Genomic DNA, 144,179 nt, shown 5'->3' on the forward strand with positions numbered 1-144,179 from the left:
CAAACCACTCCAACGTCTCTGCCAAGAAAACCCCAAATGGGCTCATGAAGGCTCAGACAAGACTGAAAAAACCACTGAATGATAACAACATGTATCAGGGCCAGGGCGGAGTGCTGGGGCTACAAATACAAAGAATAAAACAATCCCAGCACTCAAGGGACTTCCATTTCAGTAGAAGAGATAAAAGGGACAGATCCTATATGTAGGATAAGCATAAAGAGAATGAATACACACAAGGTAGTTATTGATGGGGATGCACTAGCCTTTGGGGAAATCAAGAAATCCTTGTTGTAGGAGGTAATGCTTGAAAAACTTATTGAAGCAAGAGAAGGATTCTATGGGGTAGAGATGAGGAGAGAGTGGGCCGCCAATATGAAGGCATGAAGACAGGAGATGGGAGTGTGTGTGTGTGTGTGTAATGAAATGAGAGGAGTCCAATTTGGATTGTGGGGTGTGGGAAGGGCAGTAATGTAGACGTGAATGTAAGCTAGATCAGGGCCAGCTTTTTAAGCTAAATAAACAGAGGATTTTATTTTATCCTATTAGGGAGCCGTCAGTGTCATCAAATAAGGGTGTCTCATTGTTAGAGCTGCCGTTGAGGAAGATCACTTTGGCTGCTCTTTGGAGGATAGGCTGGAGGGGAGAGACTTAAGACAGGGAGACTTTAGGAGGCCTTTGTAATTATCTAGGGGAGAGCTGATGAGGGACAGAACTAGGGCAGTGACTGTGTGAGTGAAGAGAAGGGGTCAGATGCAGGAGAAATAGTGTGTAGAGGTCAAAACAGCAAGACTGGGTGACTGATTGGATTGTAGAGTAAGGAAGAGTGAGGAGCGGAAAAAAAATGCAGAGGTTATAAGCCTAGGAGACTGAAAGAATCGTGTCTTTTAAAGAAATGGAGAAACTCAGAGGACAGGACATGCTGAATCTGAGATATCCCTGGAATATCTAGTAATGAAATATACAGTGGGCACTTGAGGACTCAGGACTGAAGCAGAAAGGAGAGATTGGATATAGATATATTGAGAATGGATATAGAGTTCTACACAGAGATGACAATTAAACAGATGGGAGCTGATGAGGTTCTCAAGAGAGAATATATATGTATGTATATTCCAGGACAGAGTCTTGGAAAATAGATATTAAGCCAATATATCTCCATCTAACATATGATAAATACTTGATAAGTAGCATAAAATAAGTGCAACAGAAGTATTATAATTCTAACTCCAGTCCTACTGACTTACTGTGTCAATACCTATGTCAATAAATAATTTAGCCTGTGTTTGCACATCTATAAAACTAGAAAGATAAAACCACCCAGATCATGGAGGTTGTAAGAACTAACCAGAATTCCAAAGTTCTTTGTAATTATTAATTATAATGGAAATTAAGGGTTTATGAAACTGGCCTCTGCTAACAGACCTTTATATGGAAAAGGCAAGTGATTTTTTAAATTTTTTTTTAAATTGTATTAATTTGTTTTCATTTATCAACAATCACTTCCATATGCTTTTGAGTTGAAAATTTTTCTCCCCCTTCCTCCCCCCCACCCTCCCCAAGACGGCACACAATCTGACATAGGCTTTACATTTACATACCTATTAAACATATTTTCACATTAGTGAAGTTGTAAGTAAAAATTAAAACCAATAGGAGGAACCATCAGAAAGAGGAAACAAAACTCAACAGAAGGTAAAAATAAGAGAGCGATTCGACTTCCATAGTTCTTTCTTTGGATGTAGACAGCATTTTCCATCCAGAGGCCTCTGGAGATGTCTTAGATTCTTGTAATGCCGAGAAGGGTTCAGTTTCACAATATTAGTCATCGCATAACGTGGCTGTTATTGTGTACGAAGTCCTCTTGGTTCTGCTCACTTCACTCAGCATCAGACCATATATGTCTGTCCAGGTTTTTCTGAAGTCAAAGGCAAGTGATTTTTAAAAGCATATTTTATTCCTTCTTTTGGTCTACCATTATCCTAAAGCTGGAGGAGTAGCTAGCTTGCTGGGCTGGGTTCGAATTTTTATTCTGACATTTATTAGCTATGTGACCTTGGGCAATTCACTTACCTTTACCTCCTTCAGGCAATTCCTTAGGATTTTGCTACTAAAGTATTGTTGGGTTGCAATCTTTTTGCTTTGATGGAGGGAATCTCTCATACTCTGGAAATCAGATTCTTTATTGCATTATTCTATCTCAACTAAAAGTAGGAAAACCCATCTGTGTTTTGACTTTTATGGATAGTACTTTACACATAGACATTGAGACCCTCTGTTTTTAATACTGTATTTAAGGTCTGATCCATCATCTCATTATTGAGCTACCACCAGACTATCAACTAAGCTCCAGTGGGCTCTGTTTGCTAGAATAAATTCCAGAATTGATAAAGACAGTTTCAGCACTGCAGCCTATGCTAAGGAAGCAGAGAAGAAATGACCAATGAACATTCTCTTCCCTCCCACATTTTGATGGATAAAGTCAATTGGGTTTTCACATTTATGATATAAAATAAATATGAATTAAATAAACAGGTGGCAACTTGTTATATAAAAGCTATACTATTAAAAAAAAGATAATAGTAGCTTTGTTTATGAATAGCATCTGTTCCAAGAAAGTTTAGTATATTATGACTCCAATGTGTGCCATATAGAGAAGAGAAAAATATAGCAGTGGATTTAATACTACATCTGTGACTAGTTAGTTATGGTAACCTTCAGGTATGTGGTGGTTTCAGCAAAAGTTCTAATACACATTCCAGGCACCAAGAACTGTAGGGAAAACTGTAAAGAAAAGAAAAAAAAACCCAACCAAGCAAAAAACCCCCATACACATTTAGCTGGAGAATTAATACACTCACTAGTTTGAGAACTAAAATGCACATGCAGTTATTTCCTTACTCATCATTAAAAACACACTACTTCCTCCCCTCTCCCCGCCAGCTCCCACCTACCCCATACTGCTCCATGTTGGATAAATTGGTGTGCTAAAACCATTGCCTTGGGTTGAGTTCCCAAATGGAGCCATAGGTTTCAATAATGAGATTTTCAGCAAAGAGAAACGTGCTTTTCCTTGTAAAAACTGATTGATGTATTTTCAGGCTAAACCATTAGCATAGTTTCACTGAGGAGAAAAGCAGGACAAAAGATTCAAAGTTGCAAAAAGACACTGCAATTGTGACAAAATTCTAATCGTTGTGTAAATGCTGCCACAGCAGCAAAAGGAACATTCAGCAGCTTCTTAGCCTGCATGAGGCTTTGGGTTTAGAATGTGTTTGTTCTTCACAGGCAGCTGTTTCTGATGAAAAGCTGATGAACCTGCTTGATTTTCTTTCCCATCACTTCCATTGTCTGGCTCAGGTATCTTCCCACAAACCACAAATGAACTTGTTTCAGGGGGTGGGGTGGGGTGAGGGAGAGTTCTCTCTTGTTTTCATGTTTTGTTTTGATTTACTGGACACGAAAGTTAATTTTCATGAGATTAAGCAAAACACACAAATAGTAGAAGATCTTAGGGTTAAACACACTTAAGAGACACTTCAGAGGAAAACAAATAGAAAGAGAAAAGACAATAAACAGAACTTAAGACAGATTATACAAAAGTAAAAGTATTCCACTAGATAAGATTGAAGGCAAACAAAGAATTCAAGGAGATGGGGGGTTGTTCTTAAGGTGGGGGGCACCTAATGCTTCCTTGGCAAACCCTTGGACTTCAGCTGCAATCTTGACCCATGGGTGATATTTTGTGTTCAATTATTAGGCACTGGTAGTGTTAAGTAGTATGGGTTACTATGTTTATTTCTGAGTTGTGACTCACTCTGCCTCCTCTTCTGAAGTTCAGTAGTGCCACCAACTTAGAAGCACAAATTAGTTTAGAAATTTGCTTGTTATGTAATAATTTCCTTAATAACTTCAGCTTACTATTCATAGATGTCACTGACCCAGTCAACATCTATGACTCATTGCTCCAGCCAACTGGCAAAATTTTGCTAGGAGATATTGTCAGTGAAACATTTGGTTCGCAATTCATATTTTCCCTATTTAAAAAAAAATTCAAACACACAAAATAGTAAAATAAAAAACTTTTAATCCCTGATGATTTTCATGTGATTCTTAGATAAGTGGGATATGAAATATAGCTGGGATGGTGGAGGGATTCTCACACACACACACACACACACACACACCATCTTGCCTTCCTAAATTACATCTGTATCGTGCCATGCATAGCCTTTGCTCCAGTGGGGACACAGTCAGCTATTGTCATTGCCTTAAGGATGGTACCACTTGAGTAACTTCATCATGAAACCAGGCAAAGAATTATCCAGGCTGCTCACGGATGAGATGCTTTGGATATCCGTGTGTCACTAGTAAATAGCAACCCTCTGCATGGGTTAAGTGGTGACAGAACTTTGGAGGGAAGCAGAAAAGCTGTTTTCCATTAATATAGTCTTATAGGAAAAAAAGCTGACATTAAGATAGTGAGCAAATAATTAAGGAATCATTTTGCTCACGCAGCTATTATTCAGTTTCAACCTTCCTGGAGAGGTTGTTGGACAGGGCGAAGGTATAGTCGTTCCCTCCCTTTCCTTACCCAAGCCATGAGATTTTAAACCACTGGGCCATATTAGAGTCAGGCCTCTTAAGTTCATGGTTATAAAGATATATAGATTGATAGACTGATTGATTGATAATATAAATACATACACATGTAGACAAATGTATGTTATCTTTAAAATTAATTTTGTTATTGTCTTTGTAATCACCAAAATTGTCCCCAGTGTACCTTCCTCTTTCCTTCCCAGAGAGCCATTCCATACCAAGTAATATTTTTAAAGACAAAGAAAAATAAAAATCAGCTAAACCAATCCAGGCATCATAAATGTGTGAAAACACACACAACATACTATATTTGTGGCCCTCTCACCTCTGCAAGGGATGGGATATGGGTATATTCTTTATCTTTTCTTTGGAACCATGCTTTTTCTTTGTACTTTTGCAATATTCACTTTTGATTTGTGTGTGTGTGTGATTGTTTTTTCCATTTACATTACTGTAGTCATCTATATATTGTTTTCTTGGTTCTGCTTAATTCACCATGCATAAGTTCATACAAATCTCTACATTCATCTTTGTATTTATCATATGTATCATTTCTTACAGCATAGAAATATTCCATAATTTGGTTAGCCACTACCCAATCAATGGGTATTTACTTTGCTTCCAAGTCTTTGCTATCACAAAAAAGTACTGGTGTATGTGGGTACTTTTTTCTTATCAATGTCCTCCTTGAGGTTCTCTGGGTCAAAATTTGAGTGAGTCATTTTATTTGCCAAATTTCAAACTGCAGAGGCAGCTAGGTGGTGCAGGGGATAGAGCTCTGACCTTGGAGTCAGGAGGACCTGAGTTCAAATCTGGCCTCAGACACTTGACATGTACTAGCTGTGTGACCCTGGGCAAGTCACTTAACCCCATTGCCTAGCCAAAAAGCAAAAAAAAAAAATTTCAAACTGCCTTCCAAAATGGTCATGGTAATCCACTAACAATTACTAGTGTGGCTACCTTCTCTAAACTCTTGCAACATTGACCATTCCTAGATTTTATCATCTTTGCCAATTTGCAGGGTGTGAGTTAAAACCTCAGAGTTGAGGGTGGAGCCAAGATAGTGGAGAGGAGGCAGAGACTCAACTGAGCTCTCCCCCAAACCCCTCCAAAGACCTCCAATGCCCTAAAACAAATCCTGGAATGGCAGAACCTACAAAAAAAATGGGTGAAACAATTTTCCAGCCCAAGACAGCTTAAATTTGGTAGGAAAGGTCTGTTGCACTGGAGTAAGAGTGGAGCACAATTCAGTGCAGGCCACACCAGTGCAGACCAGGCTCCCACAACGAGGAACAGGCCTTGGGAGTGAATGAATCAGCAGCAGCAGCTGCTTCCAGAGCTCTCAGCCCACAGATGGTAAGGGGGTCAAAAAACTAGTCAGAAGAAGATTACTTTGCTGGCACTAGGAGCACAACACTGTTGCTTTGCTCATACTCAGATCGAGGTCAAAGTCCTGGGTGGCAGTCCCAAGGTGAAGAGGAGTGCTTAGCACACCAGAGCTTGTGGGCCACAGTGGAGACCCGCATCATAGTTCTAGGGCAGAAAAGAGTGTTTGTGGCCGCTCACAGACCAGAGTACAGGCCAGGAGAGTAACAAACATCTTTCTTTAGATGACACCACCTTGGGAAAACTGAAAACTTATAGGTCCCTAGAAGTATCTCTAAAAATGGCTGCACAAAACCCCTGAAGTTTGCGACAGTGTGCCCTCTACCCTGGAAGCAGAGCCCCACTTTAGCAAAGATTTAAAAGTCAAGAAGTAGGCTGGGAAAATGAGCAAACAACAGAAAAAATTCTGACAACAGAAAGTTACTATGGTGACAAGGAAGATCAAAACACACACCCAGAAGAAGACAGCAAAATCAAAATTCCTACATCCAAAGCCTCCAAGAAAAATATGAATTGGTCTCAGGCCACGGAAGAGCTCAAAAAGGATTTTAAAAATCAAATAAGAGAAGTAGAGAACAAATTGGGAAGAGAAATGAGAGCAATGCAAGAAAATCATGAAATGAGTCAACAGCTTGGTGAAGGAGGCATAAAAAAATACTGAAAAAAAATAACACCTTTAAAAACAGATTAGGCCAAATGGTAAAAGAGGTACAACAAGCCAATGAGGAGAAGGATGCCTTGAAAAGCAGAATTGGTCAAATGGAAAAAAACATATACAAAAATTCACTAAAGAGAAAAACTCATTAAAAAATAGAATTGGCCAAATGGAAACAGAGGTACAAAACCTCACTGAAGAAAATAATTTCTTAGAAATTAGAATTGAGCAAGTGGAAGTTAGTGACCCTATAAGACATCAAGAAACAATAAAACAAAACAAAAAGAATGAAAAAAAAAGATAATGTGAAATATCTTATTAGAAAAACAACTGACCTGAAAAACAGACAGAAGAGAGAATTTAAAAATTATTGGACTTCCTGAAAGTCATGATAAAAAAAAAAGCCTAGACATCATTTTTCAAGAAATCATCAAGGAAAACTTCCCTGATATTCTAGAGCCAGAGGGTAAAATAGAAATTGAAAGAACCCACCAATCACCTTCTGAAAGAGAACCCAAAATGAAAATTCCCAGGAATATTATAGCCAAATTCCAGAGCTCCCAGATTAAGGAGAAAATATTGCAAGCAGCCAGAAAGAAACAATTCAAGTACCATGGAGCCACAGTCAGGATAACACAAGATTTAGCAGCTTCTACATTAAAGGATCAGAGGGCTTGGAATATGATATTCTAGAGGGCAAAGGAGCTAGGATTACAACCAAGAATCACCTACCTAGAAAAACTGAGTATAATCCTTCAGGTGAAAAAATAGACATTCAATGAAATAGAGAACTTTCAAGCATTCCTTATGAAAAAACTAGAGCTGAATAAAAAATTTGACTTCCAAATACAAGACTCAAGAGAAACATAAAAAGGTAGACAGCAAAGGGAAATTATAAAGGACTTAATAAGGTTAAACTGTATGCATTCCTACATAGAAAGATGATACTTGTAACTCTTAAGAACTTTCTCATTATTAGGGTAGTTAGAAGGAATATATACACAGAGGGCACACGTGTGAGCTGAATGATAGGATGATGTTTTTTAAAATAAAATTAAAGGGTGAGAAAGGAGAATGCACTGGAAGAAAGGGAAAGGGAAAGGTAGAATGGGGTGAATTAAGAGGCAAGAAAGAGCTATTACAGTGGAGGGGAAGATGTGGGAGGTGGCAGGCAACATTTGAACCCATTGTCATCAGAATTGACTCAAAGAGGGTATAACATACACACTCAGATACAGAATTCTATCTTACTCTGATGGAAAGTAGGAGAAGAAGGGGATAAGAGAAGGAGGGGGTACTCATAGAAGGGAGGGTAGATTGGGGGAGGCAATAGTCAGAAGCAAAACACTTTTGAGGAGGGACAGAGTGAAAGGAGAGAGACAGAATAGAATAAATGGGGGGGGAATAGGATAGTAGCAATCATAACTGTTAAAAAAAATTGAAGGAAGTTTCTCTGATAAAGGCCTCTTCTCTCAAATATATAGAGAAATGAGTCAAACTTTCAAAATTTGAGCCATTTCCCAATTGACAAATGATCAAAAGATATGAAGTCAGTTTTCAGATGAGGTAATCAAAGCTATCTATAGCAATATGAAAAAATGCTCTAAATCACTATTGATTGGAAAAATGCAAAATAAAGTAATACTGAGGAACTACCTCACACCTATTACATTGGTTAATAGGACAAAAAGGCGAATGCTAAGTCTTGAGGAGATATGGAAAAACTGAGACACTAATGCACTGTTGGTGAAATTGTGAACTGATTCAACCATTTTGTAGAGCAATTTGGAATTATGCCTAAATATTTATAGCAGCTCTTTGCTGGTGACAAAGAACTGGAAATTAAGGGGATGCCCATCAATTGGGGAATGGCTGAACAATTTGCGGTACATGAATGTGACGGAATACAAGATGTATATGATATAAGAAATGATGAGCTAAATGCTGTCAGAAAAACCTGGAGAGACTTATGTGAACTGATGCAAAGTGAAATGAGTAGAACCAGGAGAACATTGTACACAGTAACAGGAATATAATAAGATGATCAACTGTGAATGACTTAGCTATTCTCAGCAATGCAAGGATTAAAGACAACTCTGAAGGACTTATGATGAGAAATGCTATTCATCCCCAAAGAAAGAACTGATGGAGTTTGAATACAGATGGAAGCATACTTTTTTTACTTTATTTTTCTTGGGTTTGTATTTTGACCTGTGTTTTCTTTTACAACATGACTAATATGGAAATATGTTTTGCATGATTACACATGTAGAACCTATGTCAAATTGCTTACCTTTTCAAAGACGGGGTGAGGAGGGAGGAAGAGAATTTGGAGCTCAATTTTTAAAATGAATATGGAAAATTGTTTTTACATGAAATTGGAGGAAAATATTAAATTAAAGAAAAATAAAACCTCAGAACTGTTTTGGTTTGCTTTTTTTTGTTAGTGATTTAAAGAATTCTTTCATGTGGTTGTTAATAGTTTTCAATTCTTTTTCTGAGAATTGTTTGTTCATAGCTTTTGATCACTTAACCATTGGGGTGCATATCATACTTTATTTTTTTTTAAATGGCAATTCAAGTTAAGTCAGCTTGCATTTATTAGGCACTTACTATGTCCAGGGCACTAAGCTAAGTGTTAGGGATGCCTAGAAAGTCAAATACATCTCCTGCCCTCAAGAAGTTCACATTCTAATGGAAAAGAACCTCCTGGCTATTATTTCCTGCACTAATCTATGGCTAAAAAGACTTATGGAAGGTTGGCAGGTTTTTTTTTCTACTTGGAATATGTATGAAGTGTGTTGTTATTCAATAATATGTTCCTTTAGCACATGTTGAAAACTCCCTTGGTGAGTAGGGACTCTCCAGTAGGTTGATTCTGGGGGTGGGGTGAGGGCAAAGATGACCTAGATAGCTTAATTTCAGAGAAAGGGAGTTAAGGAGGAGCTATGATGTCAGTTGGGGACAATACAAACTTTATAATATCATTGCCAATCCTGTTATCTGTACAGCACAATTCAGTACTTTGTTACCTACTTTTGCCACTGAAGGGAAGTATGGCCTAATGTATGATGGCCTGACCCTGAAGTCAAGAAATTCTGGGTCTGAGGACTGCTTCTGTCTCCTGCTAGCTGTATGATCATGGACATGTCACTCAACCACAGGCAACTCTAACACTGGAAGTTACTGGTGAGGTCCTGATCTGTTTTGGTGGAAGGGGTTATTCAGATTTGGGGTCCCTTATGCCTAATGAAATCATATGTATGAACCCCAAAAAATCTATCTTCCCCATTAATTTTTCATTGTGCATTTCCACAAATGGATTATAAACTACTTATAAAGACTTCTTTTGTACCTCACAGCGCCTAGGATGGTGCCAGACACTTAAGTATTCCATATATGGTTATTTGTATTAAATAATTTCCTGAAAAGTGATAATTAGGGTCAACGTGGAGCTCATTTTTACCTAGGTTGAACTTACTGGCCAAAGCTATTTATAAATATACTAACAGCTAACGTTTATGTAACGCTAAAAGGTTTGCAAAGACCTTCTTTACATTCTCAAAACAATTCTGGGAGGCTGGTACTTATTTAAATATTATTACTGAGAAAATGAGGCTCAGAGGTTTAGGGGATTTGCCCCCATCACACAGCAAGTAAGTATCAGAGCAAGAACCTGAATCCAGGTTTTCCTGACTCAAAAGTTCATCACTCATTTAGTTACTTCATACAAGCGAAGCAAACCTCTGAGGAACACACACACATTTTGAGATTTTAATTTTTTTAATTTTTAATTTTAATTAAATTTTTTTTTCCCTGAAAGGCATAAGATTTAGAACATGAAGAGACACCAGAAATCAACTCTAAATTAAACAGAAACCAAGCAAACCCAGAATTTTGGCCCACTTCTGACTCCGAATTCAGGGCCCTTTCAAAAAGAAAAATGGTTTTATTTACTTTTTAGCTTTTCTTGTTAAGATAACAAGGCAGGAAGGAGCTTGACTTGCCACATCTCTGAGCTAATGTGCAATTATAGATAAAGCCCAGGCTGGAGATTTAACTTTTAGTCCCAGGTTTGGCCCTAGACTACTTACTGAGTGACCTCGGGTGAGCCACTTAACTCTGGGCTTCCATCTGCCCATCTAGAAAATGGGGCTCTGGATGGCCTCCAAGGTCCCTTCCCACTCCCACGTTCCGGTTTCCCCAGGGGCTTTATTTAAAAGCAAAACCCCAAGTTCACGTCTGTCACCATCCGAGGCTTCCACTGTCTCCTTCCTCATATAGGTGCTCTTCCTCGGATGCACCCCTACATGCAGGGCACATATGCCTCTGCCATCTCATCCATTCATGGCACACGTATTGCGGGTGTTTGGTCCAGAGCAACAAAGCTCAAGTATAGGACACAGCTCAAGTACAGGTGAGCCGCCAAGTTAAGGAGGGAAGCCCAGACCAGCCCACCTGTGCTAGAAAAGAGGGCACTCTAGTTCTTTCCCGAAGGTTACCCTGATCCCTTCCTCTTTTTCTCCCTCCTTTCTTTTCTTCTCCCCCATCCCTCTTCAGATCTTCTCGCTTCCCTCCCTCTGCCTATCCCTCTCCCTCCTTCCTCCCCCCCCCCACTTTCCTTGTCTCTACCTCTCCCAGCGCCGCCACCTTGCACCCCAGCTGAGACTCGAACCTCTTACCAGGGGCTGCACGCCCAAGTAGCAGGCCAGGAGGTAGGCACTCACTTCCAAGTCATTGCGCTTGGGGGGAGGAGGTAGGGCAGGAGGGGGGAGGAGAGAGGGCCGGGGGAGGGGGCAAGGGGGAGGTGGCGGCAGAAGCCGGGGGAGAGGAGGAGGAGGAGGAGGAGGAGGAGGAGAGGAGGAGAGGAGGAGGAGGAGGAGAGGAGGAGGAGGAGGAGGAGGAGGAGGAGGAGGAGGAGGAGGAGGAGGAGGAGGAGGAGGAGGAGGAGGAGGAGGAGGAGGAGGAGGAGGAGGAGGAGGAGGAGGGCGAGGCGGACTAGGCATGCTCGCTCAGCAGCGGCCGCTTCAGGCTGGGCTGCTCTCTCTCTCTCGCTTGCTTGCTCGCTCACAACCCCGCGGCCGGGGACGGCGGCGGCGGCGGCGGCGGGGCCAGCAGCGGGAGGCAGCATGAGGGAGCCTCTCGGTAAGTCCCTGACTTCCTAGTCTTCTGCCTTGCACCCCTCCCCCCAATTTCTACACCGCTTTCATGTGTCTGTTCTCCAGCTCGAGCCCTGCCTTTTTCTCCTCCGAACTTTTGGAGCCTGGGACCTGCCGCCGCCCCTCAGTCCTCTCCTTTGGATTGCTTTGGGTGAGGGACAGTAATAACAGAAGCCAACCTGCGCCCCCTCCCCTCAGCCGCCGCAAGCCCCCAGAGGATCGCTGCCATCCCGCGGCACTGCAGCCCCTCTGGGCGTCCTCCTTGCTCTGGTTCTGCCCAGGGTAGCGTTGGTCCGGGAGGCGGCGGCGGCTCTGCCACCCGAAGTGCCCGCCTCATCGCCTCCCCCCCCTCATCCCCCACCCCCTGACTGGGGAGTAACGGACTCTGTGCCCTTTTTGCGCGCTCTCGGTTCCAGGGCTGCGCCCTGGGCGCACGCCGCTGGAGCCTACCAAATTCCCCGGGAAGACAGCCCCTTCTCTCTCCGCCAGCTTTCTGTCTTCTCGGGATCTCCAGGACGCAAGCTTCGCCTTGACTGTCCCTTTGCTCCCTCGGCATCAACCTATCACAGGGGCGAAGAGGACAACCGGGTGTCTTTTGCCCCCTCTCTTTTTGAAGGCTCCTCCCTGTCCTTCGAGTTCCCCAACTTCATAGGAGGCGACCCTGCAGCGTTTCCTTGTTGACATCTCTTCTTAAGGCAACCGCAAAGCAGCAGACCCCCTTTGGGAAGCTTCACCTCTGTGGTAACCCTACATCGGGGACTAGCTGCATTAACATTTTAAACTTCCAAATTCAGAGCTCTGCCCTTTGCCTTTTCTTTTTCTCCCCCCCCCGCCACCCCTCCCCGCCACCCCTCCCCCGGCCCCGGCCTCGGCCTTTTGCCTGTTTAAATGACCACAGGCAAGGGAAAGGCTGGTGGTTGCATGATCTCCTCAGCTCCTGCCACTGCTGGAACACACCCACGTGTACACCATACACAGTTTAAGGTCTGGGGGATTATTCTGAGCACTACGTGTCTCTTCTTTTGTGTTTATTGTTCTTTTTAAGAGAGGGGGGAGGGGGGGAGAGAGAGAGAGAGAGAGAGAGAGAGAGAGAGAGAGAGAGAGAGAGAGAGAGAGAGAGAGAGAGAGAGAGAGAGATACTGTAAAAGATGCAGTAAATCCAGTTAATCAGCTCATTTATGAGTCTTGAAGCCTGTTCTGTCTTTCATTCCCTCAAGCATCTCACCCCAATCCCCCTTTTCGCCCCACCCCTGCAAAGAGAAGTGCTGTAATCGGTCATAAAATGTCACAGCAACTACAGCTTTCTTAGATGTTGAGACCACAAGCACAGGACTGAACCAGGGTTGTATTCCTGCTGCTGCAGCCCACACGATTAAAAGACCCGCTTTTGCTTCTTTCTTGTTACTGGTAATAGAAACTAATACCTCCGATGCTTCTGTGTGTTTAAAAAAAATAAACCGTGATTTCACTACTAAAGAATCAGAAATGAAAACTTTTTTGGTCAGTGAAGCTTGACCATGCCCAGTAAACTCACTGGGGTGTACATGTGTGTTAAGCTAGTCAGAATTAGATTGAGCAAATCTGATACTTTCCCCCCACCCCTGCCATACTGTATCACCTTTCCCTCCTCTCCCCGCCCCCAGTTTCATTTCTCGGATCCTGCCGTGAATTATCTTCCCACTGAGAAAGAGGGATGTAGTAGTAGAGGGGTATAGCTCAGTGTTCCTAGCTCTGACGTTTGAATGGCATTTCTTTTTCTGTTCATTCTATTTTCCATCTTGCAGAGCTTCCCTCTTTGCCCCATTCTTTTTCAGTCCAGCAAACAGGAGAGTCCACAATCTTCAAAGAGATCAAAATCAGTGTGAGTTGGGAATTCATTTTTTTTTAAAAATAGAAGTGAGGTTAGATGATTTTTAAATTGCATGTACTGAACAGTACTTTTTAATATAAAAAGAAGGCTTAGCATTTGAATTGTTGGAGATTACAATGTTATACTATTATTTTATTTCTTTTTTGGTCTGGATCTAAGATTTCAGCTTGGGGGAGCTCCCAGGATGGAAACTCCCTTTGTAGATAAAGTTCTGCAACTCTGTAATTTATAGTCAGAGGGAGATGGGTAGATTAAGTGACTTGTCCATGGTCACAAAGCTGGTTTGTATCAGAGGCAGGACTGTAATTTTGCATTCCTAACTCCCTGGCCCATTCTCTGTCCACTACTTCGTAGTGATTCTCAAGGTATATTGCTAAATGCTTTAAGTTTTGGAAACTAAACTTGAGAAATGTGAAGAGTTAGGTTAAACTAGAAGTACAGTATTGTATTAAGGCAAATTAAGAGTCACTTGGAAAGCCAAATTCCTTAGAAAACTGCTTTTAGGACTTTAGGCTATGAATAGTGAGGTTTTGGTGGGGGGAAGGGTTGCATTTCTCAATATAAGATTAGGTAATTTAGTAAATTCATTAAAATCAGAGATGATCTGTAACATATAAAATCTATAAGAATCTCTTTCCCCTATCTTTATTCAGAAAATAGGCAGCTGAGGTGGCATGGATTTGGAATCAGAGTGCTGTATTCAAATACTGCCTTGGACACCTATTAGTGTGATCCTGGGCAGGTTATTTAACCACACACTGCTTCCATTTCCTGATTTGTAAAGGGGTGTTATAATATATTAGCATTTACCTCATCAGGTTGTTAGTAGTCTCTAATAAAATGTTTGTAAAGTGCTTTGAAATCTTTAAAGAGCTGTATAAATTTTATTATTATAGTCATTCCATAACTACAGGTGGGTTTGGTTTTTTTTAATATTAGACAATTAGGTGGGAACCACAATATTACTTGGAGGGAGGCTATACTTGAAAACAAAAAGGGTTGGATTTTTAAAAAACTTCCCTATGTTATTTAAAACATCCAGGTGTGGAATAGTGTGAAATGTTATATAAACTTGGATTAGCTCGTCTATCTCATCGTAATCTCTGGCCACAGATTAGTCACATACTGCTGTGTAGCTCATCTGTTGCGTTGGGTGATCTACTTGGGTGATCTACGGCACCAGGAGTAAACAAGGGCCTATTTGTTCAGTGAGAAAAGCCAACATTGTGATGATAGGTTTTTTTTTCCTTGATGAAGGAATTTTAAAAATCAGTTATGTCACACGTATTCAGGAGAAAGCTGCTGGTGAGACCTGAGTTTTCTACCCCACCCCCCATTGGATGTATTTGAAGGAAGACATTTTTCTAATTTTGTGGTTGTAATGAACTTGAAAGAAGTTCCTGTAGGAATGCAAAGTCCTGTTTAAATAAATTTGGCCAGAATCCACCCTAATTAATCTAAGGGGAGTGCTGGGGCTTGGAGAATTGAGTATGAGGCAATTGTTGTGCCTTTTATTTTTTTTTCCCTCTTACAAGGAAAAACTGTGTTTCTGAAATCCTCTGGGTCTGTTGCTAAACCCATCACTGCATCTTATTTGGTTTTAACAGATGTTGTTTTCCACCTCTTGGATGGAAAGGGTTATCTCACTTGCTAAAACCTTACCATTGTGCTTTGTTTCAAGGGCCTGCTGACTTAAGGAATGCTGGGGAAAGCTTACTCACAAAATCCAGCCTAAAAGGAAAGGGTAGGTCAAACTTTAAATACTTTGATGTCACCTTTAAAATCCAGATCTCTTCTATATCAGTGCTTTAAGGGCAGGGGGAGGAGAAAGGATAACCCCCAAATCTCATCTTAAAAAAGACTGAAACGTTAGTATTATCTTTGTTTGCCTATGTCATCTACCTCTAACTTTACCTTTAAAAACTTAGTTGTGAGCATTCTGGGTAAGGGGGCAAGAATGTATTTATGCACACCTAATAATGTCCATTGTGATTCAGTACAGATTGGTTACCACTTTCTGCCAGAATCTGCTAAAATTCTCTTGGATATCTAAATGTAAACCGTCAAAATTCAATGTGTAGAGGGGAAAAGACTTCAAAACAATGAAAACTTCTGCAACTCCATAGTTATCAAGATTGTTAGGTTACCTGACAAGTCTTTTTTTTCCCTCTTTTTATTTTGTACTGACTTGTGATTTCATCCACATTGGGTATTCCTGGTACTAGTCAGTTACTAGAATTATATGTCTTAGAAAACCTTACATTGTTGAATGTGGATTTGGACTGAGAATAATAGGTTATATATTTTGTTCTATTATCTGGGGTTATATAGCTGTCTTACAGCCAAGAAACTCCCCCCCCCCCACATCCCTGTGTCTCTAAAGTTTGAGAAATTAGAAAGATTTGATCTTAGTCTTTATGAGATGACTTCTAATGCATTTTTAAATGTAGTGATATTTAAGTTGTGACAAATGAATAAGACTAGTGCCATTATTATATGAAGGGATACACAGAGTTGAAGTCAAGAAAGAAGAAATTTTGCAAATCTGAATGTGATGGTGAGGAAGAGGAGACATAAAGAGCAGCAGTGTGGCTGAGTAGAAAAAGACTTGGAATCCACAGACTTAGGTCCTACTGTGCAGCTATGGGCAAATCACTTAATCTCTCTGAAACTCAGTTTCTTCATCTATAAACTGCAGATAATAATATAGTATCTGCTAGAGTGGTTGTGAGAAGAGTATTGTGCCAGCTTTAAAGCACTATATAAATATTAGCAGTTTTTAACATTGTATCATTAGGAAAGAGAAGGTAGCATTTTTGAGAGAAGAAAAGCATTCTATACTTGACCCATTCTAACTTGAACCTGAGGCCAGTGTTGACCAAGCCTGGTGAGATACTAATGTTCCATGATGCTTTTGCTTTTAGACACCAATTTCCAAACTTTTCTGTCCCCTTTGGAAACTCCAACTCAGTGAAGAAGTCTTTATTAAAATGATAATTTCAAAGATTAAATACTCTTTCTGGTAATCTGCAGTGTTTCCCACAAATTTGAGGCTCTGGCTCCAATATCACAGTGGTGTGGGAAGAATTTTTGAGCTTAATGTTTGGGTATTTTAAATGGGGCTGTTGGACAATTCTGCTTAATAATTTCTAAGAATGGAATCAGACAGTTTGGTGGGTTGGGGTAAAGATGACAAGTCCATGTATCACTTGTAACTCCTTGTGTCCAGTTTGTTTTATGTCTTGGAGATTTACCTTTTGTTTAATGAGAGCACACTGTTCTTCATTAATCATAGCATTAGAACTCAAAGTTTTCAGTTGAAGAAAACATTTACACTGAACTTCTAACAACTCCAAAGACCAGTTACATCTTAAGTATGGAATGTCAGTGAATACAGCTCAGAAGTTGCATATTTGGGGGTTGGGAGGCAGGGGGGTGGAGAATGGGAAATTCCTTGAGTCCGGAAATTTGGGATGTTTTTAGAGTAATTATATATCGAGTTTTGTCAGCAGTGCCTCATGCTGTAAGCTTATCACCAACAAGTTAATCAGTTCATGTCACAGGTTGTAAGACTATACCTTCTATGATTTGGCTCTGTATAATGAGTAATCGGAATTCTTTATTAATCTTCAGGATTTTTTTTGTTTTCCCGATATTCCCTTACTTATTCACAATTGGGTTTTTGTTGTTGTTTTTGTATTGTGGCTTATTAGATAAGAGCACTGTACTTGAAATATGAACACCTAGATTCAGGTTCTTCCAGATACTAGCTGTGTGATTATGGGAAAATGTCAGCACCTCAGTTACCACATATATCAAATGGGGACACTATTGCTTGCATTACATACATCTCAGGTTTGCTGTGAAGCAAACACTTAAAATGCTATATGAATGTGACATGTTATTAATTCTGTACTGGCTGCAGGGATGGGGCTAGGGAGAAGCCAAAGTTTTGACTTTATTTTATGATTATACTTGTTTTTATTTAACTGCTTTGAAGGTATAGGGTCCATCCCTATGTTGACTGCAATTTTCACTCTTACACAACCACAGAATACTGTTAACTAAGCAACTGTCTGCCAAATGAATGCTGTTGATCACAAGGGAAATCAGCCAATAGGTGGACTTTCAGGAATTCATTACCATTACTCGAAAAAACAACTTGAGAGCCCCCTGCCCTACTTACAGTGAGTGATTCATTAGCTTTATCTTTATAAATTAATGTTGATCCCTTATGTTTGTGTGCACATATCTATTACCCCCATTGAAATCTTGCCCCAGCTTCTCATCTGTTGCCGGAGGTGACCCTGATTTCTCATAGGTTTCTCAGTAGAGGATAAATGTTGTCAGATTCTTCTGAGTTGGAAAGGATCCAAGTACAGACCCAGGAACAAGCTGTGTCTGTTACCTAAGAACCTGCCTCAGTTCTGGGGGTCATCAGAAGGTGGAGATTTAGAGATGCATGGGGCCGTAGAGATCATCTAATCTAAACCCTTCATTTTACCCATGGGGAAACTAAGGGCAATAGAGGTTGTGAATTGCCTGAACTCACACAGCTACTAAGTTCCTAGTCAATATTTGAAACAAAGGCCTCTGAATCCAAATCCAGCTCTCTCATAGACTCTATTTAGTAATGGATAAAAGGATTCTCATCCTCTTGGATGGAAGATTCCCCAATACAGTGAAACCACATAATTTTTAGCTGTAACATCTCCCTAGTAGTTCATGTGCTCTATAACAGGTATTAACTGGGGCGTCTTCTTGTGGGACTAATATTTAGGTTGAGCATTTTCATTGGCAAGTTTGATTTGAGATCAAATCATGAAGAAATTGAAGATACAGGAATGTATATAATTAACAGGTAATTCTGATAGGGTAGCTGGGTGGTGAAGTGGATTGAGCATTTGGCCAGGAGTCAGGAAGACCTGAGTTCAAATCAAGCTTCAGACACTTACTAGCTGTGTGACCCTGGGCAAGTCACTTAACCCTGTTTCCCTCAGCTTCCTCATCTGTAAAATGAGCTGGAGAAGAAAATGATAAACCACGCTAATATCTTTGTCAAGAAAACACCAAATGGGGTCATGAAGAGTCAGACATGACTAAAATGACTGAACAACAACAAAAATTTCTGATATATTTACAGTGGACATTAACATTAGGAATTAATGTAAGACAGAGGTAACAATCATTAATCTGTTATTGAACCTTAATTAAACAAATATTAAACACCTACTGTGTTCTAGGTACTGTGCTGACTGTTAGAGATTCAAAGACAAAAGCAAAAATTCTGACCCTCAAATAAGATGTCCGCAAATAGGTAAATACTGGGTAATTTGAAGAGGGAAAATGTGTTGGGGTGAGTGAACAGAGGGAGTTGAGAGTGGAACAGGGAAGGCTTCTTGGAAAAGGAGGCCTTTGAACTGAACCTTAAGTGCCAATAAGGGATTTTGTAGGTGGGATTGAGGAAATGGTATATTCCAGGCCTGAGAGAAGGCTTGAGTGAACACAAGTAGCCAGAGGGTGGAGTGTTGAGTTCAGGGAATAGCTGGTACCACTCTTTGGCTGGAACTGAGTGTGGATTAAAGAGTGATGTGCATGAGACAAGGATGAGAGAGTAGCTTGGGACTAGATTTTGGAGGGTCTTAAATGCCAGGTAATTTTATCTTAGAGGCAATAAGGAGTCACTGCAAGGAAATGACATGGTAACATGTATGTCTTAAGACAATTTTGGCAGAAGGGGGAGATTGGAAACACAGAAAACAATTAGGAGTCTATTAGAATAGTCTAAGTGAGAAGTGATGATATGAGCTATAATCAAAGTGATGTAAATGATTTATTTTTATAACATACCAAAACTTATCCACCCAAATGAGTGGTGTCCCCATCTGAGTAGTCACTTTGGGAGGCCATGAACTTATTACAGTGTATTTCCATTACTCAGAACAGCTCTGTAATCCTTCAAAATTGGTGGTCTGCTTTCTTAATGTCTTCAGCAGTGTCTCTCTTCAGTCTTTGAGGCCAGATTTGATTTTTGGAGATAATCACTTTGAGACATGTCTGGTGAATAAACAAGAACCAGTCTAAGAGAATAGAAGAAGATGCTTTGAGACCATCTAGCTTGGGGACAAAAAAGTGAGTGCCATACAATTACAGTATCCCAGAGATGGAAGGAACCTCGGAGAGAATATAGTCTAGTCTGTACCTAACCAAGAAACCTCTCTAAAATGTACCTACTAACTGGTCATCTAGTTGTCTTGTTGAAAACCTCCCAGGAGAGGAAACATGTTACTTCCCCAAGGCATCCTATTCCACTTCCGAACAATTTTCTTAAAAGTTTCTTCCTTACTACAATCTACAATCTCTGAGTATCCCCTCCATTGGTGCAGATTTTAATTTAATGCAATGTTATTCTTCCTTATGTTCTCCCATAGATCCTCCCTAGGCTATTTGCCTAGTATCATGGAGGTCTTCCTCTAAGCCAGTGCCATACTCAGGCTCGCCATGGCTTGCTCCCAAAGCATAGCCAGCCCACCTGCTTTTTCTATCATATATTTCCTTGATAATAGACCAGGGAATCAAAGATGTAGAGTTGGAAGAGACCTCAGGAATCAATTAGTCTAAACCCCTCATTTTACAGATTCTGAAATCTAGGGAGTTTAAGTGAGCCACATCCGTTTCAGATGCTGGATTTGAACCTGGAGCCTCTGACTCAAGAGCCATTGCATTTTCTCTGTAACAAATAGAAAATGCGTTTTAAGCCTATTTGCTCAAATTCTGTGCCTCTTGGCTGCCCTTTGGGTCACCTGCCAATCTGATTCTTTTGTTCAATGAATAACTCTACATGATATCATTAGTAGAAGATTGGTGTTAACAAGAAACATGGTGGGCTTTTGTGTCAGAGAGTAGCTTGGGATCATGAAAAATACTGTATGATTTCCCAAATACCAGCCCATTTTCTTTTCCTCTCTTCATTTCTGGGACCAATGCATTATCCATGTGCGATGCCTGTGCCATGTTTTTATGTGAATGGACTTAATCAGAGGCCTGACCTTCAAACTGTTTTTGTCCTCATCTGAATGAGAGATGTCTTTAATCTAGTTAGTTTTTCTTGTATTGATTTTTAGATTGCTCTCTTTTGAGTAATCATGGATGTCATTGAGAAAGCCCTGGAGGAGGCATGGGAAGATTTATATGAACTGATTCAAAGTGAAGTGTGCAGAAGCAGGAAAACAATGTTTTATTCCTGGCGTAGTGTTAATAATTAGAGAATCAGCAGATGACATTAACCCTCCTGGAATTGCATTTACCAAGGAAATGCATGAAAGACTTTCTCTTATTGGAGCACTTAGCAGAGCACGTGGTTTATAGTAGACACTTACTAAGTGTTTATTAAATGGAATTGGAATTCTTTCCATCAAACCTAACTCTGTCTCTGCAATTTCTACCTGTTACTTCCAGTCCTGTCCTCTGGGATATGCAAAATGAATCTATTCCTTTTGTATCATAGCCCTTCAGATATTTAATTCAGCTATCATATCCTTCCTAAAGTCTCCTCTACTCTATGTTAAATATTTCCATTCCCTCAAACTGATTCTCTTATGGCACATTTTCAGTCTCCCCACCACCATGGTTAGACTTCTTTTAGACCAGCTCCCCCTGGACACTGCCATGCCTAGAAGGTGGGGCCCAGAACTCAGTGAAAAACTACAGACTTGGCCTAAAGCGGAGTGTATTTAATGAGACCATCACCATCTCTGTTTTGCACATTGCTTTCTTAATACCATGTAAGATCGAATTAATTTTGTTGGTTTTCTTTTTTAAAGCTACTCTTGTCACTTTGAGTCAACACTAATAAAGTAATGAGGCTATTTTTCTAGTTTATAAACCAGATTCGTAGGTGATCCTGACACCTCCAAACTGTTTTGAGCAATGACTCATGTGTCTGTGAGAGTATGGCTTCCCAAAGTGACTGCTTTGAAATGGATTCTGTCAATTATAATGTATGGTTCTGGTGTCATATGTCTATATGCCATATAGATACTGGTCCCATTGTTTGGAATGATCCCTCTCGGAGCTGTAGAATGTTCCTTAAATCCTGAGTGGTGAGGCACACCTGGGCAGTATATATAGAGCTGGTCGCCATAACCAAGGACTTAAAGTCTGCCATGAAATAATGTTCCTTGAACCTGGGTAGTTCAGTCCTAGGCAGCACGGTGTGGTTGATAGAAAGCTGGCTTTGAAGCCAGGGAGGACTCGATTTAAGTCCCAACACTGACACGTCCTGGCTGTCACAACCTCTTAATGCTCAAGGCAGCTGTCTAGGATTTTAAGTTGCAGAGAAGGTGCTGACCTACATTGGTAGAGGGAGTTTCCTATGCCATTGAACTCATGGGTCTAATCCCTATCCTTATCCTTAGATCAGGAGTTCTTAACCTGGGATTTGTGAAATTTAAAAAAAAACATTTTTATAGCTATATTTCAGTAGAATTAGTTTCCTTTGTCATCCTATGCATTTTCTTTTATGCATTTAATAATAGCCAGCATTTATACAGCACTTTAAGTTTTGCCAAGTACTATACAAATATCATCTCATTTGATCCTTACAATAACCAGAGAGGTGGGCTGGGTAGATACTCTTATTTCCATTTTGCAGATTAGGAAACTAAGTTAGGAAGAGGTTAAGTGACATGCTCAGGGTCACACAGTCAGTAAGTGTCTGAGACCAAGACCAGATTTGAACTGTGGTCTTCCTGACTCTGAGTTCAGTGCTTTATCTGTTGCACCACTGAGCTGAGTAGGTCCATAGCCTTTCCCAGGCTTCCAAAGTGGTCCAAAGCACAAGAAAGGTTAAGATCCCTTGCATTGGGATTGTTAGTGTTAACAAAAAAGATTTCAATGAAAATCTACTTGGCAATTTGGGAGAATTTGTTTTCTGAGGGGAGTGAGAAAGTGTCCAGAGAATAGTGGTTAAAACTAAATAATATTAAAAACCAAACTTCCTGGTCATATCCTCTAAACTGGCTTCCTCTCCTGGTAAACTATTTCTATAGGTAGCACGACTGTTTCCTGGTCACCCAAGTGAGAAACTTTGGAATCTTCTTTGATTTCTTTTCACTCACCACATTTAGTCACTCACCAAGTCCTATAGATTCCTTCCTTCCTTCCTTCCTTCCTTCCTTCCTTCCTTCCTTCCTTCCTTCCTTCCTTCCTTCCTTCCTTCCTTCCTTCCTTCCTTCCTTCCTTCCTTCCTTCCTCTTTCTACGTACACATAGAGATATACACATATATATGTAGATGTATATACTTATGTATATGTGTATACATGTATACAGACACACACACAGAGGGGGAGGAGGGTTCATATGTGTGTCTGTGTGTATATAGTATATCTATATATTATAGTATCTATCTACATACACACACACATATATACATGTATTTGTTTATATGTATGTATGTGTATATATGTACGTCTGTACATGTGTGTGTCTGGAGAGGAGGGTGTATATGTTGTGTGTGTACATAGTATTATAATATATGTATTATAGTATCTATCTGTCTAATATTTGTTGAGTAACTGAAAACTTTTTCTCCTCCACACCCACCCACCTGCCAAAATCGTGCCTGTCATTCAAATACTAGATCAGGTTCTGTGTCCTTTGTGAAGGCTTCCTTGATCTTCTTTGTGGCCTGATCTCCCTTTCTTCCAAAGGCTGATTTTATTGTATATCACAGTATGTTGACTATAATAACTTCTGACATTTCAATGATGCTTTGGTATACAAAGTATTCCTGTCTTACAACCTTGTGAGGTAGATAGTAAAAGCAGTACTGTGCCCATTTTACAGAGGAAAGAACTGAGCTTAGAGTTTAAGGCACTTGACCAAGGACATATAGTGACTGCTTCTCCTGACTACAAACCAGACAGAGAAGTGCAACCTGGCTGACAGGTCTGTCTGAGCTTCACAGGGTATTCTCACTTGTTGGTATTCTCACTTATTTTTGTCCAGTCTTGAACTTTGCAAGTTCATTGCATCATAGAAGCGTAGATTTAGAGCTATTAGGCCTTAGAGGCCATTGAGCCTAACTCCCTCATTTTACAGATGAGGAAACTGAGTTTGAGAGAGCTTAAGTGGCTTGCCCAGGGTTGTATAGCTATTGAGTGTCTGAAGTAGTATATGAACTCAGGCCTTCCTGATCCTAAGCCAATTCTATCCACTGCCCCAAACTAGCCACTTCTTACAATTCTATTTCAACACTTATTTTGGGAGGCAAGAAGAGTGAGAAGTAATATTGAATGGTCTGGGGGAACTGATTTATGTTGGCTAAATTTAAAAAAAAACTAAGATATATAATTTCCAAGCAGACTAGAATATTCACATGGGGCAGACACATTTATTTCCCAATAGGAAAGTTACCTGGGGAGCTAAAGCAGTATCCAGATGATTTCTTGGTGAACAGAGCCTGTATAAATTAGATGATCTCATTGGACAGTGTTGTCAAGCTGTGATAGGCTGATGCACTAATCTCTATTGCAGGGATATACCTGCAAAGTTGAGTGAAACATGTGCTCCAGGTGGGATACCATTTATCATGAGCTGAGTAAGAGGCACTCTGACAAATCTTTAATCATTCACATTTCAAAATTCCCAAGATTAGTTTCTTGAATTACCTTTTAGTTATGCAATCTCTGTTGGATTTTTAAAATCACAGGTTATTAGCATTGAAAGGAACCTTAGAACTCATCTAGCCTACATGCCCCCCCCCTTTACTTTACAATTATGGAAACTGAATCCTAGAGAAGAAACATGACTTGCCTCAGGTCATAATGACAGGTGTCAGAATTTGAACCCAAGACATCTAGCTCCATCCACTGTTCTCAGTTGCACCCCGCAGTGCTACCTGTCTTTGGAGTACCCTTTAATTACTTGAGATTTGAGGGGCATCCTAGTCCCTTGATGGAATTCAGAAGCTTTCTGTTCTGATCTTCAACCTTCTTATGTACCCTCTGACTTACCTCAGTCATTTTAAGTCGTTCCTTATTTACATCAGTTTCAGAGGGGAGCACTTTCTCACCTCATGAATTCGAGAGCAGAGTTCTTATCCTTTGTGTGTGTGTGTGTCATGTACCCTTTTGGCAGTTTGGTGAAGTCTATGGCCCCTTCCTCAGAATAATGTTCGTAAATGAATAATGTAAAGTACATAGGATTAACAATGGGAACCATTCATATTGAAATAGTTATCAAAATCTATATGGTTTTTAAAAGTTCATGAACCCCAGAATAAAAACCCCTGTCCTAGAGGTAGATACTGTCAGGAGCCTGCAGCCTGCTATGTACTGACCAGCCTGTAGCTCTCCTAAATCACTTATTCCATACATTGCCTTGCAGCCATGTTATTTGGGTCCCTATCCTCTTTGCCCTATTAACCCCTAAGCCCCTTGGTGCAGAGGCCGTATTTTATTTATCTTTGTATCCCTTGAACAGACTTACTCTATCATCGTATACCCAGGAGTGACTTAATCAATATTCACTCAATCAGTGAAGAATATGTAATGATTAAGAATTCAAAATTTAATTCAGCTGACATTTATTAAGCACTTGCTATGTATAAGAGAGAGTTCAATTCAATCAACATTTTGAAGCACCTACTGTGTGCCACAGACTTGTGCCAAGCACTAGGAATACAAATAAGGCAAAGACAATCTCTGCCTTTGAGGAGCTTATAGCCAAATGGGGGAAGGTATCACTAAAAAGGAAGCTGAGGGAGGAGTTCTTTGCTCTGCCCTCTAGCCCTGTGACCAGAGGCAGCAACACTAAAGTGGACAGAATTTCTGGGAGGCTGAGTTTGCTGGTGATGAGCTTTGCTGGGATTATGATCATGGTGGAGTCTGAATCTAAGGAGTTCAGTTATGGGGTGTGGTTGATTGGAGAAGTGAGTGGATAGAGAGCTGGCTTCAAAGCCAGCAAGACCCAGCCATGAAACCCTTGTCAGGTCACTTAAATTCTTTGTTCTCTAGACATGTCTGTAAGGTGCTAAGTTGGCAAGCAGCTGTCAGCTTGAATTAAAAGAGGGAGTTTCCCCATTTGGGAGGGAGATATTATATTGATGAAAGCACAGGTCCTGTCCCCATCCCTGTTCCTATCCCTATCCTTATCTCTATCCCCAATGTTCTTCCCATCCCCATCCTTCTCATCCCCATCCCTCTCTCTCTCTCCTTCTCCCCATACCTATCTTTGTCCCTCTTCTTATCCTCATCCTTCTCCCTAACCCCATCCCATTCTTCATCTCCATCCCTTTCCCTACTCCTGCTGTGGGGAGGGCACTAAGCCAGATAATACAGGAGATACAAAGTTCAGATAAGACATAGGCTTAGGGAGTTTATAGCTTAGTGAGGGATGACACAAAAATAATTTGAATATAGATCAATACGCAAGTGCTTAAGAGAAGTGCCAACAAAGGGCTATATGAGGTCCAAAGGGTGTGTGTGTGTGTGTGTGTGTGTGTGTAGGATGCAACTTGGGTGGGAGGGAATTGGCTGCTCTTCAGGAAGCCCTCATGGAGGAGGCTGTACTCAAATTGTGCATTAATGGATGAGTCACCAGCCTCACTCTCTCCTCAGGAGCCATCTGGGTCCAGTAGCAAGGTATAGACCAGGACCACTGGAGATGGCCTCGGGTGCAGTGGGAGACCTTGGTCTTTTTAAGCTAAGGTCTTTCTGGGGTCTTGGTTTGACTGAGGCAACACCCATTCAGTGATTAAGGCTAGGTAAGAAATGAGGCAGAGAATGGTCTCTTTTACCTAGTAGAAAAAAAAAATTAATCTGGGAGGAGAAGACACTCAGGGTTTCTGGCCAAAACAGAAACAATTGCTATTTACATTCACTCTAAACCATCAGAGCCCAAACAATGACTAAATGAGACTTGGGCTGAGACCTATTTTGACCAATCAATGAGAACCAGAGTGAATTGAGCTTAAGGCATGGCCCTTAAAAGAAATCTAGCCCATAAACCCCAAGATATCTTGTGAGGTTTCAGCAATCAAATTTTATGTTCCTTTGAGCAGAGCACCCATAGGTAAGGGTATGAAGGAAGGGAGGAAGAAAGGAGCTGCCTTGCCCAACTGGAACTGGCCAGTTGGGTCCGCTGTGGGGCAGCTACTAACACTCACAGATTGTTGACTTGTCTGTTCTTCCATTCTGAGAGGATCATGACATTGGAAAGGTGATGTTATGACTTGCAAGTGAATTGGATTTAAGTGAGGCAGGCAAAGTCACCAGCCTCACTCTCTCCTCAGGGGTGGTCTGGGTCCAGAGGCAAGATGTAGATGAGGATGACTGGGAATGGCCCTGGATGCAGTGGAAGACCTTGACCTTTTTAAGGTAAAAGTCTTTCCCAGGTCTCAGTTTGTCTGAGGCAATGCGTATTCAGTGATTAAGGCTGCCTTATTTAAATCCAATTCACTTGCAAGTCATGACATCACCTTCCCAATGTCAAGGTCCTCTTTGAGAACAAGCACAAGCAACAATGGACAATGTGTGAGTATTAGTAGCGACTTCACTGGGGACTCAACTGGGCATTTCCAGTTGGGCAACACAGCTCCTTCCTTCCTTTCTCTCTTTCTCTCTCCCTCCCTCCCTTCCTTCCTCCCTCCTCTCGCTCTCTCCTCTTCCTCTGTCTAGATAGGGAATCATACTCTTACCTGTGGGTACTCTACCCAAAAGAATATAAAATTTGATTGCTGAAACCTCACAAGATATCTTGGGGTTTGTGGGCTAGATTTCTTTTAGGGACCATGCTTTAAATGCAAAGCACTCTGGCTCTCATTGATTGGCCAACAATAGGTCTCAGCCCAAGTCTCATTTAGTCATTGTTTGGGCTCTGATGGTTTAGAGTGAATGTAAATAGCAATTGTTTCTGTTTTGGCCAGAAACCCTGAGTGTCTTCTCCTCCCAGATTAATTTTTTTTTCTACTAGGTAAAAGAGACCATTCTCTGCCTCATTTCTTACCTAGCCTTAATCACTGAATGGGTGTTGCCTCAGTCAAACCAAGACCCCAGAAAGACCTTAGCTTAAAAAGACCAAGGTCTCCCACTGCACCCGAGGCCATCCCAGTGGTCCTGGTCTCTGTCTTGCTATTGGATCCAGATGGCTCCTGAAGACAGAGTGAGGCCAGTGACTTTACCTGCCTCACTTAAATCCAATTCACTTGCAAGTCATGACATTACCTTCCCAGTGTCATAGTCCTCTTCGTGAAGAAGGGCAAACAACAACAATGGATGAGTAGGATTTCATCAGGTGGAAGGAGAAAGGAAGGGAGAGATTCATGGACAGCATTCCAGGCAGAGGAAACAGTGTGCACCAAAGCAGAAAGTATGGGATTTATATGGGGTGATGGTTTGACTGGAAAGTGGAATACGTGGTTAGAAGTATGAGATAAGGGAGAAAACATGTTTTCCTGGATTTTTAGAAAAGAAACCATTTATTATGCACACCAAAATATTGTCATATCAATTGCTTATAGAAGATAATTTCTAGGATGATAACTGGTATTTAGTGTTGAGGGTAGTCATATCTGATGCCTGTAGCTTTTTCCAACATGTTGTATTTTATATTTTTGTCTTGCTTATCCATCTTTATCAGTTTTTATAAATATTATTCATGTATAGGCCAGCTAACACCATGGTAGTTATTTGTTATGTTATAATGAATAACAAATGATGATTATATAGCATTTTCCCATTTCCAACATACTTTTTCACAACAGCTTTTTGGCATGACACTCAATTTCCTAAGCTACATAGGAAGAGGGGGAAAAAAACCCATGATAGAGACCAAAATGCTGCATGATGAAATAGCCCGAGGTCACCTAGGATATCAAATGTAGATTTATGAATGAGGACTCTATTGATGTTATTGAATGCCCCAAATTCTGAGTGCAATGAGAACTCAGAGTTTTTAAAAATAAATTTTATTGATACTTTTTGTTTTTACATCATATTATTTGACTTATCCTTCCTTTGAGCCTACCTCAATTGGACCCTCCTTTGTAACAAAGTAAAATACTTGAGGACAAAATACTTCCTTCATACAGTGATTGCATCTAAGTATATACAGTTTTTAACTCTCCTGAGAGGAGGGAGAGATTGTTTTATTATCTTTTCTCTGGAACCGTTGTTGATTGGTAGTTTCACAGAGTTCAGCTTTCTCTAGTATAATTTCATTGAGTTTATGGTTATTGGATATTGTTCTTTTGGTTCTGCTTATTTTCCCCTGAATCCATTCATAGAAATCTTCTCGTGTTTCTCCAAATTTCTCATGGCTAATTTCTTACCTCACTTAAAGGTAAGAACAATAAGATTCCATCACATTCGTATATCTCAGTTTTCCCACCTATTCCCTAATCTTGGCCACTCACTTTGTTTCTGGGGTTTGGGTTTATTTTACTTTTTTGATTGTTTCATCTGAAAATGTTCTACTATGACTATTTTGATATACATTGGACCTTGGTTTCTGTCTTTGACTTCGTTGGTCCTTGTGCCAGTTAGTAGACTTGCTGGATCAAAGAGGATGAAAAGGTAGTCATATTTCTTCTGTAATTCTGAAATGATCCCCAGACTGTCTAGACCAATTCATAGCTCCACCAACAGCTGGATTAGTGTGCCTATGTTACCATCATTTTTACAGTATTGATTTCCCATTTTTGCCGTCTTTGCCAATTTATAGACTGAAATAAAACTTCAGATTTGTTTTAATTTGTATTTTTCTTATTATTAGGGATTTAGAGCAACTTTTCATTTGGTTAATTGTAGTTTACAGTTCTTTGTTAGGACGCTTCATATCCTTTGACCACTTACCTATTGCAAAAATGTCTCTTGGTCTAATACATTTGCATGTATGTATGTGTGTGTGTGCATTCCTTAGGTAACTACCATGGTGTTAGCTGGACTATACATGAATAATATTTATAAAAACTGATAAAGATGGATAAGCAAGACAAAAATATAATTCCTAAACATTCTGGGTATCAGACTTTTATCGGTGATAATTGGTTGCAAATATTTTCCTTATTTGTTATGTTCTTTTCTGTCTGATTTGATTCCTGAAAAAGCTTTTTATTTTATTTTTTGGTCTAGGTTTGTGATTTCTTCAGTGTGGGAAGCTCCCTGTTGTGGAAATGCTCTCCATTACTACAGATCAATCAATATCAATTAATAAACATTTGTTGAAACATCTACTATATTAGGCACTGTGCTAAGTGCTGGGGAAAGTTTCTGGGATAAGCAAACTGGTCTGCAATGTCAGGTCTCAGAGTATGTCTTAGGGGCACCAAGAGTTTAAGTGCCTTGCCCTGGGTTACACGGCCAATATGTATCAGAGGCAGGGTTCGCAACCCAACTCTTCCTGACTCCAAGGGCTGCCTTCTCTCCACTGTGCGTGCTGCCTCTCTTTCTAATTTCATGTCATCAGAATTATCTGTTACCTTTTCAGATCACCTCTATCCTTTGTTGGGTTAATAATTGTCCCCCTATTGAGAGTTGTGAAAGCTATCTCCTTCCATTCCGTTTGTCACTTTCACTCACAGATGGGCAATTGACTTGGGGTCTGTGAGGCAGGCCTCTTAGAGACTCCACAGAATAGACCCAAGCCTGTCTAATTTTGTCTCTAGACACAGTGCTGGTTTGTTTAATATATGACATTGTTTTCTTGTTTGTTGCCTCATAGCTTAGGGTTAGGAAATCAGAAAACTTCTTGTTATTGAAAGGAAAATGTTAGAGAGGCAGCCTGCCAGAGTAGCTAGTGGGGTTAACTTGGAATCAGGAAGACCTGAGTACAAATCCTGCCTCAGGCATCTGCAAGCTGTGAGATTGGGCCAGAGCCCCAAATAACTGTCCAAGACTGTAGTCACTGATGAGATGTCAGTCAACATCATCGGATAGTGTTTCCAAATTGGGAAGTTCTCCACACCATTGAAATCACAATCAAACAGGAAAAGAAAATGGAGAAGGTGTAACATCGTGTGTTTAGCTAGACCTTGACACGAGGTCTGTTAACTGGGTTTGTGCTCATAGAATAAACCCTTCCTCTTTAGTGGGCATGTGTGTACGGATTTCTCAGGGAGAAAAATAGCACATTGACCTTGAATCAGAATGCCGTATGGGTAGCCAGAGAATTTGTAAGATTATACTGTTGGGAAACTGGAATGCTTAACTTTGACAGTTCTTGCTATAAACTGGGTAGCAGTAATCTGCAGGAAGCAAAACCTATTATGGAACAGGACAAGGGATGTCACAAGTCAAACAAAAAAGAAGGTCTGGGAAAACAACTGCATTTGACAGATTGTTGGTTTTTTTCGCCTCCTCAAATTAGAAGCCCTGGAAATGTATATTTTTTTCATCCTATGGAAATGACAGTTTTGTAGAGAAATAGCAAAGGAATTGATGACGAACCCCTCTCTTATTCACCTACTTCAATTTTACTCTGATATAAGCTTTTCTTTTCTTTTCTTTTTTTTACATCCACTGCTTCATCAAAGCACAGCATGTTGTAGTCTGAGATAGCTTGGTTTAATAAAGTGCTGGACTGAAGTGCAGAAGACCTGGGTTCAAATCCTGCTTCTGACACTCAATAGATTTGTGATCCTGAGCAAGTCACTTAACTTCCCAGTGCCTCAGGCAACTCCATAGGACTTAACTACTCAGCCATAGAGACTTGCAAAATGTACTAGTTTAAAGTACAATTTAGTAACAGGTAATAGTAACAGCTGCTTGGGGGAAGGGGGAGTACAAAATGCTGTATTTTTCTCTTTTTTTCTTCACCCCACAAATATTGTATGGCTAAGCACAGATTTCATCTTTTTATGAAAAAAGAAATAGTGCGCATATGTGTCTATACTTTCCTCTCTTGCAAAAACAGTTTTACAAATTTGGTTTTAATAATAATGATAATAATAAAAAAAAATCTGGTTTTACTCAACTGAATCTAAGTTGGGTGAGACCAAAATAGCAGAGAGCAGCAATGAAGGTTACATGAGGAATTTTGTGTGCTGTGTTACTTGTTACTTGGTCTTAATCTGACATTTTGCTGTGTGACACCAGCTAAGCCACAAGGGAGATGTTTGCATGGGAGAAAAGAATGAAGTAGATGGGGCGTCCGTGGAGAAAAATACATGCTCACAATACTGCCTAGGCAGAAAGAAAGACCAAGCTAGAGTTGTGCTTTTTGTTAGTGAATTTTTGTAGGGGAGGGAGGTGGTATTGTGATCTCATTAGACCGAGGAATATTTGGCTCCAGGGAGTAGGGGGAAAGTGATGAGGAAGAGAAGAAGAGGGAGAAGGAAGAAGAGGATGAGAAGAAAGAGGAGGAGAGAAAGAAGGAGGAGGAGGAAAAGGAAGAGGAGGAGAACAATTAAATCCAGAAAACAAAAGAATTAGAGGAATTCATTTAAAAGGGTAAAGGGGTTGCTTTCTACCTTTCTGAAACTGAAGGAGAGAGAGTTAGAGCGATAGCTTCCAGGTTTCCATTATAATGTAAAGGAAGGGCAGGAGAAGTTTCTCTTTATTGTGTTTTGTCAATGAACTTGAACTAGGCTTCTTAGTCTGATGGCTCTCTTGGCCCATAGACTTCCTGGGAGATAAATTGCAATTGCAGTTAAATGTGGTTGGCCAATGAATAACACAGAACACCACCCACATTTAATATTGCCTCATCCATTTTTGGTCATGAAAGTGGTCTCTGGGTAGATTTCATGATATTTGATAGGCTGTCTCGAAGCATATGTGTCCTTTTGAAAACATACTCTACTTACATTTAAAGTCAGCTGGATGTGGTGTGATAGAATTTGGATTCAGAGGACTTGGGTATGAATCTTGCCATCTATTGGTTTGAACATTGGCAAATCAATCAACCTCTCTGCATCTTAGTTTCTTCATCTATGAAGTGAGAATGTTCAATGATGAACCTTCACTAAGGTTCTTTCTAATTCTGGGTCCTGTGATTTTCTGCTCCCATGAGATGATAGTCTTTCTGGGTTTTCTTAATCTAGTAACATTTATTTCTGCTCCCTTTGGGTAAAGCGTCACATTGGGTGCCTTATGGACTGATGAGAGATGCTGAAAATGCAATCTGGCCCCTTTTAGGGGCTTTGCTCTCTCCTCTGTCTTACTTCTGGGACTTAGGAAAGTAGTTTAAATCAATAGGTTATCATTTTCTAGGAAGCAAATGTAGAGAGGTAGGATTGTGATTCAGAATTCTTATTCAAAAACAGAACAGTGAGCTGAGGGGTTTCTCAAAGCTAATTGTGTAACCTCTATAATGTAAGTAGCATAATTTGATTATGCTAAAGCTTTAATAATGCCTCCTCACATCTTTGTCAGGCTTAGATTCTAGGCAGAAAGAAAAAAGGGAAAGAAGGAGGACAGTAAAGGTCCTTGAATCTCCCCAGTGCAGGAATCCCATCTAGAATGATCCTAAAGCTGTCAGAGTCTATCCTAAAGCTGTCATGGAGTGCTCAGTACCTCCAGAGGCTAGTCATTCCATTGTTGGACAGCTTTACCCATTAAGAAAACTCTTATGTGTATTGAACCAACATATTTTCCTCTGTAACTTCTACCCTTGAGACCAGTTCTGTTCTCTTGAGTAAGGTAGGACAAATCTAATGCCATTTCGATCTTACAGAACCTTAAATGTTTGATGACAGCTGTTGGGTCTCTTCTTGGATTTCTCTTTGAGGCTATGTCTTTAACTGCCCCGTATGAAATGTTACCAGTCCCCTTTCCATTCTTGACCACCATCTTCTGGATGGTCTGCTAGAAATATTTAGGTCAAAGGAACAGTAGGAAAAAAATAAAGGAAGAAGAAGAAGGAGGAGGAGAAGGAGGAAGAGAAGGAGAAGAAGAAGAAGAAGAAGAAGAAGAAGAGAAGAAGAAGAAGAAGAAGAAGAAGAAGAAGAAGAAGGAACTTAACAGAAAACTGACTAGAAATGAATAAATATACTTAATCCTCTACCACTCACATCTTAAAGCAGGTGCTGTGATATTTTCATTTGCTGTTTTTGTGAGTTGGATGAATGATGACCTTTAACATTGGAAGGAATCTTCATGTGGATGAAAGCACAGATTCCTTTGAGCGTTTGAGTACATCTTAAAAAGGGGCTTGATGAATGAAGTATGCTTTTGTAAATAAAGTTGTAAATTTCTAGGTCATAGGAAGCCAACCAGAGTTAGTTTCTCAGAAGGTAAAAAAAAAGTGCAGAATAATACAGAAATAGTAGAGATTTTATTCATTTGGTTGACTATTTCATTAAAAACCACTATAAAATGTTTCACTTAGGAGAGTAATTCCATTAATACAAACTAGAAAAGGATTAGCTAACTTACTACTACTGTTAATAATAATTGTGTGTGTGTGTGTGTGTGTGTGTGTGTGTGTGTGTATTATACTTTAAGGTTTGCAAAGCACAGTACAAACATTTCATTTGATTCTTACAACAACTCTAGGAGGTAGGCACTATTATTATCCCCACAGAGGAGGAAAAGGAGGCAGACAGATGTTAAGTGTCTTGTCTAGGGACACACAGCTCAGCTAGCAGGTGTCTGAGACCAGATTTTTAACTCAGTTCTTCCCGACTCTAGATCTGATGTGCTCTAATTACTGTGCAACCTAATTGGGTGATTAGGTATTTGAATAATAGTGATCTATGCTATTGAAGATGAAAAAAAGTTTCTTTGAAAAGAGGAGTTAGCCATTCTAGAAACTATCTTTCCCTTAAGCTCAGAAAATAACTAACATGTTCCTACTTTTTGATTCAGAGATCCTACTGCTAGACATATGCACCAGAAGATTAAAAATAGAAAAGCAGAAAAGATATTCACTAGAATATCTATAGCAGCACTTTTTGTAGCAGCAAAGCCTTGGGAAAAAGATAAATGCTCATTGACTAGGAAATGGCCAAATAAATTGTGGTACATGAATTTAACGAAATATTTCTGTGCCATGAGAAATAATTAGTATGACTGATACAGAGAAATATGGGAAGATGATAGAAACTTATGCAAAATGAAGTAACAGAACTAGGAAAACACCATATATGATGATAAGTACAACAGCATAAATGGAAAGAACAGTAACAAAAACCTGGAACTGGATCTGTGTAATTATAATAATCAGGGCCGGCCTTGGAGGAAGGAGGAAAAAATGTATTTTCTTCTTGCAGAGAATGGAGGGAAAGGAAGGGGCGGGGCGGGGGGGGGCCGTCGAGGGAGTGTATCTGTCAAAACACTGCATATGCTGGCAGACTTGGTTAATGTGTTGGTTATTTTTATGAAATTGCTTCCCCTCCCTTTTTTCCCCTTTCTTTTTTTTTTCCTCTTCGTTATAAGGAATGGCTCTCTGGGGACAGAAGAGGGAAGGGATATTTTGAGAGGAAAGCAAAAGATAAGAATATATTTTTTTAAAGAGGAGTTAAGACTGAGTTGAAAAGCTAGGAAGGTATGAGAGGGAGAGAGAAAGAAGAGAGCCTGAGAAAAAGAGCCCTTTCTGGATCAGATGTGGTACCTGGGAAGATTTCACATGGTTTCCATGTGACTTCTTGTGCTTTATCCCCTGCCCTCTGGATAGCTCCTTCTCACTGTGTGATGTCCAGTGCTATTGTACCCATCCTTTGTGGGTCAGATGAAAATAAAATCAGACATTTCAGACAATCAGAACACTTTGGACCCCATGCTTCTAAGGTCATGTTATGGCTTTTTTGTTTTTAAACAAAGTCTGAGAGTTCCCCACCCATCCACCCCTGCCGTCACCCCCAGTGATGATTATATCCATGTCAGGTTGTCATATGATATAGCAGCTTGCTAGACTGAAGGCCATGACTGCCAGTCTTGCTCACCTGTGGTAGAAAAGCCTTACTCTAATCCAGGAGTGGGGAATTATTTAAAACATTTCCATATTAGTCATAGAAGACTTGAACTTAAAAAAAAAAAGAATGAAAGTGAGAAATAGTATGCTTCAGTCTGTATTCAGAGAATATCAGTTCTTTCTCTGGAGATGGATAGCCTTTTTCATCACGAGTCCTTTAGGATTACCTTGGATCGTTGTATCGTTGAGAGTAGCTGAGTCATTCACAATTCTTCATCATACAATGTTGCTGTTACTGTGTACAGTGTTCTCCTGGTTCTGCTCACTTTACTTTGTATCAGTTCATGTAAGTCTTTCCAGGTTTTCCATGGTAAGCTAGTTTAAAAGAGGAGGAAGCAGCTAGGTGGCTCAGTGCACAGAGCACTAGACCTGGAGTCAGGAATCCTAACCCTTAAAAAGAGTTTGTTCTGTGAAGTCTGAATTCAGTCAAAGGGCTGCACTTGAGGCCCTAGAGGGCCACAGGTTCCCCACCCCTGCTCTAATCCTACTAGACAGAAGTTTCCCAACATCAGACAGAGTTTTGTTTTTGTTTTATTTCATTCTCATTTTAATCAAGTCAATAAACATTTATTAAGCACCTACTGTGTTCCAGGTGCCATGCTAAGCATAAGAATAAAACAAAGGCAAATGGTAGTCCCTGGCCCAAAGGAGCTCCCAATCTAACAGGGAAAAACAATACATTTTTTTAAAAAAAAGTAGAAAGAAGGAGCAGAGGGTACCTGGTAAGAAGACATGATGAAGATCTGAAGCCAAGAGGAAAGTGATGAGATGACTATCCTGGAACCCTGGGAGGAGCACTCCAATATCCCTCCTCTTCAAATCAAGGAAGGAAGGGGCCCTGGGGGCAGGGAGCACTGAGGAGGTGTGAGTTTCAGATCTTACAGAAATATGATTTCTGGGGACGATGGTGAAGTCTAGCAGAGCAGCCAGGTGGGAAATGATGAAGCAACCACTCTGAACCTCCTCTTTCAGTGGAGACTCTAGGAGGAACTCTCTGATATTTATTTCTGGCATATGTTGAAAATTGAAATACCAAACTCTGGCAATCAATTCAAAGCTAGTCTGTCTCTTAATTTCCAAGTATGCCTCATGGCCCTAGAAAGGACCTAAAATACTTGTGAATGTTTTGCTTTTTTTAATGCAAAATCTCTTCAGTTTTTGTTCAGGCAAAAATGTCCAAGTCAAGGGTTTCTAACCTTTTTCCTATTGAGGATCCACTTTGGAATTTTTCTGATCATTCCCAGGAAAGAGAGAGGTCAGGATTTGTGCTGGCCCATCTTCTTTCTCCTCATACCCCTTGGGAGCCATGGACAGGGTGAATGGAGCTTACCAACCATCTATTTTGGGGTTTCTCAAGAAACGCCAGTGGTAGATCATGATCTGTGGACTTGGGGTTCTTTCCTGGTCTCATCTTTTGCATCTCTGCTGTAACTTCTGTGGTAGTTCCATCCTGGAACTAATTATACCCCAAATCCATTTTTTAAAATGTTCCTAGTCTTTTGGTCACAGACTAGCAACCTGGGGTGATGAATGGAGATTTGTCCTTGGAGGCAGGAAGATGACCTGGGTTTAAATCCTTCTGAATGACCTCAGAAAAGTTACTTAACCTTTTTATGTCCCCAATCAACTCTGAACCTGAAAGATGTATTCTGGTTGCTCAGCTCTGATGATAAAGTTTCTCATTGGATGGATGTACCCTATCCTGGTAAAAAATAATAATTTAAAAAATTGATCACAGTACAGATGAATGTGTGAAAGTCCCCCACAGGGACATGGTTGGGCTATGTTTTAAGAGTGACTATGTTGCTGTGATGGTTTAGCTTTGTTCTTGGTGGTCACCAGCACATTCCCTTATTGAGGTTTCACTAGAATGACCTGGAAGAGATGCTAGCTAGTAGGTAATGCAGAGGCAGACCTTGGTTGAAAGTGGTCACCAGGCCAGTTCTATAGGTCTGTGGATTGTGAGATTGAATGTGGATGAGTCAATCTTCTCGATGGCTACGAAGGCACATATCTGATAGAGACTCTATCTGATATGTGATAACTTATAGCTAGCCAATGAAAAGTCAGCGTGGAAAGTGGTCTAGATTTGCAGTCAGATAACCCAGGTTCGGATCACATTTGATGCTTGCTATCTATACGACACTTACCCTTTCTGAGATTCATTTCTTCATCTGTAAAATGAGGCGGAGTTGGATTATAGATGGTATCTCATGATGTAAGGAAAAGAGTATATTGGTGTGTTTGCCATCTCTGGGAGGGAAAAGGGAAAGGAAGCAGGGAAAGAATTTGGAACTCAAAACTTTAAAAAAAAGTTAAAATTATTTTTACATGTAATTGAGGGAAAATAAAATATTATTTTTTTAAAAGATACCCCCAAAAAAGAGTATTGGTGACTTAGAGTCCAGAGACTTCTGCTTCTAGTTCTGGTTCTGTCATGACTAGCTATTATTTGGGGAATCAATTAAATTTTTTGTGCCTTGGTTTCTTCATTTGTAAAATGGGGTAATACTTGTCCTACCTACCTCATGAGGTTATTGTGAGTATCAAATGAGGATTAACAAAAATGGAAGGGTTTTTTGTTTTGTTTTGTTTTGTTTTGGTAAACTGTAATCCATATAAATGTAAACCAGTATTATTTTGGGGGGATCTGGTACTCAGCTAAAGCTGGATGTAAATTCCTTATCCCATTTTTTCGTCATAGCATGACCACCAAGTGTCGTCTTGTCTGAGCTTTTTTTTTAAAACTTTCTGTGTCTAGTTCACAACAGAATTTTGCCATTTCTTCACATCACCCCATCCTTCCCATTTCCTCAATTCAGATGCTGTTCATCTTCCTTTCAAACTTCAGCAGATTTCTCACTGCCTCGCTCTCCCTTCAACTTCTATGGCAATGCTGCTTTCATGTGGTTTTCCTTAAAGAGGAAAAAAATATTATTTTTAAATTATTCATTGTGTGACCAACTAGTCCTTGTTTTTTAAAAATTATTTTTGCCATTAGTTTGTACTCAAGACCCTTACCCAGTTAACCTTTCCTTGTAACAAAGAAAAACAATTTAGCAGCAGTTATAGACATATCTACTGCATCATATTTTCTATCCAATCCCACCCCCCCACTTCTTCACTGAAAGGAAGTGGACATGTTTTATCATCAATTATGTAGGATCGAGATTAGTGATTATAGTTATTCAGAGTTCTGCTTTTTGTGTGTGTGTGAGGCAATTGGGGTTAAGTGACTTGCCCAGGGTCACACAGCTAGTAAGTGTTATGAGTCTGAGGCTGGATTTGAACTCAGGTTTTCCTGACTACAGGGCCAGTGCTCTATCCTCTGCACCACCTAGCTGCCCTCAGAGTTCTGCTTTTTTAGTGTTTTTTTTTGGGGGGGTTAATTATTGTAGTGATTGTGTATATTGCTGAACATTACTTTATACAAGTCTTTCCATCTTTCTATAAATTCCTCATGTTCCTGTCCACTGACACAGACTGCCAGTGGGACCTTGGGTAAGTCACCATCTTGGTGTGATGAGCAGCTCTTTAAGATTATAAATTGAGCTCCCGTTTCCTCATCTGGGAGTTCCCCTTCACTGATGATACCACAAGTGCATTCCCTATCCTGATCTTGCATGGTAATATTTAAAATTTAAATAAATATTAATTGAATTTACCATACTATAATTTGTTCAGCCTTTTTAAAATTAGTGGGCACCCACTTAATTTCCAGTTCTTTACTATCACGGAAAGTGCTGTTTTCTATGAAAATGTGATTTTCCTTGCCTTTGATCACAGAGGGTATAAATGGCTTATTGACTTTTCTCACATAGTTCCAAATGGTTACGGACGTGGGCTTTTGGCAGGAGCATTTGGCTGTGGTGTCATCTTTTTGTGCAACTTAGCTGCTTACTGACCTTCATCAAAACTCTTTAGCCTTCATTTCAGGACTCTTAAAGGAAATTTGTCCCAACTTCATCCCCAAAGGGCTTTCTGGTTCCTCGTATTGAGAGACACTTTTTCCTTTCCTAGCAGCTTGTCCCTGAAATGATTTCAGTGGCATTGAAATGTGCCTGGGTCTGTCCACCCAGGGCAATCTTCGGTGGAATATTTGGCCACTTAGGACCTAAGAGTGAAAGATTGCTCCCTTCTTGTCAGTTGCCCCATATGGATAACAGTGAATTAATGGGAAACATTGGACTTTGAGCTGGATGAAAATACAGACTCTGTCTTAAAGTCTGGTGAGACACAGTTGACTTCTGGTGTTCTTGCTACTGTACTTTAGTACTTGAAAGCAGGGATCCTGTTAGTGTCAGCAGAACTGGGAGCTGGAAGTGAACAAAAACTGCTGTTAGCAGGAAGCACACATGTCTTCCTTTCACCTGCAAGCTGTCCAGCGGCATTTCCTGACTATTGTTTATGATGCCTGCAGTGGAATCTATTTCCATCCCTCAGCAAAGTGTGTCTAAGGGCCAGCTCGATGCGCCACTCCCCGGGCCCAGATGTGACTCCTACGGAGGCAGGAGTAGATTGTGGTGTCTGTTAGCCCAGCCAAGCTGACCCACTTCATCTGTACCCTGGCGTAAATGGGAGACTTAAAAAAATTTTTTTAAAGCCTTTGGGTTTAATCAAGAAATTTTATTTAAAAAAAGTTTTGTTTTGTTTTTTATATGTCATTTCCTGATATGCAACCTCCACACCCATTAAGCTCTCCCTTTTGACAAAATTACTGTTTGACACAATATGCAATATTTGAGACCCAAAGATCCTCATGTCTGCATTGAGATGGATATAATATTTCGTCATCTGTTCTTTAGGACCAAGATTGGGAACTGCAATTAATCTCAGTCTGTCTGCCTTTTACTTAAATAAGAAGGTTTATGACAACCTCACCTGACTTCCCATGTTGTAGTTTCTGAGAGTTTCTTTCTTTCTTCTTTCCTTTCTTTCTTTTTTCTTTCTTTCCTTCCCTTTTCCTTCCTTCCTTCCTTCCTTCCTTCCTTCCTTCCTTCCTTCCTTCCTTCCTTCTTTCCTTCCTTCCTTCCTTTTTCTTTCTTTCTTTCTTTCTTTCTTTCTTTCTTTCTTTCTTTCTTTCTTTCTTTCTTTCTTTCTTTCTTTCTTTCTTTCTTTCTTTCTTTCTTCCTTCCTTTCTCTTCTTTCCTTCCTTCCTTTCTCTTCTTTCCTTCCTTCCTTTCTCTTTTTCCTTTTCTTTCTTTCTTCCTTTCTTTCTCTTCCTTCTTTCCTTCTTTCTTTTATTCTCTTTTCCTGCCTTCCTTCTTTCTTTCCCTTTCTTTCCTATTTTCCCTTTCTCTCTTTCTTTGTCTCTTTGTCTTTCTCCCTCTCCTTCCTTCTTTTCTCTTTCCCTGCATTCCCTCCTGCCTCCCTTCTTTCATATGGTATGTCTTGCCTCCAGGAAATTTGCTGTAGAAGCTACTGTTATTTGTATACTGACAAAACAACTCACCTTTGGGGCATAGATCAAGATTTTGCTTTTAAGATGCACTACAATTCCCCCTGATCCACTGAGAAGAAATTTGATTCTTAGGAGTCTCCCAGTGGAAAGGAGAAGGCTCAGATTGTCTAATAGTTTGGGGAAGCAGTATATTTCTGAGTGTGGATTGTTTGCTGTGTTTTCCTTATTATAAGCCTTAAGGCTGAGAAGCTATTTTCAGATGCCAGTTAACTGCCGTGTGGTGGGATCCCTTGCAGTCAGAGTTTAGATATATACTAAAGAGGAGACAATCATGCCTACTTGATTAAAGATCTCACTTGGCACTCCTAGGGCAAAAGGTATCTGATGAAAGCAATGGGCTATGATGAGATTAAACAGGACATTGGCAGTTTCCCATTTTAGAAACTAAAAAGCTGTAATTTAAGCTTTAAACTCAGCCTTTATTTTGTCCTTATTCCTTATGACTGTTTATTAGGTGGGTAGGCCATGGAGTAGTGGGATGAGGATTTAGCCCTACCTGTTTGTTAACCATCTTATTTCTTAGATATATTTAAGACTGGCCTCCTCCCAGACTCCCAAGAGCCCTTGTGTCCTACATGCTTAATTCCAAGGTCTACAGTTTTATAGGTTATTCCAATCATTCTTTCTCTCTCTACTTACAAGCATCATCCCAGTTTAGGCTTTCATCACTGCATACCTGGATTATTGAAGTGATCTCCTAATCAGTCTTCCTGCCTCTTTACATCACTGCCAAATTAATATACCCAAAGCACAGATCTGAGCTTGTCATTCCCCTCTTCATAACTCTTTAGTCACAGTTGGCACATGGTAACTTGACTCTAACATAATGATGACATTTTGGTCCTCTTCAAGAATGAAGGCTAACAACCAAATCTTTAGTAGCTTCTGATTGCCTTTAGGATAAAATGCAAACTCCTCTGTTTGGCATTTAAAACACTTTATAATGCACTTCTAGGTTCTCTTTCCAGGCTTATTGGACATAACTCTCCTGACACTCTACATCCCAGCCAAACTGGACTATTTTATGTTCCTTGTATAGGACATCCGATTTCTGGTATTATGCAAAAACATTTTTGCACAGGCCATCTCCTCTGACTGGAATGCTCTCTCTCCTCACTTCTGCATCCTGGAATCCCTAGTTTCCTTCAAAACTCTTCTCACATGCCACCTCTGACAGGAAACTTATCTATCATCCCCTCCTTAGTTGCTAGTACTCGCCTCCCCAGAAATTACTTTGTATTCACTTGGTCTATATTTTGTATGTAATTTTCTGTCAACATGTTGTTTCGTGCCATTGGCTGTAAAACCGTTGAGAGCAAGAGAGTTTCATCTTGTCCTGGTATTCCCATGCCTAGTACCCAGGAGGGGCTTAATAAATGCTTATTGGGCAGCTATTATAACTATGATTGTTGAAGAATTATCCGGTGCAGTTGGTAAATCAGCACCTATGATATATCCGTCCTCCTTGGCTGAACACAGTTGGAAGTAGTCTTGAGTAGACCAACATATAGTTCGTCCTTTGCACCCATATTATGTTCTATTGCTTAGTCTATGGCATGGTTTTCAATTGGAATAAGTAGAAGGATGCCATGGGGTCAGATTCAACTCAGCATTTCACGTGGGAAGGAAGACTCCTTGCAAACGGAGCTTTTTTATTTTTCCTCTCAGTGACGGATCCTGCCCGAGAGAGGTTTCCAATGGCTGAGCTTTGACAGACACCAGTGCACCATGTACAGTGTGGAGGATCTCCTAATTTCACATGGATACAAATTATCTCGCAATCCTCCAGCACCCCATGGGGATAGATATGATGGATATCAGCAGGAGAGTTCAGAGAGTAGAGCTGGTCGTGGAACGCTGAATGGGTATGAAGCAGACCCTGCAGCCTTTGCTTGTAATAAGAAATCGCTGGGAAAAGGATATTTGAGTGACAATGAGAACAGTGGAGCAGTGTCGGGGAGCCACAGAGATCCCCCAGGTTCATCTGCTTTCCATCATTCTGAGGAGGGGTAAGTGTCAATATCATCCAATTGCTTTCCTTTTGACTTTGGGGATTTTTATTTGTTGGAGAGGCCCTCTGTCTATGCTAAGCTGGAGGCTGTGGTCACATGGAAAGAATAAGGAGACCAGACAGACAATTTGAACACTGTGCTGCTATTTACCAAACATTAAAAGAACCAGAGAAAGGCCTCTAATGCCCTGGCTAGATCCTCTATGTGAGACTTAAAGGAAGATTTGTTTTTTAAACTGGACTTGTGATTTTATTGGCATAGGAACTCCAAAGAAAGAATCTCATTCTGCTAATGCAGGTTGGCACTGCTCTGCTGGTTGTTGTCTTAGTGGCCCAGGGACACCACCAAGAAGTTAAGTGCCTCGTCTATAGTCACACAGCCAGTATGTGTCAGAGATGAGAGACTTAAACTCAGGACTTCCTGTAGCAGAGACTGGTGCTCTTGGCCCTCTATCCACTGTGCTTCCTCAAATACAGAAAGATACAGATGAAAACTGTGCAGAATGTGAAGATGGGGCCGCTTTGCAGCCTGGATGAGGGAAGGGGATACCTACAATGATGAGATTATAGTTTCATGCTCATTAGCTTCTTTTTTAAAAAAAACCCTATTCTTTATTTGATTATACCTTTAAATTTTTTTTTCACTTTCTCAGATTAACTGAGACAAGATCATGAGATGATAATAGATAAAGATCTTGAAAAGACTGCAGAGGCCATCTAGCCCAAACCCAGAGTAGCTAGATGATGCAGTGGCTAGTGCCAGGTCTGGAGTCAGGAAGACTCATCTTCATGAGTTCAAATCCAGCCTCAGACACTTACTAGCTGTGTGACCCTGGGTGAGTCACTTAGTCCTGTTTGCCTTAGTGTCTCATCTGTAAAATGAGCTGGAGAAGGAAATGGCAAACCACTCAAGTATCTTTGCCAAGAAAACCCCAAATGGGGTCATAAAGAGTCAGGCAACTGAAATAACCAAACAATCCAATCCCATCATTTTATATACGAAATTGTCAACTAGGGAGGTTTGGTAATTTGCTCAAGGTCATTTGGGTAATAAATAACAGAGTCAGGATTTGAACTCAGGTTTTCCCAAATCTAGGGCTCTCTCTGCTACATCAACTGCCTACTGGTTCCATTGGTTCCCAGCCCTTCTTCTTTTTCCTGCACATGTACTGGATTCAGTGGAGGTGGGGTTAGTGGTAGTGATGATGATGGTGGTGGTGGTGGTAGTATCCAAATGAAAGTACATTTCTCAATGAGGAAAGTGTGGGATAGAAGTCAGGGAACCAAGGAGAAGAGGAGATGTAGACCGTTTACCACAAAGGCAACAGTTGAAAGGACCTTGTAAATACTGACTAAAGCAGCTCCAGCCCTGCGGAAGCCCCTGTCGTCGCATCTTAAAAGTTTGTTTGTGCTAAACTACTGCATGGGAAATGTGCATATCTGAATGGGAATAGATTGGGTAGGAAGGGCTCTGAGTACATGGCACAGATTATGTAATTGTGTGGGATAGATTATAAGTGAACAAAGAAAAAGAAAAGGGGAGGGGGAAGGGGAGGAATAGCTTAAATAGAAGCTACCAAAAAGTCATTTTTCAAGCTAAAAAGGAATCTACTAACTTTGTGCTCCTTGCTGATGTAATTTGTAACCCTCTTACAGAGGACTTGGTACAAATTTGATGTGTAATAGCTACAGTGGCAGGAATGTGATGTGTTTAGCTCTAGAGGTTGATTTTAAACTCTTCTATTAAAAAAAATTTATTAAGTTTTCTTTCTCAACACAGTGTAGTTCAATGTCTTCAAGTCCATTAAAAACACCTATGTTCCCAAGCCAGAACCATTTCTGGATCATAGTTATACATACATACATACGTACGTATGTATGTATGTATGTATGTATGTATGTATGTATGTATGTATCAGTATTACCTGTTTCAGGGTGAAAACTTTTAGAACTTTCTTATATAAATTTCTGGAGTTCCAAACTCCTTTCTGAGCCTGCTCCCCTCTTTCTGCCCTCCTCTGCCAGCTGCTTTCCCTAGAAAAGATACTCGTTGTAGATTCTGAAAGATGGAGAGACTTGCTGAGGACAGCAAGGATTATACAGAGAGGCATCAGGAGCCCTGGACATAACCAAAATACATAAGGGAATGGAAAGATAGCACCCAGTTGCCCTGAGTACAAGTTCTCTGGGGTAGGTGAGTTGCGGCTGGAGACAGTGAAAAGTTGAGAGGTGTGGCTGCAGACTCAGTGTCAAAAATCTTTGAAACAACTGGAAGAAGGAGAGAGATGCTACAAGGCTAGAGAAGAACAATTACCCTAATTTTCAAAAGGGGAAGAAAGCAGAGCCTGCAAAGTCTCTAGTGACAAGCTAAACTTCAGTATGTAGGACAAAGTTCTGGAGTGTGATTACTAAAGGGATGATTTCCGAGTATCTAGAAAGGGAGGCCCTGTTGGCTTAGTGAAGAACAGATCATGGCTGTCCAACTAGTTCTTTTTTTGGAAACATCACTAGCCTTGGGAGAAAGCTATAGATGCAGTTTACCTATGTTTTAACAAAGCATTTTCACCAAGTCTCATGCTTTTCTTTGGACAAAATTCAAAGATAGGGGCTAGATAAAAATGTGGTCAGGGGGATTTTGAATTGGCCAAATGACCAGACCCAAAAACTGCTTCTTGTCATCTTTTGGAAGGAGCTCTCCAGTTGAGTGCCCTGTGGAACTGGTTTTGCCCTGGGCTATTGGGTGCTTTTCTGAGTGGCTTTTCTGAAGACATAGATGATATACTTATCAAATTTGCATGTCATGCAAAACTGGAAAAAATACTTAGTGAGGTGGTCAAAGTCAAGATCACTAAAGATTGACAAGCTAGAATGCTGGGTGAAATTGATTAAGATGGAAATTGGTAGAAATAAATGTCAAGTGATATACTTGGGTTCAAAAATCAAATTTATACTATAAGATGAAGGAATCATGGCTAAATAGCAGTTCCTATGGGAAAAAAAGGTAGACTTTTATTTAACAAACTGCAAGCATTGAACCTTGACATGATGTGATGGCAGCTAAAAAGCTAATGTTAACTTAAACTGTATTAGGAGAAGCATCATGATAGAACAAAAGAGGTGAGAGTGGAAGCATCTGGGTGACTCCTTGTCAAGGGTATTGATAGGATTCTTGTGTAAATAAGGGTTGGATGACCTGGCCTTCATAACAGTTTCAGGTTCTGCCGTTTTACTCTCTATGTGACCTCAGCCTGGTCTCAGATACTTTCTGGGCCTCAATTTCATCGTCTGTAAAATGAGAATAATATTTGAAAGGCATACCTCACTGGATATGGAAAGATCTAATGAGATAAGGTGTGTAACAGTCATGACTGAACAGTGTTACGTAAATTAGGCTACTCGAATTTCTAGGCTTGCTCTTACCCCTCACTTGCACACAATTTGTTCAGCGATTTTAAAGCATGATTCACTCTGATGCCTAGGCCAGCAGATGTGGGCCTGTGGACTTGCTGAACCTCTGTCACCTTCCTGAGGATCCCAGCTGTGGATTGGATTCAAGAGACCTTCGTCTTAAGTGTCTGTATTTTCATCTCTACAACTTTGTAAACTTCCCTAATCACTGAACCCCAGCCTGGAGTCGTCTACACCTAAGAGAATCATAGAGATGCCCATTGTCCAGTCATTTTTAACCTGTTCATACAGCTTTAAGATTTTAAGGGCAGCTGGGTGCCCCAGGATAGAGCACTGGGCTGGAGTTAGGAAGACCTGAATTCAAATCCCACCTTAGATACTTCCTAGCTGTGTGACCCTGGGGAAGTCACTTCACTCTGTTTGCCTCAGTTTCCTCATCTGTAAAATGAGCTGGAGAGAGGAAAATGGCAAACCACTCCAGTATCTCTGCCAAGAAAATCCCAAATGGGGTCATCAAGAGTCAGATATGACTGAACAACAGCAAAAGGTTTGCAAGGTGCCTTTGTGTATGTTAACTCATTTAGTCTAACCTCCTCTTTTTTTCAGATAAGGCTACTTGGTCAAAGAGGATGAGTGACTTTTTCCTCTTATGCTCCTTCCACGTCTAGATGGCATCTAGGTGGTATTAGTGGAGAGAGCACTGTACTTAGAGTCAGGAAGACCTGAGGTCAAAGGTGGCCACAGACCCCAAACAGGAGAAAGCCATTGCTAAAAAACAAAACAAACAACAAACAGAACAGAACAAATGAAAAACAACCCATGGAGGAGAGAGTATCCAGGAGGAGGTGTAATGGTGAAGAAAGTTCAAGAAAGATGAGTGAGGAAGAGTCATCAAATTTTAAAATTTGGTGATTATTGATAATTTGGGAGGAAGGGGTCACATACCCAGGGCACTCAATCTCTGGCTGCTTTATTTTCTTCATCAGTAAAATGGGGAAAATAGCAGCTACCTCCCAGAGTTGTTATGAGGATCAAATAAGATGATCATTTGTAAGGTTGTTTATTTGTTTTTCAGTCATGTCTGACTCTTCATGACCCCATTTAGAGTTTTCTTAGCAGAGATACTGGAGTGGTTTGCCATCTCCTTCTCCAGCTTATTTTACAGATGAGGAAACTGAGGCAACCGGTGACTTGCTCAGGATAACACAGCTAAGTAAGTGTCTGAGGACAGATTTTAACTCAAGAAAATGAGTCTTCCTAACTCCAGGCTGGGTACTCCTACCTGTTCTTTGTAAACTTTAAAGTGCTATTAAAATGGTAGCTATTGCCATTTTATTATTGTGGCTATGTCGATAAGTCACAAAGTCTCAGTGGCAGACTTTGGATTCAAACTCAAGTCCTCTGGGACTGCTGATTCAATGTAAAGATGGCTTAGTGGATAGAGCCATGGACTTGGAATCAGGCAGAACTAGATTGGGATCCCACTTACTAGCTCTGTGCTTATAGGCAAATCACTTGAAACTTAGCCTCATTTTCTGCATCTATAAAATGGGAATGATTATGGTACTTGTAACCTCACAGCCCTAGCACATACTTGATAAATGCTTGTTGATTGAGTGATTGATGAGAAAAGGCATGGAAAGCATTTTGTATACCTTGGAATGCTATATAAATGGTAGTAGTAGTTGTTGTTATACCATATGACCTCTTGCTGGCTCCCAGACCTCTGAGCCTGCTTGACCCCTGGGTTCGGAGATCTGTTGTCTGTGGTCTTCCCTTGCTTTCCCCATATGGATTGTTATATCACTTCACTTGCACAGCCAAACTTCTATGAAAAGCATCCACTTGTGTTGTCTAATTCTCCTCTCTCTCTTCCTTCTCTCCCCATTCCATTCTGGCTTATGACCTCATCATTCAACTGAAAGTACCCTCTCCAAAATCATCAATCATGTCTTAATTTTAAAATTTTATGGCCCTTTGACCTTTTCTCATTCTTCATCTTTCTTGGAATCTCTTCACCAGGTAACCCTGTTGACTCCTCCTCCTGACCACTCTCTCCTCTGTGGTCTTTTTTGTTCGTTTGTTTTAGCAATGGTTCTTTTCTGATTCTCTTCCCTTCTGTCTGTCTCCTTTTAGTCTCTCTTGCTGAATCCCAGACCCAAGGCTTTCTTCTGGGCCCTCTTTTTTTCCCTTCCAATATATACACCTTATTGCTTAGTGATCTCATCAGTTCCCATGGCTTCAAATGTCATACATAATACATCAACTATCCCATCAAAATACCCCCAACCACAGACCCCAGTGGAGACAGCTCAGGACCCTAACCCCAAGAGCTTTGGGAATAGCTGTGCTTCCAGGCCAGTGCCCTCATCCTGGGCAGCACACCCCCTAGAGATACAGCCTGGCAGCCACTCCTGCAGGTGCTATCATCACAGCTACTGAAGACCCAGAAAACAAAGCTCTTAGCACCAAAGTTCTTGATGATGTCAAATGATTTAACAACAGAAGCTAACAATGCGACATTAAAGAAAAGGCATTAACATCTTGCTGTTCTACCCTAAGGACCATGGGTCATTTTCATCTGTTTTGCAGAAAAAAACCTTCCATCTATGTGATCTCCCCCATTAGAACGTGAGCCCCATGGGGGCAAGGGCTGTCTTTTCTGTTTATATCCCTAGCACTCGGCACAGTGCTTCACACATAATAAGTGCTTAATAAATGGTTTTTACATTGATTCATTCATTCATTCATAGAGAGGTTAAATGACTTGCGTGCATTCACTTGGGATTTGAATTGAAGTCCTCAGACTACAGAATAGCATTCTTTATCCTGTGTCACGTTGCCCTTCTGTGATCTGAAACCATAGAGAAAGACCTGAATGGATGCTTGCCAGAACATGTGAGTGACAAACGGAGGGTTATCGTGTACACTTTCCCTCCTAATTTGATTCAGTTTAATAAGCGTTTATTGCAAGGCACTATACCAAGACAAAAAACCAAAATCAGCCCTTCCCTAAAGGAACTTACATTCTCCTGAGAAGAAAAAATGTGCACAGATATGTCAATACAAAATGTATATAAAGTAATGGAGGGGAAAGAGGGCTAATAAATAGGAGGATCAGGAAAGACTTCATATAGGAAGTATCACTTGAACTCAGTCTTGAAAGGATGCTTGCGATTCTAGGATTCAGAGGACAGCAGGAAGAGCATTCCAGGCATGAAGGACCACTTATGCAAAGGCAAGGAGGTGGGGAATGGGAGACTGTGTACAGGAATCATCATTGGCCCCATGGGCCACAGGTTTGATGCCTCTGGTCCAGGTGACGACTAATGAAAATCTGAACTAAGGTGATGGCTGTGAAAAGAAGGAGAGATGTAGAGATAAAATCGATGGCACTTGGCCATTAATTAAATATAGGGATATGTAAGAGTTGAGGATGATTCAGAAGTTGAGGATTTACGTGATTAGAAGGATAATGGAGGCTTCCATAGCGACATATATGAAACATCAAAGAGAAAAAGTCCAGGATACAGTTAGCAGTGTAGAACTGGAACATGAGAAAATGTAGAACTGAGTCATCTGAAAAGAGGAAATTGAAACCATTGGAGCTGATGAGATCACTAAGAGAGAAGTTAGAGAAGACAGAAAAGAAGAGGACCTAGGACAGAACCAAATCTGTCCATGGGGTTTTCTTGGCAAAGATACTGGAGTGCTTTGCCATTTCCTTCTGTGGTGGATTAAGGCAGACGGAGGTCAAGTGACTTGTCCAGGGTCACACAGCTTGTAAGTGTGTGAGGTTGGAGTTGAACTCAGGTCTTCCTGACTTCAGGTCTAGCACTTTATGCACTAAGCCACCTAGCTGCCTCCTTCTCTTTTAAACTAGCTTATGATGAAAAACCTGGAAAGACTTACGTGAATTGATACAAAGTAAAGTGAGCAGAACCAGTAGGACACTGTACACAGTTATGGCAATGTTGTACAATGAAGAGCGGTGAATGACTCAACTATTCTCAATGATACAATGATACAATGATACAATGATACAAGATAATCCTAAAGGATTCATGATGAAAAATGCTATCCATCTCCAGAGAAAGAACTGATATTCTTCTGAATACAGACTGAAGCATACTATTTTTCACTTTCATTCTTTTTTTTTTTTGGGGGGGGTTCAAGTCTTCTTGCATAAAATGACTAATATGGAAATATTTTAAATAATTGCACATGTATAACATATCAGATGGCTTACCATCTCAGGGAGGTGGGATGGGATAGATTTTAGAACTCAAAACTTTAAAAAAAACCAACTGTTAAAAATTGTTTTTACATGCAATTGGGGGGAAATAAAATATTATTTAAAAAATAAACAAGCGGAGCAGCTAAGTGGCGCAGTGGATAGAGCCCCTGCCCTGTAGTCAGAAGGACCTGAGTTCAAATCCAGCCTCAGACACATAACATTCACTAGCTGTGTGACTCTGGGCAAGTCACTTAACCCCAATTGCCTCACTGGAAAAAAAAATAAACTAGCTTACCACAATTTCTCTTTTTCTTTCATATTCACAAAGTCACTTGAAGAAAATTTCCCTATTTCTGTGAATATAAGGATAGGGACTAGAATTGTGATTTTATTGGTATAGGGCAGTGGTATTAAGCTTAAATAAAAATAAGTGACTAAACCTGAACTTAAAGATCTCTGCAGGCCATATGTTGACTTAATTTTAAAATATAATATTATCTATGCTTTAAATACTTTACAATTGCATTTTAATCTTGTTTAGGGTACCTCTGGTATGGGAAACACTTGGATGAGGAAACCCTTGTCTCAGCTTATATATAGTCTTAACTTTGCCTGAAATGCTGAAAAGTTAAGGAACTTTGCCTTGATATACGCAGTCAGTGTATATCAAAAGTTAGACTTGAATTCAGCAAAAGCCAATTTGCTACAGAAAAGGTTCTTTTTATCCAGGCTCTTCTTCCTCAACCATTTAGTACTATCTATTTCTGTGAAAGGGCAGCTAGGTGGTGAAGTGGCTAGAGTGCTGGGCCTGATGGCAGGAAGACTTATCTTCCTGAGTTCAAATGTGACTTCAAACGCTTACCGGCTGTGTGACCCTGAGCAAGTCACTTAACCTTGTTTGCTTCAGTTTCCTCATCTGTACAAATGAGTTGGAGAAGGAAACCACTCCAGTATCTTTGCCAAGTAAAGCCCACACAGGGTCATGAAGAGTCAGACATGACTGAAAACAACTGAATGACAACAAAAAGTAAGGTTATGCTGTAATCAATTGACATGTCTCCATGTCCCATTGATTTCTCCCTACAACTAGTCATTCAAATATAAATACAACTACTATTTATTTATAGCTATACCCTCTCCCTTTTGTGAATCAGAAGAGTTAATGATGACAACTACTTGAATAGGGTTCTACGGAAAGAATTCTGATAAATCCAAATGATGGGGCTAAGTTTCTGGGGCCCATATTCCTTTTTCCTTCTCTAAAAGTTATTATCTTTAGAGCAACGGTTCCATACTCAAAGACCAATTGCTACAAATAGTAATGATCATTTTAAAATTGAAGTTTAGCACATATACAAGGTTGATACATTCTACTTTTAATAACTGTATGATTGGAAAAAAAAATGATGGGCTGGTCACATGGCAAGAGCTAGGGACTGCTGATGGAAGTCCTATATGCTCCATTGGTATCTTTGTGATATCACTAGAAAAGAGGTTGGCAAATATGGCCTGTGGACCGAATATAGCCACCACTTGTTTTTGTATAGTAAGAGAGCTAATACACACACACACACACATACACAAACACACACATATTTTACATTTTAGAATAAAATTTTATTGTATTGAAAAATGTAAAAACTATTCTTAGCTCACAGGCTGGGCCATAGTTTGCCAAGCCCTGCACTAGAAATGAAGAAAATTCCTACCATGATGCCTGGGACTTCATGTGATAAGCTTAGGGGATAACATGACTCACACAGGTTAGGCCAGATGGCCATAGCAATTCCCTCTAGATTCTTGAATTTTAAATTCACGAAATACTGAAATTTGTTTCTGTGTGCGTACCTGCATAACCACACAAAGGGAATACCAGTGTTCCAAATATTATAGTCATAATAATAGCTAATGTTTCTGTAGTAGCACTTTAGGGTTTGCCAAGGAATATACATGCATGCGTGCGTACATACATAGATACATACATATCTGTACTAAAATCTGATACTCACATCAGTACTGAGGTTATGCTATCATTATCCCCTTTTATAGATGAGGAAAGAAACTGAGATGGGTTAAATGGCTTCCCCTTCGCCCCATCCCCACCATATCCAATCTCTTGCCAAAGCCTGTTGATTCCATCTTTGTAACATCTCTCATACATTCCCTTTTCTCTCCTCTAACTCTGCCACCCCTCCAGTCTGGCTCTTATCATCTTACACCTGGACTATTACAATATTCTGCTTATGGGTCTGTTTGCCTCAAGTCTCTCCTTGCTCTGATCTATCCTCCATTCAGTCATCACAGTGTTTCCTAAACCCCAGGTCCAGCTATGTTGCCCCTTACTCAGTAAACTTCAGTGGCTCAATATCACTTCCAGGATGAAAAAAAAAACAAAAACAAAACCAACCCAAAAAACTCTGATGTTCAAAGCCCTTCATAACACAGCCTTCTCTTACCTTTCCAGTCTTCTTACACCTCATTGCTTGCCATATACTCTTCAATTGAGTGACACTGGTCTTCTGGCTGTTTTACAAACAAAACACTCCATTTCTCTGGCTATACTTTATGCCCGGAATTCTGTCCCTCATCATCTCTACTTACTGTCTTCCCTGGCATCCTTTAAATCCAAACTAAAGTCCTCTCTTCTACAGGAAACCTCTCCTAAACCTTCTTAGTTCTGGTATCTTGCCTCTGTTAATTACTTCCTATTCATCCTGTCTAGGGCTTGTTTGTACATTTTTGTTTGCTTGTTGTCTTCCCCATCATACTGTGAGCTCTTTGAGGAGTAAGGGCTGTCTTTTTTCTTTATTTGTATTCCCAGCACTTAGTGAAGTGGCTTGCACAGAGTAGGAGCTTAAGAAGTGATTTGCGCAGAATAGGAGCTTAATAAATGTTGATTGACTGACTGACTTGCCCCAGGTCCCACAATCAGCATGTGTCTAAGGCACAACTTGAACACAGGCCTCCTGACTCCAGGTCTGGTACTCTATGCTAAATAACTACCCAAGAACATACAGAAGACTTGTTTTGTAACCTTCTGAAAAGGTTGCTATCTGACCATCTGTAGGCTTACATAACACTGAGCCCCTCTTAGATGAAGAGAATGATAAGTGTGTTGTGAGAAGTTAGAAAACATAGTTCCTACCTGCAAGGGACCTAGGTAATGTGATGGTAGAGAGAAGGCAGGCAAACTTGACCTTTAGCTGGGTGCTGGTTAGCCCTCATGGATATGATGTTCTATAGCTCTGTTTCTAGGCCTTCTTTCCCAGCTCTTAGCAAGTAGCCCAGTAAGGAAAATGGTAGAGAAAAGACAGGGACTCACCTGAGTTCTCCCAAATTCTTCTCCAAATAACTTTAAATAATGCCTCAAAACAAACCTTTGAGTGGCAGAATCCACAAAAGGATGAGGTGAAACAATTTTCCAGCCCAAGGCAACTAAGAAAGTTGGCAGAAAAGGTCTGTTGCACCAAGATGAGATTGGAGCAAATAGCCCAGTAAGGCAAATGAATATATTCTTTGATGAAACATGAATCACGTCCCCAAGAATTTATCAAGCACCTATTACTACATGCCAGGCACTCTGGTAAATACCAGGGATGTAAAGAAAGGCAAAAAACTTCCTTGCCCTCAGGAAGCTTACAGTCTAATGGGAGAGACAGCATACGCACAACTATGTACAAACAAGATCTAGATAGGATAAATTGGAAATAATTTCAGAGGGAAGACACTACTATGAAGGGGGACCAGAAAATGCTTCTTGTAGAATTGTAGGATTTAAGGGGCAGCTAGGTGGTGCAGTGGATAGAACACCAGCCCTAGAGTTAGGAGGACCTGACGTCAAATCTGGCCTCAGACACACAACACTCACTAGCTGTGTGACTCTGGGCAAGTCACTTAATCCCAATTGCCTCAAAAAAAAAAAAGAGACTTAAAGGAAGCCAGGAGGTAGCAATGAAGAGGGAGAGAATTCCAGGCTTGGGGGATGGCTAGAGAAAATGCTTGGAGTCAGGAGATTCATTGCATTGTAGTGTGAGAAACAACAACAGGGATAGTCACCAGGTAATAGATTATATGGAAGGGAGTAAGGTATGTGAAGATTGGACAGGAAAGAGGTTAATTCTTTCAGGGAAAGATCCCAAAAGGTTATCCCAAATCATATGTTAATTAGGAAATTATGTTAAGATTAGGAAATATTTTTAATTAGCCATGCTACTCTGGTAGTTGCTTTATCTGGGTGAAATGGATGCCAGCCTGTTAACCCACTGCTATGATTCAATGGTCATAGAAGTGCCAGGTTTTTCAGGCGAGGGGAAGGAAGAAGGAATGGAAGTAGAAAGGGTGGTATTGGTGTCATTGGGGCCAGTCTGGAGAGGAACTATTGCGAAAAGGGATATTGATCAGCAGGGGCATAATGAAATGTTTCTGGATTATTCTTAGTAGCTATTGATCCCCAGGGTTGGTGACTGAGAATTTCTGTAAAGCTATTTATGAGCCCCTTTTCTCCCTTGCATTAAAGTCTAGTTGAAGTTGAATAGACCTTGGCATGTTAATAGCTCCCCACCTTCACAAACCATTTGGGGAAGTTGATTGCTATTGGTTTTCTTAAATTGTTGTTGATAACCATGACATGAGGGCTGAGAAAGGGGTGATGAAATTGGCTATTGTCTTTTCAGAGTTATAAGCAGCCTAGAGAAAAGCATATAATTAGAAAAGATATCATTGGAGTCCTCGAGAGGCAGTGTGGTTTAGAGGGCAAAGGGCTAACCTTGGAATCAGAAAGATCTACCCTCAGGTCCAACCTCTGACACATCCTGGCCGTGTAACAGTACGTAAATCAGATCCCTTAGCCTCTCTGTGCTCTGGACAATTCTCTAAAACCATCAGTTACGGGGAAGTTGTGGGTCTGCATTAGTGGAGGAAGTTTCTACACAGGGAGGTCCTCACACCCATGAAATTGCTGATCTGATCTACATGCAGTACTCCCTCCTCCAACTGGACAGCCTTCTATAAGTGAAATTCTGGTTTTCATGACCTGTCACCCCAGAATATATCAACAGTGGGATGTGGCAGACAAGAAAACAAATGCAATCTTGGGCTGCATTAGGAAAGGCGTATCTTCTTTGTTTTGGTTTGTGCTCTGCCCAGTTCAGATCACACATGAAATATGGTGTTCAGTTCTGGGCACCTCACTGTAGGAAGTTATGTTGACAACTGGCAGTGTCTCTAGAGGAGGGCAATGTGAATAGGCTTGAGTTTGTCCCATATGAGAGAGTCAGCAGAAAGAAATGGGGAATGATTATCCTGAGGAAAAAAAATTAAGGGAGAACAGAAGAGTTGCATGTCCAGAGCCTGGCACACAGTAGGTACCTAATAAATACTTGGTGATTGATTATCAAGTGGAAGAGAGATTTATTTACTCTTTTGGGCTTGTGAATTCTGTAACTTCAATTCTTTGACTAGGAGCAGTGGATAAACATTGGGGTGATAGATAGAATCTTTATATAAATAAAAACATCCTAACCATTAGAATTACCCCCAAAATAGAATGGGCTACATCAGGAGCCAGTTAGTAGACTTCAGTGGAGGTCTTCAAGCAAAGACTGGATGATCAGGAAGTTAGGAAGGACATTCTTGTTCCAACATGGGTTGGATTAAATCATTTCTAAGATCCCTTCCTACTTTGAGATTCTATGACTCTTTGATTTTTTCAGTGTGCCATATCATTATCAACAACAAACCGGTATGTAATGGAGGGTATTGAGTGATATTAGGCTCCTGCCTTCCAAGGAGAGACTAGTAGTTGAGCAAAGAGGTCTTGTATGTGAAAGAATAACAGCAGAAGGTATATTCATAACCTCTGCTAGTTTGGCACAGATGTGGGTAGAGGTTGAATAGTATGTTTGGAATGCTATTATAATATTTAATATAATATATATTTTAACTATTTGAATATTTAATTTAGATTGCTGTTGAGTATACAGAGTTTTGTTCATGTATTTGAGGTGAAAATTTATAATCAGAGGAAATGTTAGCATAACTTAGCACAGTAGAACTTCATAGGTTCCTAGAATTGTATCTGGGCAGCTAGAGTGCTGGCCCAAAGTCAGGAAGACTCTCATCTTCCTGAGTACAAACCTGGCCTGAGACACTTATTAGCTGTGTGACCCTGGGCAAGTCACTTAACCCTATTTGCCTCAGTGTCCTCATTTGTAAAATGAGCAGCAGAAGGAAATGCTAACCACTCCAGTATTTTGCCAAGAAAATCCCCAAAGGGATCACGAAGAGTCAGATACAACTTAACAACAACAATAACAAGGGGAATCATTTAGTCGCCAGAGCTGGAAGGGAACTTAGAGAACCTCTTGGTGTCATCCCTTTCATTTTATAGTGCGTGGGAACCTGACAGCCAGAGAGAAATGAAGCAATTTAAGCTTCGATAATACCTAATGAAAAGTGGCTAACATACAGCACCTACTATGTGCCAGGCATGATGCTAAGCACTTTATGATTGTCCTCTCATTTGATCCTTAACAGCAACCCTGGGAGTTATGATGTCTATTTTATAAATGGGGAAATTGAGAGAGACTTTGATTCACCTGAGGTCAGAGAAGTAGAAAGTGTGTGCTTCAAACCCCGATGTCCTGACTGCCAGCCCTGTGATCTTTTCCATGGGAGGTTTCAGTTGTGGAAGCCCTGCCTTTCTTTTTATGCTATAATAATGTCCCCCCCAACAAACCCCCTTCAGGAATTCTAGGAGAGATTGGTGTTGGTTTGTCACGGCTGTAACTTGTGATTAACCATCGTCTGCACTTCTGTGTCCCCAGTAAGAATTGTGACTGATTAGAGACTTCCCTCTCCTGTGATACAGTGGTTTGGGGGGTCCTCTTCTTGGGAGGCCTGCAGAAGATCAGTGAGCCTAGCACACCCTTCAGACAGGGCTACTGCACATAGAAAACACTTCATTCTGAGAGGGCTTATTTGTGTTTCTTTAAAATCATATCCTGCTTAGACTGGCTTTCAAAAAAAAGATTAAAATTGAACATCTGTTTTGGTGTCAAATCTATAAACATGATTTGTTTTTTTAACTAATTTCATTTCATGCCTTCAGTATTCGAAACTGTTGTCTTGACCCTCTACAGAGAGAAATATGTATTTCTTTAGCTGTTCTGCTTCAGAACATGTTTGCTGATACAGATATCCCCACTACCTTACTCCTTTACCTTTGAACCCCCTAAACTGAGATGCTTTTCTTCACTAACAAGGCAGATTTTCAAGGAGCTATCAAAATGTTAGGGCTGGAGCAACTCTCCCTGCTAATGCTGCCTGCCATGGTGGTCTGTTTCCTCCCTAACTCCCATATTCAATTCTAGTAATAAAATATTTTAATCTGTTTCATGGGTTACTGAAATAATAAGGATAATAATGATACTTTGGTTGAAGAAAGAGGAGGAGGAGGAGGAGGAAGAAGAAGAAGTAGAAGCAGCTGCTCACATTTATATAGTGTTTTATGGCATATAAAGAAGTTCCCTCACAACCCAGCCCAACAGGGAGGTAACTGAGTATAGCAGCACTGAACTTAAAATCTGGTAGACCAGAATTAAATCCTGCCTCAGACATGTAACTAACTCTGTGACCCTGGGCAAGCAACATAACCTTTATAAGCCTCAGTTTCCCCATATGTAAAATGGGGAATAATAACTGCACAGGTTATCGTGTAGACCAAATGAGATAACAATGTAAAAATGTTTTGAAAGCCTTAAAGTACTATATAAATGTTAGCTGTCAGCTCTTGTTACGACTGAGGAAACTGAGATAAGGAGATAGAGAAAAGGTAAGTAACTTGGTCATGGTCATACAGTAAGTGCCTGACCTGGGGACTTGCATTTTCAGTCCGTTGCCCTTTCAACCACGCCACATTGCCTCTCCCATAACAGCTGGTACGTTGTTGTTGTTCAGTTGCTTACAGTCGTGTTCAACTCTTCATGACCTCATTTTGGGTTTTCTTGGTGAAGATGCTGGAGCAGTTTGCCATTTCCTTCTCTAGCTTGTTTTACAGATGAGGAAACTGAGGCAAACAGGGTCAAGTGACTTGCCCACGGCTAGTATGTATCCGAGGCTGGATTTGAACTCAGATCTTCCTGACTCCAGGTCTGGCACTCTATTCACTATTGGATACCTTCAAAAATGAGACATTTGGGCATTTAAAACCAAAAAGGGGGAGGAAGGAGGGAGGGAGGGAGGGGGAGAAAGAGAGAGAGAGACAGGGAGAGAATTTATTAAACTCTAGATACAAATACCAACAAACAAGATGGCCCCTGCCCTCAAAGAGTTTATATTCTAACAGGGGAGAACAACACATTAAAAGAGAGCTAGAAAGTGGCAATATGTGGTGGCTGGAGGGTGCCAGATGGTTAGGAAGTGGTGTGGAGGCCTGGTTCTGGGCAATATTTGGCAAAAACTTAATGACCAGAGCCCACAGTGATTCCAGAGGCAGAGGCCAACACCCAGCGAGGAGCTGACCCAAGGCGAGCAGCATGCTTCAGTGCTCTGAGGAATAGACTTCACCAACATCAAAAACCATGAGATGTGTGGACTTGGTCACAGTATCAGCACTGGGCAGGAGTTGCTGCTAGTGGAATTATTTTTCACTTGGAGAAAACTGGGTCAGTGTTCTAGGAATTACTGAGGTGATTTTTTTGGCAAGGTTGATTAGGATGTGAAAACCAGATCTAGGGGATGTCAAAAAGATCATTTAGTCTAGCAATCTCCCTTCCAGCTGCCCGAAGCTTTGCCTCACATCTCAGGCAAACAACCATCTAGCCCATAATAATAATAATAATAATAATAATCCTTTCGTGACATTTATGTCACGCACTCTAACTTTCCTTTTCCACACAGTAAGAAACTTATGGTTCTTTTGTTTCACCAAGAGAGTTTAGGATACAAGTTTAAGGTAACCTTCACCAGGTAGGGTGGACTGCTCATTTCCAATAAAGGCATGGGAAAACCATTTCCTTGAAACACCCCTTTTTCCTCAGCATCATTGCCATGTTTGAAGTAGTCAGCCTCAGCTATTATTTGAATGGGTGCAGAGGAAAACCAGTCTAAACTTACTCTTCCTGCTTTATTTCAGTAAACTATTTGTTTTTTACGATGGCATTGTATAAACAGGTATATGTTCTTCCTTTGAGTTCCACCCTTTAGGGGCATAAAATAAGAGCCTGTGTCATGGGGTGGTAGTGTTACCTAATTAGAAGGGAATCTGGAGTCCAGTTACCTCAATATAGTAGTAAGAGGACTGGTTTTTAATATTCTCTCAAAGTTAAGAGACTCTAATAAATTTTTTGTTGATTGACTGACTGACTGACTGACTTGGCATTAACTACCTGCCCTGGTACTTACTTTGTTACTTTGGACAAATTACTTAAGTCTTGATTTCGTCATCTTCATCAAGAAGGTGATACTTGCATTGCCAACCTTACAAAGCTGTCAGGAAAACTCTGTGTATTTTAAAATGCTGTGTGTCACTTGTTCTAAGTCCTTTTGATTCAGACCCAGAAAATGACAAAAGATGAATTGTGATAGGCTTTCCCAACACCCCAGCCAACACTAACCTCCCTTTTGTGTCAGATCCTCTTTTCCCTGGAAGGATAGTAGGGTTCAAAAATGTCACCCTGCTCCTCGCTCATCAGTTATGTCATGGGTTGTGACGAGATGAGTATTAGCTCTGAAATACAACTGCTGTAGCCTGGGATGCTTTTCATTGATTCTGAGCTCCTGGGGCAGTTTGAGACCCAGAATGGACTCTCAAGTGGGTAATTGGGGATGGTGATTTGCCCTGGTTTTCCGCATTTGCCCTCCTTCTCTTCTGTCTCTTCCACGAGAGTCTAAGAGTTCATCAGGCAATGTGTAACTGTGGCTTTGGGGTTCTCCCTCTGACCTGTAATCAATGGTTGCACAGTTAGGAGTTCAGCCAGTGTGGAGGACCCCCTGAGTGATAGAAGGAATGTTTGAAGCCTGCCTTTGTTTGCTCAGCGATGACCCTTGGAGGTATCAGGTGCTTTGGTGATGGGAGTTCTGTTCTGAGAAAACACATCTCAAGCATTAGACTTCCCCCTCCCAACTGGACTCTAGGACCTTACATCTCAGAAGTATGTAAATACAGTCTGGACTCTAGACAGAAATAGCAGACTATATCCTTACAAATCCTTGCCATATGCAGGCTAGATGAGGATACTGGTACTTAGCCTTCTCAGAAAGCTGCTGTTTCTTAAGGAGGGGACATGGGCTTTAACAAGTTCATTGCCATATCAACCAGGGAAATGAATGAATAATAGAAATCGCTAAATGCAGCAGGGGTCAGAGATGGGGAAGTTTTTCTTATCTCTCATAGGCATTTGTTAAAGACTTGTTTTTTAAGGTTGTTCAAGGTTTTGAATGTCCCTTGGAGAGAGAATTCTAAAGATTTTCACAAGAGACCTTTCTTCAGAACAAATCAAAGGCATGGAATCTTTGATGCTGGTCTTCTGCCTCACCCCTTCCATGTGTGTATGGACCTCTTTCTCTGCTCATTCTCCTTTTCTAGCCTGTGTACTACTTTAACCCAATTCATTAAACACTGTGTGCCAGGAACTTGGAGATATAGAGGCAAAAACCCAGAGTCTCAGCCCTCAAGAAGCTTAAATTCTGCCCCTTCTCTACTCCCTCCCCATTTTCCTTTCTCTCTCCAACCCCTCCTCATCTATAGCAGACTCAATCTGTTTTTAGCATCCACAGAGATTGGCTTCCCATTAGTAGCACTCAGAGAATCCCAACCCCTGCCTAACACAATTACAGTTACATGTGTTTTCCAACAAATTCTATCCTTTTTAGGTCTAACATTTTGGTTAGACCTTTGCGTCAATACCAATAATGAACTTGGCTGCTTTTTTTTTTTAGCACACCAACTAGCAAATAAAGAGAAAGCTGAAGCTTCCTCAAGCAAACCTTCCCCCCCATGTCTGCTTCTATGCGCAACATTACTATTTCTGTCAATATACCTTTCACCCATTCTTCCTTACTTCTCTAATTCTCTAGCCAATCAACTGTGGTTGTTTGCTAGGTTGTTCAGTTGTGTGTGACTCTCTATTTTCTTGACAAAGATACTGGAGTGTTTTGCCATTTCCTTCTCCAGTGTGACCCCACATTTTACAGATGAAAAAACTGCAAATAGGAGTTTAGTGACTTGCCCAGGGTCACACAGCTAGGAAGTGTCTGAGTTCACATTTGAACTCAGGTCCTCCTGACTCCAGGCCCAGCGTACTCTATCGACTGAGCCACCTCGCTAACCCAGTCAGTCAATTACCAAATGCTATTGAATATGCCTCTGTAATAGTATTTGTCCCTAGCTTCCTCTCTTATTGTTACAGTTACCATTCTAGTACAGGATCTCACTTCCCTGTACTATTGCAGTAGCCTCCCAACCTCCCTATGTTCTGTCTATAATCTCTTCTTACTTCAATCCATACTTCACACTGTTGACAGAAATCTTGGTTATCAGGTCATGGTGTTTTTCAGTTCAGAATTCCTATCAATTACTGAGTCAAATCCAAAGTCCTTTGGTATATGAAGTTCTATACAATCTGGTACCAAGCTTCAGTTGCCTTCTACCCCTTCTCCTCTCTTCTCAATTTCCCCACTAGAATGTAAGTTCCCCATGGACAAGGGTCTTTCTTTTTGTTTGTATTACTATGTGCTAGGTGGTCTTGTCTCTTGTTATTCTCATCTATCCACTCTTGGCTCTGGGCAAACTATCCCCTGTACCTGCCACACCACACAGGGTGATCTTTGCTAATGCTATTTCCTGTGCCTAAATTGTCAGTCTTGTAAAGTTCAAATGGAAATGTCGTCTCCTCCACAAAACCTTCCCAGGCCTACCATGGCAGTGGCAGGCACTTGGTTGGTTAATTTTCACCTTTCCTTTTTATGTAATTAACTTGTGATATCCTGGCCAAAGTCCTGAAATCAGGATAGGCCTGGGTGAAAAATCTGCCTCTGATATTAAGGAGTTTGTGTGACCAGAGGCAATTTACTTAATCCTTAAGCTTCTAATTGCCTTTATCTGTAAAATGGAGATAATGCCCATAGCACTAGACTCATACTGTTGTAGTGAGGATCGCAGAGTCATAGATGTAGAGTTGGAAGTGATCTCAGAAGTCATCTGGGCATTTTGCAGATGTGAAATCTGTGGTCTAGAAAAGCTGAGTGATTTGTTCATGGTCATGGGTAGTAAGTTGGGAGAAGGAAGGAAGGAAGGAAGGAGTGTAATTAAGATGCCTTTAGTCTAAATGTATTGGTTTGCTTAGACTTTTTGAGCCAGATCCTGCTTTGATGTCATCTGGGCACATTTCTCACCTATTGGAACTATTGCCCCATTTGTATTCATGTGTTAAATCCCAATTCAGTATCCTCTGTCTGTTTTGGTAATTTGGTCTATTTCTCCATTGATTAAATTTCTTATAAAATTCATACCCCAAACTGGTCTTCAGCAACATGCTGCCCAATATTTTCTGACAACATAACTTTGTGTTCTTGCTCTTATTTATGGTACTTCCAAGTAGACTTGTCAGTGAGCCCAAGTACTGGTGCTTGCATATTGTGACTGGCCATTGAGCTATGTTCACTACAGTTTATAGCTGCAATCCAATATGGCACTGGACTTAAAATATGGAGACATAGGTTCAAGTTCTGGCTCTTTTGAGTTCATAGATACCGGTAGGTGGTAAAATGTTGACTTGGAGTCAGGAAGAAGATTCAAGTTTAAAACCTGCTTCAGTTCATACAACATAATCAAGTACTTAATTATACCTCGTTTTTATTGTTTATTTCATGTCTGCTCAAATCTATGTGTGTATGCCTTGAGGTCTCTTCCTGTATCTTAGAGCTCTGTGTTCTCCATAGAGCCTAGCACCATGTCGACTATATTGATCAGCTCAGAAAATATATGGATGAGTAGCATCACCGTGCAAGTGTAAAGATTGTGGGGACCAAGTACCCACTGCTTAACAAGACCCCAGACTAGGGGCTGTCACCTCCTCCATGAAGCCTTCCCTAATTTTCCTAGCTGAAAGCAGTCTTACTCTCTGAACATTATGCTTTGATTGGATCTCTCCTTTGCCATTATATTATACCTTGTACAACACTTTGAAGCTCATAGGATCATAGATTGGGGGTGGGGAGAGAGGGATTTTAGAGACTCCCTGTTTTAATTTTCCCATTTTATAGATGAGCAAACTGAAGTCCACAGAGATTAAATGACTTGCCCAAGGTCAAAGCTACTAAATGACAGAGGTAGGATTTGAACTAGGGTCTTCTGTCTTCTAACCTAGTGCTCTTACCACTATACCACTCTTAGATTGTAAGTTCCTTACTAGGTGGTACAATGGATAGAGCATCAGGCCAGGAGTTAGGAAGACTCATCTTCCTGAGTTCAAATGTGGCCTCAGGCACTTACTAGCTGTGTGATGCTGGACAAGTCATTTAACCCTGTTTGCCTCAGTTTCCTCATCTGTAAAATGAGGTGGAGAAGGAAAGTAAGCCACAGCAGTATCTCAGCCAGGAAAACCCCAAATGGGGCCACAAAGAGTCAGACGTGACTGAATAAACCACAACAAAAAGTTCTATGAGGGCTTTGTGCTCTACCTACAATTTGGAAATAACCTATTAAATGTCTGTGAATTGAAATGAAGAATTGCCCCCCCGAAGTTCATATTTAGTAACCATGAGACAATTATACTATCCACAATAAAATGTACTCTTCCTCCCTCGACACATACTTTAGGAATTTGCAATCTAAGTCACACAAAAAATATTGTGCATGTAAAGTCAGACGTAGGACACGTACATAAAGGTGCTTTTTCATACAGGAGAGTGGTTGTTTTGAGTTTTCCTTTTTGCCTTTATTTCTCTGCCTCACAAGGAAAAGGCAGCTGTCAAAATTATGAATTTGAGTATGGGGTCTGAACCTAATATACATAATTAATTGGACTTCTTTCAGGGTCTTCTTTTTCATGACTATTGTACATATAATACCGACTTTAGGAGATAAATAATAAGTACTCTATCTGTAAAAAATGTCACATGCTTTTGCAGGACTTGAGTTATTAATCAGTGGTATCAAGGCGTGTGTTTTCTCCGGGCAGAGCTAACTGCCGTCCAGGGAATAAAATCTGTGGCCCAAATACCTCTTTAGCATTTCATTTGCCACTAAGCTAAGTAGTCCCATGGGTATCACTATAAAATTTATAAGATTTAGATGGGGACAGGAAGCTAATTTATAAGACTTGAGTGGAAGTTAGATCATACTCGAAATGCAAACACTTTGAGGGGACAAGAGCCCAACCCAGGTATGGGGAACCTGCAGCCTCGAGGCCTCGTGTCCCCGTTTAAGTCCTCAAGTGTGGCCCTTTGACTGAATCCAAACTTCAGGTTCCTCCCCTCCTCCCGACCTAATCCGCTCCTGCTAGAAATGAGCTCCCTGAGGAGAGGAACTGGATGCTTTTATCTTTGATTCCTCAATGCCTGACACAATGCCTGGCACTTAATAAATGTGTGTTGTATGATCTTTTCCCCAATTTCTCCCTTCATTCACTTTTATAAGCTTATTTCAATATGGCTTTAGAGACCTGTTGTTTGTGATAACATTTTGTTTTGGGGTGTTTCCATTTTTCCAGTATTTCATTGGAATGATACTTTCTTTATGATGATTTCTAGCATTACTATCCTACCCCCACACGAATTCTCTTTCCTTTTTTCTGTCTGTGTGCATGTTCTCTTTTGAAAGGCAACCTTTATGAATTCCTACCTATTTCCTGTTTGTCCTGATTTCTTTTGCAATTGATTTTAAAATGTTCAGTAATTAGATTTGCTAATTTTCCTTGGTTTTAAAAGATGTCAGTCATCTAGAAATAATGCTTTATACATGCTTAGATTTTAAAAATATTTCCTGGCCTGTATATCATCTGTTATTTTGCAATGATTTTCAGGAATTCCCAGTTGTCAAAATTCATTCCCTCTTTTTCTTAAAGATTTTCAGAAATTGTGCCTTCGGTGGATTAAATCTCTTAGCAGGCTTCTTCTCTGCTTGTGTCCCTTCCATTCAGTCCTTTAAACAGATAACTTCCAAAAATCCACATTTGAATAAATGAATTTCATTTCCAAGCCATGCTTTTTACATTCCAGCCATCATCTCCATCCCCCTCTCAACCAAACACCAGACTCTGCCTTTGAAACTGTCCTAGGGACAAATGAGCTTTTGCTTATCTTTCATGGAATTCAGCCTCTACTTACTTCCTGGCTCTTTCCAGATGTGTACCATCCCCTTCAAATTCCTTTTATCTGTTGTCGTTCCCAGTTAGAATGTATGCTCCTTGAGAGTAGGTACTATCTTACTTTCTTGTATTTGTATCCTTAGCACTCAGTACAGTGCTTGGCACACAGTGAGCAATTAATAAATGCTTTATCATTTATTCATTAAGTGTACAAAATGTCCATAATAACTGAGCAGTTCCCACTCAATAAATGTTTACATAGACTCTTCCCTGGACCCATTTTATTTGGATTACGAATTCCATTGGACTTCCTTATCTTTTCCCTCCTTGCTTTAATGTGCTCTGTTCCTTTCTGTTAGATTCCTCTTGCCATGCTAGCGTTTATCTGCTTTTACTGCAATATTGAGTTTCTTTTGACTGATTTTTCTTTGAAAGAAAACTAGATCTCACTTCCTTATATAAAAATACTAGAAATCATTGTGTAGCCTTTTTTAGATTTCGTGGGTAACACAACAGTTTAGAATGTATGTTAGATACAGTAGCTGTCTTCATTTCTGCAAGGCTTGACGTTCTCAGTTCCTTTCCTTGGTTTAGTTCAAGCTCCTTCACCATCCTGATTGTCCCTCTCATGCAGGCTCTATAACTTACTGATATCTGTTCCAAAATGTCCACAGAACCCAAGGCAACACTCCAGTTGCACCTCTCATTTTTCACATCATGTTCATCTAATACAGCCTTAGATTATATTTGCTTTCTTACCTGCCATATTGTACTATTAACCCACACTGAGTTCTTAGTCCCATAAAATCCAGGTTACCAGTAAAGAAGTTTGTCTATAGAACCTAGTTTGTGCCTTGGACAGCTTCTAAGGCTTTATCTACTTGGATTTTGAGGGGGCGGGAGGGGGAGGGGGAGGAGATGGATGGGAATGGTAGAGTATCTCATCTAGACCCATGATTTCATTAGTGTGGGAATTCCATCTACAATTCTATGTCTCTGTAACTTATAGCTGCAGTGATTCAGTGATTTCCCCATGGTCACTTGTGTGTCTGAGATTGCATTTCAATCCTGACTCTGAGAATGACTGTCTATTCCCAACTGCCTCCCACATCTTCAGTTTGCTGCCCTGATTTGATGGCGTTTCTCTCAGCTGGCCATGACTCTAATTTGCTTTGGTGGCAGCCAATTTCACCATCCCTTTATTATCTCTCTCGCCCTCCCCCCGACTTAGGGGAGGCCGAAACTTCTGAAATGGTTATCAACAATTTGAAAGAGAATTCATGGCAATCCACTTCTCAAAGTGTTCCATGAAGGGAAGAAGCATTAACATACCAGATTCTATTCCATTTTAACAAGACGTTAATGCAAGAGAGCACAGAGTGTCAGTCATAAGCTTTGTGAAGTTCAGTCTTCTCACCTTGGAGGTGAAGGTGAACAATTTTTCTACAAAGGATACCTCTAACTCTTTTCATAACCATCCCTGATCAATACTCCCCTCTCCAATGGAGTTTATCCAGCTTAATCTCAGCTGCTTTCTGTTAACTTAAAACCCCCTTTCCACTTCCCCTTTTTTCCTTTCTACCTGCTGAAAAACTTATAAGCCAGATCTTGGTACTCTAGCAGTGGGTTTAAGTCATCTTAATGTTGCCCAGATAGATCAACATGGCTGACTCAAAACCTTCCACAATCTACAAATCACAAAATCATAGTTTTAGAGCTGGAAAGGACCTCAGCGGTCATTTAGTCCAAACTTTTCATTTGACAAGTGAGGAAACTGAGGCCGAAAGTGGTGCAGCATCTTGCCTAAGGAGGCACGAGTAATAAATGATAATGCTGGGGTTGGAACTCACATCCTCTGATTCTAAATCCCAGACTCTATATTGTTTCCTGATAGTTCATATTTGGTTTGAAAATGCCCCAAGGTATTCTTCCCCAAGAGAATCTGCTTCCTTGTCATGGATTATTGAGGAGAATATTTGTCTTATAGGAGTTGTAGGTAAGAGCTAAGGAGAATTAGTTTTGAAAAAGAGGTATACAAGGATGGAATACAATGTATGCTAGACATAACCATCACACAGTGGAAAGTCAGGCGTATCTATTTCACCTCTTCTGTTAAGTTATTTTTGGTCCCCTCAGGTAGGGGCTATGTCGACACCCACTTTACATAGTTATTACTTTCTAGCTGGTGTTCAGCATTATTTGAATTAATATCTGATCTAAGGGTTATGAGATAAATCTATCACTTATTTGGACACTATGTTGTGTATATGATTGAGTTCATCACTATTACAAGGATCCGTGATTTCTTCAGTGTGGGCATACTCTCCACCCACCCCTGCACAGATGAATAATCATTTGATTATTTCAAAGATGGTCTTTGAGAGCTACTGTGGCTGAAAAACATCATCATTCTCTGGTGATGAACCCTCTCTAAATTTAGGTGGGTTGCTTCTCTGCTGGTTGATATTCTTCATTTGTTTCAGTCGTGTCCAACTCTTTGTGACCCTATTTGGGGTATTTTTTGGCAAAAATACTGGAGTGGTTTGCCATGTCCTTCTCCAGCTCCTTTTAGAGATGAGGAAACTGAGGCATACAAAGTTGAATTACTTGCCCAGGGTCACACAGCTAGTAAGTGTCTGAGGCCAGATTTGAACTCAGGAAGATGAGTCTTCTTGACTCTAGGCCCAGCTCTCTGTCCACTGTACCACCTAGCTGCTCCCCGGATACTCAAGCCTTTTCCCCTTGGTGGAGTCTGCACTCTGATGCACTCTTTAACAACCTGGGGTCTTCTCCATTCTATCATGAGAGTTAGGCTTTAGTGAAGAATAGGCCCATATTCCAGTGGAGCTGTAATCTCATTGATGTGAGTATTCCTTCTGATGATGCAGATTGCAACCCATCCATACCAGTGCTGCCTTTGTGGTTTCTGTCTACATCTTCCCACAGGTTTACTCTGGTAAGGAGTTCCATCCTAAGGCTGGAACCTTCCTCATAGCCTATTGATATCATGAGAATGCTAGTGTAGCTCATGGGCTGTCCATCAGGTATCCCTTGATCTTGCCATGAGACTAACCCATCATTCCCCATTGCACAATGATTGAAAGTGGGGACAAGTTTACACATCTGTAAGCTTAAATGAAAACACAAAAATCTTTACTGTTTATAGCAATTGGTCCTTGAATAAGAAACTATCACTTTCTTAACTGTATAGTGCTTATAGATTCTTAAGAAGCAAGGACCTTTGCTGAGAATTTTTCATACTAGTAAAAATTTGCTCTATATCAGCCATTAGCACCCAGCGTTCTCTGTGCTCTGCAGGACACTATTCATATGGCAGCTTAAGCACAGACAGAGATGACCTGTACTTTCTTCAGGCACAAGGGATGTACCGTGGACTTCTAACTGATTTATCTTCATACTTTTTTAATTGGCCCTCTGACAGTTTCAGTGTCTTACAAAGTGTATATATTTTGAGTTAAACCATTGCCAAGTACAGGGTTCTGCAGAGTTTAATTTCTAATAACCAGCCGACCTCAAGGAATTAAAAATATTTCCTACACTCCTCAGCCTGACCTGCCCAGGGTCAATGGAGGATGCTCCAGTGGTCTCTTGGAGGGCAAAGTTGCAAAGCTTTGAGGGGCTGTTGGGTGGTCTTGGAAGGTGAACAGTGTGTATGTCCTCTGGGCCAATGGGGCCAGCATCAGGGGTGACTTATGCATCAGCCATCCATTAGCCAATCTGTACAGACTATCTCATGGACCAGGGAGGATTTGGTGGTGCCTGTAAAGCTTTGGGAATTGTAATGTGAAGTTGTGGCTTTCTTTACCCTGCCAACACCCAACCCTCTTTTCAGAATCAATTCTGGTTCATCAGTGAAGTATTTTACCTAAAACAAACAGGATCTCAAGCAAATTAGGCTATTTTTTTCAACCCTTGGCACTGATATCTTTTCTTAAAGTAGCTATTTAACAGACTGCTTCAATTGAAGTACATTTAATTTCCATGTAATTCAGTCTTGCAGAACCCAACTAACAGATTCAGTACTCCAGAACTTTTTTTTTTCAGCTGATTTCAACTTTTAGGAGAAAGGAGTCAAATCACTAGAAAACAGTTTCTATCAGGGATTTATGCCAAAAAAAAAAAAATTATAATAACTTCTTGGGTAAATCTCTGGGAATACACATTCATTTCTGTCTCTTACTCCTCTAACTACAGGTTTAGACAATGAGACTTGATATTCTGAAGTAAGACCCTGAGGCATTACAAGTTCTCAAATAACCTTCAGGATACTGTGCTGGAAAGAGGAGTAATTTATCTTAGAAAGCATTTTACAACAAGAATTGAACCAGTTTTCTGCTTTAACTATTCACTCACTGGAACACTTGTTTCTTCTCAGCATTCCAGATAGCTGAATTTTTATTAGGTAATAAAATCCTAGTCTCTGGACACTAATATACTGTCTCTTAACATTTTTATACTGCATCTAACAGAGTGCTTTTTCAGGAACTTTTTTTTTGATAGTGATGGTGGTGAAAAGGGTTGATTACCTTAGAATAAGGAGAACCATTTGGCAAATTACAACCTAGGGGAAAATTTTGTGTGTCATCTAGAATCTCCTCATCAGACATGGAGTCCCATGAAAAAGAACTGTCCACATTTATCTCTAGGTCAAGTTCTTCTTTAGGTATCCTAAAATTATATTGTTCCTGCTGCCATCTTGCCCCACAGCTGTGCTTTCTGTGTTTCTTATGTCATGAGTCACCCAAGGGACCTTGGGGGGGGAAGGAAGTTAGGATCCATATCATGAAGGGAACAAGTGAAAACCAAATGTTTCATGCGATGCCAAAAGTTAGCACCACAGAGCCTATTGTTCAAAGTGCAGCCATCCAGTGACCCTGATATAAGAGATAAAATTTTTTTGCAAGGAGTTTTCATATGTTTGGGGGCAGCGGGGAGAGAGAGAAAATGAGGGCAGTACCAGATGAGGTGGGAGGACACAGGAAACACTGTGGTGCTGATCATCATTTGCCTGGTTGCCAGCTTATCTCACTAAACTTTGAATCTTCTGATAATGGCCATGGTTGTTCTGACTTTTCTGCCTTGCCTTCGCCTGCTAGCCCATCAGTACTGCCAATACTACCAAGCTTAAGAGCTTAAATGATTGCAACAAGGTTTACTGTGCTCTATCCTGGTTTAGCTATGGTAAGCAATGGGCTTGTACCTTTGCCTCTTCGTAGGCTAAAGAAGACAGCAGCTCTTCTAGCCTATAAATAGCTGGATATTAAAAACAAATGACCAGCCTAGTAATCATGAGCTATCCAGTCTTTCCAAAAAGTTTTAGTGAAATGATATCTGAGTGGGAGTAAATAACAAAAGGGAAATGGAAATTCATTTGGAATAAAGCAGAATTTAACTTCTGGAAATTCAGAAGGCAAAGAGAGAACACATTTGTTTTTATGTTTGTTTGTTTGTTTTTTAACACGACACGTGTGTTTGTCCTTTATAGGTTTTATAACCAGCCATCATTAGTGTGGTCTTCCCAGCCTAAGACAGATCTTGCCTACTGGAGAAGAAAAGGACAAGACTTCAGTGTGCTGCTGGATTATACAGACAGAGTAAACCTTGAAACCCCCAGAATGGCAGAGCCCCATGGTATGACCCGAAATGTGAGAGAGGGTCAGTTGGAAGTAGGATTGAGGTTGGAAAACACAATGAGGAGAGCAGTTTTAGAAGACAGCTGGAAAGTATCTGGAGATCCCAAGTGGCAGAATGAAAATCTTGAGAGCTGGAACCAACCTAGGAGACTAGGGAGGCAGATGTCTGATGGAGATGGGGAGAAGCTGCTGCAAGATCTGTACTCATTTACGAAAGGAGACAATACATTTAATTCCCAAAACAAGGGAAAGTCCCAGTCATTGCCTAGAGTTCTTTCCCCTGACGACCTAAGATGTGTGGAAATGCCCACTCTGATAAATGATTACCATTTGCCAGGGGATGCTAAAATGCTATTTTATCCTACAAATAGTACATCAAACTTGGAGTACCTAAGAAACCCTGAAAAGGGTGATCCCTATATTCCTTTACAAAAGCCCAAGTATGGGAGACCCCTAAAACCTCCATCTTATGAACTCTACCGACAGACTCGAAGTGGAGTAGAAAACAGCAGGTATCAGGATAACTACCAGAAAGACTGTATTTCTTTTCTGCCCAAAACTAATGAGCCTAGACAGGACCCTTCTAACCTAGACCCAAATTTGGAGCCTCCCATGTACGTCCCACCACCATCTTACAGATCACCACCCCACCAGAACACAAATCCACATTCCCTAAATGAAGTGCCTCATTTCCAGCATGGTGGTCACACGCAGCAGCAGCAGCAGCAGCAGCAGCAGCAGCTGATGGAGATGCCCATTGCTGGCCACTACACTTCATCCGACTCCTACAGGTCAGGGAATCAATATGGTGCAAGTGTGTGTCCCCCCCATGGGCTTCCCAGACACCCCCAGCGCATGGATGCTTGTGACAGCTCAGTTCAATATATTCCCTTCAGTGACCCACGAATCCGACACATTAAAATGACCCATCATCAGGACTTCTTCCAGGAAACCAAATTCCTTGAAAAGCTATATACCGCAGGTCCCTCTGGTTTCCAGGGACCAGCTCGGGTTCAAGCACAAGATGATGGTGCCTTTTTTCATTCTGAAAGCCAAGTCCCAGCAACCAAAAGTGAGAGTGATCCTGCCTCTTATGAACCTAGCCTTGGGTGGCTCCCGGCAGCACCCCTTCTAGACAGAGAAATCTGTGCCTTGCCTGACCAAAGAGACAATTGTGTTTTAAGTGAACAGCAGCCTGATAAGGAAAACAGCCGTCAGCAGTGTGCTAAAGGGAGGGTTTCTTCCCAAATCCCACAGTGGGAGAGTACCTGTGAAACCATAACTAAGCTCAAAACATTTCAAACTGGGATTCAGACCAAGAAAAGTTCAAAGAAAAAAGTGAACGAGACTGTATTTTGCTTGGTTTCTGTCCCAGTTAAATCAGAGCCACATCTGCTAGATACAGATAGGAATAACAATGATTTAAAACAGAGTGCGGATAAAAAGAATGGCAATGATAAGAGAGGGGCTTTGCGAGAACAAAGTCTCTTGAGCATGTCTTCCACAGACCTGGAGCTACAGGCACTTACAGGAAGCATGGCCAGTAAACCTGAGCTACAAAAACAAGGAGCAGCAGGGCCAAAACAGTACAAACAAACAAATGACCTCAGATTCAGTCACTCCACAAAACATAGAGAACTCAAATATTCTGGGTCTTGGCCAGGTGACCAGTACAGAGACCAGCAAACACAGACCACTGTCACCCAAGAATCCCAAACGTTCCAGTTTCTTCCTGCTAAAAACATGGAGGGCCAATGCAGTGTACCACCCATTCCAAAAGTATCAGACCGCTCTGCCTCTGAAACTCTGAAGCCATCAGCATCACCTCCTAGTGACTGGAAGTTGAGGCCAAATACCGGGAATCTGAAAGGTCAGATGTACTTCAGCCCGTCTAGCAATAGTGCTTTCTCAAGGACTACTTCGTCCATCATTCAGGGGCCTACATCAAAAGCAGGCCAAAGACAGCCTGATGACCCCTCCCTCGACATAAATGAAAGGGACACTAAGCCAGTATTCAAAGGTCAAGTAGTGAAGGGTGAGGCAAGTGCCCCTTGCAACAGTAAAGCACTCTTTGGTCAGTTTCTCTTAAAACCAGTTAGCCGTCGTCCCTGGGACGTAATTAGTCAGTTAGAAAGTTTTAACAAGGAGCTTCAGGAACAGGAAGAAAGCAGCAGTGACAGCAGCAACAGCAGCAGCAGCAGCAGTATTGATGGAGAAATTATAGAAAGTGAACAACAGATGCAGGGGGATGTTGATATTGATGCTGGCACTGGGTTAAAGGACTATAAGCCTGATGAACCCAGCCAGGAAATGAGAGTTGGGTTACAGCCAAGGACAGCAATACCAGAGTTTCCCGTATTTAAATCAGGAAGAGTCAAGAGTGTGGAGCTGACATCTGATTTCATATACGACTATCCTCAACCACGGATACCCTTCCAGAGAAGAGATAGCAAAGGTGAATCTGTTAAGCCCACAGAAGAAAGTGCGATTCCAGAAACAAGAAACCAGGAAACAGAGACCAGAGTAAACAAATTGGCCACCAGCCCAGAGCCTGCAAAAAGAATGATGTCGAATAGTTTGATGAAGACAATTCCAAGCCCCTTGAGCTACCCAGCTGACATAAGAGAGCCCCAAGAAAACAGTCAGTATGGCGATGTAGTCAATTCTGCACCACCAAGCCAAATAATTCATCCCAGGAGTGACAGAGCCGAAGAGGGGGAGTCAGGGGTACACATTTCTTTAGTGAACAAAACCCAAGGTTTGTCTGACATGAAGTAAAGTTTGTGGGGCTTGATACAGGTCCAGAGCATAGTGCCAACAAGTTAGATGACGTGTTAGAAAAACCAGGTGCAATAGAAATCCCTCCTAATGAACCCCTTCAAACAAGGGCAGCCCGGATTCTGGGCATAGAAGTAGCCGTGGAGTCCCTCATCCATGGTAACAAGGAAAGAGGGCCAAACCATCTTCCCAGTCCTGCTCAAAGTGTTCCCAAGGCTGATTTGCCAGCAACAAAAACATTATGCAATTTGGTGCAATCAAATAACCCTGACCCTGTATCATCAAAAAGTGCTTTTGACAGCCGGAGAAAGTGTGGCTGGACCGAAAGCCCTCTCTTTGTAGGGGAGAGAGACACACATTTGAAGACACATGTAATTCCCCAAGATTCTGAACTGAACCCAGGTGTGGATGGAGATGACACCACTAATACTTTGGTCCCTGCATCTGAGCCCAAATCACCTTCCAACCTCCGTGGTCAAAAGGACCTCAGGACAAACCAGTCCTACAAGTCAACTTTATTTCATTGTCTGGAAAGAAACTCCACCGGGATGGGCACAGAAAAGAAATTCAGAAGCACCTCCAAGGTGATTGAAACCATACAAGAGAAATTAGTGAGTCCTCCAACCAAAACAGCTGTGGACCGGCTAATGAGAATGAAGGAAGTTGATTCCATCTCTCGAATTAGACGTCTCAGTTCCAAGAGCACTGATTCTGGGGAGGAAACAGAGGAAGAGAAAATTCAGAGAAGACTGGAAGGACAGTCAAGGGTTGGCTTTGGCTCTTTGAATGGCAGTGACCCAGGACACAAAGTGGGGGATGCTGGAGCTGAAGAAAATGGGCATCGGACAATACGTAGTGTAAAAAAGAATGCAGAGCAAGATCTTTTTTGCCTAGGTAAGTAGCATTAACTAACACTTGAGTGATGCTTTGTTGGGGATGAGTACAATCTGTCTTTGTTAACTAAGAATCCTTTTGGGGAAGGTGGAGGTTCAAACCTGTGATTTACTTAGTGTGGGGGAACTCTTGGTGTAGAGACTCCCTCCACTAAAGCAGATCACCAATTTGTCTCTAATTTCTGTGGCCTCAGAGACTTGACTAGGGACACTACGAAGATTTAAGTGACTTTCCTGTGGTCATAAAGGCAGGAGATGTCAGAGGTACCACTTCCCCCAGGTCTGATTGCAAAAATGGTCTCCTAACCACTAGGTTGCATTGCCTTTCAGAATGTAAGAAATAACCATGTAAGTACATCCTGCTTTAAGAAAAACCAGTATGTGAAACTTGGCATGTGGACCAAATAAACTGGGGAATGATTATTGATTTTAACAAAAAAAAAATTCTTTAGGGGCAGCTAAGTGGTGCAGTGAGTAGAACACTGGCCCTGGATTCAGGAGGACCGGAGTTCAAATCTGGCCTCAGACCAAACACTTGACACTTACTAACAGTGTGATCCTGGGCAAGTCACTTAACCCCAATTGCCTTAAAAACAAAAACAAAAAAAAATTCTTTGTGTTATAAAAAGATATGCCAGAGTGGAGATTTTTCATCTCACTTGTGTCACGGAGCCCCTAGGCAATGTGGTGGAGCTAATGGACCCATTCTCAGAACCATGTTTTTAAATGCATAAAATAAAATACATAAAATCCCAAAGGATACCAATTATATTGAAATTCAGTTATGAAGAAAAAAGATTTAAAACAAGCTTACATATTGCAGATTCCCTAGACAAGAGTGTTCATTTAGGTTAAGTATAGGATAAGATCAGAGATGTAGAGGTGGAAGGGACATCAGAGTTCTATAGGTGGTATGTATCAGAGGCAGATATGAACTCAGTCCAAAGCCATTGTTATTTGCACTGTACCACCCTGCCTCCCTTGAATCCTCTGATGCATTTAAAATTCTGTTCACAGAAATGAAGTTTACACATAGTTTTCTCAGAACCTAACTACTATGAGAAGTAAGTCACAACTTTGCTGGCTTCCATAAAATGGTACTCCATCTTAGATGGTAGCACCATTGGACATTTTATAAGAGACTAGTAGTTACCCTCCAGGGTAGCTAGGTGGCACAGTGGATAGAGTGCAGGGCCTGGAGTCAAGAAGACTTGAATTCAAATTTGACCTCAGGCACTTGCTTGCTGTGTGACCCTGGGCAAGTCACTTAACACTGTTTGCCTCAGTTTCCTCATCTGAGCTGGAGAAGAAAATGATAAACCACTGTAATATCTTTGCCAAGAAAACACCAAATGGGGTCACAAAAAGTAGGACATGACTGAAACAACTGAACAACAGCAACAACAAAAATTACCCTCCAGGATATCACCACTGGTGATTAGAAACATACCTCCTAAATATTCCTAACCACCCTTTAATAACTGAATAAGAACAAAAGACGTGCCAGATTAGACTGACCTAATGGCCTACATATCCCAAAGGCCTTCAAAATATTTTTTCCCATTTGTTTGACTGCTTTGTTCAATATCAGATTAATGTAATAGACTTTAAGAGGTTTAGCAGCTAGAATAAACAGCCTGTACTCTCATTCCTCCCCATAATGCTCAGCAGGTCTGCCTTTTCGTGTGTCTTATGTCTTAATTATCAGATCTCCCATAAGCCAGTTTTGGCAAGGGGAATGCTGAAGCCTTCAAGACGGACTCATTAACTTTTCAGAAACCTGCATGATTTGTCAGTTTTCCAATAGCAGTGACCATTCTTTGCACCAGCCTGGAATGGACTTCTGATATGATTCTGAGAGGCAAGGGGCTTGTTGGCTGCAGGGCTTCGTAAACTTTCTACACTCGAGACCCCTCCAGCGCTACTCTGAGACCCACAGTTTAAGAAGTGCTGAAGCGATCTGGAGGGGAAAAAGTTTAAGAGGGCCTGCCTGTGTAATTAGAAAGTCTTGCCCCCTACACACAGTAATCATATGACTCTAGGTAAGTCATTCAGATTCTTGGTACCCCCAGACAACTCTCTGAAACTAACTTTACAAATCCATCTGTCTTTACCTGTGGAGGGAGTTTGCACACGAGGGGTCTTTCCCTCCATGATGAAATCACAGGTCAGAGCCAAAAGTCTCTGGCACAAATAGATCTCTTTGGGGCTGACTGAACCATGCAGTCACTATGCTTATTGACCATGTGCCCTAGGCAGGAACACCTTTGTATAGTCACAGGGAATGGATTCAATATTCAAACTGGGAATAAGGAGGAAAATGGTTTAAAGAATCAAAAATGTGGTAAGTTAAAAGGGACAGATTCCCTTCGGGTGACTAAAAATCTAAGACTCTGTTAGTGTTAAACTCTCCTGGTTTTTTGGAAAGAACTATACTCTATTAAATTCAAAATCTTAGAGTAATATGAAGAGGGGGTTGGGAGTGGGGGTGGGGTGGAAAGGGAAGAATCAACATTTATTAAATGCTTATTAAGTTTTACAGATATTATCTCCTTTGATCCTCACAACAGCCCTGGGAGGGAGATGCTACTATTATCCCCATTTTACAGATGAGGAAGCTGAGGCAGACAACTATTAAGTGACTTGCCCAGGGCCACACAGCTAGCACCAGGCCCAGGGTTCTATCCATTACTGCCTCAGTAAGAAAAATAAGGTTATTTTTAGAGCAGAAACTCTCATGATTTCTTGTATGCTGAACCTTCCTAGATAATTCACAAATGAATGAGTGTAAGGGAGGTGGGCTCTAATCATAAAATTCCTCCAGCTAGCAGGCATCTTAGAGATTATCTAGTTTAACCCCACCCATGTGCCCCCGTTATTTTACAGATGAAGGTATGGGTCTCTAAGACCCAGAGAGGTATGCAAGGTCCCACAGCTAGGCAGCATCCGAGCAGGATTGGAGTGCGTGTCTGATTTCCCCCTGAGGGTTCTTTCCATCATCCCCTTCATGGGGTAGAGTTGGCGGGTGTGTTTTTGTTTGTTTTCTTTCTCCTATTCATTTTCTGTGCCCACTAAGCAGAGGAATTAAACATTTGAAAGTTAATGGGGGTTGGCACAGTCAGGAAGAGCTGGCATAGGGCTTGGTCCTTCATACATGACTACTTTAAACAGATGAACTGTGAAGACTTTGCATTTCAGAATGCTTCACGTGAGACTGAGTGCACATAAGTGGCATGTTGTCAAGTTTGTGTACAGTAACACTCTTGGGAGAGGGAGGGAGGGAAGGAGGGAGGGAATGAGTATTTATTAAGCATCTACTGTGTGCCAGGTACTGTGCTAAATGCTCTATAAACATCTCATTTGATCCTTATAAGAACCCTGGAATATAGATGCTATTATTATCCTCATTTTATAGTTGAGGAAACTGAGGTAGACAGATGAACTTGGCTTAGAGGTGGCATGATATGGAGGAAAGAGCATTTGTTTTGGAATCTGAGGACATGGGTTCAAATCCCACCCCTGGCACTTACTCCTGGCACAACATTTCTTGCACAAGTTGTCTAACCTTCCTGAGCCTCAGTTTCTTTGTCTGTAAAATGAAAGAAGGGACTAGACACCTTCAGGGTCCCTTCTAGCTCTGAATCTGTGTTATTATCTCTGATTCTTATTAACAGCCTTTTTCTCCCAGTCTCCACATTCCCTATAAAGAAAAAAAATCCATGTATATGGTATATGCTAGGGAGGGTCAGATGGAAGTAGGAGCAAACTCTGTGGGGTCAACATCATGGCAAATGATGGCCTCTCCAGGCCTCAGCTTTCTCATCTATAAAATGGGAGTGTTGGGCTGGATGGTCTGCCCAAGTCTCTTCCCAGCTCTGGCTGTAATTATGACTTGGGACCACCCTTTCCACTTCAGTCCCTGACAGTGGACCAGAAATTATAGATACAATCAACTCTGGGTTTTCCTGCTATGTAAAATAGGGGTGCCTTCTAAGCTTATACACCGGGCTTTCTTGTCTTCATTGTGTGGTATTTATTATCCCTTACCAGTGCCTTCCTTGTGGATGGAAGGATTATGTGGCTGGTTCCATGCTATCTTATTATTCCTTTTGGAACTGACCCACTGGTGGATCCCATCTGCCTATGGATCAAGTTATAATCCAGTGCTGGTCTACAATTGGAAAGGTACCGATTGTGTTCAGCCCCCATTCATTTCAGCCACCTCTGTTACATGATTCAATTCAACAGAGCTTTATGGATTGTTTGCTATGTATTCTATTAAGATATTATATATGGTTGGGGATGGTGGTGCATACCTGTACTCTCCACTACCAGGGAGGCCAAGGTTGGAGAATCTATTGAGCTTGGGAGTTCTGAGCTGTAGTGCACGAGGCTCATTGGGTGTCCACGCTAAATTCAGCCTTAATATGGTGAGTGCTCAGGAACGAGAGGGGCCACCAGGATGCCCAAGGGGTGAAGAGCTGGCCAAGATTGGAAAATGGAGCAGGACAAAGTTCTCCTGGACGTCAGACACTTACTAGCTGGGCCATACTTCCAGCCTGGGTGACATAGGGGAGACCAGTGTCAAAAAAAAAAAAGATCTCATATATAATCTAATATGTCCAGTTTTTCTATTTTTCAACTTAGTAGAAGAGTACTGATGGCTTAATTAAGCCACCATTCATCTGTTGGTGACTCACCACTATGCCATCGAAGAGCTGCTGTTAGGGAAACATCTTGAACTGAAGTATGTGTTCAGCTGTTTTTCAGTTGTGTCTGACTCTTTGTGACCCCATTTGGGGTTTTCTTGGCAAAGATACTGGAGTGGTTTGCCATCTCCTCCTTCAGCTCATTTTACAGATGAGGAAACAGAGGCAAACAGGGTGAAGTTACTTGCTCAGGGTCACACAGCTAATAAGTGCCTGAGGCCAGATTTGAACTCATGAAAATGAGTCTTCCTGACTCCAGCCCCAGGGAGCTATGTACTATGGCATCACCTAGCTTCCTCATACTGAAGCATAGATTTTGTAATCTCCCTCGAGGTCAGGGCCCTATTTTATTTTGTTCTTTATTTTCCTAGTCCCTAACAAAGAGCCCAGCAATTAGGAAACACTCATAAGTACTTGTGGAGTTGACTTATGGAACAGAGACAGATGAAACTTAACAGGGTCCGAAGAGAACCAGGATCTTGTTGACAATTTTGGTTTATAATGCCCAATTCAGACGTACATTCAAGCCTGTGAATCTTCTGGACACTGGTAAGTCAGTTAGAGATAGGTGTCAGCAGTCTTCAGGAAGTCTTACAGTGGCTGACAAGCCTTGATCTGGCTTAGGCAAGTAGATGGCACAGTGACTGGATAAGATTCTGGGCCTTGAGTCAGGAAGACCTGAGTTCAAATCACTCAGACTTGTCTTAGCTGTGTAACCCTGGGGCAAGTCACTTAATCTCTGTCTCTTGGTTTCCTCAGCTGTAAGGTGGGGATAATAATAGCACCTTCCCCCCACCCCTCCCCTAGGCTTATTGTGAGGATAAAATGAGATCATATTGGTAAAGAGCTTTGCAAACCTTTAAGTGATTATACAAGCTATTGTTATTGTTGTTGTTTGTGTGCTCCTGTCTGTCTTGTCAGAAGACTCTGGAAGGAGTCTTTGGCCAGTATTTATCCAGTGACTACTCTGGCATGCAACTGCTCAGTGCTCCGTGTCATGGATGTCCTCAGTAATGACTTATCATCTAGCGGATAAGCCGACCAACTTGGCATTTAGGAGGGATTTCTTTTTTCAGGCCTCCAGTGAGCAGCAAGTTTGACATTTTCAAACTTTCATGAATGAAAAGCCTCCCTCTTCTTAGTGTGGGTGGCAGGGAAGCCAGGCTTTGTTAACAAAAGGTTCCTCAAAGAAACTAGCCCAGCAAGAGGCCTCGTACAACTCCGGACCAAAAGCTCAGCATTTTCTGGTTCACGTTGGAATCTGTCACGTTAGCAGTGTATATCATTCTGAGGGTTGAATTTTCAGAAGAAGACATGGGGAGAGGTACTTCTTTTTAACACAGAAAGCATTTTTTGAAGGCATTAAGTATCGCCCCCATTAAGTACAGAAATTGCCTAGACCTTTAAGTATCTCAATCTTTACTGACTCAGGGTCCCCCAGATGTATATTTTTTTAATTGTCTCAATCTTCATAGCAACACAGTGAGCTGAGTAGAGTGAGATGAAATGGTGATTGGATACGTTTTGATGATAAAGACATAAACTTATTGTCTACATGGCCTACATGAGGTGCAGCAAGTCAGAGGGGAAGCAGAAATAATGACTTTATTGTTATGCCATAACAAATATATTGTGTTAAAGCCACAAATACTTTACAGGCATGATCTTATATGATCCTCGAGACCTTCGTAAAGTAGGCAGGGAACATGTTACAGAGGATTGAAAGAACAATGGACCTGGAGTCAGGAATATATGAATTTACATCCAGTCTGAGACACTTACTAGCTATGTGAACCTAGATAAGTCCCATAACTGCTATCTGCCTCAGTTTCCTGAACTGTAAAATGATGATAATAGCACCTACTTCACAGGGTTGTTGTAATGATTAAATGAGATAATAATATTTGTAAAATGCTTTTAACCCAGTGCTTGTAGGCACTTAATAAATATTTGTTTCCTTCTTTCTCTTTCTTATACCCATTTGACAGGTGAAGAAAATGAGTCTCAAAAGAGTTGAGATTTACCAATTATGTGATCTTGGTTAGCAAGCCAGCTGGAACTCAAACGCAGGTCTCCTGATGCCTAAATCCAGTGTGTGCCTGCCATAACCCCTACTGCCTCCTGAGAGCAGAGGCTGTCATATCTTGTTCTTCCTTTTTAAAACTTCCAAACTGTGCCAGCCTTCCTTGCAGACAGTTTTTCAACATTCTTACCTTTTTTTTTTAAAGAAAGAAACCTTTAGCTGATAATTCATGAAATGAAGTCATTTTGAATGTAGTATGTCCAAATCTAGCATGGATGACAGAATCATAGCTTTAGAGCTAGCATGGATCTCCAAAGAATGTTGCCTTGACTTGAGTCTAGTAGAATGCTTTGGTAGAATAGCCTCACTTCTATCAAAGGTTCATGAATCTTGTATTTTTCATATTTGATTAATGGAAGAGAGAGGATGGACCTCATATTCCAGGATTTATGAGTGCCCATTTTGAACTGGATACTGGGTTAATCCATCAGCTGAACCAAGCACTATGCAGAATCCCCAAGCAGCCAAGTGTATCCATGACCATGGTTCTGAGAGCAGGAGGCCCACTCTTTCCAGCTAAGGCTATCCGCTTCATTCTCTTGTCGCTTTCAGGGGATGTCTGGCAAGTAGCCAAGAATTGAGTGTTCTTCAAGCCAACGCGTTATAGCATTTGAGTTTCAGGATGGAAATTCAGGTTTACTTGGAGAAGTTGGTACATTGTGTTAAGCATACATAACTTTGAAAAAAACAAAAGCATTCTCAGCCACAAATGGACACAACAGAAGTCAGCTTGTTTCAAAGTTAATGGTACTACATTTTGAACAACAGAAAAAAAATCTCTCATAATGTTATTTACTCCTTCCCCTATGTGCCTCAACTCCCATATAATTACTGAATGTGCTTCCTTTTAAAACATGGGTTGAAATTCATGTCCTACCTCCACAATAAACAGGCTTGCAGAAATAGCTGAAATTGACTTAGGCACTCTGAAGAATGAGGAAGGAGAAAGGAGAAAGAAAAGGAACAAGAAGACAATATTGCTTTTTTTTCTGTTTGTTATTCTTTACTTGCTAACTGGATGAAGATTAAAAGTGATTAATTGATCTGTTGCTGATTACTTCCTTTTCTTGACTTTTAACAGATACATACGATCCTAGCCGCGTTGAAAGAGTCTGATATGAATGATGTGCAAATCTCGGAACACTCCAGCCTGCTAATTAAGTATCCTCTGATTTGGGGCTGACCAGCCTGCCTGCCCTACGTGTTTGCTTAGAAATCATCACTAGTTTTTGGTATATCGATAAAGCCTTTACCACTGCCGATAGAAGTGAATCATTCTTTTAGAGCTATTTTGTGGAGATAATGAAAATCTTGCCCTTTGAAGCCACACCTGTTTTCTGTAGCAGCTCTAATTAAGCTGTGCCTACATTTGTCAAGGTTTTTTTCACATTGATGGAGGCAGCTAGGGTGTAAATGGGATGAAGCTAGGTATTTCATCTAGTCCTTCAGTGTCAAAGGTCAGACACGGGAATACTATGAAAATGATTTGGAAAAGAATGTGAATGTGTTAGCTCCTTTCTGGATCTCTAAAGCCCAGGCTTTTGTGTTTATAGGATAGAATCTTGGAGACACACTCTTTCTGAGAGTCCTTCTGCACTCTGAGTTGTAGGGAAATGGGGAATGAATATAAGGTTAGAGACTGATCCTTAAAAAAAAAATCAATTTGGCCACCTACTATTAAAAAGAATTTGCTTTAATTACACAAGTAAACTCGCCACATTTAGAGAATAAAAGCAATATCTTATAAGCTCCTAGGGGGTAAGGATCTGTGCCATAATGGACTAAGAATATTATTTATGGAGCAACTAAATATTTTGGTCAGTTGCAAACAAAATACCACAGTGTGTTTTGCACTCAGTATTATCTACTTTTATTTTCTGTATGGATATTTAGAAATTCTTTTATATGAAAAAAATTGCTGATTTAAAATAGCCCATTTTAACAAAGTAACTATATTTCTTTTTAGAAGAATATTATTTTTCTATGTAAACTATTGTTTGGTGGCAGATTTTTAAGAAGTATTATATTTAAAAGAATCTGTATCCTTTTGTGTGAAGGGAGCCCTGATGAGGGTTCAGTTTGATGTCTTAATGTATATGTTATATCTCTTAGTCGTATACAATGCTGCCACTTGGATTTTGTTGTGAAAAGAGATTCTATATATATAAAAATATTGTGGGGTTAATTAACTCTTTTTAAAAATGAATTTTTCACAAAGATTTTTCACAAACATAGCTGATGGGGTATTTTTGAAAGTCATCCCTTTCAGGGTGCAGCTGAAATCCTCCAAGTATCATAACTGGTGCCAGAGTAACTAGAATTACCAAAAAGTGGTTTCGTATTGTGTCTGATTGTACAACCCTGAAATACACCTTCTCCAATTCACCCAACACTTCCCTCTCCCCTAACTACCACACATGTACATGTGCAAGTGCACACACCCACACCCACACCCACAAATGCTGTTAAGCATTTTACCTGAAATGCTTCTGAATTAGTCTTTGTATTAAAAATATTGCTTTGAGACATTAAATATGTTGCATTTCAAAAGAATATTTTGAGGCCTGTACATTCTGCTGTGTTTAATATTGCATTAACCTGCACAAACTTTATTTATGAATTTTTTATGTGTTTCTATCCACTCTCTTTGTAAGATATTTTCATTTGCTAACATTCATTTGAAGCTTCTTTGCTTCCATCCCCCTTCCTTCTTGCAGGAAAATTGTCTTCTACATTGTCCTTCTCAAAAAGCTCCTTTATCTGCTTTTATTCATCTCAACTTCCTGAAATGATCACTTTGGGGTGGTCTATAATTTGGCCCCAAAAGCAGCCCTTGTGGTGCTTTAGAAAGCCCCTTTATAGCCCTGCCATATGATTTTTTTTTTACAGAAGACCTTTATATACTTAGTCTATTATAAACAAAATAAGATTCATGTAAATCATTCTTCAGAATCCCCTCAGATATGCTAATGAACAATCTTGGCATATTTTATTATTCATTTTAAGTTTTGGCTTTTCCAGCTGGAAAGTTACAACAAGATATAGCATTCATATCAGTAGGAACCAGGGCCAACTCACTGCTTGGAATGGCCATGGAATGACTGTTTCTGGGAAAGACTTTAGTGCAGAATGGTTCACTCAAACTTTGGTCATTGGTTAACCACTTAGATTAGTGTTGGGTCAACTGGATTGAAACTGAACCACCTGACAAGCCTATTTGGGATCGGTATCCTTTTCACATTTAGAAAGTGGGAAGAATCTTTTTTTTTTCCAAAAAGTAACCTTGTCCTCTCTAAAACTATCAACATATTGCCTAAAGGTATTCAAATTAGAAATGTCATCCTAGAAATGATTGGAAAGAAGAAAAACTGAGCTTTATTCTTACTCCAGATTCCTCCTAATGGCCGCAATGGGAAAAAGAAAATGGAAACACAAGAGAAAGCAGGAAAAGGGAGACAAAATGTCTCATTTCTTTATGGTCGATAGATAATTTGGGAAGTATAGAGGATTGTGACTTTGAGACTTCCATTAGTCTCAGGCAACTGACAAATATATCATCCCCAAATATGGCTTATTTGAAGCCAATAACAGCAATAAACCATGACAGTTTTCTCCCCCTTAGATGGTGTATAATTGATTAATTGGTAGCAATTACTTGATTCAACTCAATAAATAATTTTGCTGTTACCTATTTGCCAAATTGTTTTCTTGGTAAATACAGCTGTTAACATGGTCATGTTAATCAAGAGTTTGGGGACTTAAAAGATTGAAGTTTAGTTCTGACCAATGTTAAACTGGAAATTTATAGAAAAATTACATGTAAAGTTGAAGTAAATGGTAATTTAAAAAAGAAAGAAACTAAATTTAGCTAATGGCTACTTGGTTCTTATTTACCTTGCCATGTAGCAAACTTTTAACTGACTGAAAATAATGTTTCAACATTCTTTCCCTATATCCTTTGCTATATCCACAGCCTGTCCTAGAATACCAACCAAATGTGTAAAGGTTTCCCTCTGGAAAGCCTTTAGTTTCCACCACCATGACCACCACCTGCTGTGCCTAACTTTTCTGGCCCAGTGGATTTTTTGAGACTCTTCCTCTTAGCCTTGTTGTATGTATTGGCCAATTTGGTTAGGATAGGTATTATTAGTGGGAGTTACTATTCCATTATGGAATAGGAGGGAATTCCCATACTGATCAAATCCTTAACAGGGTTTTGATATTTGGGGACCATTTTTTTTATTGGTCAATGGCCATGGTTATTTAAAATCACCGTGATGAAACAAACTGTTCCAAATCCATGGGACACACTTTGACCTATGCAATAGCCTATCCCATGATCCAGGATACATTTCAATGACACCCACCACAAATGCAAGTGGCTCACCAATGAAGTAGGTTGAAGTGATCCTCATTACTTTTGGAGAGCAAAACAGTGACTTTTCCCAGCAACTGCTTATCATAGAATTTCTACTGCTAGGATACTAGGGGATACTAATGACTGTGTTGAGAAAACCAGGTTCTGATTCATATCAGAAAAAGTAACTGTAAGGAACCCAGGCTTAATCCAGCAATTTTCAAAGAGTGTATTTGTGATTGTTGGCCATCTTTGCTAAAAGTTACTAAGTAATGCAGAATTAAATGTCAAGGTTAACATCTCTTGGAAAGTGATAAGTGCCACAAGATTATAGTTGTATAAATATTTGACCTTGAGAAGGAGATACTTCTGATGTCCTAAGTTTTTGTAAGCAAAGACTTTCATATTTGGGGCTATTGTTCTGCTTAAAACAGGAACTGCCTGATCCGTCTGTGTGTGGAGACAGAATTTAAGAAGTGGGGTTGGGATGGGGCTAAGCTATTGCTGGAGTGAGGACTTTTTGTGTCTTTTTTTTTTCACTCAAGCTATAGATTTTGTGCATCTGTTTATGGGAGTAGAGTTGCTACTCTAAACTGGGTTTAGGAAAAACATTCCAAATGACCTTTAAGAGTCTGCACAGTGGGAGGTCTCCCCAAAGAGTGGGATGTTTCCCTCTGGCCAGGACTGAACACATTAAGAATAGAGAGATGATAAAGTAGCAGGAGAAAGAGAGACTAAGGTACACAGAGCGAGATAGAAAGTGGGGGAGAGAGAGAGAGAGGGAGAGAGAGAGAGAGAGAGAGAGAGAGAAGAGAGAGAGAGAGAGAGAGAGAGAGAGAATATGGATTTATATTATGTCCCTTTTCAGTAAAAGTTTCTTCTAGAGTAACCTGAAGAATGCTGCAGGCTGGGACTGTCCCAGTCCTGGGTAGGAGGAAAAGGCAGAGGGTTCTCTATATTAATTGCTGGCTTTGGCTTATGGATTGTTGCATAGTTGTCTTTATTCTGACAATGTCATGTAGAAGGCCTGGGGGCTTCTTGTTCAGTGGTCCCTGCTAAGTGACCAAATAGGAACCTGAACTGAAATCCAGCCTTCCTTCCCATTAGCACAAAGGCCCTGATTTGGGGCAGGGAGGCCAGGCAGTGTTTTCCAGAAGATAATCCTCTTTCCCATATGGAAGCCAGATCCCCTAGATCTCAGCTGCTGAGCCAAAGAAGCAGCTCAGCTTCTTCCTTCCTCCCCTCGCCCTCCACCCCCCACTGCCAGAGACGTGCTATGTAGCCCTCACTGTCTTGGAGTGGGAGGAAAGGGAATGCAGTTGTGAGCAGCATGTGGCAGGAATTAGAAATAAAAATGCTACATCTCAGCCAGGGGAAATGGCAGTAACCTCCAGATTATAAAATAAATGAGGTCCTCTCTACCTGGGTCAGCAAAAATCCCAACCATCACACCCAGGCCTGGTGGAGAAAATAACCAGAAACATCCCTGCAGAGATCTCTGAAATGCAGCAAAGACAAGCATCCTGGTGAACCATGGACAGTCTGCCCACAAGTGTCAGTGAGCACAGCTACAGAGAGCAGATAGGGGAGTGCCATGGCAAGCTGCAGCAGCAGGTAATGGCTTGTTGCCAGCTCTGAACCGTGGCTACAGGTCATCTGGTCCGAGAAAATGCATGGTAAGAAGGGGAGGCGAAGGGGACATCCAGGACAGGGGAAGAATAAAGTAAGCAAATGAAATATTTCTAAAATGTAATGGAATGAATGTCTTCAAAGAGCTTTGTATTTCTCTGCACAATGTAAATACTGTGTTGCTATCCTATATTACTATTTAAGGGTGATTAACCCTGCTACCTAATGCACATGTTCCAAATAAAGATTTTGCATGAATCTGCTGGTGTCTGTTACTTTTTGTTGAGGGTGGGAAAATTGAACTTGAATAATATTCAGAGGGAAAGTTACCATGGGCCAGCTAACTACAGGGGGAAAGTACACTCCAGGATAGGGAAAACTGACTGGCCCATCAACTGGAAAAAGCAAAATGAGGTATTTGGGGCCACCCTTAGTGTGCATAGAGGATTGGATTCCAAGCAAGTTAATATCCTAAATTGCATTCACCTCAATTGTCCAGAAAAGGAGTAAGGTAGTGTAATGGACAGGGCACTGGACTTGGATTCAAGAAGAGACCTGAGCTGGAAGGTTGCCTCAGACATGGACTAGCTGTGTGACACTTGGAAAATCACTTAACTCCTCTGGGCCTCAGTTTCCTCACTTGTAAAAAAGGAAGTTGACTCAATAATGTGACAGGTCCTTAAACTCTAAATCTATGATCTGTGAAAGAGACTCCTCTGGTGGTGAGACTAAGTGGCATTGGCTTGCTTTTAAAAAAAATCAGCTTTTTAAAAAATCTTCATTTTGGAATTTAATCAATTGAAAGAGTATCTCCCACTTTGAAGGAGATGAAAAAGGTCAAACACTCAGAGCTGACTGAGGCTCTTGCTTGCTCTGTTCCATACACTCAGATTGACTGTTGCCTCTCTAGACTCACTGAGCCTACGGTTTGGTCAACAAGCTTTTCAGTTGTTCCCAAGTTTAAAAATCATGAGTCTCCCTCTCCCTTGAGAGGAAGGAATTAGGACTATTTCTACCTCCAATCAATTTGTCCAATATCTGTTTTCCTCATTTTTTCCTGGGGTTGTCTTGTGGTCATCAAAGCATGGGTCTGGGGAGGTTTTCCAGGTAGTCTGGGAGCTGGTCTGAAATTCTAGTCTCATAGAAAGAGGATGGTCATATGATGGAAATTATTAAATACATCACAAAATTGCAATTGCAGATCTTATTCTATATTTTTAAAGTGCAAAAATGAATCCTTAGAAAAGGTAGTCACTCTTTCCACACCTCGTTCTCCATGGTTATTGGCCTAAGTAAAAAGTGTGACAAATAGTGATATTGTGAGGTAATGGGGAAAAAAAATACTGGATTGGAAGTCAGAAGACCTAGATCTGGGCCTGTCCCTCTACTAATTAGCTGTGTGACCCATGAGAAATCCTTTAACTTCTCTGGCCCCATATCATCCAATGAGAAAAGTTGGATTCCAATAAAGCTGGAATTATCCTTTGGCGATCGTGAACGTATGATTCTTGTTTCTTCATTTTGTGGGATCTGGAGTCAAAAACTATCTTGGTTCCTTGTCAAAACAGTTTATTGGCTTAAACCTTTGAAAACCATCGTGATGTGCTCCTTAGTGATCTGATTTCCCCCAAGCTTTTTGGTTATTTCTTTCTCCTCTAATGTCTATGCTAGTTCTTCCCCTGTCTCCTCCTCTTTCTGTAGCTCAGCCAAGAGACTGACAGTATATTGAATTCCTTCAGCATTATTTTTCTTACATCAGAATTGAGGTACTGGGGGTGTCTGTAAGCCTGGCAGACAACCCAAGACGCTAATATCTGTTGACCTATAGAGATGGCCACTCAACTTTCTTAGAATGTGGTTCTGTAGATTGTCCTTAGCCATTCTGAACTAAAAGACCTCTGTCTCTTAACAGCTGGGTCTTTTCTATTAATATTGCACCTCTCCCTCCAACTTGCATCAACATGGGCAATCTCTATGCATTTGCTTAATCAACAAGTACTGATGAATAATCACCAGCTATGTGCCAGGCAATGTGTTTGGTACTGAGGTCTATGGAGGGCTTTTAGTTGAAAATGCTGCTTTACTATGAAGCAATCAACAATCTCTTATTAATTCACTTTTTTGTAGGCATTATGTTAGGTGCTGGGGACTCAGGGAAAGAAGTCAGAGTCCCAAGCCTTGATATCAGGGGAAGCACATGCAATCTAGACTACTTCTTTTCATCTTGTCTTCAAGAATATTGGGGGGGGGGGTTCTGTAGCCTTGGATTATCTATGCCTCTGTTCTCCATTTATATGAATAATTGAGGGTTGAGTCCATAAGAATACTACTTACAAATCATGGAAAGATATGCAAATAAAAAAGATAAACAAAAAACATGCAAAATAAATTTATTACTATCACCAAGAAGACCATTGGAGATCTCTGCATTGGTGAACGTTTTTCTTCCCATCTCAAAAAAATGTAATGTTGTTTATTATGTCAAGGAAAACAGAAAGTAGATGACTAATGGGGGTGGGGGAGTTGTGAAGAGGAGAAATTACTATACCAGCTTATTATTAGAAGACTGATGCATTTAACTTTTCGCTTGAGCATGGGGACTCTTCTTAGACTCTCTTAAGGTAGGAAATAGTGCTAAGGACTAGGTAGCAGGTCATTTGCTATTTTTTACATAATAAAGCCCACAGTAAAAATGTAGCATTTTACCCTATCCTACCAACTATAGGTCATAACCCTAGGTTCAAATCTAGCCTCAAATAGCAGCTGTGTGACCCTGTTCAAGTCACTTAACCTGTTTGCCTCAGTTTCCTCATCTGTAAAATTAGGGAAATGATAGCATCTACCTCCCAGGGTGGTTCTGAGGATCAAATGAGTTAATAATTATAAAGTGCTTAACACAGTGCCTGTACATAGTAAGGGCTATAAATGTTAGCTATTATTATTAAAATGAGATCCCTCAGGAAAACTACATGCACACATACTATATATTGAAAAGTAATTATGCAAAATTGCAATATCTTTTTATTTTTTAAATAAATTTTACATGCATTTATAACCTGCCCCTCTCACTTCCTCCTCCCACACTGAACAAAAAAAATAAATAAAATTCTCATCAAAAAAACTACATGGTCTAGCAAAAATAATTTCCACATTGGTCAAGCCCAAATATGTTATCTTTCTCTGTATATTTTAAGTTAATTACTTCTATAGCAGGAAGTGGGTGGCATGTTTTTCCTTCAGTCCTCTGGACTTATGGTTTATTTAGCACACTTGTCAAAGTTCTAAAGTTGTTCAAAGTGGTTTTTCCCAATTGTGTTGTTGTCATTTTATAAATTGCCTGGTTCTACTTACTCTCTGTGTATTGATTCATGGAGATCTTCCCTCTTTCTTTTCATTTTGTCATTTCACAGAGTAATAGTATTCCATTACAAGCATCTTCTTTCAGGCAAGCTGGCCCTGGTGCCTGAAATACTTTCTCTCTTAAAATCCCTAACTTCCTTTAATGCACAGCTCAGATGGTACCGCCTTTCCTCACCTTCCCAGTTCTCTTCCCTCTCTTCCCACCTCCTCTGGACTACTTTATATTTATTTTTCTATTTTGTATGTATCTGTATCTAGGTCATTTCCCCCCCAGTAGAAGGTAAGCCCCTTGAGTACAAGGACTGTTGCATTTTGTCTTTGTATCTTGAGCACAGTACGCCCCACACAGTAGTCACTCAAATACTGTACATCTTATATTGAAATGTACATTGTATCCATTCACCAATGCCTTCATTTTTCAACTAATACCAAATTGTTTTGAGAATTACTTCTTTGTAGCATAGCGTAAGAACTGGCACTACCAGGCTTTCTCTCACTCCTCTCCTCCCCCCCCCACATTCATTTCCCTTTGGATTTTTTATCTTTTTCTGCCTCTGTGTGAGTTTTGTTATTTTCTTTCTAGTTCTGTAAAGCAATTCTTTGGTAGTCTAATTGATGTGACACTGAATAAGTAAATTAACTTCTGTATTATTGTCATTTTTAGGATATTGACTCATTCTACCCATAAGCATTCAATATTTCTCCAATTATCTAGGTCTTTATTTCTGTGAAAAGTGATTTATAATTGTATTTGTATAGTTCTTGTATGTATCCTGGTAGGTAGACTCCCAAGGATTTTACACACTCTATGGTTATTTTAAACGGGATCTCTCCCTCTTTCATCTTGGTTTTATTGGTATGATATAGAAATGTTGATTATTTGTGTGGATTTATTTTTTATATCCCGCAACTTTGCTGAAGCTATTATTTCAATTAATTTTAGTTGACTCTCTAGGGTTCCTTAACTATGTCATTGTATCATTTGCCCAAAAAAGTGATGATTTTGTTTCTTCTTTGCATAATTTTTAAAAAATGTATTGCTATAGCAAACATTTCTAGCATTATGTCAAATAGTAATGCTGACAACGGGGCATTCTTTTCCTACTCCTTGTTTTATTGGAAAGTATTCTACCTTAGTTCTGCTACCTACAATGCTATCTCTTGATTCTAGATAAATGCTATATATCATTTTGAAGAAAGGTCCATGGATTTCTGTCCAGTGTATTTAACAGGAATGGGTGTTGTATTTTTTTTAAACTCTAATAATAGTAACCTAAAGAATTTGAATTAAAAATAGAGGTTATTTATTCATCCTTATCCTTGCTGCTTTCTTCATCATTTTCAATTTTCAGGCAGTATAGTGCTATAGAAAGAGTCCTGGACTTCGTCTCAGAGGCCCTGGTTGTGGTCTCAGCTTTGCTATTTGCCTGTTACCTAGGTGACTTAGAGTAAGTCCCTTAACATTCTTGGGCCTCAGTTTCCTCATTTGTAAAAGGAAGGGATTGAATGAGATGATTTATCTAAATTCTCTAAAAGCTCTGAATCTGCAATCCTATATAATCTTTAATATTATCCATTGACATTAAGCTCAAATTAGAGCCACATTCTAGTTTTCTATAAGCTGAATTTTGGAGGAAAGTGTGGCATTTATTTGAACAATTCTATTCTATGCTATTTATCATAGATTTAGAGCCGAGAGGAACCTTAGAAGCTACGTAGTCCAATTTTGCATGTGAGGAAACCGAGGTCCAGAGAGCTTAACTAGCTTAAGGTCTTATGTCTTGTAGGGGTAAAGAGCCAGGATTTGAACCAAAATTTGCTTAACTCCAAATCCAGCATCCTTTCCATTACTACACTGTCTCATTCACATCACAGAATTGGTTATACTGCCTTTAACTTTACCCTTGAGCACAGATTACTAGACGGCTCATTGCTTGAACTCTGCAGGATCCAAAATTAATCCCAAAAGACAACTCACTCCAGGTGCTGTTTTTCTAAATTAATTAATTTTCTATTATTTATAATTATTCTAATTAAAGTTCCAAAACCATGGTGTTTATCCAGTAGCATGTGTTCTTAAAGCACTTTTCCAACCCCTATCCCAGGCAGTATGGAGCTGTGGAAAGAAGCCTGGCTTTGGGGTCCAAAGACTTAGGTTTAAATCCAAGCTCTGCTAATCACTATTTGGATGGCCTTGGGCAAGTCATTTTATTTCTACTAGGCTTCTATTTTCTGATCTGTAATAAAAAAGGTTCTCTACCAGCTCTAAATTCTATGATCTGCCATTTTGAAACCAGTGTAATGTAATGTTTTTTCAAAAATTGATCCAAGAATCTTAGATCCTGTGATCTATGGTAGCAGATTCCTATGAACAGGATTCTCGATCTATCTAGACGAGATCTTCATTTCAAAGGCCATCTAATCCATCCCCTTCATTCTGTTGCTGTTGTTGAATTGTTCCAGTCATGTCCAACTCTTCATGATTCCACTTGGGGTTTTCTTGGCAAAAATACTGGAGTAGTTTGCCATTTCCTTCTCCAGATCATTTTGTAGATGAGGAAACTGAGACAAACAGGGTTAAGTGACTTGCCCAGGGTCACACAGCTAGTAAGTGTCTGAGGCCAGATTTGAACTTAGGAAAGATAAGTCTTCCTGATTCCATGCCTGGCAGTCTGTCTACTGTGCCACCTCGATGCCCAAAGGACATCTAGTCCATTCCCCCTTGTTTTATAGGTAAGGAAATTGAGGCACAGAGAGGTTAAGTGATTTGCCCAGGGTTCCATAGTTAGTAATTATTTGAGGCAGGATGTGAACCCAAGCAGTGCTTTTTTCACAGTACCAAGCTGCCAAAAGATCCAGGCTTAAATCTTGGCTATGCCACTAATCAAAGTAGGTATATATAATTTTTGGTAAATCACTTAACTTTCCTGGATCAGTCTTCCCTGTCCTTTAAAACAGAAAGAATCAATCGTCTTTTGCTCCTCTCTCCTATCCCTGCCCCCACACATTCCTAGTTTCCTTATTAGGCTTCACTGCCTCAGCACACTCTGTGAACCTCTGTCCCGAGCAGTGAACACTAATTTGGAAGGAAAAGAGAAATTGCCTGCTGCACAGCCAAGTCCTGATCACAGCCCCAGCTTTGCTGGCCCACAAAGTAATGCGACTGCCACCTCTACACCCCATTCTCCAGACTGAAGGGAAATCGAGCTGACTTCCAGAACTACGCAGTTTAATATTCAACTCCCAGCGAGGCCTCATCTCCTAAATCTAGCCTAATCCAGGAGAACTCCATGCCCCAGAGCTTCATGCAGCCTACATCTTTTAGCCATTTCTTTGTTTGCACTTCTCTGCTTCTAATGGAAACAACCCTATTCCAAAAAGAATGAAAAACATCCTAAGTAATTGACTAGTATTATTTCCAGGGAGCTCAATGGTGAGGCCTCTGGGGAAGGAGTATGAGAAGAAGAAGAATATGTCATTTGGTTTAAAATAGACTTGAGACACAAGGTAAACCTGAGTAAATTTTTTATAGGCAATTTCCATTTTGGCACCATTGAAAAGCTCCGTCCCAGGGTTAAGGGTGTATAACTTAGTAGGTCGTGTCAGAGAAAAGGGCTCTTAAGTACCCCCTGCTCCAACCTCAAAAAAAATTTGTTATTATGATTATGATTATTATGATTGTCATTATGAACCAAGGCTTAAAGTTAAGAATAACTACATACCTAGTATATTAGCCCAGTGCCTAGCATACAGTAAGTGTTTAATTAATGTTTCTTGATTTATTCCAACAAGCTCTTCTAGAAAGAACAGGGACTCTTAACCTAGAGATACATGAATAGATTTCAGGGTGGGGTGGGGTCCTGTGAACTTGGATGGGAAAAAATATACCTTTGTTTTCACTAACCACTAATGGAAATTTAGTGTTTGCTCTCATTATGAATGTAGGCAACAAGTCACTATGGAAAGAATGGGCCCATAGGTTTCATTAGATTGTTAAAGGAGTCCATAACACAAAAGTGGTTAAGAACCTTTTCTAGAGGTTAAGAACCTCTATTTTAGAAGATAATCAGAATATCTATACTCCCTCTACACATTTAATTCAGTTCAGTATAATGAGCATTTACAGGATTAATTGCTTATTGCCTGTTTAGAACTAGGCTAGTTTTGTTCATTTGGTTCCCTCTTTGAAGGATTTTCAGCTCAGATATTGTTCAGTGACTCAATTTAGCAAATATTTGTTGAGTCCTTCTTCTCTACTTGACAGTGTGGGAGACCCCGAGTATAAACCACAGATCTTTGCCTTCAAGGAGCTTATGAATGAGTGTGTGGACATGAGGCATAGAACCTTTAGAGAACCATGTAAGAAAACCACATAATACAATATAAAAACAAGTATCATGAGATCACTAAAAATGATTTTCCAACTTACTAGCTGTGTGACCCTGGGCAAGTCACTTAAGCCCACTGGCTAGCCACAAAACAAAACAAAAAAGGACAGAAAAGAGAAATTATTTTTCTAAGGTACAGTTCCCATCATGTTATCCCAACCCCCAATCAACAACCTCCAATGATCAGGATCAGCCTCCAGCATCAGACACAAAGTCCTTCATGATCCAGCCCCCTCCAACCTTTCCAGTTTTCTTACACCTTACTTCCTAATAAGACACTCTTTGATTCAGTGACACTGGCCTCTTGGCTGTTCTATGGACAAGACATTCTCTCTTAGCTCTGGGTATTTCCCCCGGCTGTCCTCTGTGACTAAAATATTCTCCTTCCACCGCTATAACTACATTATTCACTAGATTCCTTTAAGTCCAACTAAAATCTCATATTTTACTGGAAATCTTCCCCGGCCCCTCTTGATTCTAGTGCCCTCCCTCTCTAAATTATTTCCTGTATATCCTGTACATAGATTGTTTTGCATGTTTTTGCTTGTGTATTGTGAGCTCCTGAAAGGCACAGAATGGTCTTTCGCTTCTTTTTGTATAGCTATCCCTGAGAAGCACCTAATAAATGTTTGTTGACTGATTGAGCGTTGATATGCACGGGACAGACCATGTCGTGGGAGAGCAGGAAGAGGAATGATCTGTATTGGACAGAATTACTGGAAACAGCATCAACTACCTAGCATATGTTAGGGTGGATCAAGCTGTACTGCCCACTAACCCAAGCAAAATTTTAGAAGAAAAAAGGCAGCACATTCTTTTACTTCCTCTCAAGATCACATAGTTCTGCAGTGGTGACGACATCTATCAGCACGGCTGTGGCTTCAACAGTATAAGAAGAAATTGACGTCAGAGGGTGATTGACTTGAATGTTTGATTGAAGAAAGACAGACAATGAAAACTATAAAATAGCTAACAGTCTTTCAAATCTGTTTATATCCCAATGAGGCTTAACTACCAGCTTCCCAGAAGACAGTCATAATTCTGCTCTAATCATTCTGTTGGTAGTGCTCTGATTCTTGTGATTATCATTGCTTTAATGGAGGAATAAATTTCCTGTCCCATACCTGATTCATATTTTCTCCATTTGGGGGAATCCCTTTAGACTTTCAAAACAACTATTTCTACAATTAGCAGCTTTCTGTAGGATGCTGAGGAGAGAGTCAAAGAGAGTAAGAATTTACACCCTACTTCCTCAACTTAGAAGGCTCTTCTAACATTGATCTTGATATAGGTAGGACTACATACCTCAGCACAGGAGGGGAGGACACCCTCACCTAGCCCCTGGGTCCCAGCAGCAGTGTGTATGTGCCATATAAGCATACACATGATAGAAAAATGAATAGGAGTTAGTTCGGTGAGGAATATACTAGCATCTGGGCAAGGAAACAAGAAGGAAGCACTTGATCAGTTTTGTTTGTTTGTTTTGAGGTGATCAGTGTTAAGTGACTTGCCCAGGGTCACACAGCTAAGAAGTACCAAATGTCTGAAGCCAGATTTGAACTCAAAGTTCCTCCTGGTTCCAGAACCAATGCTTTATCTACTGTACCACTTAGCTGCCCCTTGATCAGTTTTCAAAGAGAATAGAATGATTGGATTGCAGAGTGTATAGAGGTGAGTAATGAATCAGAAGCCTAAAAAATTAGGGTGAAGGTTGTGGTGTTCCAAGGCACACAACCTTATAGCATCGTTGAAAAGACAGCTCTTTGTACCAGGGAGCAGCTTATGATACAGCTCACCGTGGGTGATTGACTGGAAAGATGAAATGATGAGTGGAAAGCAAGTAGGATTTGGAGTCAGAAGTTACGCCTCCAAGAAAAACAAATGACTCAGTTTCAAATCCTGGGCTACTTCTATGCAATCTTTACCACTCTGGACTCCATTTTCCTTATCTTCAGAATGAAGGGGTTCTAATATATGACTTCTGAGGACTCTTCCAACCATGATCCTGTGATCCCATGAAATAGGAAAAAAGAAGACATATCAGAAAATCCATGACTGAACCAGGTAAACAATGTATTCGTAACAACAACCTTGTGAAAATAAGCAACTTTGAAAGACTTAAGAACTCTGATCAATGCAATGACCAGCGTAATTCCAGAGGAAAAATGATGACCTGTACTATCGATCTCCTGACAGAGAGATGATAGACTCCAGATGCAGAATGAGACATACATTTTTGGACAGGGCCAGTTCAGGAATTTGCCTAACTACACATATTTTTACAAGGCGTTTTTTTTTCTTTTTTCTTTTGTCAAATGGGTAGAGGGAGGTGGGAGGGAAAGAAAATAAGTGCTTGTTAATTGAAAAAAATAAAAGAAACAAAACTCATACATCTTTTGCCTCTATTGCTACCCCCAAAACAAAACAAAAAAAACAATAAGGGGCTTCCTAGCAAAGCAGGGGAGACAGTGCAGGGGCCAACAATACTAGTCTCCACCTAGTTCTCCCTTGTCCTCCTCCCCTCTTCCTAACAAGACCATAACTTGGATGGGAATTGTCTCTGGTTTTCTTCATGCCCCTACAGTGCCAGGCACACAGTTGGCACCTACCAAGTATTTGTTACTGACTCTCCAGGTGTCTCATCCTCTTCTGTTCCTCTCCAGCCCAACATACGTTGCAGTATGTTCTGTTTGATCTGGCATTGCCATCATCTAGAGAACTCTCAGACTCGCTTGACACCACAACTTGATCTTCAGATAGATGTCGGGGCCAGTCCTGGTGCTCTAAGTTCAGAGGCAGTGATGCTCTAGGATTAGAATGGAAGGAGAAAATGGATGAGGAAAACCCTTCTGATAACTTCACTGTGTCTGGGCCTTTATTGTATGAAGAGCTGGATTGATTCTGCTACAAGGCAGAGATACGTGGGCTGTGTGAAAGGGAAAAGGACCCTGTGGAACACTTAATGGGGCCCAGGGCCTCACATCTGGTCTCTGGCCAGGCTTTCTCTCATGCAGGAGTGCCCAGTTCAATTTCTTGCTAGAATAGTTTTGTTCCAGATCTGGACAAACCTTCATTAGATGTTTCCTGTCCCCATCGCTTTCCTTTATCCGGTGCTGCCCACCCTGTAAGACTTGGCTGTCTTTACCAAGCCTGGACCTGGTATGTTTATTTTTAGAGCTGTGTTTGCAGGGATGGCATTTTCCATGTGAGCTCCTGCTTTCACTAGCAAAGATTTTCCTAAAGATTCTCACCCAGAGAAGGAAATGCCTCTGTAAAACTGTAGGGGGGGGAATCCATTCAGCTGTTTCTGATAATCAAGGGTATAAATAAATATAGGGACATGTGTACATGTTCTTAGCCATGAGTTTTCTCTCTGGGGGTTCTTAAAGTTAAAATCTCAACATCTTGGAGGGGGGAGGTAACTAGCTGGAGAATCAGTAAGGGCATTTTGGTTCGGAACTTAATTATAGTCAGGAACTTCAGATTTAAGATTTTCACAATACTTTGTCTATTGACATCCACCAAATGATACAATGGTATCATTATTTTGACTATCAACAATCCTAGGGACTGCGAAGGCAGCTTGATGAACAATGCAGTACAGTGTATTCTGCCCCACGTCATTTTGGTTTGGAAATCCTCACAGGGGACCTTGAAGGCCAGACTGCCTTGATAAAGAATTCCCATTTGGCCTTAAAGTGAAATCTGCTTACAAGTGGGACCACTCACTGTTTCAAAGAAAGGCAGGGATTTTAACAATGTGACTTTGGAAAGGCAACGTGGAAGGATCCTTATGTACAAAAAATATTTATAGCAGATCTTTTTGTGATAGCAAAGAACTGAAGGGTTACCCTTCAATTGGGGAATGAATGGCTGAACAAGTTACAGTAATTGAATGTGATGGAATACCACTGTGCCATAAGAAATGATGAAGTGGACGGTTTCAGAAAAACCTAGAAAGACTTGTATGAACTGATGCAGAGCAATTGAGCAATAACAACATTGTAAAGACAAACAGTGTTGAGAGATTTAAGAACTCTGATCAATGCAAGGTGCAATAATTGATCATCAGTCATGATTCCACAGGACTCAGGGTGAAACATGCTTCCTATCTCCTGAGAGAAAAGTAATAGACTTAGAATGCAGATTGAGACATTTTTTGAACATAACCAATTTGGAGATTTTTTTGGTTTGACTACCCATATTTGTTACAATTTGGCATTGTGGCATACTGGATACATAGAATGTTGTACTTAGAGTTCAAGAAGAAGACTTGGGTTCAAATCACACCCCTGGTATTTATTGGCTACAAGACAATGGAAAAGCCATTTAACCTCTCAATACTCATATAGAGCTTTTTGGTTTACAAAGCACTTTACATATTACATTTAAGCCTCATAACAGTCTGGAGGTAACTGTAAGCTTATTGTTAGCCCCATTTTACAGATGAAAAAACTGAGGCTTGCCCAGGGTCACACAGCTAGGATGGATTCAAGCAGCAGGATTCAAACAAATGCAGTTCTTCCTTCCAAGTCTGGTGCTGTATCCACAATGGCACAGAGCAAAATGTTAGCACTAGGAGGGGACCTATGATTATAAGATCACAGATTTAGAGCTGGAATGGACCTCAAAGGCAAGCCTCTTTGTTTTGAAAGAGAGGAGACTGAAACTCTATGAGGTTTTAGTAACTTGTCTCAGGTCACTCAGACTGTGACTATTAGAGGTGGCATCTGAAGTAGCTCTCAGAGGTCCTCTGACTCCACCGACAGTGTCTTCTCAACTTCCCAACTACTCCAGCTTTCTCATTTTACATGAGAAACCACAGCCCCAAAAGATAAAGTGACTTGCTCAAGGTGACATGGCTCTTATTCTTTTATATTTGAATCAGTTCTCTAGATATCTTAGAAATGAGACCTTTGTCAAAAGATATGAAGAGGCGTTTTTCAAAGGAAAAAAAATCAAGCTATTAACATCCATGTGAAAAACAATACTCTAAGATAAATGCGAATTAAAAACAGCCCTAAGGCTCTATCTCTCACCCATCAGAATGGCACAGCTGACAAAATAGGAAATGGCAGTTGTTGGAGAGTTCAGAGAAGGACAGGCATACTAATGCACTGTTGGTGGAACTGTGAATTGGCCCAGCCATTCTGGAAAGCAATTAGGAACTATGCTCCGGAAGTTAGTAAATTGTACACATTCTTTGAGTCATCAACTAGGCCTATATCCCCAAGAGATCCAAAAAAGGAGGGAACATTTATAGCAGCACTTTTCATTTTACAAAAAAAGGAAGAAAGAAAACTAAAGATGTGTCCATGTGTGGGGGATAGCTTACCATATTACGATATGTGAATATCATGGAATATTATTTTGCCATAAAAAATGAAAAAAGAGATTTCAGAGAAACCTGGCAAGACTTTTATGAGCAGAACTAAGAGAACAATTTATATAACAACTGCAACATTATACAGAAAAACTACTCTGGAATAATTAATAATTGAACCATGCAATGACCAACAAGGACTCCACAGGGCCTATGATGAAACACGCTACCCACTTCTTCATGGAAAGGTGACAGGTTTAAGGTGCAAAATGAGATATACCTTTTTGGACAAAGATAATGTGGAATTTATTTGGCTTAACTACATGCATTTGTTGCTAGAGTTTTTCTTTCTTTTTTTTTTTTTTATCGGGTGAGGAGTGTGGAACAGACAGTAAGTCTAATAATAGGCTTGCCAGAAAGTAAAAAGAAAGAAAAAGCAATGGTATTGTATAAATTGTTCTCCTGATTCTGCTAACTTTACTGTACATCAGTTCATATGTTTTTCCAGGTTTCTCTGAAACAATCTTTTGACATTTCTTATAGTGCAATAATATTTCACTATATTTGTATACCATAAATTATTGTTCAACTGTTTTCCAGTTAATGAACATGTCCCTGGTTTTTTTCAGTTCTTTATTACAAGAAACAGAGTTTTATAAATATTTTTGCATATATGGGTCACTTCCTTCTTTCTTTTTTTCTATTTGAGGGCATTGTTCTACTAGTGTTATCACTACCTCAAAGGATCTTGCAGAATTCAGTGATTTTTAGAACATAGTTTCTCATTGTTTTTCATTGCTCCACAAATAAGCATTAAAATGCCAGTCTTCCCTTAGCCTCTCTGACTATTGTCATTATCATCATCATCATCATCATCTTCTTCTTCTTCTTCTTCTTCTTCTTCTTCTTCTTCTTCTTCTTCTTCTTCTCCTTCTCCTTCTCCTTCTCTCCTTCTCCTTCTCCTCCTTCTCCTTCTCCTCTTCTCCTTCTCCTTCTCCTTCTCCTTCTCCTTCTTCTTCTTCTTCTTCTTCTTCTTCTTTCTTCTTCTTCTTCTTCTTCTTCTTCTTCTTCTTCTTCATTATCTTTGTCAATCTAATGAATATGAAGTGGAACCTCAGAATTCTTTGAATTTGTCTTGTTATTAGTGTTTCAGAATATGGTTATTGATAACTTGGATTCCTTCCTTTGAGGAGTTCCTATTCATATCCTTCAACCAGTGACTAACCTCTAATAAATAAAAGCAACTTTGAAAGATTTGAGAACTCTGGTCTGTGCAATTTACTACAAAGGAGTGAGGAACATGTTTGTCATGTCCTGACAGTGAGATGATGGACTAGGGATTCAGTATGAGACATATTTTCAGACATCAACAGTGTGCAGGTTTATTTTGTTCGATTGTGTGTATTTGTTACAAGGAAGGACTTTTTACATTGTGGGGGGAAGGAAAAGATTATGATAATGATACCCCAAAAAAAGAAGAAAAAGGAAAAAAAAGAGTATTGATGATAAAAAAGAATCCACAGGAGAAGACATATGAGGAGGTTTGTAGGGAGAAACAGACATACAAGATAGCTTTGAAACGTGTTGATTTATTATATTTTAAAAAGGAAAACAAGCTGAACATAGAAATTTCTGTTTTCACATGCAATCCTCTTTTCTATTCTTTGTGTATGGAGATAATCATTTGCTGGTGTTTGTTAAATTCAAAATTTTTTAATTTAAAAAATAAATAATTTATTACCCTGAAATTATCCTACAAAATTCAATTCAATTCAACAAACATTGCTGTCTCCATCCAACAAACATGCCCATGTCTCCTCTATTCTTAAAAACAAACAAACAAACAAACCCTTACTTGATCATGCCATACCTGCTTGCCACCATCCTATAATTCTCCTTTGTGACTTAAATTCTAAGGAAACTGTTAACAGTAACATCTACACTTCTTCTCCTCTCATTCTCCTCTAACCCCTCTGAATCGTTCAACAGAAACCTCTCAAAAAGTCTGCAATGATTTCTAAATTGTCCAATCTAATGCCTTTTCTAAATCTTTGTCCTTTTTGACCTCTCTGCAGCATTTGCCACTGTTGCTCACCTTTTCTCATGGGCACTCCCTCCTTTCTAGGTTTTTGTGATAGAAAGTCCGAATGTCTTACTCTTGCTCTCATTTGCTGGTTTTTCATCCATGTCATAACCGCTAATGGCGAGTGCCCACCAAGGTTCTGTCCTTAAGCCCTCTTCTTCTTTTGCCAGTCTACACTATCTCACTTTGACTCTATACTGTCTCATAGTCTATACCAGCTCTCTTAAGTTCAATGACCATTTCTATGCAGATGATTCTCAGATCTATAGATGCTGCCCAAGCACTCTCCTCACCTATAAATCACTCATCTCCAATTGCCTCTTAGGCATTTTGAACTAGATAACTCATGGACATCTCAAACTCAACTTATCTAACACAAAATATAGTTTTCCTGGGTCGCCAATTCTCCTTCCTTCTGAACTTCTGGACACTTCAATCCCCCTAGTCAACCAGGTGTCCATCTCAGTGTTATTCTTGATGTCACTTTTTCACCTCACATTTCCAGTCTATTGTTAAACCTTGTTGTTTCTACCCTCACATCTTTCATATACTTTTTATTCACTCCACTCAGAGAGTCACAATCCTTTTTAACTTGTTGCCTGGACCCCTGCAATAACCTTATAAGATGTCTTCCTGCTTCATCTCTTCCCATTCAAATCCATTCTCTACTTAGGAAACTCCTTTTTCCTCTATGTTTCAGCAAGTCATAATCTCAGAGAGTTGCTTGGGAAACTGCAAAGTTAAGGGTCACACAGCCATGTGATAAAGGAGAAGTCTATCCACTAAACATTTTTACCACTACCTCTCATATACCAATCAAAATAAAGTCAGGAAAGAAAGAGTACTAAGAATGGAACCTATGAGGAAAGGCCTCATATCAAGGATTGTGCCTGAGTTGTACATGGATGTAAGCTATTTGAAATCACTATAGAATATTCTTCAAGGTTTCAGGATTACTTTCCTCGGGAATGCTTGTTACTTTGGTGGGTTATGCCGAGGACCTTAGGATGTGACTAAATCTTAATAATCTCTTCAATATTTGAGTCAGTTCCATGTGGCCAGACATCACTTGAGTCAAAGCTTTAAAATAAACATTTTCTACATGTGCTACATTTGGCTGAGATTCTATTACATTCAAGAAACATTTATTAAGCATTTATTATGTAGGGGGCAATATGACAGGTGCTAGGGAAGATACAAAGATTAAGTAAGACATAGTCCATCTTTTCATGGAACAATTACAATAGGGGGATGTGCCAAATGTAATGATAGCTATGATAAAAAAAAATAATGTGTAAGTGCATCAGAGGTATAAAACTAAGTGCTATGTGAGGAATGAAAGGTAACTGTCAACTTGGTGGGGAAGGGTAAAAACAAAAGATCAGGGAATGAGATTGTAGAATCATAGATTTGGAGCTTGAAAGACCCTTAGAGAAAGAACATCAATTCCAACCCTTCCATTTTACAGCTAAAGTTACAGGCCTAGAGAGATGATGTAGCATGCCCTGGGTCACACAGCAATTACATGTTTGAGGTGGGTTTTGAACCCAGAACTTTCAAACTCCAAGTACAATGCTCCTTCCATGATGCTATCCATGATAATCCAAGTCCAGTGTCCCATCCATGACACCACATTATTTCAAAGCCCTTAAGGAGGAGATGCAGTATAGGTGACGAGGAGAAGGAGGACATTCCAAGGATAGCACACAGCAGAAACAAAGGTCCAGAGGCCAGAAAACATAGATTGTCTTCGGAAGACAGAGAACAGTACTAATAGGGCTGGAAAAGTAGAGTGGTACCAGATGTACCACATTGAATACCAGGAATTGAATACCAGGAAAGATTTGTACTTCAGGATTCAATGAGGAACCATCTAAGAGAAGTAAGTCATCATATCTAGGTAAGTAAAGGCTGGCAGGCTGTGAAGGGCACATTGGATGACATATCACCTATTGATAATAGTTAGCATTTATATAGCACCTAGTATGTGTCAGGCACCGTGCTAAGCACTTTACAAATTTCTCATTTGATCCCCACAAACAATTCTTGAGGTAGGTTCTATTATAACCCTACTTTACAGTTGAGGATACTGAGGTAAATAGAGGTCAAGTAATTTGCCCAGGGTTACTAGCTATTAAGTGTCTGTCTGAGGCTGGATTTGAACTCATGCTGCCTCGCTGACTTATAAAAGAGCCTACTTGAATAACTGCTATTTCTTCATAAAAGTTACGTTTTTAAAAAAAATTACATTTTTTTCTTCAATCAAAAAAATCAATTTTTCTCTCCCTCAGCCTGCTCCCCACCCCTATCACCAGGAAAGGAGTGGAGGAGTAATAAAAGAAAAACAAAATCCTTGTAACAAATATGCACAGTGAAGCAAAACAAATTCCCACCTTGGCCATGTCCAAAAAGTATGTCTCATTTTGCATTAAAAGGCATTATTTATGGACTGGTGGATGTAAACTGTTCAGTTCTTCAGACACTTTGTCTGCTGGTCACCCTCTCCACACTCATTTTAAGACACTACCCCCTTGAGATCCCGTGCACACAAAAACACTACAGTTCAATCAGCTTGGAGTAGTGCATCAGGGACTGTGCTTCTTTTTTTTTTTTTTAACAATTAAACTTCTAATGGAAGTGACTTAGTTAAGCAAGGGTGGTCAGGAAGGCAATGAAAGAGCCCAGCAAACCATCAAAAATACAACTTGCTTCTTTTCAAGTTGCTCGTATTCTCTTTATATAACAATGGCAGTTCACAGGCCAACTGATGTCCACCTCTTCACTAGCCCCCAAAGCAAGCCCAGTCTCTGCCCAGTTGTACACCACTGTTCACCTGGAATACTTAACAGTTTTGTCCTTACATCTGGTTAGATGGCTTTATTTCTCACTCACAACCAGGAAGGCATGTTGCTGGGTATCCATAGCCAGCAAGGAAGGAAAAAACAGGCCTCCACATGACAGTCTTCTCATTTCTTTGGGCAATACGCAATCCCAGAAAGGGCCCTCAAAAAGAATCAAGGCCCTGATGGGAGATCAATGGAGCAAAAATACTGACATTGTACAATAGTGCACTTACCACATAACAACCTGTGGCATCAATCCGGCTGCATGAGATGGTGCCCAAAGTAAATGAAATCTGAATAATTGAGTTGTTTCACTTGGGGTCCTTTCTACACACCCAGGTTTCTCCATCTGATGTTGCCTGTACAGAATTTTCCTTTTGTCCTTCCTTGAGATTCTGTTTCATAGCATACTCAGGTACTGACCTTCAGACATCACACTATTTTCCGCGTGGAAAATTGAAGGAGACTGTGTGGTCAGTTGGTGGACTCTCCTTCACAATGGCCAAGGGTCTCTCTGCAGGGCCTTCTGCCTAGAACCAAAACTTGGGGGAGGCTCCTCTCTGTTGGCACCCCCATTGGGAGAGGGGAAGGGAGAAGGGAATGAGTATTTATACAGCACCTGCTGTATGCCTGGTGCTATGTTAAGTGCTTTACAAATATTATCTCATTTAATCCTCATAACAAATCTTCAAGGTAGGTGCTTTTATTCTCATCTTCATTTTATACTCGGGAAGAATGAGACCAGCAGAGGTTAATTGACTTGGCCAGGGTCACACAGCTAATAAATATCTGAGGCTAGATTTGAACTCAGGTCTTCTTAACTCTAGGCTAAGTTCTTTATACACCGTATCACCTAGATGGACTACCCAGCTGCTGGATGGGAGAGAACCCAGTCCTAGAAAAGACAGTGATGTTTTCTTAATCTTCTTTGTGGCATCACCATTAACTTCAACCAGCACCTTTGCTCTGTCCTTTACTTCCCAGTGGTATCAAGCAAAGCTGTATCACCCATAGCTTAACAATATCTGACATTACATTGCATTTTAAGGTTTACAAAACACTTTACATACATTATCTCACTTGCTCCTTAAGACAACTGGTGGTTACTATGGATATCATTCCCATTTTACAAATGAGGAAACAGAGTCTCAGAGAGGTTAAGGGATTTTTCCCCCATGGTCACAAAGCCAGGAAGTGTCGGAGGCAGGATTTGAACCTGAGTTACAGTCCAGATCCTTTCCACTGTACCATATGGCCCTCATTATACCTGGGTGTTGAACTGAACTCAGATTTTTTTTTTCCTCTTCTAGTCCTGGGGTGGGGGGGTGAGAAGGAGAGAAGAGCTGATAGAAGATCTTGAGTGTTTTTCCCCCTAAGCCAAAAGGTCTTGTAAAACTATATTGTAAGTAGTGGAAAGTTTTTGATTCCTTTACATATGGATTGCATTTGCCTTGAAATATACATGATTTTTGTTAAAAGCAGAAAGGGTGGGTGGAAATGTGTTTGGGGTTCAGTGAACCTAAGAGCTTTGGAAAGTCTTGTCAAACTTCATCATTTTTCATTAGAAGCAGAGACGAGGAACTCTAGCGATAAGCAATTTCAGCAAATTTGAATGTAAAATATCTCACTAATAAAGTCAGGAAAAGAGTTTGATTTTTATCATTAGGGGCAGGGGGTTAGAAACCATTAGGGAATGCCCTAGATTTGATTGGTAAAAATTCCAAGCACCACCATGCCACTCACCAAGTGGATGAGTCCCTGCGCCAGGGACAGTTTTTTTTTTAAATAGAATAAGGGGGTTAGATGAGATGACCTTGAACATCTTTTCTAGCTTTTAAACCTGTGATGCTGTGGTCTCTTGACAAGTTATAGCAACCTTCGCTAAGGCCAATGACGAGACTGAGCAAGGGATTTCAGTTTGGCTTTTAAACACTAGAGGGCAGTGTGAACTCATCCCAAGAACAAGTTCCACATAGAACAGGAAGATTGAGGTCTAGTAGGTGGTGAAGTCCAGAGTTGTGTTTATGTGGTGGTTACCAAATAAATTCAGGCTATCATTTGACCATCCATCCAAGTCGTGAGAACTTCACTACAATAGCTTGGACAAGTCCCAATAGACCACCCCCCACCCCCACCCCAGCAGCCCTTTGGCTGCTCCCCATCTCCTATTTTTAAAGCAAATGAAATGAAATAAAATAAAATACAGCTTTCAAACAGATCAAAGCCTTGTTGATCCTTTAGAAAGTTCAACCTTCCATCATGGAGGATCCTTCCTTCTTTTGGAGATGGGAGGGTGGGTAGTCATGGAATAATAGACAATGGTGGTACAGTGGATAGGACCGTGGGCTCTTAAGTCTGAAAAGGACCTTACAGACCATTCTCTTCAAATATTTTCACCTCAGTTGTGAAATGAACTCAGATTTTTTTTCTTCTCCAATTGTAGTGAAAAAAAATTAAAAGCTAATAGAAAATCTTAGTGTTTTTTGTCAAGCTGAAAGGTCTTACAAAAGCTATTTTGTAAGCATTGGAAAGTATTTGATTCCTTTACCTGATCTGCCATTTTACAGATGAGAAACTGAGGACCAGAAAAGGTGACTTGCCCAATGTTACTTGGTAGTAACTACATACAAAGTAGTAAGTAGACTTAGGGTCAGGAAGACTACAGCTAACCTTACTTTTTTTCTTTTCCTGACCAAACCTATGATTTCACTGATAACAGAAAAGTCCTAGTGAGGAAAGTTCCTCTTCCAATGTAGATCTGTAAGATATAAATTTCAGCCATTATAATTATTTATATAATGTTTTATGATCATACAGCAATTCAGTATATCCTTTGGATCCTCACAGAAACCCTGTGTGATAGGTATTGCAGCTTATTTGTATCCCCATTTTATAGTTGGGAAAACTGAGGCTGGAGGAGTACAAGAGGTTTGTCCAAGGTTGCATAGCTAGAAAGTGATGGAGGTAGGATTCAAACTTGGGACTTGGGATTCTGGAGGGGACGGACTTGACTACATGTTTATGAGAGTACCAGCTGGCTCACAGTACATGCACCACTCCTCCCAGAAGGCAGCAGGAAATAGAAGTGGTAATAAGTGGTGGGCAGGGCACCTGAGCCATACTGCTCAAGCCCTGGCCATAGCCTTCAATGCCTGCTCTCATCTAGCCACTAAAACCATTTGGTTCATACCTCAACAGGAAAACCTTCTATAATACACCCAGCACAGTCATCCCACCATTACCTGAAGCCCTTTAATGAGGGTCTGCTCCACTTTTGGATAACTACCAATAAATCTTTCCTTCTCTCCAGCCTAAATCTGCTTCCTTTGTACCTTCCATCCATTGCTTCTAGCTCTGCATTCTGGGGCCAAGAAGGACAAGTCATGGGACCTAGAGATCTCAGGGACCCCTGAGACTGCCAATTCCAACCTCCTTGTTTTACAGATAAGGAAACTGAGGCCTTAGAGAACTTATGACTTGCTCTCAGTCCCAGAGGTACTAAGTGGCAGAACGAAGATTTGAACATGGGTCTTCTGATTCCAAATTTCTATCATGTCACACTGCCTGTCTGAATTCTAGTCTTGGGCATTATTTACAACATTGCTTTGTGTTCTTCAACAAACTCCTTAATGTTTTGGTTCCTCATGGTAAGACAGGAGCCTCCCCTCTTCTTCCTCATAAGAATTTGGTTCCATTTGCCTCCATATACTCTGTGTTAAATGTTGGGAAAACACTTTCAAAAGGCCCATTGCAGGAATTTAATGTGTCCTGGTTGGCTGGCTGATTGCAGTATATGGTAGTCCATTACATTTATATACCACAGTTTGATTGTTAGTTCAGTTGTTTTTCAGGCGTATCCAACTCTTCATGACCCCATTTGGGTTTTCTTGGCAAAGATACTACAGCGGTTGGCCATTTCCTTCTCCAGCTCATTTTACAGATGAGGAAACTGAGGCAAACAGGGTTAAATGACTTGCCCAGGGTCACACGGCTAATAAGTGTCTAAGGCCAGACTTAAATTCAGGAAATGAGTCATCTGACTCCAGGCCCAGTGTTCTATCCACTGCACCACCTAGCTGCTCTGCATCTACTTGGCTTCCAGTTTTTTTGCTACCACAAATGAATACTTCTTTGTATGTGGGGCTTTCTTTCTGTCTTTGACCTTCTTGGGCTATATGCCCACCAGTGTGATGTGGGTCAAACAATATAGAGACAGAGTTATTCTCAAAAGAACTAATGTCCTCTTTCAGGGGGGTTTGCAGCTGCTTAGGATCAGGCACAAACACACAGACACACACAGACACACAGACATACATACACACACACACACACACACACACACACACACACACACACACACCCCTATAGCAGAAGATCTCCAGGTGTTCTCAAGCAGGCAATAACATCTGGCAGATGTGAATTGCAGTGAGTCCCTCAGCAAGGGCCCAGAGAAGAGCGGCTGAGGATACTCGACTCTATTCTATGCCAGGCTCTTAGATCTTAAAATTATCCTTGATGTCTGGCCTTCAGGGTCACTGGGGCTCTGCTCCCACATCAGGTAGGCAGATGAGGAGGGGAAGAAGTTGTGTCCTGCAGCCTGATGACATGAGAACAAAGGGGCTGGATGGGAATGTTTTCTCTCCTTTGCACTTTTCTGACCAATTTGATTTGGTGATTCAAAAAACATTTAAGTGTATGTGCAGAATATGGTACTGGACTCTAAGCAAGGTGCAAAGTTTAGAAAAAACGAAGGATTTAGGTCTAGCTTACAAGGGTAGGGGAACCCGTGGCCTCGAGATCACATGCGGCCCTCTAAGTTCTCAAGTGAGGCGGTGTATTCCCCCACCTCTGGCTAGCAAGGTATTGGAGGGAGATTAGAAGGTGGGGAAGGAAAGTGACTCTTCACTGTATTGGGGGACCTTCTAAGATTAAAAAGTGAGGAAGCCTTGCTGGAAAACACAAGGGTTTCCCTGCCTGAGCAATTTTCATGCATAAAGAGTTGGAAAAAACCAATGGGCTTTTGTGTAAGAATATTAAAATCCTCTTTCAGTTTCTCTAGGAATGTTAAGAAACATTTTCTCCTAAAGCCCTTTCCATGGGAATAGTCCCTTGGAAAGGTAGGTGATAGATTGAGAAGGAGGCAAAGGCCTCTCATTAGATGAAGAAGGGATTAGACCATGGACCACCCCAAACAAAGACCTTCTTCCACTCAACTGGCTGTACTCTTTAGCTTCCTATTCTATTTAGACTCTTGATATCTTCTCTGGGAGGGACCTCATTGATTCTTCCCTGGGAGTGGTCCAGAAACAATGAGATAGCTCAATTCTGGAATGTTTCCCCTTACTGTATCTTAACATACCTTTCCTCAAGATTCCTATACACATTCCCTGGAGTCTTTGGGGCAGTCATGTTAGCAGGCTAGGGGGCTGTGGCAGTTTGGATAGCTCTGTCCCCAAGGTAGAAATGACTTAGATATAAATTAATGATAAATTAAGTAAAATTGTTTTTAGTAGATGAGCCTCAATTGAAGAGTGTGGTAGTAATATTGGGAAAGATAATAGACTCTCCCTTGACTTTGTCTTCTTTGTGGCTTCATTTTTACGAAGGGAAATTCTAAAGGAGATCTCTGAATATGTCTGCTAGGCACATGTCATATTCCTTTGCCCAGTAATGTCGGGGTGGAGGGAAACAATAAAAGGAAGGTAGAGATAGAAGGGTAAGTAGTGCAGTGGCTAGAGACTGGGACCAGAGTCAGGAAGATTCACCTTCCTGAATTCAAATCCAGTCTCAGACACTTATTAGCTGTGTGACCCTGGGCAAGTCACTTCACCCTGTTTGCCTCAGTTTCCTCATCTGTAAAATGAGCTGGAGAAGGAAATGGCCAACCACTCCAGTACCTCTGCCAAGAAGACCCCAAATGGGGTCATGAAGAGTTGGACATGACTGAAACAATGAATAATAAGAGACAGAAACACCTACATGATGATCTAGTAGAAAGAATTGGGAAGCCAAGGCCTGAGTTTATATCCCAACTCAGCTATTTGCCACAGGTGTGTCCATGCTCTCTGAGCATCCTGGTCTTGATCTATAAAATTAAAAGGTTGGACTGGATGATTTCAAAGTTGCCTTACTTTAAAAACTGGCTTAATTCTATGAAAATATAGTGGCAGCACAATGCAAAGGGTGGGGCACAGAAGGCTGAGCCTGGAGTCAGGAAGACCTGAGTTCGAATGTGACCTTGGACACTTACTAGCTGTGTGACCCTAGGCAAGTCACTTACCCCTATTTGCCTCAGTTTCTTCATCTGTAAAATAAGATCATAATAGGACCTACCTTATAAGGATCAAATAAGATATTTGCCTGGCACATAGTAGGTCCTGTATCAGTGTTAGCTATTATAATTATGGAAACCCCAAATGTTGGTAAATAGCAGACCTGTAGAGGCCAGCTTGCTCTACCACAGGATGATTTCTGTCTGTGTGTGGGCCTGGGCCTGGGCCTGCTAAGGGTGACAGCCATCAAGCCCTGAGGAACCTCATCATCCTGGAAGATCACTTCAACCCTGAAACTTATACCTCCCAAGTTCATCTTGCCCCTGGGGCCCCTCCCTCTGATTGGAAAGGGTGAAGATGGGTGGGTTCAGTCAGATATGACTGAAAATGACTCAATGACAGCAAAAATTATGTATGTCCCAGGCACCGCTCAATGTTGACCTTGACTCATCAACATCTGTTCTTCGAGTTCTGCAATACAATCAGCTCTAAACCCTTCTGGTTGATTTCTCATCTGAGCCATTTCTCTCCATCTTCTTCCCAGCAATGGTATGAGGTACTTTATCTGAAGCTTTGCTAAAAATCAATAAAAATGTATCCATGACATTCCTCTCAGTTACATTTTGAGAAACTGAGGCCAGGAGACATGAAATGATTCTCGTAGCTAGTGTCAAGGCCAGGACTAGAATCATACGTCCTGAAGTTCTAATCCTGGGCTCTGCTTTACTGGAAAATGCCCCCTCCATAAGTGTGAAGATTTTCTTGAAGTTTACTGCCCATTCTAAAGCTCTGTTGTTCATCAGTCCGTAAAGATTTACTGCTAACTTCTGTTCTCTATTTGAAGAAGTGGAGGAGCCTGAATAGGGAAGATAGTTTATACTGCCAGACTTGATCGATGCTTTAGTTTTGTTGGTTTGCTCTTTTTCCCCTTTCTTATGATTCTTTGTTTCAAGTCAAACGAGTAAGCATTTATTAAGCACCTGCTGTATGCCAGGTATTGCTTTAATTGATGAGGAAACCTCGAAAGGCAAAAAACAGTCCCTTCGCTCAAGGGTTTGACAATCTAATGGGGAGACAAAAGATGAAATAAATTGGGGATAGTCTCAGAAGGAATGTGCTAAGATCCAGGAGGATGGGGAAAGACTTCTTGCAGAAACTGGGAGTAGCTGTGAGCTGGAAGCATGGTTTTTGCATAGGAGAAAGTAGAGTGATATATTTGGAAATGAAAATGATATAAAAATGAAACATATCTATAATAATAATAACAAATAATGACAACAACAATAATATTCGGTTTATTCTTTCCTGCAGGGTCCTCTCCCTGCAGATAGCTGCTGCCCTTTCAGATTCAGTAGGAAAGCCTCTGCAATGCTTCCCCCTACTGACTGATTACTGGAAGTGCTCAATAAGACTCAATCCAGCTAGATTAAATTCTCCAGTGATCTCCTTGTCACCTAATGGAGTAGCCCTTTCCTCCCTGGCCTGGTAAATGGAGGTACCCAGTTGTCCCTACAGAATTGAGGAAAACTTCGTGGAAACAATTTGAAGATGGCGATTGTGTCTTAAACCTTCTCCGTGCTATACAGCCCTTCAGTTTTAGTTCAGTTGTTTCAGACTTCTCTGACTCTTCATGACCCCATTTGGGGTTTTCTTAGCAGAGACCCTGGAGTAGTTTGCCATTTCCTCATCCATCTCATTTTACAGATGAGTAAACTGAGGCAAACAGGGTGAAGTGACTTACCCAGGGCTACACAGCTAGTAAGCGTCTGAGGCCAACATTGAACTCAGCTCTTCCTGACTCTAGGCCAGGCACTCTATCTACTGCACCATCTAGCTGCCCCTAAATGGCCCTATTTCCTTCAACTGATTTTCATTTAGCTTGGTATTCAGGTCACTCACCATCAGGTCCCTCGCTTCACCTTTCAGATGGTTTTCCCCATGTGTTCTTTCCACAGGGGACAAGGTATTACTCTGCCCACCTAAAGATCAGGGGGTCATTGAAGGCCCATAGGTAGTGTAAAGTCTTCATCATGTGTGAATAGAATAGCTTTCACCACCCTCTCCCCACCCCATTCTTTGGGCTCCAGGATGTAGCTTTTCTTTTGGGAGGGTGGCAGCTGTGGGAGGTTTGGCACCAAGGCAGGACGAACACACAGTATTGGCATGCAGCCCCACTCTGCACCAGACACAGAAAAAACAAGGAAAGATGAATGTCTAAGCAGCAAAGGGCTTGGGCTGAATGTCTTGGGAAGACCATAGGTATGTGGTGGGAACATTCATGCTGACCAAGACACGTGCACAAATTTGTTTTGTCCTTTTTTGTGTGAAAGCTCATAATCATGGTCACATTTATGAAACATGAAGAATGGGGGTTAGGCTGAGCGTGGAAGTCTCTACTTTTTAAAAGTGTAATCAAATCACATGTCTTAGCTCCAGACTCAGAGAGGTGGTTTCCTAAATACTCACAGACTGGGGAAACGTTCTTTGTACCCATATTCATGTGCCAGTGACAAAAGGCAAACAGGGGTTGGGAGCAGGCCTGTGATTTTATCAGTATAGGGAACTCCAGGAGGAGGAAACTCTCTTCACTAATGCAGGTTGGCATCTTCTCTGAAACTTGTGGTCTTAGAGATTTGCCCAGAGCACTGAGTGGTTAAATGACTTACCCAGGGTCACACAACTGGTATTTGTCAGAGTCAGAATTTGAACCTAAGTCCTCCTGACTACAAGCAAGGCCAGATCTCTATCCTCTGCCATGCTGCCTCTCAAGCTGTGAATGAGCTCTGAAAATATTTAACTTATATAAGCACCTTCTTTTTCATAGGATTATGGACCTAGTGCTGGAAGGGACTTGGGTTGTCTCTGAGTCCTACCCTCCCATTTTATGGATGAGTAAATTGATGTCTAACGAGGGCAAGCAACTAGTCCAACGTCACACAAATTCTAAGTGATAGAGTCAGGATTCGAACTCAATCCTTCTGACTCTGACTCCATTACTCTTTCCTTCTCCATTCCTCATTCTATGGAGCAGCTAGGTGGTGTGGTGGGAAAAGCCCCAGACCTGGAGTCAGGAAGACCTGAGTTAAACTTAGCCTTCGACATTTACTTGCTGGGTGACCCTAGGCAAGTCACTTAACTCATTTGCCTCAGTTTCCTTGTCTGTAAAATGGGGATAATAATAGCACCCCCCCCCAGAGATGTTGCCAGGATCAAATGAAATAATAATTGTAAAGTGCTTATCACAGTGCCTGGTGAATAGTAAGTGCTGGATAAATGTTTACTATTATCATTATCCTTATTTCCATTTCCATTCTGTCTCTAGGGACAGTTGCCTAGATGGCAGGCACCATCAGGAGACACTGGGAATTTTGTCACTATGTCACTTGGTGACCATAAGCATGCTACACCCTCTGTCCACTTCAACATCCTCCTCTAGAAAATGGGAAATGGGAAAAATCACCCCTGCCTTGCCTGTCCCACAAGGTGGTAAAGATGACAGGAGATAGCACAGGTAAGTACTTGGGAAAATATGATGTACTCCACGGGCGTAAAGACAGCATCATAAGTTTGTGGGGTCATTGTTTGCCAGTGGTAATCAGGCTTTCGGAGGACCACAGATTTAGAGCTGGAAGGGACTTTAAAGGCCTTTGAACATAACCCCCTCATTGTACAGATGAAGAAACTGAGGCAGACAGCAGTTAAATGACTTGGCCAGCATCACATAGCTAGTAAATATTTGAGGCAGGGTTTGAACTCAGGTCTTCTTTACTCCAGGCCCAGTGCTCTATTCATTGTACCACCTACCTTCCTTTTCTGAGGGAAAATAACACAATACAACAAAACAAAACAAAAAAACCCCACGCATGGTACTGAAGGTTGAGCCAACATCAATATAGCGTGAGTCATGTGGGCAGGATATGAGGGATTTCAGGGTAGAATTAAGGGGGAGGGGAGGGTTGAAAAAGAACTGGAAAATGTTGCCTATACTAACCCTCATCATTTGGCCCCCTTCCCTCTACAATACTAGACTTAGGAGGAAGAGGGAAATACAAGAGGACAGAGGAGAGAAGGTGGGGGAAAGTAGGAAAGTAAAAGGATGAGAAAGGAGAGGAAAGGAGGGATGCTCTAAGGACACGGCAAACGACTTAGATATAGTAGAACAGAATGCGACGGCTCAAAGAAGACCCTAGAATGAATGCGAGATCTGTCTACACTGCTCTGTGTTGCTGGGCATCCATCCAAGCTTCATCAACAACCATCTCGCTTTCCAGAAATGGAAGTCCTGGTTGGCTCATCCATCCATCAGGATGCATTCATGGAGCACCTACTAGGTACCAGGCACTGTGGTAGGGCTATAGGAGCAGATGGGGTAGACTGGTCTCTTGGATGTAAGTGGGAGAACATCTCTAGTTGTGTCTCGATCTCTGATTGTTTCAACACCCCTTCTGTCCTCAAAGAGGAACCTAAGGTCTCCTTTTGAAAGTTACAGGCTCGTCTTCAGTGAGAGTCATTGGCCTAAAAGCAGAGGGCATTTTGATAAAGTCTGAGAAGATCCAGTGGAGCTTGAAGAAAAAAAAATTACCCAAATAGAGTGGAGATATCTCTCAGTTCTCCAGGCCTATGTAAAATCTTTCACGTCCTGCCCAGCTGGAAAGGCTCCAAGATTAGGCTTAGTAATGGACTCTGTGCTTCCATCAAACGTCCAGCTGGAGAAGTTTGGAGAAGCTCATCACCAGAAGCCTGGCCACTAGGCAATGAATGTTCTCAGATACCACAATACTTAATAACAATAGCAATTAATTTACAATTGCTTAATAGTATGGTGGGGTTGTGATTCCTACCTGTGAAAAGTGTCCATAGAGCTGGATCCTTCATTGTCCTCCCTTCAAGGCCCAGGCCTTATTTCATGGTCTTTCACATCATTCTATAGAACTCATCCCCCTACCTCGATATTCACTTTCCTCTTGGCTTTTATTTGGCTCTTCTGCCTTCACTAGCCAAAGGAACTTCAGTTTTTCTCACTTTCCCCTCAATTCTGGTGTTCCCAGAAAGGGTGAGACTAAGGGAATGTGATTCCCTAGCAATTTGATTTTTGATTCACTAATGTCAAATGGAAGGAAAATGGCATGCTGTGTTTACTGAATCCAGAGAATGTACTTTGGTGACAGTTGCCAGAGCCTCAGCCTAGCTGATTTTCCAAATTTTCAATGGAGGATGTGGTGAGGTGAGAGCTACTGCTTCCCACACTGATTGGCTCAGTTGCAAAGTTCAGAAATCCCACTGCTTCTGGGGATTCACCATTGACCTCACCCCCTGCACCCCCCTCCAACTAACCTCAATGTGACCCAGTGGAAATAGCTACGAATTTGGAACCGACAGACTTGGGATTGAATCGGGCTCTGTTGCTTGTGCCTCTGTGACTTTGGCAGCTCAGTCTCTAGAGACCTCCGTTTTTCCATCTGTAAGATGACGGGCTTGCATTAGATGATCCGTAAGCCCATGCCAGTTCTAAATTCATCCTACTCCCTGCTTATCAGAAAGTTTTCCCACAAGCCAGTTGCACGGTTTCTTTTTAATTTTCATCCTGTTATTTTTCAAGAGACAACTCCCCACTCCCCACCCCCGCACACACATATAGACACATTTCTTCTCCCATGGTGGTGCTTTCTCTCTAATCTATAGCTAGTTATCATGGCTCTACTTCATAGACTTTGCTCATAAATCAACCTGTCCATTTCCCTACTCAGAACTGTTGCTTGGCTCTGAATTCCCTCCTGGGTGGCTACAGCATTCTTGTAATGAAGTGCCAGAAGTGGATGGAATGTGCCTGATGAGATCTTGTCAGAGTTTGGGGCAAGGAAGCTCTCTCCTCCCTACTGTGGGAGGCCATGCCTCTCTACCTGCATAGTGCAGGGCAGCATTAGCCTCCGACGGGCTGGAATCTCATGATTATTATGTATCTATGATGGGTCCATGAGAGTGGCAACAGCCACTTACAGTTCTATAGCTCTCTCAGGCTTACAAAGCACAGGGTACTGAAGTTGGTGTCAGAAAGACCTGAGTTCAAATCTCACCTCAGACACTTGTGAGCTTTGTGATGTTGGACAAGCCACCTAAACTTCCTGTGCCTCAGAAAGTGAGAGGGTTGGACACAATGGCCTCTAAGATCCCTTCCAGTCTAGGTCTATGCCCTTCTCCTTGTCTTGTTAACCTCGTTAGCCTAATCCAGTGAGCATCTATTGAGCACCTACCATGTGCCTGCCACATGCTAGCTTGTGAGGATACAAATAGGATACACACACATGAATATGTATGGGTATGTATATATACCCATACATATAACACATACACATATACATACACACATACATATACATATACATTTACATACACACATAGATAGATATACAGATACAGATATAGATGTAGATATCACTGTCCTCAAGGTGCTTACGTTGAATTAGCCTGTGAACCAAATGCATTTGAGGGTGACAATTAACATTATCAAATGTTTTTGCTTTGAAAAGTTTTCTGCAAAGGTCCTCCAGATGGCAAGTTTTCGAGTTCATTTGAAAAATGCTTGCGTTTATATACAACTTTTCAAGAACATCTTCATTCCATAAAGCATGGCACACAGACCGCCTCTCTGACCTCTGAGTCATCTCCAAAACTCTCTTTCCAATCCTAGGGTTTTGGGGGTTTTTTTCCCCCCAAGCTTCTTTTCTGGTTTTCCTCAAGTCTGAGCTTAAATTCTTTTACAAGAGATCTTTCACAGTCACTCTCCCCCTATTGATTATTTCTAATTTATTCTGTATATAATTTGTTTGTAAATAGTTGTTTGCATATTGTCTCCCCCATTAGATTGGGAGCTACCTAAGAGACTGTCTTTTGCCTTTCTTTGTAACCCCAGCACAGTACTTGGCACATGGAAGGTTCTTAATAAATGCTTGCTGACTGGCAGACTGACAGTTGATTTTGCTGGTCTTTTTTTTTTTCCCTGAGAGAATTGGTGTTAAGTGACTTGCCCAGGGTCACACAGCTAGTAAGTGTCTGCTGATCTTACAAATGAGGAGACTGAAGATCAGAAAGTCTAAGTGACGGTCACACAGCTGGCAGGTGTGAAATATGGATTTGAGCACATCCGCCATCTTGAAGTCTAGTGTCCTTTTCCTTATGTTGCCCAACCCATCTTTGAAGGCAGAAACAACCACCACGGTAGCCCTGTGGCAGGCTATGTTTCATTTCCTTCTTCCCTCCTTTGGCCCTCCCCAATCACAACCACAAGCATTTATTAAGTATCTGCTGTGTTCCAGCCACACTCTGTGAGAAGCAGGAGAGACAAAAATAAAAGTCTAAATCTCTACCATCAAGAACCTTACATTCTATGACCCCTTTCAACCCTACTAAGCACACAGAGGCAGCTAGGTGATAAAATGAATATAGCACCAGGTCTAGAGTCAGGAAGACCCAAATTCAAATCTTGCCTCAAACTTACCAGCTGTGTAATCCTAGGCAAGTGACTTAACTTATTTTTGCCTCAGTTTCCTCATCTATAAAAACAGGAGTCAGGAAGACCCAAGTTCAAATACTGCCTCAGACACTTACCAGCTGTGTGACATAGGCAAGTCCCTCAACCTCTGTTTGCCTTAGTTTACTCATCTGTAAAATACCTTCTAGGGTTATTGTAGGATCAAGTAAGATAATATGTGTAAAGTGCTTGGCATGATGCTTGGCATATAGTAAGTGCTATATAAATGTTACCTACTATCACTATAACATACATCAATCAATAAGAATTTACTAATTATTACATGCCAGGCACTGGATATATATATATGTATTTATGTAATTTAATGCCCTAATAGAATCAGCTGAAGTCTAGGTAAATCTTTTTTTTTCTTTTTCTTTAGCATAAGCAAGAGGAATCCCAACTAGTGCTTTTCATAATAGTTGCCCATCTCCTCCCCCAAGTTGCTGCTCATTCATTTAGCTCTAGAGTTACCATCTTTTATGGTAGGGATTAGGGGACTGGAAAATCAGCATGCCCCCTAGGGACAGCTCTGAGAGCTCTCAATTATCTATGCTAATATTAAGAAGGCAAGTAGTGGAAGCTAGAAATATGAAAGATCTGGGTTCAAGTCTGTGCTGCCTCTGATACATATTGGTTGTATATTACAAAGGAGGGAAGAAGGAAATGAAACATAGCCTCCCAGAGAACTGCCATGGTGGTTGTTTCTGCCTTCAAAGATGGATTGGGCAATGTAAGGAAAGTCATTTAACATGTCTTGTCAATTCTTGAAGACTGAGGCCGTTTCCAAAGAGGGATTCCAACAATATTTTTAGCAATGAGATTATCATGAAAATAGGTGAAAACATCCAAGGTGTTTACAGTGGTCAGTATGTAAGGAACCACGGGGTGCCAAATAGGGAACACCTTAAAACATGGAGATGAATTCAGAGGATGTCACCATCGGATGTGACACTAAAGTCAACCTAGGATGGCTGAGATTAAGCAGCTACAGGAATAAGCCTCTCTAGAAGGTAGTTTATGTATGCACTGCTGAGACGAGTATACTTTCTGAGTCTCTACTGGGACCTGGGATGCCTTCCAACAAAAATGAAATTAAAAAAGGGGAAGGCATCCGTTTATAATGTACCCATTTCAAAACGTTGTTGTTGTTCAGCCATGTTCGACTGTTTGTGACTTCACAGACTATAGCACCCCAGGCCCTTCTGTTCTCCATTTTTAGCATTTTAATATTGTTCACGGGGTTTTATTGGCAAAGATACTGGCTTGCCATTTCCTTCTCCAATAGATCACCTTTTGTCAGAACTCTCCACTATGATTTATCCATCTTGGGTAACCATGCGTGTTATAGTTCATAGTTTCATGGAGTTATGCAAGCCCCTCAGTCATGACAAGTCTGTGATCTAGGACGGGTATTTCAAGATATACCTTACTTAATACCTTAGGAAACTATGATTCCAAATATGTAGGTACAGTCTCCATCGGCACATAGTGTGACCCCACTATGCCTTAGCAGGCAGTCTTTATGAGTTGTGATTGAAAAACAAATCAGTATTTCATGATGGCTTTTTTTTTAAAGCTAGGCTAGTCCTTAGATGGCAGACATACAGATCATCAATTGTCCATACTTGAAACCTTTCTGACTTGCTTGCAAAGTTTCACTGATACAGCCTCTGAGAAACAAGGATTCTGAGCAACCCAAGAGGAATCAATGAAGTGAGCTCTATGCTGTGATCTTAGATGTTGTAACCTGCCTGTTATGAAGGAAATGCTGTTATGATCAATTTTTTTGGTGATTTTTAAAAAATATTGAAAAAGGAGAGCTGGATAGTAAGATTATCAATGCTGGCAAAGGGAGGTCAGCCAATAGGCCTCACTGCCGGCGTTTTTTTTTTTTTACACTGTATATTACTTTATGCATATTAACTAGATTGTGCCTAATAATAACCTGGAAAAGTGATTCCAAAGCTGGGACATTGAGAACAAACCACTATACTTAAACCTTATCTTCTACCTGAATTCAAACCCAAAGAGTCCTTAGGAGCTAACAGAGAATGATCAAATACCATCCAGCATGGCACTGACAGAAAAAAGGAGCTTGAATTTCCTCAAATGTTTCTGCCTTTCTCACAGCACCCATATGAAGGCCATATAAAATAAATCACATTAGTTTTTAAAGTCATTTGAATATATCAAGAGAAAAGAAAAAAATCCCTTGACAACAATGCAACATTGATTTGCTTTTTAAAATACTAAAAACCACAAGAATAAGTGGGCTTTTCCTTAGGAGAACAAACAGACTCAATCAATCAATTTACCAAAAACTTTTATTATGTGCAACGAAGGGTGTAAAAAGGCCCTACCCTCAAAGAGCTCACATTCTTACAGGGTATATAATACATAAATAATTAGATATATGCAAGGTAAATACACAGTAGATGGGTGGTCTTCTCAAAGGGTAAGGCACTAGCAGTTGGGGAGAGAGACCAGGAAAGGCCACCTAGAAAAGGTGGGATCTAGCAGAGACTTAAAGGGAACCGAAAAACTGAGACATGGGAATGAAGTGAGAGAGCATTCCCATTCCAGGCATGGAAGATAACCAATGTAAAGTCATCTATCTAAATCTCAAAATCATATTATTTGTAAAGGAGAAACACTGGAAGCCATTCCAATAAGACAAGAGGTAAAGCAAAGGTATCCCTTGTCGACATGATTATTTAATATAATTATTGAAATGCCCATAGCAATTAGACAAGAAAAAGAAATTGAGGGAATAAGCCTAGGCAAAGAGGAGACAAAATCATCTTTATTTTCAAATGATAAGATAATTTACTTAAAGAATATCAGTTTCAATGAAAAAAATTAGTGGGAACAATAACTTCAGTAAAGTAGTAGATATACAATAAATGTACAATAATATTTGCCTTCTTGTATTTTTTTTAAAAGCTAAATGAGACGAAAAAAGAAATTCCTATTAAAAACTATAAAATGTTAAAGTGTCTTGAGCTAAACTCCAAGACATATTTAAGCCTTATAAGGATACAATTGTCAATCATTCTCTGTAGAAATAAAGGCAAACTTAAATAATTAGTGGTTTTTTCATTGTTGCCCATGACAACATAATAAAAATGATGGCTTTACTAAATTAATTTACCAATTTAGTGTCATTCCAACAAAACAACTAGGAGATTACTTTATAAAACTACACAAAATAATAACAAAATTTATCTGGAGAAACAAAATGTCAAAAATCTTAAAGGTGATAGATAATGAAAGAAAAAATGAGGGTTAGCGGGGAAATAGCTCTTCTAGACCTCAAAGTCTATTATAAAGCAATAATTATTAAAATAGAGAAGTCATATGGCAGAGTGAAGCTCTCGTAAGACCTGGCTTTAGATTCAGGAAGCCTAGGTTCAAATTCTGCTTCTGACAGAGGACATCTCTTAACTTCTCAATTCCCCGGGGGATTTTCTAAGATTATAAATTGCACGGTAGTCACTGATCTGCATTAGTAGAGGGAGTTTTCTCATTGGAGCTCCCTACACCAATAAAATCACAAGTCAAACTAAAGAAAAAAACAAATAGAAAGTTGATCAGTGGAATAGACTAGGTAAGCGAGACCAAGAATGGATAGACCATCACAGCCTTGCATACAATTATCCCAAGAGCACAAATTGATGGGACAAGGGTTCCTACTTGACTAGTTCTTCTGGAAAAACTGGAAAACAATACAGGAGAAATTAGGCTTTGACTAATAAATTATACTATGTACTGGTATAAACTCTAAAAAGATAAGCAGCTTTCATATAAAAAGTCACATGATGTAATTTAAGGAATAAAAGGAGATGCCTATAAGAACTACGCTTGAAGGATAATGTTAAACAAGGGATGAGGTGACCATAACAATGGACAATTTCTATTATGTAAAATAAAAAGGTTTTCACGAACAAAATCTGTTCCCTTGAGAAAAAAAAAGCCATTTGTGGGGGGAGGAGAATCTCTGTAGCAAACATCTCTGAGAACAATCTGACATGCAAAACGTATAATGATGCAAATAAACATTAAGACCAAAAGTCACTCCCCAATGGATCAGTGTTGAAAGTATATGAATGGGCAGTTTTTCAAAAAATATCAATAACCATATGAAAAATGTCCCAAATCACTAATTATAAGATAATTGCAAATTAAAAGCTCTCATTTTATCTCTTATTTATCATATTACAAATCCTAATAATAATGATGGTGATAACATTTATATAGTGCCTAATATGTACCAGGCACTATGCTGAGCACTTTACAAATATTTTCTCATTTGATCCTCACAACAGCCCTAGGTGGTAGGTACTATTACTATTATCCCCATTCTATAGATGAAGAGAGGCTGATTGATGTTACATAACTTGCTCAGGATCACAAAGCTAAAACTCAGGTCTTCCTGACTCCAAGCCCAGAACTCTATCCACTGCACCACTGAGCTGCCACTATTAGGAAGGCACTCCAAGAATGGGCTAAGTTGGAGAGGAAGTTTCCTGATAGGGGAAAAAAAAACCAGCAGTATTTTTTGTGATAGAAAAAAGAAAAGAAAAGAAAAGAAAAAACAGACAAAACTTGGGGAAAAACAGATGCCCATCAATCATAGAAGAACATATTGTAATCAGCGTAGTATATGAATGGAAGAATGAAATGGTAGCAGAGAAGGAAATGACAAACCACTCCTGTATCTTTGCCAAGGAAATCCCAAATGGAGTCGCAAAGAGTTGGACACAATTGAAATGACTAAACAACACCACCAATAACCAATGTGAATGTAAGGGAATATCATTGCTCCATGAGAGATAATGAATTCGAATAATCTTGTATGAACTTATGAAGAATAAAGCAAACAGTACCAAGAAAACAATTTACTTAACTATTACAATAATGGGGGCAGCTTGTTGGCAAAGAGGCAGCTAGGTGGCACAGTGGATAGAGTGAAGAGTTGAAATCCAGCCTCTCAGATGCTTACTAGCTGTGTGACCCTGGGCAAGTCACTTCACCCTGTTTGCCTCAGTTTCCTAGTCTGTAAAATGAGCTGGAGAAGGAAATGGCAAACCACTCCAGTATCTTTGCAAAGGAAAGCCCCAAGCTGGGCCACGTAGAGTCAGACTTGACCGAACAACAATACCGCTTTCTTGTTAAGAAAGAAGGGCATATTAATAACAAGATGAGGTGTTATGAAATGAAAAAGTACAGGAAAAATCTTTTTGTTTTTTAAAGAACATGTCATATAAAGATTGTTTGAAAGAACTGGAGATGTTTGTTCTGGTGAAGAGAAATTTGAGGGTAAACAGGCTAGCTATCTTCAGGTACCAGAAGGGCTGTTTCATGGAAAAGAGATTAGACTTGTTTTGCTTGGCCCCAGAAGGCAAAACCAGGACAGAGGTCTGGAAGTAGCAGAGAGGCAGATTTGGGCTCCTTCGTAATTGGAGTTGTCCAAACATGGGGTAAGAGGCCTCTACAGGGAATGGATTCCCTATCACTGACAGCTTTTAATTAGATGCTGTTTAGCCACTTAACAAGGTTTTCGCACAAGGGCGTGAAATGACCTCTGAAGATTCTTCCTACTCACAGATGCTATCATTTTCTCCATAATTTGGCTCCTTCCTACCTTTCTAGTCTTTTTATACTTTATGCACTGGCCTATTTGCTGTTCCTTGAAGGTAACTGTTTTTGTTTTTGTTTTTGTTTTGTGAGGCAATTGGGGTTAAGTGACTCTCCCAGAGTCACACAGTTAATGAGTGTTGTTGGTCTGAGGCCAGATTTGAATTCCGGTCCTCCTGAATCCAGGGCCGGTGCTCTATCCACTGTGCCACCTAGCTGCCCCGAAGGTAACCTTTCATAACCTGTCTTCTGTGCTGGCTGTCCCTTGTGCCTGAAATGTACTTCCTCCTCTGTAGTCCGCCATTTCTTTACTGACCAGAGGGAAACATGTTTTACCATCGGTCATCTAGAGTCAGGTTTGGTCATTCCATTGTTCAGAGTTCTGATGTCTTTTAGTGTTATTTTTCTTTACATTATTTACTACTTCTTCTGGCTTCCTTCAAGACTCAGCTCAAGTCCTACCTTCTACGGAAGATTTCTTCCAGTTTTGTTTCATTTTTCATTTTAGAAGTGGACCAGGGTGATGTCTTGACTTGCTGGCGAATTGGAATTAAGTGAGACAGTTATCTTCCGGTAACCTCAGCTGCTAATTGCTTCCCTTCTCAGATTACCTCCCATCTGCTCTCTAAGGGGAATAAGGTGGTGCAGTGGTGAGAATGCAGGGCCTGGTGTCAGGAACACCTGAGTTTCAATCTAACCTTACCCTCTCACTAGCTGTTTGAGCCTGGGCAAATCATTTAACCTCTGTTTGCTTTAGTTCTTCGTCTGTAAAATGGGGATACAAAAAAGTGCACAACCTTCTAGGGTTGTTGTGAGAATGAGATAATAACAATATATAATAATAATTAATAGATCATTATGACATACTATATAATAATAATACTATAATGAAGTACTTAGCACAGTGCCTGACACATAGTGAGCACTATATAAATGTTAGCCACTATTATTGTTGTTGTTGTTATACATATCTTGTACGCACCTAATTGAGGGCAGCTAGGTGGCATGGTAGATAGAGTGCCAGGCCTGGAGTCAAAAAGACTCATCTTCCTAAGTTCAAATCTAGCTTCAGATACTTACTAGCTGTGTGACCTTGGGCAAGTCGTTTAACTTTGTTTGCCTCAGTTTCCTTCTCTGTAAAATGACCTGGAGAAGGAAATGGCAAAGCCACTCCAGTTTCTTTGCCAAGAAAACCACAAATATGCATAATGAAGAAATGCTATCCACATCCAGAAAAAAGGACTGATGGAGTCTGAATGCGGATTGAAGAATACCGTTTTTCACTTTTTTTTCATGTTTTTTTTCTTTTAGTCTGTTTCTTCTTTCACAACATGACTAATGTGGAAATACATTTTGCATGATTGCACATATATAACCTATATCAAATTGTTTACTGTCTTGGAGAGGGGGTGGGATGAGGGAGGGAGGGAGGAAATCTGCAACTCAGAATTTTTTAAAAAATGTTAAAAATTGTCCTTACACGTAATTGGGTAAAAATAGACTATTATTAAAAAATAAAAGAAAAAAAAGAAAGAAAAGAAAACCCCAAATGGGTTCCCAAAAAACTGGACGTGACTTAATCAACTGAACAACAGAAATTGTTATTGCTGTTGTTACATATCTTGTATCTACCTAATTATTTACATATTGTCTCTACCATTGGAATATTAGCTTCTTGAGAATATGAACTATCTTTCTGGCCTTCCTTTGCATCCCCAGCATTTATTTAGCACAGCTCCAGAACAAAGTAAGCACTTAATAAATAAAGCTGGTTGGCCGATTGCCGGTGCCATCATTAGCATTCAAGAAATGTTTGACAATCACCGTATTGATTCCTTTCTCTTCCTCATGTGTTTATCAGCTTTGAAAAAAAAAAACCTAAGCAAGGCAGGCATTACTGGGCTGACAAACCCTCCTTCAATGAGGCAATGGGTTCTTTAGCATAAAAATCCAGCTTATGGATATTTTAAGCTGCTGACTGTTGATCCAGGAATCTAGGGAGTGATCACAGCCCAACATGCAAATTCCTCTTCTTTTACAATGCATTGCCTAAATAAATGGCAGCTTTTTCCTCCAAAGGAGGGAACAGCGTCTTTAAGTCTGTTTCCAACAGTTACTTGGTCATGTGTGATGGGAAGCCAATGTTCAGGCTGAGCAAATTTTCTTAACTGAGAAGCTTAGCTATTTAAAATTTAAGTTTCCTTCAAATGCCCAAAGGCATCATTTATGTATATCATGGATGAAGGGTGAATGAAGAGGGAAAAATTAAAGGCATCAGCATTTGGACTGCACAAAATTAAGCCCAGATAAAATATAATAAGGAATTGATGGGGAAAAGCACATTTGGGCACTGGGTTTGTGTTTGCTCTGTTGTCGTTGTGTCCATCTTCCCCTAAGTTTTTTAGTGACACAGATGTCAGAGTTCCCTTCATGTATAATGAAGATGGATTTTACATCCTCTAACTTGGCATGATGGAGTGGAAAAAATTTTTGATTTTGGAATCGAAAAGACCTGGGTTCAAATACAAGATCTATCTGATGCTTACTCTCCATGGGACTTTAGGACAGTCACTTCATCTCTGTGCTTCAATCTGTTCATCTATAAAATAAGGGTTGAATGTGATGGCCTCTCAGATCTCTTCCAACTTTACATATATTCTATTTTATGACTTCTCCGAGAATCATCTCTGCTCCTCAGTAAAACCAGAGCATTTGACCTGATTATCTTTTAGGCCCTATGGTATTTTAATGGCGAAGCACCATTTTTATTTCCTAAGGCCACTGAAGAGGGGGAGATGGCTTTGGGGAAAGAAGCCCCTAGGACCAGCTGAAGGAGCTCAAGGGGCAGCAAGAACAGCAGTGATAGATTAAGGAGGCCAGGAAGCTGGATGCCCTAAGGATGGAGAAAGTATCAAACAGTATTTGTCTAGCCTTTTAAGTTTCATAAAGCACTTTGGGCACAACAACTGTGGTGAGATAGTTACATCATACTCATCTTACAAATAAGGAAACTGAGCATCAGAGAAATTGCCCATGATCATGTTGCTAATAGATCATAGGATTATCAATTTAGCTCTTGAAAGAATCTTGGAGGTCCTTTAGTCCAATGTCCCCATTTACTAGATGAAGAAACTGAGGCCCAGAGAGGCTAAGCAACATGTCTAGGGTCACACAGATGGTAAGCAGTAGTAACAGTATTAGAATTCAGGTCTTTTGGTTCCAAGTCCTATCTCTTTCTACTTCATTCCACCCATACTGTCCTGATGTTATAGATTAGTAAACTGAGCCTTAGGCAAGTTAAGGGACTGGTCCATGGTCACACAACTCATATGTGTCTGAGGCAGGTTTTCAACCTAGATCTGGCTCCAAGTCAAGGGCTCTTTCCATGGGACCACTCTAGGGGTACAGAAGTAAGCCACATGTTGCAGTCCATACGAAAGTGGATACAATAATTAACGCAACTGAGCTTGAGAGGAGCCATCCTACATCAGTGTAGTGTATTTGAAAGCATCCTAGATTAGAAATCATTAGATCTGCAGTTCAAGACCTGTCTTGGCCACCATGTGACCTTGGGTAACTCAATTCTCTTCTCTGGGGATCAGTTTCCTCATCTGCAAAATGTAGGACTATGTGATCCTAAGCACTTACATTCTGTAGTATTGAATTGGATAATCTTAAAAAAAAAAGTATAATCCCCCTAAGATGGCTACATTCTGCCTGTTGACTGAATCAGAACCCTTGTGACAGCTGGCCAGGGTACCCTCTCCCTTGGGCAATTCTGAAGCCACAGCCAGATGCTTATTTCACTCTTTGGCTGTCCTTTTTCTAAATACCATGCAGACTACCACCTTCTTTTTATGACCACATTTCCTGGAACTGGTCACAATTAATTAGGTCACAGTTTATTTCATGTTTATTTTATGTTAGTGATATTGAAGTCTCTTTGAGATTTTAGAAACACCCTAGATCCTTGAGATCTGGAGAATACCCTAGTTTAATCAGCAATGCGTTCATCTTCTCACAAGGGGACATGTTGGAGGGTAGGCTCTTTTGTGACCAAAGGTCCCCTATGTCCTAGCTATAGTAGGGAAGGAAAGGAGAACTAAGAGGGGTCACAGAATAGCCACTAAGTCTTCATCATAATGACCGACATTTTTATAATGTTTTAAGATTTGCAAAGCACTTCACATAGATAATTTCACTTAAGCATCTGTTAACCCTTAGCACTACCACAGAAAGGCTGGTAAACGTTTAACAACTGACTCTAATACACACACACACACACACACACACACACTTTATGAATATATATATATACACACATACATACATATACATATACACACACACATATATAGGATATACTGTTAAGCTTAGTCTGCAATATTAATTTTTCTCCAATTCTTTCTTGAGTCTAGATAGCCAATAAAACAATAAATCAAGCTCCAGCTTGTAAGCATTTGCTGAGTTCTGAGGCATAAATGCTCACAATGAAATCGTAACAATTGGCTCCCAAGCAGACCAAGCTAGCTTTAGCATGCCCGTATTTACAACCCCAATACATAGGTAGGTATTTAAAATAGTATTATCTCCATTTTACGGATGACAAAACTGAGGCTCAGAGCAGTCAAATGAATTGCCCATGGTCACATAGCTACTTACACATAAGATATAGGATTTTTTTGGGGGGGCTAGGCAATGGGGTTAAGTGACTGGCTCAGGATCACACAGCGAGTAAGTGTTATGTGTCTGAGGCCAGATTTGAACTCAAGTTGTCCTGAATCCAGGGCCGGTGCTCTATCCACTGCGCCACCTAGCTGCCCCGAGATGTAGGATTTGAACCCAGTCTTCATGATTCTGGGTAACTAGGTGGTGAGGTAGATAGCAAACAAGGTCTAAAGTCAGGAAGACTCGTTTTTTTTTTTTAGTTCAAATCTAGCCTCAGACATTCATTAGCTCTGTGACCATGGGCATGTCACTTAACCCTGTTTGCCTCAGTTTTCTCATTTGTAAAATGAGCTGGGGAAGGAAATGACAAATCGCTCCAGTATCTCTGAAGAAAACTCCCAAAAAGGAGTTACAAAGAGTCAAACATCACTGAACACTAATGATTCCCAGGATCCACTGTTTTACAGAATCTTAGAATGTTTACCCTAAAAAGGACTTTAGAGATTATCTATATAACTCCCTGGTTTTGCAGATGAGAACGAAGGCTATTTGGGAGCCCACAGATTGGAGTTTATAGGCAGATCAGTCCTCCTGTACATATGGGCCTACTTTTGGTCTTATCCATAAATCCTTTTTATCTCCTCTAAGAAGAAGAAAAAATAAAGTATTTAAGCAATGTTAGAGCTTACTTATTGCCCCTACATTAAGATTTAGATTTGAACCATTCATTTATTCATTCATTCATTCATTTATTCATTCTTTTTCAATTTTAATTTTTTCTCATTCATTATTTAATTAGCATTTACTAAGTACTTGTTATTTGCAAGGCCCTGTGTTGGCTTTTGGGGATGCAAGACAAAATGGAAAGCACCTCTTCTTTCAAGGTATTTACATGTTACTGAGGAATAAACCAAACATTCACAGATAAGTCAACACAACATATAATTTGCCTGAAGGTGGTAAGGAGGTGGGGGTAAGATGAACACTAATAATTGGGGAAATCAGCAAAGGCCCTATAATGGATGTGGCTCTAAATGGAGGCTTGAAGAAAGCTCAGCATTCTAGGCAGAGGTGAGCAGGGAGTACGTTTCAGGCACTGGAAGAAATGAAAAGATGGGAGATAGCATATCATGTTTCAGTGGGTGGAGGAGATGGTAAATTGGTAACTTTTGAGCACATCATGGGAAAATGATTATAAAATCTGTCTTGGAAAGATAGATTGGAACCAGCGTGCTTTGCTGGTATTTGGCTTTAAATACCAAATAAAGTCATTTACATTTTATCTTAGAGGTAATGGGAAATCACTAAAACTTTGTCTTAAGCATTATTTTAGGAATAAAGTAATTAAGGACTTTTTAACATCCATCCTAATTGATTCCATCAGTGACTTTTCTTTATCTCAGCAGAGCATCAGTTTCCAGCAGTGGAAGCCAAAGGGAGAATTTTTTTTTCTTTTACTGATTCAAGGGCATTCATTAGCTTCTTTTAGTCAGAAAGGAGCTAGTCTTGTCAAAGATAAGACCTGTTGTGGGCCAGAAGAACAAGTGTATCCAACTAAGAAGGTAATCGCCAAAATTGAAATTGGGAAAATGAGAGAAGAGACCAAGGGGATTTGGCCATTTCTCGTAAATGAATAAGACAAGATTTCAGGAAACAGTGATATCCACCTAGAATTAGAGACGGTTAAAATAAGTGTGTATTTAATTTTAGGTGTTTGAAGGGTGTTTTGGTTTTTTTTGTTTGTTTGTTTGTTTTTGTTTTCACTATGTGTGTCTGTGAAATTCTGGGTAAAATGCTACATTTCAGAGCTGAAATTAATGAATCTTTCTTTTCTTCCCCTTGCTTTGTACTAGTCTCTAAGAGTTGCTCTAGTTATTATGTCAATTGGAACCACAAAGAATTAACAAATCCAAGGGTGTACCTCTGAGAGAACATCATGTGATACCCAAGGCCTCCTACTTAGATTATAAACCCACTTGTGTTCTTGTCTGTGAAAGCACACCCACACACCCATGATAGCTGCTAAGAAAAGGAAACCCCAAATACAACACTCAGTGCCAGAAGAGGGTCAAGGCATTTAAATGTCTTGAGGTGGGGGCTCTTCTCTCTTTCAATCTGCCTTTAGAGTTAAGGTCCCTAATAAAATTCCCCCAGATTTGGCTTACAAAATAGCTCGATTTTTATCATTTACCAATGGTCATTCAAGAGTCCCTCTTTTCAAATGGACATCAATTCTTCTTTGAAAATATTGCCGTAGGTTTCTCTGTGGTTCATCTCCTCGGTGGTGTTATACATGCTAAGTGGTGTCATTGCAGTCCACTCATCTCCCTATGGGGCCATTGCTGCAATTCAAAGGCACCGAAGAAATTTTATGTTGGTGACTAGCCTTGGTCCAACCACTTGAACTTTGTGAGTACCAGGAAGAGGCTTGTGAATATGGCACCATTCCTTGCCAGATGTCATCTACTAGGATCAAATGATGATAGGGAAAAGCATTGGGCTGCTTGGGCAGAAGCCATTGGATTAGCATGAGTATTAATGATAACATTGGTCAATATTCTGGGATCAGGGATATGTACCTATTTCATCCTAAACAGTGGGATTATAGAAATTTGGCAGTTCTGTGGACTCCAGGGACAACACGAAAATCTCAAATTCAGATTCAACTAAAGCTATTTCGAGGTGGCCCAGTGGATAGAGTGCTGGGCCCAGAGTCAGGAAGATCTGAGTTCAAATCCAACCTCAGACACTTACTGCCTGTGTTACTTTGGGCAAGCCATCTTGCCTCTGTTTGCCTAGGAGGCAGCTAGGTGGCTAAGTGGATAGAGCACTGGGCTTGGAGTCAGGAAGACCTGAGTTCAAATCCAACTTCAGACATTTACTAGTTTTGTGAGGCTGAGAAAGTCACCTAACCTCCATTTGCGTTAAGCCGCTGGAGAAGGAAATGGCAAACCACTCCAGTATCTTTGCCAAAAGACAAAACGAAAACCAAAAAAAACCCCCATGCAGGGTCACTAAGAATTGGACGTGACTGAACAACAACAACAACAAAGGATATTTCTGGGGGTAGGACTTGGGACCCTAAGACAATGACCTACGTGCAGTGAATTCTCATGCATTCTGTTGACAAATTCAACATTTCCATTCAACAAATATTTTTTTGAGTATCTGCTAGGTACAGATCTCTTAGATGGCAATGAAATATGATGCTGGTGGGATTGTGGGTAGGGTGTCTTCCTGTGTTCCACATTCCAACCAAACTGGATTACTAGCTGTCCTGCAGACTTGGCGTTCCTCTTCCAGCTTTGCACCCTCTCAGAGGTTGTCCCTCCATGCGTTGAATACACTTCCTCTCCAGTCTGTCTGAGAGTCCATGATGGCAATAATGAGCACTTTATTTACTGAGGTGTAATGCAGTTTAATAAGAGCTGGCTGTTGATTGGTTTATGCTCGTACATGCCAAGAATTTGTCATTCCCCTCCTCCTCCTCCATTTGGGGTCACCAAATTGAAATACTTCCTGGAAGTTCCTGCCATTATGAAGAGGGACAAATCTGTGTCGCCTGGAATGGAATAAACCCGGCTTTGATTCTGATGACTGAAGAACAGATAATGTGGTGCATTGCAAACAGAGTACTAGACCAGGAGTCCAGAATATCTGGGTTCAAATCCCACCTCTCATATTTCTTAACTGTGGGACAGTGAGCCAACCACTTAGCCTCTCTGAAGCTCAATTTTCTCATCTGTAGGATCTTTCTAGGATCATTGCAAGGCTCAAATGAGATAATGTATGTAAAGTGATACACAAACAGCAGTTGCCATCATCATACCACCAAGGTACTGGAGACTTTAGGTGACTGACTTGACCCATTTGTTGAAGGAAAAGGGGTACCTATAGTTTATAAGATGTTACTTGGAAATTGTCCCTGTGACAGTTGTCTGTGGAGTAGGCTGGATTTTTCAGACATGTCACTGTTAATCTCCAGAAATCCTGGGTCTGACACTCCCAGTATTTAGCTTTTCTTCACTGATGCATGTACATCCATATGAATGTCAAACGATAAAAGGCATTAATAAATAAATAAAACCAGAGACGAGTGTCATAGCATCATAGTCATGCCTCACCAGTTTTCCAAAGCTAGATTATGAAACTCCTTGAGGTCAGGGAGTAGGATTCATACCTCTCTGTAGCCCCAGAACTTAGCCCAACTGCTAAAGCCCATTGAAGATGATGTTAGTGAGGCCAACATTTACCAAGATAAATTACCTGTCACATCAGTATGTTAATGTATCGGTTTGCACTCTCCAGCCCTGGGAACCTGAAGAACCAGGTTCCCTTAGCACCTTCCCTGCTTTCCCACAGTACCTATTTAGGTGGTGGGGTGTTTTCCATTGGCGAAGTACCCCAACACCACCCTTTGTGGTTAGAAAGCTATTCTCTTCTCCCCCTTCTTCTGTCTGAAGTAGAGCCTTGAGCTCTACAAGAAATCAGATTTATAGTTAAGTACTGTAATGCCCATAAATCTTCTTTTTAATGAATTAGGCCTGTAGGCTGAGTTTAAAATATGAAGCTGAATCAAGCCTGCTGCTGCTGTTAGCAATGCCAACAACAATATGGAGGCAGATCACTGTCATCAAGGTGTCAGGGGAATTTCAAGAAAGACTCAGGCTCTCTACAAAGCTCCACATCTGCACTGTGTTAGGGCCAGATGACTTCATCTGGATCGGCAGTGTTCCGGAGAATATTTTCTTTATCACTAACGAAAGCACTAATTTATTTGTTCACTCTTCTACATAAATATGGATGTTGTCCCGGTGTGATACAATTCACTTTTCCCCTTTCTGTCTCTTGTTGTTTTAACTGGTCTGTGTGGGCTGGAGGTGGAGGAGAGGGATGCACAGAATTAAAAACTTAACCTGCATGTGGATCAAAGCCAAGGTAGAGATCCATCTAGGAAGTTCAGGTGGGGTCTGGAGGGGGTAGAGGAATAGGGAGGCTGAGTAGATGGAAGGTTGGCTATAAGTTGAGGTCCAGATTCCTGGCAGCCCCTCACTGACCTTACTTCAATGTGAAATTCTCATCTTGCCTGTATTAACTGGGGGCCCCAGAATTAACTGGCCTCTAATGAAGGCAAACTCCAATGAAGGAGAAAGTCTGTGGAAAGATGCTTAACATTTTACAAACATCTTCTCTTTGCAAATTTTGCTGGGAGCGTATGTATGTCCCTTGAAACGAATGTGGTATACTGTATACTCAGTATACCATGTATGGGTGTGTAGATATGTGAGTATTAGGATTAAAGCCAGAACATGTAGTTATTAACTGGGGAGGCTGGGGTTTGGGGTGGAGGAGAGTATTGGTGATATTTTTTTTTTTAAAAGTGAGAATTGGATGGAAAGAAAACAAAAGAGTAATTTATATGTAAAAAGAAGGGTTTGGTGAGATTGAGTGTCTAAGGTCCCTTTCAGCTCTAAATCTCTGATCCTATGAACTTTATTCCAATCTATGGAACCTGTGTGGGAGGGAGAGCTGGTGTAATGTTCTGGCGAGTTTTTTTGGTACTGATATACAAGCCTGAGGTTTATCCTTTCCCAGTGTGTCCTGATGGCCTCGACCTCTCAAGAAATTAAAGAAAATATCCATGTTGCACTGATGTGTTCTATCTTTAAAAAAAAAAAAGGCAGGGTGGTCTAGACTCTAGAGGCCTGTAGGCCTGTGAGTTCCTTAATTATATGGGGCTGCCAACTCCAGTCACTTTGCTTTTGGAGAACTTTCTTCAAGCCCAAACTCAGCCTGCACATTGTCAGAAACAGGGAATGTTAAGATGGCTAAACAGACACAGATGTATTGCTAGTTCCCACATGTACACTACCTGGCTGCATTATTGACTCCAATCCTAATCCATCACCCTCTATTAAGTGACTGCCAAAAACTCAGACTATTTTTTTTGTTCAAAATATACCAAGTATATTTACATAAAGCATAAATAGAAACTCAAATACCAGGGACCCTGCCTTCCATTGTTTGGATCCTATTAATGGTCTGAATGAGGAGAAAATGCTCAGCAAGCTGCCTTGAGAAGGATTGTGGAACAGTGGATAGGGCACGGGAATGGGAATCAGAGGATCTGGAATCTGAACCCAGTTCTGCTGCTTACAGTACCATGGACAATGCGCTTAACCTCTGGGCCTTGGTTTCCTCATATGTAAAATAAGAGATTGAACTCAGTGACCTTTAATGTCACTTCCAGCTCTAAATCTGTGAACTGATGGACCTTCACCCACCCCGTTCTACTTCCCAGAAATGTCAAAGATGTTTGGCTATGTCAGCCTAACAGGGAATGTATGGGACAGGGCCCCTGAGGTTTCAAGACTGATAAACACAGACGTGGAAAGCTGACTATCTTCAGCTATCATAAGAAAAGATTCAGAATTCCTTCACTTTCTTTTTTGGTGTATTTTGTCTATAGGTACACCCCATGCTTTTGTTCTGATCTGTTCATTTGTTTCAGGCATACACAGTCATATCCACCTGGTCTTCTCACAAGGACCAACTGTGTCATAGGCATCATTGGGAATCATCACAAAGAAGAGATCTCGAAATTCCCTCCCATATCTAAGTCCAAAGATCCTATGTTATGAACATCCCCACCTAAGTTGGCACCAGAGCCTGAGTGGGGACTGTCCTAGAAGGGGTAATGCAGCTGAGATGCTATGAGAATGCTAGACCTACAGAGAAAGATAGGAAAGGAAAGAGAGCTACCCAGCCTAGGCTGTGAAAGTAAGCCAGCCCAGGAAGAAGAGAATAAAATGGTCTAGGACCAGAAGTTAGACAGTAAGGTTAAGCTGAATGCTGCCTCAATCAACAAATATTTATTCAGTGGCTATCATGAGTCAGGCATTATGCTAGGCTCTGGGGATACAAAAATTAAAATGGAAGAATAGCTGCCCTTCTGTCTTGTTTTTGGTTTGTTTGTTTTTTATTTTGCTGGGCAATGAGGTTAAGTGACTTGCCCAGAGTCACACAGCTAGTGAGTGTTAAGTGTCTGAGGCTGGATTTGAACTCAGGTCCTCCTGACTACAGGGCCGGTGCTCTCTTCACTGTGCCACCTAGCTGCCCCTCCTTCTGTCTTGTTAAATGACATGTAGTACACATAACATAAAGACATGCGTTTATAAATATATATATACACACATATTATATATATATATATATATATATGTATACACACACACACACACACACACACAATTGTACAAGCAATTTGTGGATAAGGCGCTGGCCTCCTAAACCACAGATAGTTTGTTCAAGTTTGCCTGGAGTGAATTATTTATGATCCTTGGGGGCAGAACTGGGAGCCATGAGTAGAAATTTTACACACACACACACACACACACACACACACACACACACACATAAAATGAATAATTGTTCAGTTGTCCTTGTTCAGTCATTTCCAATTCTTCATGACTCCACTTAGGTTTTCTTGGCAAAGATTGTTGTTATTGTTAGTGTTATTCTTGAGTTGCATCCGATTCTTTGTGACCCCATTTGGGTATTTCTTGGCAAAGATACTGGAGTGGTTTGCCATTTCCTTCTCCAGTTCATTTTGCAGATAAGGAACTGAGGCAAATAGGATTAAGTGACTTGCCCAGGCTCACTCAGCTTGTAAGTGTGTGAGGCTGGATTTGAACTCATGAAGATGAGTCTTCCTGACTTCAGGTCTGGTGCTCTGTGCACTATGGAACCATCTAGCAGCTCCAATGAACAATTAGAGCTGTCCAAAATGGGTTGAGTTGTCAGGACATGGTAGCTTCTTCCTCATCAGAGGTCTTTAAACAAGGGCTAAATAACCGCTTAAGGACTTCATAGAGGGAATTCTTATTCGGGTGCGATTTAGACTGGCTGACCTCATAGGTCCCTTCCAACCCTGAAATTCTGAGACTGAGGCTCATGTGGTACTCAGGCCTCCCTTCTGATGTAAGTCTGTGGTTACTAAGTCTTTCCCCCATGGGGGAAGGGCTATGGCTCTTTTATCCAGCTCTTACAGCTTTCTACTGGGTCTCAACTACAGTCTTCAGCAAAAGTGCTATCTTCAGGGCCACCTGATATGATATCCTCCATTCTTTGGGAGTCTGTCATTCTAAAATTTTTCCCATGCAAGGGAAGTCTAGATGTGTCTTCAGTCAACTGTGTCAGTGTAAAAATGATTACAAAACTCTTTCCCTTTATCTTTTGCATCAAGTGACCATGAAACTCTCAGCTAATGACCATACAACTAATCCATTCTGCCAGTCTGCACCCAGAAAGGAGGCTGACTTCACACCAGTCATTGGAACTTTTCTGTGAAAATTCTCACTCCTCTACTATCTCCTCTGAATCCCTTAGTACAACTTTCATTTGACTTAGAGTTAGAACTATCTTAGTTCCAAGTCTTTATCATCTCCCCAGGCTGAGGCAAAGACCCTCAGGGCTCCAATCCTTAAATGAAAAGGAACTAAGAGAAATCATGGAAAAGAATCTATTTTTAATCTCCCCTGTTCATGCTCCATTCTATGCAAATTACAAGGGCTGGGCTGGCTAGAAAAAGATTGAAAAGATCCTACTTTCCCTTAGCAACAAATCATAACCTGTTCCCCCCTGGCTTTCCCTACAATAGGAGTTCTTAACCTGGTATCCATGATCATAATACATATTCTCATTAAGTCTATTTTGATATAATTGATAGCTATTTTAATCTCCTGTATTTTATTTTATGCATTTAGAAACATGATTCTGAGAAGGGGTCCATAGCTTTGCCAGACTGTGTGTGGGGTCCATAATACAGAAAAGACTAACCTCTGCTCAGAGTTGTTAGGGTTAGGGTTAACCCTTTCAGAGTTCTTTCCTGCATCATTACATAAATATAAAACCGTTATAGTTCAGTTCACTCTGAGCCCAACCATGGAATTTCCCTAAGTACTTGGTCCAGGAAATAGCTTTCTAAATAAATCATAGTAGCCACTAGGTAGTGAAAAAAGTTAAATCTAAGTTCATTGAATCTAATCTTCCTGCCAGTGTAGGATGAAATAATGAGATATAAAAGTACTTTTTTCCCTGTCCCTGGAGTACAAATTCAGACAGAAGCTTTGATCTATAGTCCCCTAGAGGTTCTATCCTAGCCCCAGGTGAATAGACTTAAGAAACTGGAGTCCTTCAAAACTCCATACTGAGGTCTTGGGAGTTTCTCCTAATCAAGGTAATCCCTAGAGTCCTGGACCAGCTCTAATGCTCTGACTCACCCTGGTTCTAGACTCTAACTAGAGAAAGCTGAGGGAGTGGGATGTGTCATCTTTCCCCTTTCTCTTCAGGAAGGACCCTACATTCTCTACAATCACACATTCAGCCTTCGTAAATAATCATGGGACACCATTGGAAATCTAAACAGGATCAACATCTCTTGCTTATTTTAGACACCAAAGAGTCACATTAACAAAGCAAGGGGGTGTTCTTTGATCTGTGTCCCATCCATTCTTTTCAAAATCACAAGCCCCAGACCTCCCGCCGATCTCTGATCTTTTGTTCTGAGTCAATTCATGAACAGTCCTAAAGTGCTTTGAAGATGAAGACAGCATGCTAGTAAGGTCACCATGATGCCACTCTGGTTTAATTGAGTGGATCTTGCACATGTTTACTCAACATATGACCTATTAAAAATATTTTTTCTTGTTTGTCAGTTCAACTGCCTGAGAAATGTACTATCTCTGCTATACGGCATTGCAGACACTCAATAATGAGTAATTTTTTCCCATTTTTTTGTCTCCCCTTTCAAAGAAAGAAATAGTCTTCTCTTATTGGAATGTGTCACCATGAGCCAAAAACAGTATTTTTTTTAAACATAACCTATGATTTCATTGGTGTAGAGAACTCCTAGTGAAAGAATTCCTTCTAGCAAGGTAGAATTGCCTGATATACTGAGAGGTTTAAGTTTAGACTCGCCCAAGGTCAGAGACAGGACTTGAACCCAGGTCTTCCTGACTCAGAGGCCAGCTCTATATCATGCTGCCTCTCAACAGTAATCATTTTTAAATGAGATATGTTTTTAAATTGAGTATTTACGTAACTGACTCATCTAATGATACTATCTCAATACTCTCAAATTCTAGAAAGGCATTGACATATTTGTGATCTCAGCCCATTTCAATGTCCGTGAAAAGAAAATCTAAAATAATGCATGTAGAAACTAATGAACATGAAGTGGGAGAATATTATGCCTTGTTCTCTGAAATATAAACCCCCATCTCCCAACTCAGTAGATTCAAAAGTATTTTCTTCAAAGAGTTAACCTGAAAAATATCAAGCAAATACACATAACTCTGTTCCCCCTGGAATCTAAGGTCCAGATAATTGCAAAGTTTCTTAAACTTTTTTCCACTCCCGACTATCTTTTTGCATTTCAGTTGTGTTTGTCGACACTGTGCAGCATGACGGCATGCATAGTATAAAGTTCTCATGCTTTGTGTTCCCAATCAAGGATGCAGCGAAGTTACAACATGGGAAACATGCTAGAAACACTTCGGATTCATTACATGTTTGATTTTTAATTAATTTTTGGTTGTTGTGCGTTCAGAAGCCTTTTACTGTTGCCAAACCCCATGTGGGGTTGTGACCCAGAGTTTAAGAAGCACTGGTTTAGGGTCTCTGTAATTGGCTTGAGCCTCTACTGGTGCGCTGGGTTTTCTATCCTTACCAGGTTTCTTGACTGAGGAGGGGTAATGTAAAAAACTGGTATAGGACTGTTATTTTTTTCTATTGAATGAAAAGTACAAAGAAAGACCATCATCTTTTACTCACATGCCCACTTCCCTTAAGCAGAAATAGGGGGCCGACCATATTTTTTTCAATTATGATTCATTATCAGATGGTAAAGAGACACTTTATTTGTTGCTCCTAGGGACAGCCTTCTAGTACTTTCCCTAATGGCTCTGGAAGGTAGAGGCCCTCAGCAACTGCTCCCCACATGTCATGCATTTGGCAAGTGCCTGTTATGTACCAGGACCTGTACAAAGACCAAAATGAAGTTGTCCCTCCCCTTAAGGAGTATATTTTTGTACTGGAGGAAACAACATATATACATATATGTGTGTGTGTATGTATGTATGTATGTATATGTATATATACACACACATATATACATATATATGAATAGTATTGGAGGAAACAACATATATATTATATATGTGTATATATATATGAATGTTTTTTATTTATACACACACACACATATATATAGATATATAAAAGTAAAAACAAACTATTCTTAAACACAAAGGAATTTGGGGGTCAGGGAAGTATTTGCTACCGAGGTCTCTTATAGGAGGGCATGCTTGTGTTGAGCCTTGAAGGAAGCTAGGGATTCTAAGTGACAGAAGTGAATGGAGATTTCATTCCAGGTATGGGGGACAGCTCCAAGATGGAAGGTGGAGTATTGTCTTATGAGAACAGCCAGAGGGCCAGCTTAGCCAGAAGGTAGAGTACATTAAGTGGGGTAATTTGCAATAAGCCTGGTAAGAGAGCTTAGAGCTATGCTCTGAATGGCTTGAAGGTAAAAAAGAGTCTAGAGGCAATAAGGAGCCATTGAAACCCCAGGACCTTTCAGCTCCCTGAAGGGGCCCTAGGTCCCTCTGTCACAGGATAGCCTAGAGGGACTTGCTCAACATTACTTCTAGAAGGTACCTTCCAGCAATGTTCCTGCTGAGTCTGTTACAGGCAGTGAGGTAATGTGGTTTGGAATAGATGGCCTCTGAGCTTCTGTCTAACTCAGATTCTGTGATTCTAGAAGGCAAATGTCATTTCTGGGAACGCCGCATTCGAGGACTGCCAAGTTTCAGCTTGTATCAATGACCCATGCTCTGGACCCTGCAATTGCTCCATGTGGACAGCAATATTATAAAGACAACAGGGTACACATGTTGTCAACATGGAACAGCTGTTTGGTCTAGAGTATGGGTCACTGAGGTACAAGATGAATTGGCAGTCCTAGAATGTGGCATTCCCAGAAATGCCATTTGCCTTCTGGAATAGCAGAATCTGAGTTAGAAAGGAGCTCAGAGGCCACCTATTCCAAACCACATTACATCACTGCTTCTAACAGACTCAACATACACTTACATTTGCCAGGACAGGCCCATCTGGGGATGACACAGCATCCTGAAGGTCTCAGAATTAGCTCTTTTCCTCCCTAGTAGGAAAGAGATTCTATATTTCAGGAAAGTAGCAATTGTCCCGAGGAGGCTCTGACTTCTAACTCTCTTACGTATCACCAAAAACAAATGACCTATAGCCTTCTGCTTTCCCAAAGTAACCACACTCCATACACACATACACACACACACACACACACACACACACACACACACACACACACATACAAACCCATCAAGAATAGACTGGCAGGTACAAAAATATTTATAGCAGCTCTTTGTGTGATGGCAAAACTGGAATGAGGGGGTGCCCACCCATTGGGGAATGACTGAATAAGTTATGGTATATGTATATGATAGAAATCTGTTGTGTTGTATGTCAAGATATTAAAAGACACGCTGTTTTCCCAAGCTAAGGCCCAGAAAGCAGGCTGTGCCCTGAGCTTGGCATAACAACAATCCTTTGCATTCACCCTCTGGATGACCTCATCCTCTAGCACAATCATGTAATTATTTACAGCATTGCTTGGACCAGCACCAGGAGTTGTCTGAGCTCAGACAAGCACTGGATAAGTACCCATTAAAGGTCATGAAGCCCTGCTATGAATCAAATTTGCCTCATTGTTGCTGTTACCCCTCATTGTCAGGGATACAGCTCATGGCACAACCATTGGTATAGGTATTGAGATCTTCCCACACTGCCTTGGGTCCCCCCACTAGGGGCAGGGTCCCAGCACATGTGTCCTATCTGCCTCCTTGCTTGCAAGCCATTTCCCTTACTTTGAAATTAAACTTCTGTTTGATTCCTTTCTCTCCTGCCTCTAGCCTGCTCTGTTCAGTTCCAGCCATCCCTAGGTTAGAGGCCAGTTCAATTTGATTGACATGTAAGAAATGATAAAAGGGATGATTTCAGAGAAACCTGGGAAGACCTATGAACTGATACAAAGTGAAGTAAGCAGAACCAAGAGAATAACTTATACGAGAGCAACAATATTGTAAAGAAAAAACAACTTGGAAAAACTTAGGAACTAGGGGCAGCTGGGAGGCGCAGTGGATAGAGCACCAGCCCTGAAGTCAGGAGGACCTGAGTTCAAATCTGGCCTCAGATCAAACACTTGACACTTACTAGCTGTGTGACCCTGGGTAAGTCACTTAACCCCAATTGCCTAAAGAAAAACAAAAACAAAAACAAAACCTTAGGAACTCTGATCCACATAACAATCAGTTACAGTTCCAGAGGAATGGATGAGAAAAACATGCTGCCCACCAGATCCTGGTAGAGAGGTCAGGGACTCAGAGCACAGATTGAACTATATAAGTTTTGGGACATAGTCAATTTGGGTATTTGGTTTGCTTAAAAATAAGTTCTGTTTTTCTTGCTTTCTCAATAGGGGTGATAGGGAGGTGGAAGGAAGAGGAGGCAGACTAGAAAATGAAAAAAAATTGAAAAAGGAAAAAAATGGACTGGCAGAGAATATTGCTGATATCTTTTTAACCCTGGGGCATTTGTGGAGCTGTGTCAGAATCGGGGAATGAAGGAAGCCATCCTGGAGCAAGCCAAAACCTTTCCTTTACAGAGCCAAGGCACCACTCCAAGGAATTCAAGGGCTTCAGAATCTGATAGCCTCACTCTCAGCATCTTCAGCCTTATTAGATCTTCCAGTGAATTCTGCTTTCTTCATTTCATCCTGGGCGTGGCCATCCTGATAGTCCAATGTGGTTTGTGTTTTTAGCTATAAAGTCAGACTCTGCCATTTGAGTCAATCTTGCTGGGATCAGTC

At 40.6% G+C, this 144,179-nt stretch overlaps 1 protein-coding gene across 1 annotated transcript; it reads left to right on the forward strand.

Moving 5' to 3' along the window:
- The first annotated feature begins 13,567 nt into the window (after positions 1 to 13,567).
- On the forward strand, positions 13,568 to 83,767 carry JCAD (junctional cadherin 5 associated). Its single transcript, XM_078152027.1, is given in 7 exon segments — positions 13,568 to 13,660; positions 15,351 to 15,413; positions 17,723 to 17,856; positions 42,713 to 43,053; positions 71,515 to 74,429; positions 74,432 to 75,334; positions 83,207 to 83,767. Coding segments are annotated over 4 exon segments (4,134 nt in total). The 5' UTR covers positions 13,568 to 13,660; positions 15,351 to 15,413; positions 17,723 to 17,856; positions 42,713 to 42,772; the 3' UTR covers positions 83,242 to 83,767.
- Positions 83,768 to 144,179: the final 60,412 nt, after the last annotated feature.

This window comes from Phascolarctos cinereus, unplaced genomic scaffold, assembly GCF_003287225.1.
Source record: "Phascolarctos cinereus isolate Bilbo 61053 unplaced genomic scaffold, phaCin_HiC Scaffold_1;HRSCAF=81, whole genome shotgun sequence".
In the NCBI taxonomy this organism is placed as follows: Eukaryota; Metazoa; Chordata; class Mammalia; order Diprotodontia; family Phascolarctidae; genus Phascolarctos; species Phascolarctos cinereus.